The 121,896-nt window shown below is 40.0% G+C and overlaps 1 protein-coding gene across 11 annotated transcripts; it reads right to left on the bottom strand.

Annotated features, from left to right (window-relative positions):
• Nucleotides 1–1,060: 1,060 nt before the first annotated feature.
• On the bottom strand, nucleotides 1,061–104,848 carry RBPJ (recombination signal binding protein for immunoglobulin kappa J region). Of its 11 annotated transcripts, none has more exons than XM_036330654.1 (12): nucleotides 104,734–104,758; nucleotides 71,684–71,866; nucleotides 44,777–44,815; nucleotides 35,481–35,576; nucleotides 25,355–25,520; nucleotides 18,970–19,144; nucleotides 14,150–14,287; nucleotides 13,880–13,992; nucleotides 9,128–9,268; nucleotides 5,775–5,930; nucleotides 5,305–5,408; nucleotides 1,061–5,162 (listed from the first exon to the last, which is right to left on the bottom strand). In XM_036330654.1, exons 2-12 carry the CDS (start codon nucleotides 71,698–71,700, stop codon nucleotides 4,847–4,849), a joined length of 1,461 nt encoding a protein of 486 aa, XP_036186547.1. In that variant the 5' UTR covers nucleotides 71,701–71,866; nucleotides 104,734–104,758; the 3' UTR covers nucleotides 1,061–4,846. The 11 variants fall into 11 exon arrangements, with proteins under 11 accessions (XP_036186547.1, XP_036186526.1, XP_036186556.1 ...); XM_036330633.1 differs by lacking the exon at nucleotides 104,734–104,758 and adding an exon at nucleotides 104,501–104,637; XM_036330663.1 differs by lacking the exon at nucleotides 104,734–104,758 and adding an exon at nucleotides 90,373–90,499.
• Between the last annotated feature and the right edge of the window lie 17,048 nt (nucleotides 104,849–121,896).

Genomic DNA, 121,896 nt, shown 5'->3' with positions numbered 1-121,896 from the left:
TTTTTCCAGAGACGACTGCCTTCTGTGATCACTCTCCACTAGAACCGTACGCAGCTTGCCCTCTCTATCCCTATCACTGACAACCATCCAGGGAGTCGATGACCACACACACACAGACAGCATCTTTCATAAAACCGCTTAGAAAGTGATTGTGTACTCTTTACAGGAAGGGGTACAAGATTATTCTCTTCTAAATTAATCACTATCAATCTTAGCCTTTAAAGGCCTCACAATACAAATTCCAACTGCACTGTTCCTTATTTATTTAACAATTACTATTTTTAGAGCAAGATGTCTTTAGCAAAATCCTGGTAACTTTATTTAATACTTTTTTCTTTGAGAGGAGGTCAGATAAGAAATAAACTATGGCCCTAACTGGTTTGGCTCAGTGAATAGAGCGTCAGCCTGCAGACTGAAAGGTCCCAGGTTCGATTCCGGCCAAGGGCATGTACCTTGGTTGCGGGTACATCCCCAGTAGGGGGTGTGCAGAAGGCTGCTGATCCATGTTGCTCTCTTATCGATGTTTCTAACTTTCTATCCCTCTCTCTTCCTCTCTGTAAAAAATCAATAAAATATACTTAAAAAAAATAAACTATGACTTAAAAAATACAGAAATTTCCCCCTTTTACCGTTTCCCTATTCAACAAAAATAGGCACTGTCACTCTCTCTAGGAGCCCCAGGCAAAAAGCACAAACCAGTTTATGTTCTTTAGAATCAGGCCAAATGACAACCTTATATTGAAAGGTTATTAAATAATATCCTCCAATTTTGTTGGAATTAGCTGGAAATGTTACTGAATTGGGAGAGAGGCCCCTTGAGGGACAATCCCATTTCCCCATTCAAAAGGGAGGAAAAAGAACTCCTCCCTCTCAGTGCAGCAGCACCCAGTGAACAACAGTGAAGAAGGAATCAGCGCAGCTACCACTCGGGCGATGCAGACAGCAAGGTAGGGGTGTCCGTGTGCAAACGGTCACGTGGAATTTAATGTCATCGTTATGAAGTATTCTGACACCAAGACGATAAAGCATGCACCAGGCCCATTCAACAGAAGACTTTTACAATGGTTTACATTTCCTTTTTATTAATTCCTTGAAACTGCCCATATTGCAGGTTTCTCATGGATGAAATATGGAACTGAGCAGATTCTTTTTTCTACAAAATTATGGTATAAACTTGCTCAATTTTCTATCTTATTGCTAACAAACCTTACAGGCGCACAGTTTGTAAAATAAACCCCTTAAGGACTGAATGTGTAGAGCATGCTGCAAGGTACAAGAAATAAGCTAAAAATGAGCATATAAACCTACATTTGGACCAACACAGTACTGAATGCTGGCAAACATTTATCACAACACAGGGAAAATTAATAAAAGGGGACACAGTTCAGTCCTGAAAGGGTTAAATAGAAACCCTAATATATTATTGTTTCTAACCATCCAACCCACATTACAGTGCTTGAAACAAAGTCAAAGTCTGGCACAGAAAATTACACACATTTGTTCAGTATTCATCAGAAACAGCTGCTTTCGAAATCAAAAGTAAGTAACTTGGTTAATAATTGAATAGCATTTTGTTTCAAAAAGGAACCCCCCTCCCCCCCATGGATTATCTGGTTAAACATGACTAGTTAGTTTTCAAAAACTGCATGGGGAATATTCTGTGAGGGCACAGACGGTACCAGTTTCATTAGAAAAATAAACAAAAACTAACCAGTTATGATCACAAATAAGTCTGTGCAGCAAGAGTGACAAACAGGTCACTAATATATATATATATATATATATATGAAGATGCCTTCAGTTGCCACAGTTTAAGAAAAGTCAGCAGCAGGTTAAATATTACTCTAGTGTTCAACTCTGAAGTCATTCAAAATACGAAGGGCATTCTGCTTTTAAAGCCTTTCGCTTGCCTTCCCCATCGGTGTGATCCATTCAATGGAACTAATAAAAACATATTGGATCACAGACTCGGCTTCTATGCACATTTTTTAGAAACTGCATAGAATCATGAGAGCAAAAGATAACACTTCTAAAGCAGAATTTAAAAAAACTCAAATGTACTGTCCTTTCACTGAAGCAGTTACCATTCTAAGAGGGTCTTCATGACAGAAAATGACCGTATCTCTAATAATGCCACCAATGGGGGGAGGGGGGGTACCTTTTACTATAAAGAGGACAAGGCTCCTATAAATTATACACTCAAATGATTTACAAATCCACAAAACAGATTTTTTTTAAGCAGCTGACAAAAGAACTCCTCTAACAGTAACTACAACAGACAAACCATTTCACTCTTCAGTTTGTGGTTCACAGAATGACCAGAAAATAGCAGGAGAAATGCCTATATAATAAGTACATTCTTGGACTTATCAAAAAAACAAAACAGGAAAAGAGTTTACAGCCTAATGTTTCAATTGTCTTATTAAAAGAAACAAAGAGCCAAAATAAGATATATTTAAATAATCGACAAGCAAAAGTTCACTTTTAATAAAGTCATACACTTGAAGGATTATTTTTGAGCTGCAAAGCTGGGTAAGGACGCTTCAAAAGTGTCTCATCTGTTATCAATTAATTTAATGTAATTTTACAACTAAACACCACACCTGGGAAGTGGAGAAAAGTGAGCCATTAATAATAAAGCAGAACTGAAAACATTTGCACTCTGAACAAAAGCACTGTGCAAAGGCTGCTGGCATGACAACAGAGAGAAGAATAAATACTACTCGGAAAAAGGCAAGAAAAAGCCAGTAAACAGTCAAAACAAAGGAAGATAAGGCCACACTGAATTCTGCCCTTCATCACTGACAGATTTAAGGAGTGAGGCAGGATCGGCTCACAGAGAGAAGCTAGTGACTGGGGCAGTGTGGAGAGAAGGCTACGTGTAGTCTAATGGGTAATTGATTGCAAAGGCTTGCAGAAAGAGAAAATCAGGAACTCTGATTCTACCACGAATGTGTTTTACAAATAAATGACTTCTCCCTTCAAACTGAGGAAAAAGTGATTTAAAGATGTTAGGAATCCTATTTACAATGACACAATCTGAGCAAAATGAGTGAAAACAGCAAAGTTGAAAAAGAAAAATGCTACTAACAATGATGTCGAAAATAGCCCAGGACACCAGAAAGGCTATGTTCTGTATGGAAATAACGAATGTATAGTTTTCGTTCACAAGGTGCTTTGGCTCCTGTTTTATGGGACAGTAAAAAGCTTACCACCATCTAGAGGTAGTTTTTACTCTAACAAGGGTGGCTGTATTACTAGACTGTGTCCTAGGACATTACACACGTGGTTCCTGTACTAAATGTAGCCCAACGAGTCTGCTGCTATTTCTAAGGACCGAACAAAGGCACAACCAAAGTGCAGAAACAGAAGCAATGTAAAGGAACGGGGGAACTTGGCATGTAAGGCCAACATCACCGTGGACGCACTCAAATCTTAACTGAAGGGCAAAGAAATGTTTTCTGAGTAGGAGACATCTGTGGAGATGCTCAGTACTGGGAAAGAAAAGTTTTTAAAAAAAGCAGAGAGAGAATTGGAAAGATAAGTTACATTTGCATTTTTATAATCTCACAACTATCTGTTTCTAAAGTACTTGTCTTCCAGCTACTTTAGTTCACCATCTAATAAGAGCATCTTGTTTTAAGGTTACAATGACATCTTGGACTAGGCTACCAAAAAATAAAAGGTCAATAAAAACATGCTTCTGCTGAGATTTTTCTCATTATGCAGTAAGGGCACCATCTACCGCCTGGTAGCAAATATTTCTATGATTTTTTGATGTTGTCATAAGTCAAAAAGGCAGAAAACACCCTACTGAATGAAATCACTGGGAACATTACAAGTTCAAAATAAAATGTTTAACTTACACATAATACAAGTTATGTACAAGATCAGGTGGGGGAAACCTGAACAAATCCTGAAACATGGAGACACATGTTCGCATGGGGGAAGGGGAGAGAACACTTCAAACACCAACATGTCCTGTGCCATTAACTCATTCATGACTAAATGGCCACACTTAATCCCATGTAAATGTTAGAACCACTTGGAACACCACTATAAATACATTTTTTTAAAAAGAAAACATGGAAATAATTGTCAAATGTCTGAGAATAGAGACTAGTTCATGTACGTTGCATGTATTGCAGGCAAGGCAGAGGCATTTCTTAAAGCTTTTGCACAGACTTCATATAATCTTTAAAAAAAAATGCAGGCCTTTACAAGATTTGACTTGCTGAAATCAAAACAATTTCAACTCATAAAAAGTCGTAAGACTTCAGCTTTAAAAAAACAAAGAAAGAACAGTTCCAGCCGTAGACCAAAAAAACCTGGGAGTATGACAGTGAGACTCGGCAAGCGTGGTCAGGCTTGGAACCTGAGCGTACTGACGGGCAGAAGCTCCGAGGGGCAGGGAGAACACCTGCTGGAACAGGTGTGCTCTATGCGGTGCTATAAAAGGTATGGTGAACATGTACCTTTACTAAAGCTTATACAAGGTCCTTGGTCCATAAAACTATGTTAGATTTGTGTCTTCTAGTTTCATTTTTATTCCAGCCACATCTCTATTTCTTGCCCATTTAAACAAAACCAACCAAAAACCAACCAAAAATAACAGCTGAAAAAAACCGGAGTTCCCAATAGTTTTTACATGTCGATGATGTTTTTTTGTTTTACTGTGGCTTCTGCACTTCCAATCAGCACTTGCGGGTCATGGGGTTTTTGAACAGTATCACCTGGTATGAAAAGTTTTCCCAAGAAACCACAAAAGACTGTTCACTTCTCTCTCTCTCTCTCTCAACATTTTGCCGCACTGGAGTCAATTTAAGTCCTAGCAACAAGACGGTAGTTAGGACACCACTGTTGCTGTAGATGATGTGACGTTGGTTGAATTTGTGCTGACGTTTGTGTAACTGCCCTCGCTGTTTGTGTTTGATTCATTAGGGGGCACTTGGCTTGAATTGGCTCGAAGGATTGCTCCTGCTGCACTGCAGTGTGGCCGAGGCCCTGGTTCTGGTGTGTAGGTAAAGGTAAGGCTGGTGGAATAAATGATTCCATCATTTCGGACCAAAGTTACTGGAACCTGGACTGGCTGCCGGACCCATCTCCAACCTTCTCGGAATGCAGAAATGTCTGGGACAACACAGAGCATACTTTCTCCACACCTGAGGAGGAAACAAACGCAAGGCAAGTTTTAGAACTGAAGCTTAAAATTGGGTTGCTTAATACATAACAATCAGTATCAGGAAAGAGTCTCAGATACCCACCCCCTCCAACTCTGGATGATGTAAAAAGTTTACCAAGTACCTGTACATCGTTTCTGCTTCTACATCCCCAAACCACACTCGTAAATTTGGAGTGAAATTCTGTCCTGTGAGTTCAAGCATTGCGACGTCCCCGCCACCATTCAGCTGCAATTCACAGAAAATCAGAACAGCATTGAGAACACTTTTCACTCGTCATTAAAGTGCACAGATTAGTTTTTCATTCAATTATCATTTGCGAAAAATGGGTGATTAAAGTTCTTCTTTTAAATCACATGCTTATAAAGACAAAGTAAGCTTAAAAATCAAGGTAACATCCAAGTTGGTTTTAAATTTTTTTTGCATAAAATTAGGCTCTTATTTTTGTTTTTCTATTACCAATAACATAGAACAAAATACCCAAATCACAATATTTGGAGAAAACTCAAAATTATTGTGAAATAAAATTATGCTAAGTCATAGCTGAGAGAGGTTACAAGGAGGGAAAGTCAACTTGTGAGTAGGTAGTCTCACCTGAAGACTCTCTACGACAGGCACGGGTGTGACAGGGGCGAGGACAGGGCCCATTCCCTCGTAAAAGGTATACTCTGCCTTATCCGTACTAATGATTGTCCAGGAAGCTCCATCATTTATCATCTCTTTATTTGGTTCTTTTGGGCATGGAGTGGCCTTATGAAGAAAGTATAAAAATTTTTATATGCATTGCAGCATAAGACAACTTTAATAAGTAACATTTTTAGACTAGAGTTAGCATGGAAAGAATTTAGTAAAAATTTATAAACTTCACAAGCATGGTGCTTTGCCAAACCCTAAATAAACACAAACAGAATCCTATATAATAAAAGACTAATATGCAAATCGACCAAACATTGGACTGACCGGTTGCTATGATATGCACTGACCACCAGGGGGCAGACGCTCAACACAGGAGCTGCCACTTGGTGGTCAGTGCAATCCCACAGAGGGAGCGCCACTCAGCCAGAAGCCCTGAGCTGGGCTCATAGCTGACAAGCGCAGCGGCAGTGGTGGGAGCCTCTCCAGCCTCTGTGGCAGCACTAAGGATGTCAGACTGACAGCTTAGGCCCAGGAGCGGGCCTATGCCATTAGTCGGACATCCCCAAGGGCTCCTGGACTGCAAGAGGGTGCAGGCCAGGCTGAGGGACCTCCCCCCACCCCCGAGTGCATTGGGTCTCTAGTATTAACATAAAAACCTGACACATAGTTTTTATTATAATACTAGAGGCCCAGTGCACAAAAATTTGTGCACTGGGGGGGGGGGGGTCCCTCAGCCCGGCCTGTGCCCTCTCGCAGTCTGGGACCCCTCGGGAGATAACGACCTGCTGGCTTAGGCCTGCTCCCAGGTGGCAGAGGGCAGGCCCAATCCCTAGGTGCAGCCTCTGGTCAGGCTCAGAGCAGGGCTGATTGGGGAGTTGGGGCACCGACCCCTGTCATAAACAGAGCAGGGCGGATCGGGAGGTTGTGATGCCACCTTCAGTCACGCTCAGGGTAGGGCTGATTGGGGGGTTGGGGCACCACCCCGTCACACTCTCAAGGCAGGGTCAACAGGGAGGTTGGGGCACCGCCCTCTGTCACTCACAGAGCAGGGCCCATCAGGGGGGTTGGAGCTCCGTACCCTGTCACGCACACAGCAGGGTCGATCAGGGGGTTGGGGAGCTCCCCCCTGTCACGCACAGAGCAGGGCCCATCAGGGGGTTGAGGAGCTCCCCCCTATCACTCACAGCGTAGGGCCGATAGGGGAGTTGGGGCACCGCCCCCTGTCACACACAGAGCAGGGCGGATCAGGGGGTTGGGGCGCCGCACCCTGTCACACTCAGGGCAGGGCCGATCAGGGGGTTGGGGCGCTGCACCCTGTCACACACAGAGCAGGGCCGATCAGGGGGTTGGGGCGCTGCACCCTGTCACACACAGAGCCGCAGGGCGATTGGGGGGTTGAGGAGCTCCCCCCTATCAGGCACAGAGCAGGGCTGATCAGGGGGTTGGGGCGCCTTCCCCTGTCACGAACAGAGCAGGGCCGATAGGGAGGTTGTGGCCCCGCCCCCTGTCACACACAGAGCTGCAGGGTGATCAGGGGGTTTGGGCGCTGCCCCCTGTCACGCTGATCCCGGTACCGGGAGGCCTCGCTGCTCCGCTGATCCCAGTGCTGGGAGGCATATTACCCTTTTACTATATAGGGTAGAGGCCTGGTGCATGGGTGGGGGCTGGCTGGTTTGCCCTGAAGGTGTCCTGGATCAGGGTGGGGGTCCAGCTTGGGTGCCTGACCAGCCTGGATGAGGGGATGATGGCTGTTTGCAGCTGGTCACACACCCTTCAGGGTGGGGGTCCCCACTGGGGTGCCTGGCCAGTCTGGGTGAGGGGCTGAGGGCTGTTTTCAGGCTGGCGGGTGACTGAAGCTCCCAACCGCTCCTTTTTTTCTTTTTCTTTTTTATTCTGGGCCAGCTTTAGCTTTGAGGCTTGGCTCCAGCTGTAAAGCCTTCCTGAAAGCAGGTATCTGGTTTGTTTGGGTTCTATAATCGAAACACTGTTTCAACTCCAGCTCTGAGATCCCGGCTGGCTGAAAGCAGGTTTCTGGAGTTTGTTTAGATTCTATATTTGTAACAATGTTTCAAACTGCAAGCTCAGAGGCCGGCAGCGGCAGGCGGGGAACGTTGGAGTCCTCCGTCACTGAAGCAAGCAAGCCTCATGTTCGCTTCAAGCTGCCTGGCTGCCGGCCGCCATCTTGGCTGGCAGTTAATTTGCATATTGCCCTGATTAGCCAATGGGAAGGGTAGCGGATGTATGGCTAATTACCATGTTTCTCTTCTATTAGATAGGATGAAATATTTCAGTGACATATTAAATAACTGGTAATACCCTTCAGAATAAGCATTTCTGAGTATACCAGTACCTATATAATTTTTTAAATAAAAGGTCAGTATCTATGATGTAAATAGCTGTTTAAAACTCTTTAGGTATCCTGACTTGGTTGGCTGGCTCAGTTGGTTGGAGTGCCATCCCATTCACCAAAAGGGTGTGGGTTCAATCTCTAGTGGGGGCAAGAATGGGAGGCAACCAATCAATGTTCTCTTTCTCTCCATACCTCTCTCTCTGGAAATCAATGAAAATATACCCCCCAGGTGAGGATTAAAAAAACAAAACAAAAAAACCTCTTTAGGGATTCCTAAGAAAGAGAGATTAGAATACTCTCCTGCTTAGAAAACAGCTAGAAACCCATGTACTTTCTTAAGAAGCAACCAAGATGTGAATCAATAACCCCCACCCCTACCTTAAAACACCTGGACCAGTCCATCAGTGCTGGGCTGAGGAAACAGCTGTGTGTGGCCATACCTCTGGAACAGGTCTCCAGATGTTTACAAACTAGTTTCCCATGAAAGCATAACTCTCCTATTAAGTAAGATGCCCATGTCATGAATGTCCTCAGGAAAGCCTTCTGAATAAATGTAGTTAAAAAATAGCTTTTGAAACATGTCATCATTACTATCTTGGAAGACCCCAAAATAAATCTGGTGAGAAACGATGAACCCTCCCCCTCCATATACAATGTGTGCACACAACTTCAGGGTATTCACTGGACACCTGAAATCTACTTTTGGGTTATCCAAGAGGCCTTCTGTCCCCCAGAGCTAGATGTTAACTGTTTCTTGGAGAACATGATGAGTTTTGAGTTCTTCCCTGAGGCAGGGTGACCATGTCGGAAGACTGTGGGTTGAGAACCCTTGGACTTGAGAAAACATCTGAACACAGCTTCATGTATTTGGATACAATGAACATTAAGCAAGAGCTTCCTGTTTCTGTATGCTATTGACCTAACACACATTTTAGGTTTCACCAGTATTTTAGAAACCTACCTGAAACTGGATTATTCTTTCTTGAGAAAGGCACAAGTACATTCTTTCTGTATCCTTAAGGTAAAATGCACATTTGTGGAGCTGAGACACAGGGTCATCTGCGTCCAGTAATGCAGTCTGCTTGTCAACTTTTCTGATTATCTGTGTGTCAACAATTGAAAAAGAAAAGGCTGTCACACATGGAGAGTTTTCAGTAGGTATACTTTCGATACCTATAGAAATAAGCTATATAATAATACATCCCTTACTTGTCACGCACAAACATTTATAAACAACAGACCAGGTATAGAAAATGCCTTTAGATCGAAAGCATGTTAGAAGGTGTGACCTGTCACCTCTTCCAGAACCACATAAAGCCAGGGCAGGCGCCTTGCTTTCTAGATCAGGGCTTTTACACTTCAATGTGCACACAAGTCACCGAGGGTCCTTGTTCTGAGCCCATAAATCTTGTGTGGGGGCCACAGATTTGGCATTTTTAACAAACTCCCAGCTGATGCTAATCCTGTTGTTCTATATCAATGGTTCTCAACCCTGGCTGCACATTAGAATCACCTGGGAATCTTTTTAAAATCCTGATTTCTGGGCCTCATCCTCCAGAAATTCTGTTTCTTTGTTGTGGGGTGGGGCCACAACATTAGTAACAAAGAAACAGAATTTCCGGAGGATGAGGCCCAGAAATCAGGATTTTAAAAAGATTCCCAGGTGATTCTAATGTGCAGCCAAGGTTGAGAATCACTGGTCCATATTTTAAGTAGCAAGTTCAGATGACCTTTCCAATAAAATACAGTGACAAATTTTTAAAAAGTAAAAATAAATGACATAATCCAACATGAAAGGAAAAAACTATCTTTAAAGGCTACATTGGTGTAGTAGTCAGCGTAGTCCATTATCCAATATATATATAAATGATACCTATTTTAAGTGTGTATACACACACACACACACACACACACACACTTAAATACTTGTAATAGGTATCATTTTGCAGATTAGAAATGGACTCAGGTGGTCAGGTAAGTTCCTCAAAATCACCTGCATAGTAGCTGAAGGACCAGAATATGATTCCAGGGCTGGCTGCTTGCCCAGTCTGAACTCTTTCCATTACATGCCACGAGATTATAATCCAAATATTCCACAAAACACATACGGATAGCTGAAAAATAATCCTATCAACCCTTAGAGCCACTGGTCACAGGGAAGGCAATCACTAAGTGTTTGATGATTATGAAAGTCACTCCCAATAGTAGTATACAAACATTTAGAACTATTTCCATGTGAAATCAAACGAAAACTTCCTTGACTGCATGTCCTCGTTCCTCCCCTCTCACCATCCCATTTCACTTCTCTTTACAGAAAAGAAAACTCTTCTTCCTCACCATCCAGCCTCATGAAATCTTTCCAGCCTATTGTCTCCAAGTCTCCACTACAACTGCTCTTGTCGAGGCCACCAAGGACTTCCAGGTGAATCAGTCCTGTGTGCAGCCTCTCTCCTCATCTGATCAGCTTTCTCGGAAGCGTCTGACAGACATTCTCCTTGCAGAGATGCTGCTCTAATTGGCCTCACAGTGCCCCAGTGCAGAGTCCTCAGACCTCTTGTCTCCCCTCGCCATACCTATACTTCCTGGACTACTTAGAGCAGTGGTTCCCAAACTTATTTGGCCTACCGCCCCCTTTCCAGAAAAAATATTACTCAGCGCCCCCTGGAAATTAATTTTTTTAAAATTTTAATAGCAATTAAACAGAAAGATATATGTATTAATGTTTCTACCTTTTTCGTAAAATATAGTAAAGAAAGGTGTAAATTAGAAACATTGAAGTTTGAAATTATGAAACTATTTATTGAACTCAGAATAGAAAGGTAATACAAAAAGAGTTAAAACAAATGCACCTGCGGCCATCACCACCCCCCTGGATCGCTGCAGCGCCCACCAGGGGGCGGTAGCGCCTACTTTGGGAATCACTGACTTAGAGGCTGGCAACTCCTAGGTTTACATCTCCAGCCCTACCCTCACTCCAGCACTCATCTTGTATATTTAATAACTACTCAACAGTTTCACTTAAGATGTCTAATAGGCTATCTCAATCTTAATCTAAAACAGAATTTTTGATTTTCTCCGAAATCTCCCCCAACCCCAGCTCAATAAATGGCAGCACCGTTTACTCAATGCAAAACCTTGAAGTCACCCTTGACTCCTTTTTTTCTCACACCCAATCATCCAATCTGTTAACAAATCCTGTTTGGTGTACTTTCAAATAAATCAATCACCACTCATCATCTTGCACTAGCATTACAATCCTAGTGCAAGATACCACCGTCCACTCTTGTCTGAATTATGACAAAGGCCCAACCACCGGCATCTTTGCTTCCACAGTTACCCCCTATGTTCTCCCCTCCCCAGAGCAGCCAGCATCATCCGCCTGTGCATAGATCAGCCGCCATTCCCTGTTTAAAACCCTCCAGTGGCCTGTTATCATACATGGAGAATACAAAGCCCTTAGGCTAGATAGAGAGGAACTTTACAAGATGTTGCCCGTGGCCAACCTCAGAGCCTCCTTTCTTGTCAAGTGCCCCTCCATCCCTCCTCCAGCTCTAGCTGCAGTGGCTTCCTTGCTGGTCCCCACACATTCCCGCCTTAAGTTCTTTTTGCACAGATTCTGTCTTCCTGAAATGCTCCTTACTTGTTTGTGTTCCCCCAACTTCATTCTGGTCTCTGTTCAAATATCCCCACTTCAAAATAACTTTTTTGATTACTCTAAAACATTTTCCCAATTCCTATCCCTTTATCCTTTTAAAATCTGCCTTTATAACGTTTATATTAACCTTTTAACTTATCATACCACTTATATTAATCTTTTAAGTATCTCTTTAGCTGATTTTCTTCTATCTCCGAATTAAAGCGTAAGCTCCATGAGGACAGAAAGTCTGTCTTGTTCACCTGGCACATGAAGTTTCAGGACTATTTGTATAATCCATGTCTGCATGTAGGACTGTAATGCTTTGCTCCACAATGAACATCCTTACTAGTAATTTCTCACAGAAGTTTTGTAAGGATTGAATAAATCAACATATGTGAAAGTGCTTAGAACAGTGCTATTAATATTATATAGCACTGTTGATTTTTACCACTTGATTGTGTTCACAGATTTTTCTCCTTTAAATCACAATAGCAAAAAAGTCCCAATCTTTAAGTTCTTCATACTTACACATTTTTAGCTCTGCAGTCTATTAGAATATTTGTCATTCTACTTATACCACCACTAATTTTTTAGTTTAAATAGTACATTTTTAGTAATTAAAGCTTCTAAGTCTGTAAGATTAATGAATCGTAAGCAAAATGTTTCAATTCAATGCTAAAATCTTACGGCCATATTTAAATTTAACAAGGATTTTAGAGAAATAACTGATTTTTTTCAATGATGTTAGTCTAAAGTTTCCTGTAAAAGTCTGTAAGCACTCACTCATGCGTCTCCCACCAGGTAAGAGTCATGATTCATCTACAGTACTGTTGTTCGTGTATCCAGTTCCTCTACTAGCTAGTTATAAACTCATTCAGGACATGGGCCATGCGTGGTTCAATTTTATTCTCCACAATATTTCTTTGGACACATAGTTGAATGAGCTAGCTCTCACCAATAAAGAAACCAAGGATGTCCACTACTATTTGTCTAAGGAAATGCATCAGATGGCTTTTAATGCCAAAGCAAATAAACAATATCCTTGAAATAGAGTGATACATAATGAAAAGAACTCAAGAAAAGAACTTGACTTGGTTTGTTTTTTCATTTGCATCTTCCCATTTTTTTACACCCTTCTCTCCCTACCTTTACTCTTTTTTTATTATAATGTCTCAGTTAAGGTTTTATACATTAATATTACTACATTATCTTAGCGTATGAAATTTTAAGGGCAAATAAAAATCACCTTGTAAAACCATGACATAGAAAAATAAACAATAGACAAAGAATTATTGTATTTACTTAATTACAGACTCAGTCACTGCTGAAATAGTACCAGAAAATGTAAGCCAGTAAAATATTTCACCAGACATAAATATATATAGTAAATGTTCTTCCATTCATCCCAATCCCCAACCTGACTTTGAATCCAACTTACTTGAAAGTCTCCATCTTTACTATAGCTATATTGCTTTCTGTTTCAGAAAAAGAGGGTAAGCACGTGGGAGGGTATACTCAGAGCCTTTGCTTTCATTTTGGTAAGAAAAGCAGTTTTTTACTATTTCATGATCTCCCTAGTGAACAAAAATCCCTACACTATATGCCTCTCTCCCAATTTCATTTCCTTTTTAATAAATTTTTCTTCTTGTGGAAGAGTAAATTGGTAAAAATTAACTTATATATATTTCTAAAGAAATAAGAACTTCTATGTTTCTGAAAACTTGGTCCTATTTGGGATGCAGCAGGTACCACAAAAAAATGAATACAGTGTGATCTGCATTAAGAAATCACAATGTAATTTTATAGCGCCCTCTATTGAACATGCTCAGATACACAACCAAAAAGGAAAAAATGCCACCAAAACTTACTAGAAACAGTTCGGCAGGAAGTTATTAAGAATGTATTCATAAAAACTGGCTAATTGCCTTAAAACATTTTAAACATAAAGTGGGGTAAAAATGTCAATTATAAATGCTTATTGATATCTCTTTTTAAATTAAAAAGCATGAGCTTGAATGTTGTGGCGTTTTCTTAATTTTTACTACACATATTACAAAAGCAAAAGTGGAGCCATACCAATCTCGGGAGTGCCATGCCAGTAACGGAACACACAAGTTTGACTGTTTGTCCATAATGGATGTAGCCATCCCGAACTGTGAACTCTTCTCCTTCAGACTCATCATCATCCACTGGTGGAGTGAAACAGAGATCAAACTGTTATCTTTTAGAATTCATTCATCTGCTTAGGAAGATAACAAAACTTAATAAATATACCCCCACATCTTGTTATCAAAAAGAATTTAAAAGCTTCACACCAGAAACATCAAATGCAATTTTAATACTCACAGAGATGAATGTAAAATGCTCCCCACTGCTGAGAACTGGCATGGAAATTACCTCCTTCTACATGCAAGTATCTGGTACTAACGGTCTGGGATCGAAGTCGATTAAACAGAGCCACCTTGGTTCCTGAGGCAATGCATACTGCAGAGAAAAAATAGCTCCGGTTTAGGTGACTGGAGGTGAGACAGAGAAAGAAGGGATCGGTACCTGGCAAGTTATGGTTGTTCTTTATTATAATTTAACTCAGCGGTTCTCAACCTGTGGGTCGTGACCCCTTTGGCGGTTGAACGACCCTTTCACAGGGGTGGCCTAAGACCATCCTGCATATCAGATATTTACATTACGATTCATAACAGTAGCACCATTACAGTTATGAAGTAGCAATGAAAATAATTTTATGGTTGGGTCACAACATGAGGAACTGTATTTAAAGGGCCAGAAGGTTGAGAACCACTGATTTAACTAGAGGGGGCCGCAGGGCGGTTGGCGGGCTGGCCCACCCCCTGGTTGAACTCCCAGTTGAACTCCCGGTCGAAGGGACAATTTGCATATTAGCTTTTTATTACATAGGATATTTACATTATATTAAATTAGTATTATAATTTAACATTCTTTTAACAAATTTTTAACCCTCCAAAGAATACAGGTTAATACTCCCCACCCCCCCAAAAAAGTAAAGGTAATTATCATTAACAATGTCAAGCTGAAGACATAAAATATGCCCATAAAAATCATCTTTAAATGAGAACTATACAATATGTCTAGTGAAGTGCTATGCAATAAAGGAAAATTATTAAAATAATAAATGTCCAACAGTGAAAATTGATGAAATAAATTATAATATCTATTACCATTTAAATAACATGTATCTAAATGCACTGATAAGAAACTATTCATAACAAACCAAATACAATGATGTTCAAAAATAGACCCAGAGTCATTGAAGCATGAACAGACTGTTGAACTTCAGAGGGAAGGCAAGGGAAGGTGGGTGGGAAGAGATTAACCAATGAACTTCTATACATATATGCATAACCTGTGGACACAGACAATGGGGTGGTGAAGACCTGGGGTGGGGGAAGGATGGGAGTAGGCTGGAAGAGATTAACGGGGGTAAAGGAGGACCCTTATAATACTTTCAACAATAAGGATTAAAAGAAAAAAAGAAAAGGGACAAAAAACTCATCTTCCTAGAATATCGCTGAATGGAAAGCAGACTATAAAATACTTGGTATGTGTGGTTACATCAGGTAAATGTATATATTCATGTGACTGCACATGTGTCTCCCTGTGCTCATATCCAATCCTGTGGAAAATACTCATAGGGAGGGTCAAGGAGGGTTACCAAGTAGATGACACTTGCGTCTAGATATTGTGATTAGAGATTCTGATTTCTTCTAAATACCCTCAAGTATACAGCACTGCATGAATTTAAAAAACAAAACAAAACAAAACAAAAAATAGCCACATCTATGCAAGCAAGAAAATATTCTGAAAGTAAAATGTTCTCTGTCACCAAGAAACTTCGTTAATAGAAATTCCAAGTTGAAGAGGTTATATAAAATCCTGTTATTTGAATTAGAAATAGCCTGAATACATATCATTATATGCCTCCTGATGCAAGAACACTTCACCACTAGGAAGTGACCCTTGCCCTCCAGCAACAAAAAAGAATCAAAGAACAACTAACTTAAATCTGACCAAGCTTCTAAACTGACTGACAAAACTCTCTCCTTGACCAAACTTTAGACAGGCTCCCCCGGGTCCCTTCCAGGGGCCCTGCCATTGGCCCAGTTATTGCAAGAATCTTGCTAAGCCATCCTCCCACTCTAGTTATCTGATCAAGTTCCTCCCCAGCCCCCAAGCTTTACATCTGATATCCTGGGCCTGCCCTTAGCAAGCATTCTGTTAGACTGGTTTGTCAAAAATCCCTCTACCCCGGATGTCTGTTCCTAGTAATGTTCCATCCACTGACCCTCCCCGCCCCTCACTCTGCTCCTTGCCTATAAATCCCCATTTGTCCTTGTTGTATTAGGATTTGAGCTCAATTATACATTGAAGTCTCTTTTCCCTATTGCAACAGTACTGAATAAAATCTGTCTTTATCACCTTTAACTAGTGTCAGGCAGTTTCTCTTTACCACCACCAATTTACAGAAAATACATTAAACTACATCAAGGAAATGAAATTAGCAAAATCCACTCTGTGGAAAGCTCTCATGGCCAAATGACTCGGTCTCTTAAATAAATAAATTACAAGGAGAGAGAGAGAGAGAGAGAGAGAGAGAGACAGAGAGAGAGACAGAGAGAGAGAGAGAGAGAGAGAGAGAGAGAGAGAGAGAGAGAGAGACAGAGACAGGAGAAATGAAGAGGGAATCTACAGATTAAAAATACTCAAGGACGTGTCAACACAATATATATTGTAACTTCTGGTGGACCTTATTTAAATTTTGATTCAAACAAAGAGCTAAATAATTACATTTTATACTATTTCAACACTGACTAGATGTTTGATGAAATTATTTCTTTTTATAATTATTTTATTACACTAGAGGCCCGGTGCATGAAATTCGTGCACGAGGGGAGGGGAGGAAGAGAGAGTATGTCCCTCAGCCCAGCCTGCACCCTCTCCAATCTGGGACCCCTCAAGGGATGTCCGACTGCCTGGTGTGGGATCGGGCCTAAATGGGCAGTCAGACATTCCTCTCTCAATTCAGGACTGCTGGCTCCCAACCGCTCGCCTGCCTGCCTGCCTGATTGCCCCTAATCGCTTCTGCCTGCCAGCTTGATCACCCCCTAACCACTCCCCTGCCAGCCTGATTGACACCTAACTGCTCCCCTGCCAGCCCCATTGCCCCCAACTGCCCACCCCTGCTGGCCTGGTCCCCCCCAACTGCCCTCCCCTGCAGGCCATATTTGACCACATGGGGGGCGGCCATCTTGTGTTGGAGTGATGGGCAATTTGCATATTACTCTTTTATTAGATAGGATGTTTATTTTCATGTGATGTCATGGTGATTATATTAAAAAACAAGAAACTTCATCTTTCAGAGACACATAGAAATATTTATAGATGATACAATGTCTTGGATTTGCATCAAACTAAAATGAGGGTAGAGTGGGGTATAGAATGAAGATGAAGTTAAAATCATGGTTAACGTTAGAACACAGGAGGTTTCATTTCATTATGCAGCTCTGTCTAGTATGTTTGAAATATTCCATAAAATAAATAATAATAATTACTGAGTGAACTAAAGAATCAATAGGATATAAAAACCTGTAAGTTCATAATAAAAATAAAACAAAACAAAATAAGAGCAAGCAAACAAAACAAAAATCCTAAAACCTCATTATCACCTTCAAAGAATATTGTTGGTCTGCAAATTAGTAAATAAGCATTTATCCTGCTTTTCTTCTACTGACTACATTTGAAGCAAACAGCTAGCAAATGCAGAAATGATGAGTAAAAGTATTAGAAAAGTCACCATTTTTCAGCCCTTGATGAACTATTTGATTTAAGCAGCATTATCAATGACTACTACTAAAACCATCAGATTAAAGACTTCTCAGAACTTTGTAATGGATAGGCTGGGCTAATAATAGCTCAATTTACTATAATCAATCTTAACATGACAAGAAGTGGGATGTTCAGATATTATATGACTTCTGATTCCACAGGAATGAACATATATAGGACCAGCTAAATCTAAAATAAAAGCCTTGAGGTCTAACCACCAATTTATGGAAAATATGAGACAGAGAAATATGTAATCGGCCAGATCTGGAATGTGGACATTCCACAGGAAAAATGACCCGTCTCTTAACAAATAAATGATAAGGAAGAAATAAACGGTTGGAGAGGGAGAGAAGAAACTTACAGATTAAAATGCATGATCTTTGTTAGGATCCAGTTAAGTCAATTGTTAAAAAACAACAAAAACACTACTGTAAAACCATATTTCTGAAGAATGTGATAAGTCTGCACATGGCTTGGCTTTTACATCAAAGAACGGTCAACTCTGTTAGGTGTAAGAATGTTGAAAAAGAAAGTTATCTGTTAGTCACTACTGAAGAAATGGTAGCTGAAAGGATAGGACATTCAAGATTTACATTTAAATATTCCCGCAACTGGAGAAGGAAGTGCTGGTGGTGATGGAGATAATGAAACAACTGATAAAAACCTGCTGAGGCCAGGTGGATGGTCACCTTATGCTACTTTCTCCCTTTCACTAAGTTTGAAAGTTTTCATAAGAAGAAGTTACAATAAGAAAAACGGGCATAGGGGTTGAAATGTTTAATGCAAACAGACAGCACTCATCTCTTGAGGATCTAAAACTCTGCTGATGAGACAGCAGTCTCTGGCAGAGAACCGTGTTAAAAATGTTGTGTAGGTTCTCAGGACAGCCTTGCAAGGCCCATCTGATATTACAGTGTCCCTCAAAGAGGCGCTTTTGACATTCTTGGTAAATCAACTTTGTGAAATGGGACTCTCTTGGCCCAAGACACCCAAAGCTAAATCACTCCCTGCAGTCACTGTGACAGCAAAAGGGGAAAAAAACTCCTATTTTCTAAATGTCTCTGGAGAGCAGTGATAAACCAAGTCTAGTTGATTCCCAGACCAGGTATTGTGCATTAAAAAAAAAAAAAGACAATAAAGCAGCAATAATTAATGAATGTGACATCTTAAGATAAAGTGAGGGCCACAAAAATATTAGTAAAGAATGAATTGACTATCAAAACGCAATTTTTAATTTAAAAATAGTAAAATTTATCTTAATTCATGGTGGGAGTTGGGGACAAAAGAAAATTGAAGTATATACATACAGTCAGCATTTTTCAATGACTGCTTCTTTTTGGACGGTTTGGAGATGACTTTTATCCGCTTGCTGAGGAACACACCAATGTCATCACTGTTGCCATAGAACATCTTTACAGACAACATGAAATGCTTTCTCTTGTCCGAATCAGATATGTACAATGTTTTGGCTGTGCAATAGTTCTGTGAAAGAAAAGGAAAGTTTTAATAGCACCAAAATCGTGTTGGTTATGGACCTACAACTCTGTATGGTCATGGCTAGGTTTGATCAGGCTTACATGAAGTAATTTCAATAAGGCTGAATAAAACCAACTATAAAATTACTGAAATTAATCTCTGATGACAAAGTACAGTCTTCCTTATCAAGTCTATAAAATACTAACATTGTGAACTATTTTACCCCCTCTAAAACAATTTTAAAGACTAGTCTTTTTTTGTTTTATATAACTCTACATCTATATCATAGAATTATCAGTATTAGTGGTAATTTTTAAGAATAGAATTTTATAGCTAAAAGAAATCTTACTGTCTTTCTGTAAAGAAAATATTAAGAGTTACAGCACGTGTAAAACAGCAAAGACACTTGAAAATGCTACTTTTTCAAACATGTATGAGAATTCTAAAATCTCTCCTATTCCCCCGATCTCTGTAAATTAGGGAAGGGACTAAATTAATGACCTTTTCCAAACTAGGTAAAATGATACTCAAACAAAGCTAAAGTATTTAAAATATCTGAATTATCTACTTTAAAAAAAAAATCAATGCTCTATTTTAAAATTAGGCTAAGCACATTTCTATGACTATCTCTGCTGTGTATTTCTTTTTAAAAGCAGGGCAAATGTCACTCATTTAAAAAATAAATAAATGCGTTCTAGGGTTTTAATCTTTGAATTTTACTCACAGGCAATTTTAGTAGCAGAACAAAATAATGCCATAATTTATTTTACTTCTCAATAGCAAAGTTATATTTAAATCTTTAGATGCCATCTTGAATATTTTACACTCAATTACGTTTTTATAAATCAAAAGTGTGGTAAAAGCTTTGAGACTGTGTTCTGCAGAAGACAAAATGAATACAAAGCTAATCATACTAATCCTATCTAATAAAGAGAGAATATACTAATTGACCCTCACACCGTCACAAAGATGGTGGTGCCACAGCCAATAAGGAGGGAATATGCTAATTTACCCTCACGCCATCACAAAGATTGCGGCGCCCACAGCCAATAAAGAAGGAATATGCTAATTGACTGCCACACCCTCAAAGATAGCGGCACCCACAGCCACAAGATGGTGGCACCCAGTCCCCTCAGCTCCGCTGGAGAGGCAGGTGGGCCTGGCTACTCTGTGCGCCTACCTCTGGAATCCCCCAGCCACCCAGGGCCGGCCGAGGCTTGTGCTGCCGGCAGTGGGAGCAGTGGAGGTGTGATGGGGTGTGGCCTTCCCCTGATCACCAGGTCACCTCCCACCCGTGAGGGCCCTAGAACTGTGAGAGGGGGCGGGCCGGGCTGAGGGACCTCCATCCAGTGCATGAATTTTCATGCACCGGGCCTCTAGTCTATCCTATCTAATAATAGACAAACATGGTAATTGACCGTACCTTTGCTACACCAACAAAGATGGTGGCTAATTTGCATACTGCAGGCAGGGCAGGACAGCGTGAGCCGCCAGCCCACCGCCATCCAGGGCAGCCCCAGAAGACCCAGGAGCCAGCCTGCTTTGCCGCCGGGGACGCGATCAGGTCCCTGGCAGCAAGGCAGGGCGTGACCCAGAAGACCCAGAAGCTGCCTGATATGGCGGTAACTCTTATCAATAAGCACTTTGAAAGTCAGTGGCATAAATGCACCAATTAAAGGACAAATTATGAGGGTGAATCAAAAACAAAACCCACTTTAAATATAAAGACACATATAGATTAAAAGTAAATGAATTAAGCTGCAGCCTGTTTTGCTCAGTGGATAGAGCATTAGCCCATGGACTGAAGGGTCCCAGGTTCGATTCCAGTCAAGGGCATGTACCTCAGTTGCTGGCTTGATCCCCAGTCCCTATCAAAGCATGTGCAGGAGGCAACCAATCAATGTGTCTCTCCCTTTCCGTTCACTCTCCCTAAAATTCGATGGAAAAATATCCTTGGGTGAAGATTAACAAAAACAAAGTAAATGGATTAAGTAACATTAAAGAGATTATAAGAAAAATATATTCCAAATTTTGTTAGTTGTATAATGGTTATGTTTAAATTATTAACACCTAAGAAACTGGGTGAAGGGTACATATAATATGCTGTAGTATTTTATAGTTTTTTTTTACATGTATGAGATTATTTCAAATTAAAATATTAAAAAATTAATAAAATATTAATTGAAATGTATCTGCATTACATGAAAAAATCTAATTGCTTCTAGCATAATTTATTAAATTGTGCTAAAATTTACAAGGATTCAATTTAAAAATATCTTAATTCTAAATGATATAATAAAAAATATATAATAGTGCAGTTATAAGCACTTATCTGAAAATAAAAATTTAAAGAAGTGAATTTAAAAAAGGGATTAGCCAAAGAAAATATATGCACAACCCATGGACAGACAACAGTATGGTGATGGCCAGAGAGAAGTGGGGGACAAGAGCTGGGTAGAGGAGGCAAAAGGGGGAAAATAGGGACATCCTATATAATAGTAATAAAAGGCTATACACATTGACTGAACGCAGAATGACCAGTTGCTATGATGCGCACTGGCCACCAAGGGGCAGACACTGAATGCAGGAGCTGCCCCCTGGTGGTCAGTGCACTTCCATATGGGTTGTGCCACTCAGCCAGAAGCTGGCTCATGGCTGGCCAGCGCAGTGGTGGTGGCAGGAGCCTCTCCCACCTCCGTGGCAGCACTAAGAATGTCCAACTAACGGTTTAGACCTCCCTTGTGGGCCTAAGCCTTTAGTTGGACATCCCCTGAGGGCTCCCTGGCTGCCAGAAGGATGTCTGACTGCAAGTTTAGGCCTGATCTCCCGGGGAGTGGGCCTAAGTCGACAGATGGACATCCCCCAAGGGGTCCTGGACTGTGAATGGGCGCAGGCCAGGCTAAGGGACCCCCCCTTCCCAAGTGCACAAATTTTTGTGCACCGAGCCTCTAGTATATATATAAAAGCCTAAGCTACCGTTACCGGAATAACCGGTCGACCAGTTGCTAAGATGCACACTGACCACCAAGGAGCAGATGCTCAACACAGAAGCTGCCCTCTGGTGGTCAGTGTGCTCCCACAGCCAACCTCCCAAGGCCGGCCAACCTCCCGTGGCCAGCCTCCCACGGCCCTGATTCGGACTGGGCAAGATGCCCCAATCGGTCCCGATTGCCGGCCAGGCTGAGGGACCCCACCTGTGCATGAATTCATGTACCAGGCCTCTAGTACAAAATAAATAAAAAAACCCATAGTATTTGCATTCAAACTGATCCTTTCACCCAAAGATCTCTAAGCATTCAAATATGTTGTGGCAGGAGCCTTGTGTAAATACTTTAAAAAGCATGAATGGTCAAATTAAGCCTAACCTCTGGAATTATTCTGCAAATATAAGACAAAGCCTAGGAATATGGGTATCAATATACTAAAGCAGCAGGCATAGGGAACAAAAATGAAATTTGTATCTAAATGAAGGCAATGACATTGTAATGGCAAAATTTGATTTCTAACATTAAGGGATATGATCTATATGAGAAAACAGTGTTAACATTAAAGGATATTATCAATATCAGAAAAGAGAAAATAATGAAACCTAGCAAAAATGATAAGACAAACTAGCAAACAGGAAAGGCAAAAAAAGAGTAGAGAAGGTTGGACTACACACAAAGGGCTTTATTTTGTTTGGAAAAGGCAAACACACATATATATCCTTGGAAAGAAAGGAAATGCATCCCTAATTACAAAAGTAAGCAGTTTGAATGCACACACACACACACACAATCACACCTGAGATAATTTTATTAGAACTATTATTATAAAAAATATATAAGGCCAATGACCACAAACTAGTCAAATCCCGTAAGAGAAAAGGGGAGAAGTCACTGACTCAAAAAGCATTATGGCTTTAGGAAAGTGAGTAAATAAAAACTAAAGTTACATTTGTTTCATCATACCAAAAAGCTAAATTAGCTACCAAGATTCTAGAAAATGGTACATAATCAAGCTTTCTATAAATAGTACACAGTTTAACTTAAAAACAAGTCAAACATCTACTCTGAAATGAAAAAGAAATACTGATCTAATGCTGCAAAAGCATTGTGGTGATTTAAGTGAGACAGGAGCAAAGTGCCTCTTTCTCAAGTTCAGCATCCCACTGCTCAGGCCATCTTTGCCTACTTGGGCCCAAACATACCACGTTCTCATGCCTTAATGCCCCAAGCACATGATTATGTCCTTCTTTCTGCCTGGAATGCCTTCTACTGACTCTTGACAAGTCTTACTTTATATAGACTTCTCTAATAGCATTTTCCATTCAAACTAAATATTAACATATAATTTCAGCATATAGGCATTGTGCTACCCTATTAGTAAGTTTTTTAAATGCTAATAATGCTTAAGCTCTCAGGCATTCTTTTCCTCTTCTGCGAATTTCTAGGGCGTAGGGAAAGAACATAATGGTAGAAGTTAAGGCAAGATGTACTACGCATGATTCTGGGAAAGGTGAGTGGGAATGCTGTTTGGTTGGCATTACTTCCCTTACAATTGCTGGAAGCTGAAATTAGTTAAAGCAAGCAATAATTAACACGGTTATATACACTGGTCTCTAGAATCCCTGGCATCTCAATATCTACCTGTCTAACCTAATTAATAACAGTACCAAATGTTGAGATACAACTTGCGTCATAGAACTCTGACTTTCTATATGAGGAAAATAGGTAAGACATTTAGGCCTATTAAATAAATTCACCACTTACATATATCCTTAACTTTGGCTCAAGGGTCATAACTTAGAAATACTTTATACTGCTTTATTTTCTTTTAAGATGAAACAACAACCTTTATTGTAATAAGTTTTATCGTAAACCTAACTTGAAATACATAGTTGACAAGTCTTGCTGATAAAAATTACAAAGATATAAATGACATAAAAAGACTCAAATGTGAAAAAAAAAACTGATATTGAGGCTTCTTATTGCTCAACTATATATATAAAAGCCTAAGCGACCATTCCGACAGTTGCTATGACATGCACTGACCACCAGGGGGCAGATGCTCAAAGCAGGAGCTGCCCCCTGGTGGTCAGTGCGCTCCCACAGCCAACCTCCTGTGGCCAGGCAACCTCCTGCAGTCCCTCCCCCAAGCCGATTGGCCCTGATTGCCAGCCAGGCAGTTGGGGGCGGGGGGGGGGGGGAGAACCCATGCACAAATTCGTGCACTGAGCCTCTAGTTCTCTATAAAAGGGCTAAAACTGAATTTGAGAGTACAAATCCCCTAGCTCACCACCCTCAATCTGCCCTCCAACCCCTCCTAGGGCCAATTAAGGCACTCAATAAAAATATATTAAATGACAAACTAGCTTTTTATGCATTATTTTAAAAGACATTTATGTGGTCACTAAGATCAGAACTAACCATTTTTTTAAATTTTAATATCAAGGGAAAACAAATGTTAAATGCTAAGTCAATAAAGAATTATTTTTGAATACCAAAGGTACAGATTGAAATGACAGCTCTTTAAATTTATAACATAAAATTAGTAAAACTAATTCATACGTTTCATTCCCAGAAAATTAATTTTTAAAAATCCCTAAAAGTATGACTAAAGCTAATCGTGGCTGTGCTTGCCTATAGCATAGTTCTGCTCCACAAAGAGGTGAGGGAAAACATTTATGATCTTTATAACCCAAGTCAATGCCTCTAAGAATTTATCTCTATCATTTTGCTTCTAGCATAAGACTAAGATTAAAAGAGCAGAGTAAAATACTATTGAACTATGCATTTATCATTTGAGCATCACACCCCTCTCAGATGAGTGATTAGACTCCTAAACTTATTACTTCCAATGGAAACCTGATTCACAGCCCGCTAAAGCTGCTGGCAAGCTGAGTGCCACCATTAGATATCAACAGCTTGAGTGCCATGAATCATGACTAGACCATAGCCATTTGAAAAGTTTATTTCTGGTTCTGATTTATATTTTAAAGAGATTGCTACCAATAGCTGACTTGTACATACTTTAAAACATTTATATCATGTCTTATCAGGGGGCCTGAAAACTCAAATAGTAGCCAAATAAGTAATATAATGTATATGGTGAACCAGGTATACAATAAAGAACGGGGTGGGGAGGAGGAACGAATCACTACCACAAAAACAAATAAGGACACTACTAGATTCTGGTACATGGTGCCTTTATGGGGAATCAACAGTTTTAATTTACCTTTCCTTCCAAGTTCAGCTGCTGCATTTCTTGGTCACTATTTCCTATTCCAATAAATGCACATGGTTGAGATTCTTGTTCAGAACAACCATCCCGCTCCATTTGTTCTTTTTTTTTCTTCCATCCGCTGCCCATAAGATACACACAAGGAGGTGGGCAAAAAAACCTGAAACAATTTGAACAAAAACAATGCAATTCAATTTTAAAAATGCATTTTCTTGTCTGAACATCCTATATAATAAAAGTGCAATATGCAAATTGACCGAACAGCCAAACAGTGAACAACCACCCGGACAACCATCCGGGACCACACTATGACACCCACTGGTGCCAGGCCAGCCAAGGCGGGTGTGATGTGATTGGTCAGGGGCTGGCCATCACCCCATGACTGCCCCACAGAGAGAGGCCCAGGTCACCAGCCAGCGGGGTGATCAATCAGGGGAGTTCCACAATCATCCCAAAGAGGGAGGCCTAGGCCACTGATCAGGGGGCTGCAGTGCGTGGGAGGGACTTCCCTCTGCAAGGGAAGCCTGGGTGCTGGAGAAAAGCCAGTGCTGGCAGTGGGGGGAGGAAGGCCTACTCTTGCACGAATTTTGTGCATTGGGCCTTTAGTAAGAATATAAAAATCATATTGAACTGCACTAAGTTAGCTCCTAATGAAGCCCTTTATAATGCAAATAGTCACATGAGGATACTAGAAGCAAAACTTCCACTAAGACTACATTTGTTCAGGTAAGACTCACCTGTGTAGAGTGATGCACTCAGTTTAGAGTTCTGAACTATTAAAGTTCAGCAAATCTAATGTACTCTAACATATTACAAAACACAATACACCACACCACAGGATCTGCAATTACTAAATAGGTCTCAAAATGAGGTAGTATTAATTAATGACATTATTGGTATGGATATTACACCTAACTATCCTATCTAATAAAAGAGAAACATGCAAATTGACCATAACCCTGACACACTTCCCATTGACTAATCAGCAGGATATGCAAATTAACTGCCAACCAAGATGGCAGCCGGCAGCCACGCAGTTGAAGCAAACAGGAGGCTTGCTTGCTCCAGCGATGGAGGAAGCCAAGGTTCCCCGCATGCCGCAGCCCGGCTCTGAGCTGCAGTCTAAGCAACTATGTTGCAATTATAGAAGCTAAACAAGCTCCAGAGACCTGCTTTCAGCCAGCTTCGGCCTCAGAGCTTACAGCTGCAGTGATGGCAACGGAGTTTCAATTATAGGAGCCAAACAGACCCAGAACCTGCTTTCAGCCCTCAGAGCTGGAGCTGGCTCTCAGCTCCAGAGACAGCTATAGAAGGTAAATAAATCCCAGAATAAAAAAAAAAAGAAAAAAAAGAAAGGCTGGGAGCTTAAGTTGCCCTCCAGCCTGAAAACAGCTCTCAGGCCCTCACCCAGACTGGCCAAGCACCCCAGTGGGGACCCCCACCCTGAAGGGGTGTGACCAGCTGCAAACAGCCATCAGCCCGTCATCCAGGCTGCCCAGGCACCCAAGCGGGACCCCCACCCTGATCTGGGACACTTTCAGGGCAAACCAGCCGGCCCCGACCCGTGCACCAGGCCTCTATCCTATACTACAGGCAGGGCGGGACAGCGCAAGCTGCCATCTGGGCCCCATGTGCAGCCCTGGGCAGCGGGGCATAAGCCCTGCCCCCAGCCGGGACCCCTGTGTGCCACCTGAGCCTCCAGCTGGGACCCCCGTGCCGCCTAAGCCCCGCACTGCTAAGCCCTGCCCCCAGCCGGGACCCTATGACTATTGGAGAGCAGAAAAGTGCCACTGAGCCCTAGGTTGCTGTGGTGATCCGGCCATCGCTAAGTAGAAAAGTGCGGCCTGTAGGCAGACCCCAGCTGCGCCTGATCCGGGAGCAGGAAAGCAAGCCTGGTCTGAGGGCAGCCCCTAGCTGCGCTTGATCCGGGAGCAGGAAAGCAAGCCCGGCCTGCGGGCAGCCCCAAACTTTCCCTGCTCCCCAGTCGCCATGGTGATCCGGGAGCAGGAAAGCAAGCCTGGCCTGCGGGCAGCCCCAAGCTGGGCCTGAAACGGGAGCAGGAAAGCCTGGCCTGCAGGCAGCCCCCAGCTGGGCCTGCTCCCCGGTCGCCATGGGGATCCGGGAGCAGGAGAGCAAGCCCACTCTGCGGGCAGCTCCAAGCTGGGCCTGCTCCCCGGTTGCCATGGAAACCTGGCAGCGGGAAAGCCCGGCCTGTGGACAGCCCCCAGCTGGGCCTGCTCCCTGGTCGCCATGGCGATCCGGGAGCAGGAAAGCCCGGCTTGCAAGCAGCACCCCTATCCTGGCCATAACTCAAGGGAGAGTACAACATGCAATGGAGGCCAGGAGCCTGAGAGATCAACACAGAGGGGCTCCTGCTCCAAGCCTCCATGGTGTGGCTGGGGGCAGGCCCCCAGCACAGACACACACACACACACACACACACGGCAACTGCTTCGAGCCTACGTGGCGCGGCTGGGGGCAGGCCCTAGCAGACAGACACACACAGACACACACACACACACACACACACACACACACACAGGACGCCTGCTCCGAGCCTCTGCTGCCAGACTGTGGCCATCAGTAGGACATCCACTGAGGGCTCCCAGACTGTGAGAGGGGCAGGCTGGGCTGAGGGAACCCCACCCCCCAGTGCAGGAATTTCATGCACCGGGCCTCTAGTATCATATAATTAACCTATAAAATAGAATTAGAACAATGGCCAAAGTAGAGACTTTCAAAATAGCAATAAAACTAGTAGAAGTAAAAGTAAAGTGGATGATCACTGAATTATTATGCCTTATATATCTTAAACCCACAACACCTGGTGCATGTGGACAAGTGAAAGAATAATACACTGTATCTTTTCAACTCTCAAGACTTCCAATACCTTTGTTTCACTAGTTGCCAAAAACCTGTCCTCACAAATTCTTCCCACCTAGAGTAACATCCTTATAATCTTCTCTTTGGCAATTAAAAAAATATCTATTTCAAAGCCTAGCTCAAGCCCCATCTTTTACATAGTTCAGATCATCAATCTAGTTCTTATCCTATATAATAAAAGCTAATATGCAAATTGTCTCGACTGGGAGTTCGACCAGGGGTTGGGGCCGGCCTGCTAACCGCCCTCGGCCCCTCCCCGCAGCCAGTCGAGCCCTATAGCCCCTGATCAGGGCTGGCTGGCCGGACCCCACCCATGCACAAATTCGTGCACCAGGCCTCTAGTGTAGGTTATAATTTGCTTTTGCTCAATTACATATTTTTACTTGTACATACTTTAAAACATTTATGCCATGATTATCAAGGGGCCCGAAACTCAAATAGTAGCCAAATAAGTAATGTAAATGGTGAACCAGGTGTACAATAAGTAAGTAAAAATATCATTTAATTACCCAAAGAGGGAGGATCCCTCCCTTCTTTCTTGAACTACCTAGCCCTCATGGTAATTCCCACTTTTTGTAGTTATGAGTATAGGAAATTTTTCTTAATTCAAAACCACTGTAAGAAAAACAAGAGCTTAAATACAATTATAATTAACTACTGGTGTGTGGCTCTGATGACAAGACAATAGGGCAGTGATGGCGAACCTATGACACGCATGCCAGAGGTGACACGCGAACTCATTTTTTTGGTTGATTTTTCTTTGTTAAATGGCATTTAAATATATAAAATATCAAAAATATGTCTTTGTTTTACTATGGTTGCAAATATCAAAAAATTTCTACATGTGACACAGCACCAGAGTTAAGTTAGGGTTTTTCAAAATGCTGACATGCCGAGCTCAAAAGGTTCGCCATCACTGCAATAGGGAATGGCAAGCCTGTGAGTATATACCAATCACACTGCTGAACACAGGTATATGGGCCTAGTGTTGGTCACATCCTTCAATTGTTCAATAGATCCCTGAAATCAAATTTTAGAACGTGGCCACTAAATGATGCTTTGTAAGCCAACAATATGCAGACTTAAGAAAACTGTATACCTGCATACGTGTGTACATGCATACACAGACACTGTAGACTGGATTTGGTGCTCAGGCCTTCCTACCAGTAGTAATATTACATTCTTGTTTGCTCCCCTCTCAATACCTATTACAATATTGATTGAATAAAAATATATGATGGCATCCTAGCCAGTTGTCTCAGTGGATAGAGCGTCAGCCTGGAGATTTAAAGGTCCCAGGTTCGATTCTAGTCAAGGGCACATGCCTGGGTTGTGGTCTCGATCCCCAGTGGGGGCCGAGCAGGAGGCAATCAATGATTCTCTCTCATCGTTGATGTTTCTATATCTCTCGCCCTCTCCCTTCCTCTCTGAAATCAATAAAAATAGTATTAAAAAGATATATATCTATATGATGGCACCTTCTTTTTGCTCAACTTTCAAAGACTACTTAGAGGCAATCTACATATTATACAAGAAGTGAGCTGGGCTTATTTAATAATGTTAATTCACCAAATTATTTATTGTACCAGGTGCTGCAAAAATAGTAGTTTCAAAATAAAGGACAAAAATTTCTGTCCTGATGCACCTCTCATTCTAATAGGAGAGACAAACAATTTTTTAAAAAGGTAAATGAGTAAAAGAATGTATATAGTCTGTTAGCTGGTGATAAGTACTGAGAGAGAGAGAGAGAGAGAGAGACTGAGAAAAGCAGGAAAGAGGGTAGTTAAAATGTCGAAGACCAGTGGCTGGGGAAAGCTTCTGTAGGAAGGTGATTTTGAGTCACAACCTACAGTCATGGGTGTCTGACAAACAGACCAAGTGGCTGGAGTAGGGAAGAGGAGGAGAGAACAACAGATGAAGCCAAAGATAAAGGGTAAGTAGATCAAGTAGGCCTTTAGGAGTCAAGCTGAGTAAGGAGGGAAGCCTCTGGAGTTTCCTCATATTTATCTAAACCATCAGAGCAACTTTCATGCCTGCACACTTTCACAGTGGACACAGAGGTCACAGGCGAGGCAGTGGGCTCAGCTCCAGGTCACTCCAAGGTCAGAGGGATTCCTGAATTAGCTGGGCTAGTTCTGGAGTTGGCTCAACTCGAGTCCACATCAGGAATCGCTCTGGTCTCTAATGCTGAGAGCTGCCCAATGATTACCATGGCACAGACTCAAACACCTAACTGGCATACATACTCTCAGGAATATCAATTTTGGAAACTCGTCTCCTATTAGTATTTTACTGAACATTAATGTTAAGACTTCTTAGTAAACTGGTATACCCGCTATAAAATTCAAAGCGTTGTGCTTTAGTATAGCATACCAAATATAGTAGTCAAATCCCATTAAGTTTTCATAAAAAGTACTTATATTCCCCATCTGAAAAATATAAAGAGGGCAAAACCTGTAAAAGACTAGGTAGTACTGATTCTCTCAAAAGTCCTGTGATAAAAGGGCATGAAACTAAAAAATGACAGGAGGCAAGACATTCTTTATCACCCAAAGCACTGACCAAGGTTCTTTACTGAAAGTGCTTTTTCAATCGTAATAAACAAACAGAAAAAGACTCTTAACTGCCTTTGAGCTAGCCTTGTTTTTTTAACCAACTCTACAACTATCCCAAAATATTGTGAAAACAGCAAATCCAATATAATCGAAAGAGATTTCTAAAATGTGATGTCATTTTAAAAATATTTAAAATATCCTAATATTACACCTCCTAAAAACAGCTAATGAATCAAACTTTCATTTCCACAACTTCAGTAGTAACATAATAAAATAGAAGATAAGTTTATGCACCAAAAAGAGGGTAGAATTTAAAGGAATGGTGATGTGGGGGGAGGGACCCTAATTAACGATTAAAACACACCTTTCTAATGAGGTGTGAAATACATTTTTAAAATTTGAATAGATTGTTAATGTATACCAAAAACTCAGCGAGTAAAAAGTTCGACCATCAGGAGGCCAGCTAACAGAGTTTAACAGCTGCTGTGAAAGGATATTCTATGAAACAATGTGCCTTTATTTTCTAATCTTTCCCAGTAGCTCTAAGCACCTATGACAAACATTGCTTTTTTATGCCACTTGGTGGCGATATAAACACATTTATGATTTTACTCATTTTCTAGTTCAATCCATTTTCATCTTCAGAGAATGATTCAACAACTTTTCTCTTATATCCTGAAATAAGATCTGAAAAATACCTTACAGATTCAAAGAAGTCTTTTTATTCAGCCCAGTATTTAAAATAAGTTAGGTTAGATGAAACCCAAGCACATAATTTACATTATCTGATCACCTTTGCAGAATCATTACCCTTTGGTGACTATTCAATTCAAAAGCAACAAACAAAACAAAAAACACCTTGGAACTGTCTGCATGCCATAGTTATCTCAATGAACACATTCTCAGTATGACTTCAGAGTCCTACTCTATCTAAATGGCTTTACTGCCTCAACAGCATCACCATCACCTTCATTACTGCTTAAGTACTTTGCTTGACAAAGTTGAAGGAATGTTAATATCAAATGGCATCCCCATTTCTTTAATGGAAAATATCCTCTACACAAAATAATCTTTAAAAGTTTATTTTTCAACTTGCAAAGTTCTTCTTTCTCCCATGAAAAGGTAAAACTAACTACTAACATAAATGGGATACCAGATGTGCTAAGCAAACAAATTTTGTTATCAGGCACAAAAGTTAGTCTGAACAATTTATAATTAAAGAATTTCCTGACCAAACTTTTCCAGCATCTTTCACTCGAGTTATTTTATATGCTAAGAGACTGTGGTCATGTCCCCAGGATATTTCACGCTTTATGCCTTAGCAGCTTTTCAGAAAAGCCCAAATCTAGATCAACAAGCAAGAAGGCACATCTTCCTCTTCCCACTGTGCACTCTTCTCAATGAGTAAGGGACCAGACCTCTTCCAGGAAGGCTGGACTGCATGAATGTTTTCTTACTATGAATACTTTAAAAAAAAAAAAGTAATTTTAACTGGTTTCCACCTTTATTGTAAAACTAATACATGTCCACTCAAGAAACATTAGTACAAACATGTAAAAATATAGGAAAGTAGTTACTCTAGGTCTTTTCATCATTTTCCCTTCATTCTTTGGAGGCTAGAAGCTTAGGCTCTTCAAGCTTTCCTTTGAGTGGTGTTTTAGATTGGTGAGGCCATATCCAAATAATAGGAAATAAAGGCAACCACAATAAAAATAAATAACCCTTAAATCAAGATTTTAACTTGATAAGCCACTACAACTTGTTACTCATATACTTTTAACAGTGACTAATAAACAGGGACGTTATCTGGACTTAGATGTAATTTTTTGAGTAGCTCTGCCCTTCTGTTATTGCCACTAGGCCTGTTATCCATCATAGCATTAAATGACATCCTAACTTTTAAAATTCTCACTAAAGATCCTTTTGCATAGTACCTGGCACCTAACAGGTCATCAAAAATAAAGAAATGAGTGAATGAATCCAATCGTACTAAAATGCACCTTCAAAAATCCAGAGAAAGGAAAGCAGCACTGCCTGAATTGGTATCCACACAGTAAATATGTCTAATCTTATTTCCATTAGATCTAGCCCAGCCTCACTCAGCTGATGGTAAAAGGAATAATCCTAGGCAAAGTTTATTTACAAAATGGATGTCTTTAGGTATCTTAACCTCATCCTCAAGCCCTGTTGTAAATAACCAACACTCAAACACAAACTGGAAGGCTATGGAAATTAGGGCAATAAAAAGAGTGAGACATTTGGAATTATAGACCCAGGAGTTCTAATCCTGGCTACATGGATTTCCAAAGTGAACCTGGTATTTGATTTCTAGTTTACTCACTCACAGAATGGGGATTATAATATACCTATTTATAAGACTATTCTGAGAATTAAAATTTAAAAACACTTGTAAATGCACTTCCAAAACAATGTCTGGCTCAAGACTGGGAAACTGTTTCTTCCTGAGATTCATTGTGAGGTGCAAGACTGGCCTAATTTGAGATTCATCTCAAATAATGAAGGTATTGCCTTGCTAGGTTTTGCTTAGGAAAAATCAAACCAAAAGCAAAAAGAAAAAAAGAGAAAACACCAAACCCAAAAAGCAGATGATCGGCTATGCTCACACTCAATTTAAATTCTCTATCTCTCTCTCTGAATTTCGAGTACAACTTCATAAAAAAAGGAGCCACTATCTTGCTTTGGTCTTTATGTCCCAAACTGCAGATACCAACTTTTTCCAATATTTACTGTAAATCAGATGATTAGTTCTACTAGTAAAGAAAGATAAAATAATCAGAAATTTAGCAAGCTTGAATGATGATATACAAGAACACTTCGCAGTATGAGTCCTAAATACTATTTTCACTTGTTCATCCTCTTTGAGGACAAAATTATCATTAAATAGCTTCACCTACTTTTCAGCTCAGATTTAGAGAACTTTAAGGAAGAGACTCCTTAATTTTCTTCCAGCATGTAAATTAATTTAATTATATACTTACATTCACTTCTTATACGTATGTTAAGATTTTCTTTATCTATGATTCCACCCTTCCTTTCAACCCAACATCCAAACCTGAGTTTTCATTCCTTTTCCCACTTTAGTTTCATATCTTTCTAGCCAATTCAAAAAATCTTTCATCTTCCCCCATAAGCAAGCCTTTCGTCCATGAAATGCTTAATTTAAAAATGCTGTCTGAAAGACAAGACTAGAGAAACTATTAACAAGAAAATTCTAGGAATAAAGTGAAAAAACAAACAACCAAAGTCCACAATCATACATCATAAATACTGAAATTTATAAAATACTGTGACAAGTACTAAACATAAAGATCACTTTGTTGTAACTTAATTTTGGCCAATCTTACTTATAAGCCATTTTTGTAGTACCAACATTTACGTAGTACTAACTCAACTTTGTTGTTTTTCCTTTTTTTTAAGATTTTTTATTTCTTTGTTTTTTTTATAAAGAGAGGAAATGAGAGGGAGAGGGAGGGAGGGAGGAAGGAAAAGAGAGAGAGAAACATCAATCAGCTGCCTCCTGCATGCCCCCAGCCAGGGATCTGGCTGCAACAGGGATATGTGCTCTGACTGGATCAAACTGGCAACCTTTTGGTAGAAGGGACAATGCCCAACCAACCAACTGAACAACACTGGCCAGAGCTGTTTTTCCTTCATCTGAACAGGCACAGGGGCAAGGTGGAGAGGACTGGGGGCTCTTTTCTTTATAATCACTCCATAGTTCAATTCAGGGGTTTGTTTAGTCTTTTCCTTTTTAAAATGGTACTCAGGCCCTGGCTGGTTTGGTGCAGTGGATAGAGCGTCAGTCTGCAGACTGAAGGGTGCCTGATTCGATTCCAGTAAAGGGCACATGCCGGGTTGCAGGCTCAATCCCAGTGGGGGGCATGCAGGAGGCAGCCGATCAATGATTCACTCTCATCATTGATGTTTCTATCACTCCCTCTCCCTTCGTCTCTGAAATCAATAAAAATATATTTTAAAAAAATGGTACTGAGGGTCACATCCTAAATAATAATCCTATATAATAAAAGCCTAATAAGTGTCCGACCGTTCGTTCGACTGTTCAGTCACTATGACGTGCACTGACCACCAGGGGGCAGATGCTCCGACCAGTAGGTTAGTTTACTGCTGGGGCCCTGGAGCCCTCCTGTGGTCCCTCCCCAGCTGGCCAATCTACCGCAGGCCTGCCTTGGCCAGCCAGCACTGACCGATTGGCCCCAATCAGGACTGGGCGAGATTGGCCGGACACGCCCTGGACGAATCTGTGTACCGGGCCGGTTTCAGCCCGATCCCCGCAGGGCAGGCCGAGGGACCCCACTGGTGCACAAATCCATGCACCAGGCCTCTAGTTTATTTATAAAACTACATTTACCACCAAAAGGAAAGCTACTTTTTTGAACAAGCTAATATATCCCAGAAATAGAACATCGTGAAGCCCCAAAGAAAAATTATAGATTACAGTTTGTAATTATCAGGGATTCAACCAGATGATCTCGACTAAATCTGCCATAACTCACTTTGTTTCTCCTTCAATAGAGACAAATCCCTACTTTTCATTTTGTACTTGCAAATAACCCGAGAAACAATTTTTGCATATTAACACATCATTTGCAAATTCATGTGACAGCTACAATGAACTACCCACCAGAAAATAATAATCTTACCTTTTTTCATTTCCATATGACTTCTGTGCAACTTTTGCGTGAAGAATAAGTACTGTTTGATCCCCTCGCTCTTTTAAATAATTCCGCATTGCTTCCCTAAAATAAAACACAAATATTACTATTACAGGGGTGAGGTTTAAAATATTACTAAGCTCTGTAATGAGAAAAATGCTGGTGAGTATATTTTAAACAAGCAAATCTAAAAGCAAAAACATTAAGACAAAACAAACTCATGAACTAAATTTAAAGCCCATTATACAATGGGGCAATAAATACTGCTCATCTTCAACTTTATACTTTTTTCTTTAAAAGAAGAAACTGTCTTTCATTCTTGGAATTTATGATGTAACTGAGCTAAACCACAATTACAATTCCAGAATCACTATGTACATTGCTAAATTTGGCTTTAAATTGTTCATAAACTTAATGACATGCAATACTTTGTATTTAATTATCTACTTATTAGAATGAGTGTTTCTCAGTGAATACAAAGCCATAACAAATCATTAGGTCATCCAAAGTTGTTATTATGTTCTTAAAATAACAAGCCTTACATAAAGACTAAAAAAGGGATATCTCATGTACATATAAACACACAGTTACTGAATAAATTTTGGGGGGAAAAGTTAATATTTTCAAGTACAAAGCACTCCAACTACCTATTTATTATGTATAAATTATATAAAAATTTCCATGTGTTAAATATATTTATTTATTCAATTATTTTGCTAAGCAGTATAAAGAACATTAGATCAAATTTATAACCATGAATCAGCAGAATCCCAATTCTGGACATCTGCACACAATGCAAAAGTAAAGCAAAGTTGTTTCAAAGATAATAATCAGGAAACAGTTTTAATAAGTTAAATGCTATTTTACTTATCTATACTAATAAAAGGGTATTATGCTAATTAGACTGGGTGGGCCGGACATCTTCTGGACATCCGACTTCCTTCAGGACAAAGCCAGGGTGGCGGGGGCCGAGGCAGAGGCAGTTAGGGGCAATCAGGCCGGCAGGGTGGCAAGCAGTTAGGGGTGATCAGGCCGGCGGGGGAAAAAGCAGTTAGGGGTGAGATCAAGCCAGCACAAGGGAGCAAGTAGGTAGGTGCAAGATCAGGCCAGCACAAGGGAGCAAGCAGTTGGGGGTGAGATCAGGCCGGCGTAGGGGAGCAAGCAGTTAAAGGATGAACAGGCCAGCAGGGGAGGGCAGTTAGGGGGCGATCAGGCCGGCAGGGGAGGGCAGTTAGGGGGCGATCAGGCCGGCAGGGGAGGGCAGTTAGGGGGCGATCAGGCCAGCAGGGGAGGGCAGTTAGGGGGCGATCAGGCTGGCTGGGGAGGGCAGTTAGGGGGCGATCAGGCCGGCAGGGGAGGGCAGTTGGGGCGTTGAGGCTGGCAGGGGAGCGGTTAGGGGGTGATGAGACCGACAGGCAGAGGCAGTTAGGGGTGATGAGGCCGGCAGGCAGAGGCAGTTAGGGGCAATCAGGCAGGCAGGCAGGAGAGGGGTTAGGAGCCAGCAGTCCCGAATTGTGAGAGGGATGTCCGACTGCCGGTTTAGGCCCGATCCTGCAGTTGGACATCCTGAGGGGTCCCAGATTGGAGTGGGTGCAGGCTGGGCTGAGGGACATGCCCCCCATGCACGAATTTCATGCACCATGAAATTCTATCTAATAGCATCTATCTAATAGAAATTCTATCTTCTAGTATCCTATCTAATAAAGTGGTAATATGCAAATTGACCATCACACCGTCACAAAGATGGCAGCACCCACAGCCACAAGATGGTGGCGCCGAGTCCCCTCAGCCCTGCCAGAGTCCCCCAGTCCTTTCAGCCCTGCAGGGTGTGGGGAGGAGTAGGTGTGGCTGGACCCGCCCTCAGCCCCCCAGCCACCCAGGGCCAGCCCGAGGTGCAGGCAAACCTCAGATGTCAGCTGCCCAGCCACCTACGGCCGGCCCAAGGCACAGGCAAGCCTCAGATGTTGGCTGCTCAGCCGCCTAGGGCAGGCCCGAAGCACAGGCAAGCCTTGGATGGCAGCTGCTCAGCCGCCCAGGGCCACCCAAGGCTCAGGTAACCAGGGCCGGCCAAGGCTTGTGCTGCTGGCAGTGGCAGCAGCAGAGGTGTGATGGGGCGTCGACTTCCCCTGATGGCCGGTCGCCTCCCGCCTCTGAGGGCTCCCAGACTATGAGCAGGCCAGGCTGAGGGACCCACCCCCCCATCCAGTGCATGAATTTTCATGCACCAGGCCTCTAGTTATAAATAAAAGACAAATGTATTAGGATAGCTACACAATAGTAGTACAAATGTGGGGAATTCTAGACTTGTAGCACTTAGAGAAACTATGTGGCCTGGGGCAAATCATTTAACCTCATCCAGACTCAGTTTCCTATCTGATAATAACAGATGATATTGCTAATCTAACACAAAGTGGTTGAGGGGTTTAAAGGAGATAATCTAGAAGACAGTATTTATGTTTACTAACTGAAAACCTGTTAGCTGCAAGACCGGGCAGGTAACAATGGTCCAATATATTGAGAATTAATCCCTATCCCTTAAAAGGGGCTTTAAAGTTCAGTGAAGACAACAGCTCAGAAAACAAATTGTAATGAAATACATGATCCAAAGAGGTATGATCAGTAGGGGAATGTCTATGTAAAGGAGGGGAGGGGTGATAAAGGACTACATGCTAGGAAAACTTCTTAGAAGAGGTCATCTCTGAAGTAACAGGAGTAGACAGAACAAGTAAGGCATCCCAGGGTCTGGGAGTAGTATGGAAAAGGTCACGACCAACCCTGCACATTTGAGTACAGTGAGATAATCAAGCTGAGGAACAAAGCAGCCAAGACAACAAAACAGCAGCAACATTCCTTGAGTGTTTACTAAGTGTCAGGTGCTTAGCTTAACACTTAAATGCATCATTTCATGTAATCCTCAAAATCCAAAAGGGTATGTGTGTCTTGCCCAATGTCTTGCAATTAACAAGTGAGAGTCAGAAATTAGAATCTCAAATTCTCTTGTTAAGATACTAACGTAAGCCATGGCCATGAATAAAGCTGACAAGTTGGGAGTCAAATTGTGAAAGGCCTGCCAAATCCCATGAAATCTGACATTTGTAACTTAAATACTCAGTATAAAAGTTTAAGCTAATTCAAATATCACTCTGATAGATGAGAATCAAAATGGTAGCAGTTAATAAATTTTTTAAAACACCTAGAGAAATACTTAAAATATTTAAAAAATACACACAAAAAATCTCGTTGAAAATTGAGAAAAGATCATTTACTTTTTTATCTTTACCCCATTGTAGAAAACACCATGTGTGGAACTTGGATTTTTCAATCTACACAAAAGGCAATTAAATGATCTTGAGGATTTTTAAACAATTAATTTTCCTTCTTAGTTAATTCTAGTGGTGGAATAGAGAAAAGATTAGAGAACAGAGAGACAAGACACACTTGAAAAAAGGCTCATATACTAAGAAAGAAGCAAGAGGAGGTAGTAGAGAAGATAGAAAAGACTTAACAACTCTTTATATCTTTTGTTTGGGGAGAAGTGGATATATATTAAGAAGCTGACATGTCAACACTGAAGCGCCCCAGACCTCCATGCTGGAAGTATTCAATAGGTTGTTGGAAATACCTGTACTTCCAGAGAGGGGTCTGGGCTGCAAAAGTGGGTTTTACTGGTATATCGTTGGCAAATGAAGCCACAGAAGTGAATGAAATCTCCCAGAATGAAAAAAAGAGGAGGGAAGAACTGACTATGGAAGATAAAACGACTGAATGTCAGTATTAAAGGATCAGCTAATGTTGGAATCCATAAATGATGGTGCAAATTCCACAAACCCTCCCAAGGGTGGAAACAGAGAAAGCATATTCTCGAACAGTGACAGATGAGCCAAGAACAACAAAATGAATAAAATAAATGGAGAACAACTGGTAAAGGGCAGAACTGAAACTGTTTACTAGATGCTATGGAAGCATACAATCTCGAAAGAAAGAGAACAATCAAAAGGTGAGATGCTGCAGAGGTCAAAGTCACTTATAGCAAGAAGTCTAACAAATGCCAGCTAACAGAAAGCCTTACATGTTATTTATAAAATCAGAGAGGCCACCGTGATGTCTATTTGTAAATACCCTCTAAGAAAGAAGCTGACTATGGAAGGTAAAACGACTGAATGTCAGTATCAAAGGATCAGCCAATGTTGGAATCCATAAATGATGGTGCAAATTCACACGAACACTCCCAAGGGTGGGAACAGAGAGAGCATATTCTCGAACCTGTTGGGTACCGAACAAGAAGAGGTGCAGCCTGGGAAGGATAACAATGGTAAGAGATTTGAGTGTTGCTAAGTCAGGTGGCTAACTATAGAGTTCAGTGTGGAATAAGAACAAACAATAAAAGCCAGAAGGCACAGATGTCCAGTTCCTAACATGAAACTTGAAAAGTGATATATGTGAAAAGATCTCACTTAGGTCATAATATATTGTCCCTTCTACATATTGTTGGTTTCACTTTAAAAATTCGTTAAGACTTTTTGCTTTTATGTTCATAAGGAATACTGGTCTATAGTTTTATTTTCTTGTAATGTCTTTGCTTTTAGTAACATGGCAATACCGTCCTTGCAGAATGAATTGGAAAGTATGTTCTGCTCTCCAATTTTCTGGAATGGTATGTATAGAACTGGCATAATTAATTTCTTAAATGTCTGGTAGAATTTAATAGTGAGATTACCTGAGCCTGTAGTTTTCTTTGTGGGAAGATATATAACTAGAAATTCAATTTCTTTAACTATAATGCTATTCAGGCTATAAGTTTCTTTTTGAGAAAGCTTTAGTAGTTTGCTGGTTTCAAGGAATTTTTGCTTCTTCAAAAGCTAAATTTACTGGCAGAAAGTTATTCATATTTGCTTGTTATTCTTTAAATATTTGTAGAATTTGCAATGATGTCATCTTTCTCATTTTTGACAGTAGTAATTTGTAAATAATCAGATCTCTATCTGGTATGATTGTTCTGCTTAGAGTTCTTTAACATTTCTTGCAGCTCATGCCTGTTTGTGATGAACTATTTTTCAGTTTTTATGTCTAAAAGTCTTAATTTTGCCTGTGCTGGGTATAGAATCCTAGGTTGCTATGTTTCCCCTCCTTGGGAAAACTGTCTTGCTCCACTGTCTTCTTTCTATCTAGCAAGGTTTCAGATGAAAAATCCCATAATCTTTATCTTTGTTCCTCTGTACGTAATTTATCTTTTATCTCTATTGCTTTTAATATTTTCTCTTTATCACCATCTTTAAGCAATTTAATTATGATGTCCTTCAGCACTTTGTACTTGGGGCTGAGTTTCTTGAAACTATAGTTTATCAAATTTAGAAAAATTTCAGACATTATTTTTTCACATATTCTTTTAGCCATACCCTTCCCCCCTTCAATGACTCTAATTACATGTATTTTATCTACTTGAACATAAACCACAGCTCACTAAGGATCTTTTTTGTTCAGACTTTTTTTCATTTTGGATAGTTTCTATTGCTGTTATCAGGTTCACCAATCTCTTCATCAGCAGTGCAAATCTGCAAATTAATCCCAGAAATTTTATCTTTTCATCTTTAGTACTGCAGTTTTCGTCTCTAAAAATTTGATTTGGATCTTCCATGTCCTCTATTTAACTCATTCAATCTCTCCTCTAGCTCAGGGATGCACAGTTAAAGCCTGTGGGTCAAATTCGACCCACTGCCTGTTTTAGAAATAAAAAATTGTACCCCAATATACAGACATATCCACTAGTATACACATTATCCATGTCTCCTTTTATGCTACAACAGAGTTGAATAGTTACAACAGAGGCTGTATGGGCCACATAAAACTAAACTATCGACCATCTGACCCTTTCAAGAAAAACTGTAAATTCCTGATCTATATTAGAAGACAAATATAACTGTTTTATTGCCTCTAATTCTATTATCTGTGTCATTTCTGGGTTGGTTTTGACTGGTTTTTCTCCTCATTATGGTCATATTTTGCTTGCTCTTTGTATGACTGATACGTTTTGACTCAATCAATTTTACCTTTTTGAGTGCTGGGTATTTGTCTATTCCTGTAAATATTCTTGAGCTTTGTTCTGATGCACAGTTAAGTTACTTGGAAAGAGTGTGATTCTTTCAATCTTGTTTTTAAGTTGTTAGGTAAAACCAGAGCAACATGTAGTCTAGGCCTAATTTTGCAGCACTATGGAAGCAAACCCTCCCGAGTACTCTAGTTGATGCATGTGAATTTTAAGATTTTTCCACACTGGTTTCTGGGAACAGGTCCTATTTGTTGTAGTGACTGAGCTTTAGGAATTCTTCCTTCTAATTCTTTAGGTTGGTTTCCCCCCAACCTTGGGTAGTCTCCTCACACACACGTGCTGATCTATACTCAACTGAAGATAGAGGGAACCCTCTGCAGATCTCTGGAACTCTGCACAGCACTTTCCTCTCCAGTTCTCTGCCCTGGAAACTCTAGCCATCATGGCCTCCTTAGAGTCCCAGCTCCATCTCAACTCAAGGTGCTTACTAGGCTCCACCTGGATGCCCCCTCCCTAATCAGGACGTGGAAACTCTCCCCAGGCACTAAGCTGGAGCAATTGTAGAGCTCACCTCATTTGCCTCCTGTCTCTCAGGGATCACCTGTCCTTTCTTGCCTGCTGTCCAATATCTTGAAAACCGCTGTTTCATAAATTTTGTCCGGGTTTTTAGTTGTTTCAGGCCGGAGAGTAATTCCAGTCCCTGTTACTCCATCTTGGCCAGAATTAGAAGTCCTAAAAGCTACTAAAATTTTCCAAACAGGGAAAATTGCTTAAAGGGTAAATGGAAAATCATGATAAAGTAGATGGGACCTAACTATATTATTTTATGTATTTAAGGAAAGAAATTTTTCCTCATGTTTATCATCATAGTATTGATTACTATTTTTACAGGGTATCCAATTAAGTAACTAATTTATCCATCAAAATATATTTTATTGTTACCCCAACCTACTGCTGCTGGTAATGAAATAAAAATATTTATCAATCAATTTTTAAATTATCTATACATGTGAATTCAACAATTCCACTGAGTATTTCTTCAAAATATGTAACAATAAGTAACTGAAAATATATTTACATGAACCTGTGAGACAAGTTATATTTTCCTATCCCACTTCATGTGGAATATTTATGTAATGCCTTTTTAAAAGTTTTTTAATGTTGATTAATGTAATTTCAGAATTATAGAAAAGTTGTAAAAGTAGTACAAAGAATTCCTAGTCCCTTTTCCCCCAAACATTTTACCATGTTTGTATACGATGTTTTAAAACCATTCAAGAGCACACTGTAGACATGTCATCCCTTTACTCAAAATACTTTAGTGTTTATTTCTTAAAACAAAGGCACTCTCTTATACAATCACAATGCAATACCACGGATACAATATTTGTATCTATAGATTTTATTCACATGCTGCCACTGTCCCACTAATGTCCTTTACTAAGGGGAGAGGGGGGACAGTGTTGAGAAACTACTGCCCTCAGGCCAAATCAGGATGGCCTCCAGTTTCTCAAAATTAAGTTGAGCTGGAACAGACATGCCATTCATTTACATGTTTTCTGTGGCTTATTTGGGGATATAAGAAGAGAGTTGAGAAGTCACAACAGACTCGGTGTGGCTCAAAAAGCCTAAAATGTTTGTTATCTGGCCCGTTAACAGAAAATGTTTGCCAACTCTCTAGCTTTAGATCAAAATAAAAATTTTTTCCTGGCCGAAGATTTAGTTAAATTTAGTTTTCATGTCTTGTTAGTCTTCTTTAATGAGGTATTCCTCAGTCTTTGTTTGTTATGCTCTTGAAAAATTAGAAGAGTAAATGCCATTTATTTTATAGAATGCCCCTTATTTGCATGTCTGATGTTTTCTTATGCTTACATTTAGACATTTACACATTTTTGCAATAACAGCACAAAGGTAAGATTATGTCCTTCTCAGGATGCACATAACATTTATTTGTCCTATTGTTGGTATTTAGATGACTTCATTAAGGTGGTGTCTGCCAGGTTTCTTCGTTGACATTATTATTTTTCGCTTTATAAATAATACATACTTGTGAGGACACACTTAGAGACTATGTGAATACTTTGTTTCTCATGAGATTTTAAACCAATAGTTTAAGCATTCATTGATGATTTATGCCTGAAACAATTACTGTAGTGGTTGCCAAAGTGTGATTTCCTAGTTCAGGCATTCCTTCTACTTTTATTAGGTAAAATTCTTCTGTAAGGAAAAGCTATCTCCTCTGTTTCATTTACTGAATCATTTTTTAACTCAGTGTAGGCTTCTTAACTATCATTTTATTATATGGATTGTAATCCATTCCTATAATTTATCTTGGTGATCAAAGTGCCCATGATTTGGCTAAAAGGAAGCCTCTTCAAGTTGGCTCCCTTGGAAATCTTCTGGCATGTCTCCATCATTCTTTGAGTGCAACAGCTTTTAAGTAATAACAATAATGTGGAAATTATCCAAATGGCCATTAATGTAAAAATAAAACAAAAGCAGTGTGAAGACAATGTAGAGAATGAAGTAGAAGATATATATATATATATATACAGAACAATAGTCAAGTATAATGTCAGACTTTAAAAAGAAGAAGAAGAAATACAGGCATATGTTTATATGTGCTTATAATTAAAGTTGGAACATACTAACAATGCAGGGTTAGCATTAACTCTAGGACTAAAACTGTGGAAGTGAATGTCTTACATTTTATTTACAACCATCGACTGTTGGAAATTTTTAAAATCATTTTCAAGATTAATACTTTTAAATTTAACATTTGCAATTAAAATCTTATAAAATTAATTTATATCATTGGAACACAGTATATTTACAGACTCATTAAAATGGGTAAAATCTTGTGTTTTCTGTAAAATTCTTTTCTAAAAGGATGTATTAAGTATCTTTCAAGTCCCATGTATAATCAACAAATTGTGACTGGTTAAATGCAGCCAGATATAGAAAACTATTTTTTACACTGTAGCCCTTGTGATATTAACTATGACACCCAAGATTATATTCAAAGGCTTACTTTCCCCTTTGAAATGTATCCTCTTATCCTGATATTTCTATGGGGGGAAAGGGGATGTAGGATAGAGAGGATGGGACTAAGATTATAATCTAGATACCAATATATCAATAACTTCTTTTCAAGATCACCTAATATAGTTTTGAAAATGACAGGCTCTAACACTTGTATGAAATGTTTTATTGAAAGGCTGACCAATATAATGCTTACCTAGTGAGTCGTTTAGGTGGAGGCCGCTCACCAAATTTTCTGGGGGAAAAAAAAGAAGAAAAAAATTAAATAGGCTATATGACATAAGCATTTTAGGAAACATGAAATCTCCTTTATAACATATACTTCAACCCTACTGACCACTGAAGAGACAAATCCTCTGGTAAACATCAATACCCAAAAATAGTAAAATACAAAAATGATTCCTAAACAAACACAGCACACTTGAAGTAGGCCTCTGAGCATGTAGCAGACTGATTAGATGAAGATTTCCGGTACCTTTCAGAGATACTTTGCAAACAAAAACCACTAACCAAAGTCCCTGTCTCACACCATCTACAGCACCCAGAAAAATCCTCACAGCCCAAGAGGTAGTGTAGAGGTCACAAGTGTTTATCACGAGCTGGGACTTAGCTATACACTTTTTTAAAAAATTAAATCTTTATTATTCAGATTATAGTTGTTCCTCTTTTTTCCCCCATAGCTCCCCTCCACCTGGTTCCCACCCCACCCTCTGCCCTTACCACCCCCCCCCCACTGTCCTAATCCATAGGTGCACGATTTTTGTCCAGTCTCTTCCCGCATCCCCCACACCCTTTCTCCCCCCAGAAGAATAGTCAGTCCACTCCCTTTCTATGCCCCTGATTCTATTATACTCAACAGTTCATTTTGTTCATCAGATTATTTATTCACTTGATTTTTAGATTCACTTGTTGATAGATGTGTATTTGTTGTTCATAATTTGTATCTTTACCTTTTTCTTCTTTTTCTTCTTCTTAAAGGATACCTTTCACCATTTCATTCAATACTGGTTTGGTGGTGATGAACTCCTTTCGCTTTTCCTTATCTCTGAAGCTCTTTATTTGACTTTCAATTCTAAATGACAGCTTTGCTGGATAAAGTAATCTTAGTTGTAGGTTCTTGGTATTCATCACTTTGAATATTTCTTGCCACTCCCTTCTGGCCTGCAAAGTTTCTGTTGAGAAGTCAGCTGACAGTCGTATGGGTACTCCCTTGTAGGTAACTGACTGTTTTTCTCTTGCTGCTTTTAAGATTCTGTCTTTTGCTCTTGGCATTTTAATTATGATGTGTCTTGGTGTGGTCCTCTTTGGATTCCTTTTGTTTGGGGTTCTCTGCGCTTCATGGACTTGGAAGTCTATTTCTTTCACCAGGTAGGGGAAGTTTTCTGTCATTATTTCTTCAAATAGGTTTTCAATATCTTGCTCTCTCTCTTCTTCTGGCACCCCCATAATTCGGATGTTGGTACGCTTGAAGTTGTCCCAAAGGCTCCTTACACTATCTCCATATTTTTGGATTCTTTTTTTTTTTTTTTTAATATGAGGAAGGGAGAGAGATAGAGAGTTAGAAACATCGATGAGAGAGAAACATCCATCAGCTGCCTCCTGCACATCTCCTACTGGGGATGTGCCTGCAACCCAGGTACATGCCCTTGACCGGAATCGAACCTGGGACCTTTCAGTCCACAGGCCGACGCTCTATCCACTGAGCCAAACCGGTTTCGGCAGATTCTTTTTTCTTTTTTCTTTTCCGGTTGGGTGTTTTTTGCTTCTTCGTATTTCAGATCTTTGACTTGATTCTTGTGATCCTCTAGTCTGCTGTTGGAAGTCTGTATAATATTCTTTATTTCAGTCAGTGTATGCTTAATTTCTAGTTGGTCCTTTTTCACAACCTCAAGGGTCTCACTAGACTTATTGAGGATCTCATTAAATTTATCGGCGGTCTCACTAGATTTCTTGAGTGTCTCACTAAGTTTATCGGCGGTTTCTAGAAAATTCTTGAAAAACCTTATAACCGTGGTTTTGAACTCTATATCCAATAGTTTGCTTTCCTCCATTTCTGTCATTTGTGACCTGTTTCTTTGTCTCTGCATTTTTTATGTTTCCCTGTGTTGATAGAGTGGCTTTCTGTGCTAGGTGTCCTATAGGGCCCAATGGCTCAGCCTCCCCAGTTACCTGAGGTGGACACTCTTGGTGCACTCCCTTGTGGGCTTTGTGCACAGTCTTGTTGTAGTTAAGCCTTGGCTGTTGTAGGTATCACTGGGAGGAATTGACCTCCAGGCCAATTGGCTGTGAGAATCAGCTGTGTTTACGGTGGGAGAACTTCTATGCTGGAGACACCCTTCTAGGGCAAGACTTGCTTCAGTGGGGCTTTGGTGCTCACTGAGTCTGCCCCCTGAGTGTGCCTTATGGATCTGAGGAGTTGTAATCTGGATGGTCCCACTCTGACAACTGAGTACACTGGCTCTGGGATCTCTAAAGAGGTGCTAATTTAGCCTCTGCCTGAGGCTACCCAGCAGGAGCTCAGCTGTGAAGGCATACAAGCTGCTGTGGGGCTTTGGGCCAGCTGCAGTTTGTTAGGTAATTGTCAGATTGCAAAGGGCCAGGCCTTTCATATGCAAAAGCAGTGCACAGCTTGGGCGGGGCGGGGTCTCAGGGGATCAACAGGGTGGAGCAAGCAGCTATGGCTGCTCCTCAGTCCTGCCCTAAGAGGTTCGCTTCTCAGTGTCCCGTGCTGCAAGCACCTCTGAGAGAAAGCCGCCCTCGAGGTCCGACTGATGCCAGACAGTCTAGCCCAGCCGTGGGCAAACTACGGCCCGCGGGCCGGATCCGGCCCATTTGAAATGAATAAAACTAAAAAAAAAAAAAGACCGTACCCTTTTATGTAATGATGTTTACTTTGAATTTATATTAGTTCACACAAACACTCCATCTATGCTTTTGTTCCGGCCCTCCGGTCCAGTTTAAGAACCCATTGTGGCCCTCAAGTCAAAAAGTTTGCCCACCCCTGGTCTAGTCTCTCCCCGTATGAGTCTGGGTCGCCAGAGACTTGCCCAGAACTGGAGTTCAGAGCAGTAGGGAGCTTGAGACTCCCTCCCGATTGAAAAAGACAACCGTGTCCTCAGCTGCCAGCCCTTTCCATGTGCGCCTCTGTACCTCTGCACTTTACTTCCACACCGCACCTCCTTTGAGTCTCGGTATGCTTTTCTCTTTCCTTCTAGTTGTAGAATTTCCACTCAGCCAGCCTTCCTGTGGTTCTGGATGACGTCTGTTTTATCTTTTAGTTGTATTTTTGAAGTGGTTGTGCAAGGCAGCAATTTCCGGTGTTTACCTATGCCGCCATCTTGGTTTCTTGAACTATACATTTTTAATACACTCTCCTCTTTAGTCATTATAAAATAATTCTGTAAGGTGTATATTTGCCCATTTTAAAGATGAAGAATCTTTCCCAACGTTACAGAGTAAATAAATGGCAGCAGAGTTGAGATTTAAACCTACATGCTGACTACATAACTAGCATATGGTATACTCCCCTTCATAAAGAAACTAGAGGCCCGGTGCATGAAATTCATGCACAGGTGGGCCGGGCTAACCTCTCGCAATCTGGGACCCATTGGGGGAATGTCAGGCCTAAACCAGCAGTCGGACATCCCTCTCGCAATCTGGGATGCTGCATGCACCAGTGACCATACTTTTCATACAGGTGAAAGGCATCTTGCTGTTGTATGGGCAGCTACATTTTTTTGCCCTGATTATAAAAAGTAGTACATAATATGATCCTTCTGAGGCAGTAGTACCATTTTCCACATCTTATTGGGGGGGGGGGGGGGGGACACAAAAGCAGAGAGAATTGGCGTTGTCACACAGTTGTAAGTGTCAGAATCAGGGCTGACCACAAAATTGCAAGCCAGAGTCACTGCATGTAATTGCTGCATCATCCTGTTTTTTTCTTCAGTGTTGGAGTAGCTTTGCCAGGTTTTAATTTTTAAATCTAAGAGACTGTTCCCAATATATAGGGTAGGGTCCCTAGGCCTGGCTGGTGATCAGGGCCATCTGTGGGGTGACCAGTGGGCAGGGCGATCGGGGGTCCCCGCTGTCACCCACCTTGGCTGGCGACCTGGTGCCGCCCACTGGCTGGCCCTGCCCCCCGATTGCCGCCGCTGGTCACCTCCCTCTCAGGGGACAGACGCTCAACCCAGGATTGGGGGCAGCTCCTGCATTGAGTGTCTGCCCCCTGGTGGTTAGCGCATGTCATAGTGACCAGTCATTCTGCCATTCAGTCAATTTGCATATTAGGGTTTTATTATATAGGATAGGCCAGTGGTCGGCAAACTCATTAGTCAACAGAGCCAAATATCAACAGTACAACAATTGAAATTTCTTTTGAGAGCCAAATTTTTTAAACTTAGCTATATAGGTAGGTACATTGTTATTAACTTAATTAGGGTACTCCTAAGGCTTAGGAAGAGCCACACTCAAGGGGCCAAAAAGCCGCATGTGGCTCGTGAGCCTCAGTTTGCCAACCATGGGGATAGGCTAAATGGACTAACAGAAGCCTTTCAACTAGTTGGCAGAGGGCATTACTCAAGGGCAACCTGTATTACTATTTTTTAGTTGTAACTGCTTATGCCAAAATAACTAAAGGAATTAACTATCGTATCTAATGAAAGAGAAACATGGTAATTGGCGTATGAGCGCTACCCTTCCCATTGGCTAATCAGGGCAATATGCAAATTAACTGCCATAGTTACAAAAATAGAAGCTAAACAAAACCCCAGAAACCAGCTTTCAGCTAGCCGGGATTTCAGACCTGGAGTTGATACAGAGTTTCGATTGTAGAACCTAAACAAACCAGATACCTGCTTTCAGGAGCGGAGGCCTAAGAGCTGGAGCCTCAGAGCTAAAGCTGGCTCAGAATAAAAAAAGAAAAAAAAAGAAAAAAAGGAGCAGTTGGGAGCTTCAGTCCCAGCCTGAAAACAGCCCTCAGCCCCTCACCCAGACTGGCCAGGCACCCCAGTGGGGACCCCCACCCTGAAGGGTGTGTGACCAGCTGCAAACAGCCATCATCCCCTCATCCAGGCTGGCCAGGCACCCCAGTGGGACCCCCACCCTGATCCGGGACACCCTTCAGGGCAAACCAGCCAGCCCCACCCATGCACCAGGCCTCTATCCTATATAGTAAAAGGGTAATATGCCTCCCAGCACCGGGATCAGCGGAGCCGAGAGGTCTCCCGGCACTGGGAACAGCATGACGGGGGGCAGCGCCCAAACCCCCTGATTGCCCTGTGGCTCTGTGTGTGACAGGGGGCAGGGCCACAACCTCCCTATCGGCCCTGCTCTGTTCCTGACAGGGGAAGGTGCCCCAACCCCCTGATCGGCCCTGCTCTGTGCCTGATAGGGGGGAGCTCCCCAACCTCCTGATCGCCCTGCGGCTGTGTGTGACAGGGTGCGGCGCCCCAACCCCCCTACCCCACGGGTCCTGCTGTGTGTGTGACAGGGTAGAGCCATAACCTCCCCATCGGCCCTGCCCTGAGTGTGAGAGTGGCGGCGCCCCAGCCCCCTGATCGGCCCTGCTCTGTGGGTGATAGAGGGTGGCGCCCCAACCCCACCACCCCACGGGCCCTGCTCTACGTGTGATGGGGTAGAGCCATAACTTCCCCATCGGCCCTGCCCTGAGTGTGACAGTGGCGGCGCCCCAACCCCCTGATCGGCCCTGCTCTGTGGGTGATAGAGGGCGGCGCCCCAACCCCCTGATGGGCCCTGCTCTGTGCGTGACAGGGGGGAGCTCCCCAACCCCCTGATGGGCCCTGCTCTGTGCGTGACAGGGGGCAGCGCCCCAACCCCCCGATTGGCCCTGCTCTGTGTGTGACAGGGGGTGGCGCCGCAACCTCCCCATCGACCCTGCCTTGAGTGTGACAGGGGGCAGTGCCCCAACCCCCCAATCGGCCCTACGCTGAGCGTGACTGAGGGTGGCATCGCAACCTCCCAATCCGCCCTGCTCTGTGCATGACGGGGCGACGCCCCAATTCCCCAATCGGCCCTGCTCTGAGCCCAACCAGGGGCTGCACCTAGGGATTGGGCCTGCCCTCTGCCACCCGGGAGCAGGCCTAAGCCAGCAGGTTGTTATCTCCTGAGGGGTCCCAGACTGCGAGAGGGCACAGGCCCAGCTGAGGGACCCCCCCTCCCCCCCGAGTGCACAAATTTTTGTGCACCGGGCCTCTAGTCTATACATATAAAACCCTAATATGCAAATAGACTGAACAGCGAAACAACCGAACAACCGGTCGCTATGATGTGTGCTGACCACCAGGGGTGCACACGGAACATGGCAGGCGTCGGCGGCAGAGTGCGAAATATGGCAGGCATTGGCTGTGGCAGGATGGTGGAGCAGATTGGGGCGCTAGTCGCTGTCATCGGGGCAAGCCTCTGGTGATTACTGGAAATTCTTTGCTCCTGCGCACTGCAGTCCCGCCGGGAGCTTGCACCTGCTGCTGGCACTGGCCCCTTTACACCCACTGCTGCCGCCAGAGCCGCCGCTTGCACCCACTGCTGGCACCCAGAGTTGGCCCCGATTGCTTGGCACCATCAGCAGGTGTGAGCGGCGGCTGCTGGCCCCGATCGCCCCTCAGGGCTTCTCCACTTCTCCCTGCTCCTGAGGGGCGATCACGGCTGACAGCCACCTCTCGCGCCTGCTGCCAGCCCCGCTTGCATCCACTGCCAGCGCTAGAGCCGTTGCTCGCACCCACTGATAGCGCTGGCCCCTCTTGCACCCACAGCCAGCACCGAGCCGCCACTCGCACCCGATGCTGGCTCCCAGCGCCAGTCCCGATCACTCAGCGCCATCAGCAGCTGCAGGCCCCAATCGCCCTTGAAGGCTTCTCCACCTCCCCCTGCTCCTGAGGGGCGACTGGGGCAGCAGCCACCATTGGTACCTGCTGACAGTGCCAGCCCCGCTCACACCCACTGCTGGCGCCAGCCCCAATCACTCTGTGCTGTCAGCGGATGCGAGAGGGGCCGGCACCATTAGCGTGTGGGAGCAGTGATGGCGGGAGCAGGGCTGCCAGCAGACAGGGGATGGGGCCATGACAGGAGGGGCTGGGTGGGGGCGCAGAGGGTGGGCTGAGACCCGCTCCTCTCCCCACTGCAGCCTCACGGCCCACAGTTCCTTTCAAGGTGCATGAATTCGTGCACTGGGCCCCTAGTGATGTTAATAAAGACAAATAAGTTCAAGAAGAATCTAACTCCTACATGGTAACCTACCATACTATTTCCTCTGAATAGGAAATAAGGTCTTCCTGAACAGACAGATGAAGGCATAGCTCTTGAAGAAAAACAATCAATAAAATTTTATTTTATTTTATTCTTTTAAGCAAGATTGCAGTTATAAACAGCTTAAATAGCTTGTTCACAATCACAGTTACAGGCTGTGGAGCCTAATTTGACTTAAGATTTCTCTATATTTGTGATGTTCCACAGTTATTAATTTTGATGATAAAAGTTTTAGAAACCCATGCAGCTCATTTTGTTGGGTAACTTAATGCTATATGATATTGTTTATGACCTCATAATTTATAAACAATGGGTGTCTGTGACTATGAATAGTTTGGTATTTTCACTAACCCTCAAATATTTAAAAGTGACTTTAATTGAAGTAGCACCAAAAAATGGGCAAATAACCCACATTTCTGTAAGAAGAATTACTTATTATTCTCTTTGATTTTATCTAATCGGATATAAGATTTTTAAAATAAAAACCAAAAACCAAACCAAAAAAATATGTTTTAGTAGTAACATCAGCAAAGCTGTTAAGAACACAGGTTTTAGAAACACTGAACTGTTGATTAACCCATGATTTGCAGTTATGGAATGAAAGGCAAAAATCTACTCCTAATCTTTTTTCATAGAAAAGATTTTTTTGAACCTTCAAAACTGATTAAATGTAGCATTATAGCGTATGATTAAAGTAAAAATGCCTCACTAGGCTTGATATAGAATTCTATATGCTAAAAGCCTAATATGCTAAGGGTCCGGTCATCTGTTCAACCAATCAAAGCGTAATATGATGATGATATGCTAAGGCCACTGAACCACTCACTATGATGTGCACTGACCACCAGGTGGCAGACGCTCCGACCAGTAGGTTAGCTTGCTGCTGGAGTCTGGCCAACAGGGACTGAGCAAGATGGATCGGACACGCCCTGGAGCCCTCCAGCGGTCCCTCCCCAGCCCCGATTGTGTACCGGTGGGTCCCTCAGCCTGGCCTGACCGCTCAGGGGATGTAAGAGAGCCAATTTTGGCCTAATCCCGCAGGCCAGGCAGGCCAAGGGACACCACTGGTGCATGAATTTGTGAACCAGGTCTCTAGTTATTTTATAAAACCCAGGGAGTTTAAGATATCTTTAAAACAATTTTTAGCTTATATATTTTAAGATCAAAGTTAACTTTATAAAGTGGGGTGCAGCCAGAATCTACCTAACAGCTTAAAATGCTAAAAATTTTAGAGACAGTTAACAAATGAGATAAAACTTTTCAGTGATGCCACTACCCTACTAATTATTCCAAATATCAAACATCTTTGGGATGTAACACAGGATCTAACACAGGTTTATTACATGATTAGTTTATTATATTCTGATTTAAGTGTAAATTTTCTTTCCTGCTGCTCTAAAATGATTTAAAAATTAAATTAAAAAATTAATGTTAACAATGGTCTTCTTTGGAATACCCATTACATGAAGTCAACAATTACATAAGCATGCTTGTGCATCACTCATCACTCTTGCCCTCATAGGAAACATGAACAAGGGAACACAAGTGTTCGCCTGCTGAGCTAGAACAGCATTTCAACATGATGCACCGTTCTCCAGGTATCATCCTCAGGCTAGGAATCTTATAAACATTAATAAGATTGCATTGTTTCTTCAGTATATAATAAAGCATCTCCAATAATTGTTGTGTGCATCCCAATCCTCTTTTTGAACCAGAAGTTTGACCAACCAAGATCTTTTCATAACAGGTGTATGGTTTATTTAACATTCCAAAAAACAAATAAATAAAAAAGTAAATATTTAAGTACCCTAGGGACACTATAATCCCATGAAATAATAAATTAATTCCTCACTGTAACAAAGAATCACTGCTATCCAATTTATCTTTTTGATATTAGAGGTTGTCATTATCTCATTGGCATGAGATTTTTCAAATTTTATGCATACTAATGAAATGTAATTTTGATTAAATGTAATAATCATTCTTGTTACATATTTAAAGGGAAAAAATTATTATTCTAGCCTGTTGGGTTTTTTTTTTTAAGTGATAAGTGACAGCTTAGATAATGTTGGTTATGCCCATGTCCATTCCTTCTTGGTCTGTTCTGTACTTTTCCTTCAGGCTGGGACTGGCAAATGAAACACAAAAATCTATGTACCATCATTACCTAATAATGTTCATATAATCCTATGGCTCAAGAAAATTTACATTACCCAAAATATATTGTTATATGTATAACTTTAAGCTGGCAAATTCATTTTACTTTAACTTCACTAGCTTTCCCCTTCTAAAATAACAATGCTCTTGTAGTCAAAGTAAGAACATGTTAATTACATAGTCAAATTACATAGTTAAATCTATTTTCATATACCTGGAAGTGTAAAGTTTTTTTTAAAAGTTTTCCTTAATCATTAAATATTCTGTAAACAGTATTGAGGTTCCCACATATCCTCCAATCCATAAGATTTTTCAAATAAAAAGTCTATATAAACACTACACGTATATTACACACTTCCTTTTTGTTCACCATGGAGATGCAATATTGTTTTCTCCCATAACAGACACATTTGCTTCTATATTTACCAATCTGCTAAGGAAGTATATGACCACAAATGTATTGAAAACAAACATGATAAAAGCTATCAAAACTTCACCATCTTAACACCTTTTCTAGCTAATAGATGTTTCACAGGAGAAAACCAAGTCAAAAGCCAAGGCAGGGGCAGAGGGGAAGACAAGAAAAAACTTTTTAAAATATAGAAAAATTTAGTAATTGTACTGCTACAAAACAAAATAAAAACCCGTAACACAACATTAGATCTTCTATTTTAAAAACATAGAGCTGGCTGGAAAAACAACCTCAAGTCATGTGTGAAATTTATCTGCCCTTGGACAGTGAAACTAAAAGTAATTTCCTCTATTTTTCTGTATTTCACAAATTTTGTTTAATGAAGAAATACAATTAAAATAAATTAAGGCAAGAAACACTGATGCGGTATTTGCAGAAAGGAAATAGAAAACAGCCTACTAAGTCACACAACTTTGAGCAAGACGTCAGCCTTTGTCGTGCTTCAATTATTAGTTTTGAACCTGCTCTTACCCTAAGAACCACATTAAATAGCCAATACTGCTTAAAATTTCCAGGTGTAATCAATGGTCCTTGGCTACTGGAACAAAGATGACCAAAGTATGATGTATTCTCCTGGACTATCACGTGTATGTAACATGTTTCATAAACAGAACAAATATCCTATGGCCCCATCAGGTAGAGTAACATGCTCCCCTTCTTTCTCCTATACTGGGTAGAACATTTGAAAAGCACTGTTTCCTTAATTTTTAAAGTTCATTTATCCTATCTTTTCTTTTCCAATAATAATAATTTTAAAAAAACAAACTTAACTTTATAACAAACTACCAGCAGTTTGTAAAGAAGCAGAAAGAATGGAAAGATATAAATGCAGGATGACGGAGACCACCACCTCCAGCCATTCTCAGTAAACTGGCTTTTGGGGTATCTCCAATATTATTGCCAGATAAAGGGTACCTTCCCAAAAATCCATACCTGAAAAGAGATTGTTCCCACATTAAATCTGCAGTAGCCACCAGCCTCATTATCCAGATGGCACAACTAAGTTGTGAGAACAATGACTTCCATTAACATCACATATAAAGATCTTATATGAAAATCATGCACCTTAAAACCTATGGATGGCTTCAGCAAGAGGTGGCAATGAAACGATGAGCAAACTACTTCAGTTGCATGTATCCAGAGACTGACTGGGACAAACTGACATCAAATGCCTCCTATTGTGATGCATCAAGAGGAGCAAAGTGTCTCTTCTATGATATTACTACCCCAAAAATGCAGAGCCTGAATCTAAGCATGAAGAAACATAAACCTAAATTGTGGAATAGTCAACAAAGTAACTATACTTTAAAAGGATCAAAGTTATGAAAGGGAAACAAAAAATAAATAAAATAAAAACAAAAAACAAGGAACTGGCCCAGAGTAAAAGAGACTGGAGGACCATGATAACTGAATACAATATACTATCCAGAATTTACTTCTGCTATAAAGAACATTACTTACATAAGTGACAAAATCTGAATTAAACCAGATTAGAGAACAGGATTATATCAATTTTGATTTTCTGGTTTTGATAACTGTACAGAGGTTATTAAGAGACTGTCCTGCCAGGCCAGTGTAGCTCAGTGGTTGAGCACTTACTCATGAACCAGGAGGTCATGGTTCAATTCCCAGTCAGGGCACATGCCTGGGGTTGGGGGGTACACCCCCAGTAGGGGCATGCAAGAGGCAGCTGTTGATGATTCTCATCATTGATGTTTCTCTCCCTTCCTCTGTAAAATTAATAAAAATATAATTTTTAAAAATGCAGAGAATGTCCTCGTTTTTAGAAACACTAGCTTTAGTACTTAGGGCTTGGTATCTACTTCTTCTTTTCAAATGTTTCAGGTAAAGAGAGAGAGAGGGAGGGAGAGAATACAGAAGGATAGAGCAAATGTGGTAAAAATGTTAACACTTGTGGTATCTGGATGAACTTCTTTGTAATATTCTTTCAATTTTTCTATAAATTGCAATTATATCACAATAAAAAGGCCACACTCAGAGAAGCACTAATCTCCTGATCAAGTTGCTTGCCTAACCCTGCTTGCCACGAAACCTGGTGGTGACAAACCTATCCAAAAAAAAAAACAAACATCAGTGGAAGGTGACACATAAGATACTCTGTGGCCAGCTTCTTGGCATAGTTTTCATGTTGTTATGAAAGTTTTTTAAGAATTGCTTGCTGTTGCCCTGGCTGGTTTGGCTCAGTAGAGAGAGCATCGGCCTGCGGACTGAAGGGTCCCAGGTTCAATTCGGGTTAGAAGCATGTACCTTGGTTGCGGGCACATCCTCAGTAGGAGGTGTGCAGGAGGCAGCTGATCGATGTTTCTCTCTCATTGATGTTTCTAACTTTCTATCCCTATCCCTTCCCCTCTGTAAAAAATCAATAAAATATATTAAAAAAAGAAAAAGAATTGCTTGCTGTAGATTTAAAGTCTGATAATACCCAGTGTTGGTGTACACATGGTTAAAACAAAACTCTCATATACTGTTGGTAGTTTAAATTTGTGCAATGTTTTTGGAAAACACTATTATAATTCAAGATGTGCATAGCTTTGAATTTCTAACCATTTCAATTCTGGAAATGGATTATTTAGGGAGACAATTGTGACTCTGCAAAAACAAAGTACCATTTGTATTAACAAAACAATTGAAAATCCATGTGTGCAACTAGGAATAAATTGCTGTTTACACAGCCCCTCCCAGTCATCCTATCCTATATAATAAAAGGTTAATATGCAAATCAACCGAACGGCCGGTCACGATGAAGCACACTGACCACCAGGGGGCAGATGCTTAATGCAGAAGCTGCCCCCTGGTGGTCAGTGCACTCCCACAGAGGGAGTGCCACTCAGGCAGAAGCTGTGGCGAACACAGCTGCAGTGGCAGGAGCCTAAGGATGTCCGACTGATGGCTTAGGCCCGCTCCCCGTCAGTCGGACATCCCCCGAGGGCTCCCGGACTGCGAAAGGGTACAGGCCAGGCTGAGGACTCTTCCCCGCTACCTCCCCCCCCTCCATGCATGAATCTTGTGCACTGGGCCTCTATGCCTATATACAACATACAAAAAGCTATCCAGTTAGTAGCATTAATTTTTGAGTGAAGAAGTAAGACCTACATTCCATCCCCTCCCAAGTGCATATATAAAACAACAGGCACATCCTTCACATACTTATTAGTGATAATGGTAAACAGCAGCAAAAATTCCATTTTGCTCTAGAATGCATTATATTCTTCTACAGATGTTTCATTCTTTACTAATTAAGTCTGGCTTAGGTAAATAGCAAAATGCAATTGCATTCTTTGGACTTCGACTGAAAGCCATTAATACACCAACTCTAGAATACAGGTGGCTTAAAATAAAAACAGAGAATGGCATGTAAGACTTTTAGCGCCCCGCCCCCACCAAACTACCTGAGTTGAGCATATTATTGCTGATAAAGCTCAAAAGTAGTAAAAATGCTATGCCACCAAATCTGTACAGATGGGTACTAAAAGACATGTACAAGAATGTTCATAGCATCATCAGACATAACCCCAAACCAGAAACAACACAATGACTATTGTCAAGGGTCAGATAAAACTACAGCAGCGGCCAACAGAGCGCTATTCAGCAATGAAAGTGAACCAACTATCACTACACATGCGATGTTGAGTACTAGCCAAAGAAGCCAGACTCTAGTACAAAAATGCATAATTCTGTTTACATGAAAACAAAAGCAAGAAGCAAAATTAACCTATAGTGTTTGACAGATTATAGGTTACCTATGAGAGGGAGGTATAGAGACTAGGAGGCCACAAAAAGGGCTTCTAGGGAGCTGTTAAGAATTCTTAAGTCTCCATCTGTGTGGTGATCACACATGCACATTCACTCTGTGAAAATTCACTCTACTGTACATTTATGATTTGTGTGATCTGCTATTCTGCAGGCATATTACTTAACTTAGAAATCTATTTCTTATACATATTGTTTAAAGTTTTTGGAATGAATGGCTGATTTTGAAAATAAGTTCTCTCCTGGTTGAAAGAAGTTCTTTCCTGGACTCTATTCCTATTGTCTTCAAATTCTATTTTAATATCAAAATTTTACAAGACAGTGACTTCTTATCCTCAATTACACCATTGCAGGATATATGTATTTCATATTAAAAAAAACTTAAATATTGAGCCAATGACGATGAATGTTCTGATGAAATTGGTCCTCTTTCCTTTCCATCCAAATTTCAGGTAAGATGTTCCAACACTCTTCTCTCCTACTTAGTAGGCAAGTGATTAGATACACTGTGGTCCCCCGTTTGGCAAATCATCTATCACAAGAGTATACTTTTTTTAAAAAACAAAACAAAACACTAATTATGCAATGCCATGAATAAATACTGAATATGTACCAGGATTAGAATGTTCCTGTTAATTTGAAAACTGGCTTCCTTTGCCTATCTCACTAAAACTGAGATGAATAGGGAGGAGAGAATGGTGTAATTGTTTTCTGAGATTCTGGTTCCTTTCTTCTTTCATTAACCATTTAGCACACATTTAAATGCCTACTGTGTTAGGCACTGTTCTAGACCCTTGGAACACATAGCAGCAATTACACTTAAACATGGCTCCTATCCGTATCAAATGCACTACAATAGCAGCTACAGGAGGGCCATCCTTGGGCTACATACCATGCATGCGTATCTCACTTCATACACATATCAATCTTACAAGGTAGGTGCCATTATTCTCAGCTTAGCAACTACTGTGCTCAAGTTCACAAAATGGTGAATTTGGTCCAAAATGTAACTAGAGTATAATGTTCACGATTTTCCATATTGTGTACATTGAAATAGAATTTAATTGCATGTGAAGAGAGTGCCCAGAGAATAAATTTTTATGGGAGAATTATAAAATGCACTAATTGATGCTAAAACTTTCTATAATACAGCATAGATTTAGTTTGTTTAAGTGAGGGGTCGACAGAAAACCTGAAAGGAAACTGTCCTTCATTATCCTCCTAATAACTTCAGCTACTGATTAAATTTTGTAAGGGTTAAGAGTAAATTTTTCTTTGATTACTAAAAAGTGAGAAAATGTTTTCTAAAGCTGTAAATAGATAAAATTCATGAAATCTAAAGACATCTGCCATGGGAGCCACACCTTGGCTATTGAATACATGTAAGTATATACCATAGACATGTGTACAACTGCATATGTGTATGTTATAAATTTGACAATTATTCTTGCATTTTCCGTGAACAAGGGGAATAAATTACAAATGCAGTGGGAACTATGAAAGTTTCATGACTTTAGTGTTAAGACTATCAATCACCTTCTACAAAGGACATTTTTTCAGAGTTAAAAAGGACCAAGAATCTACACAGACATCTTCAGTTTAACAAAGAGGTTCGGCAGTCTTCATTTTTCTGTTGGTAGAAATTATACAAACACTGTACCAGCCCAACCTACATCAAACCATGTTTGGCTAATCTGTTAAACAGCCAAACCTTTAATACACAACTTGGTATTCTAAAGTATTTTAATTCAGCAGGGCATCCGCCCTTTATTTTCCTTTTAAATACTGTAGATTAGAACACTTATAGATGGTATAACCCAAATAAGGTCTATTGCATAAAGGAAAAGCTATGATTCGGGTTTGTAAGGAGTTACGCTGTTTCAAAGAAGCACGTCCCTAAAGGCAAAAAATTGAGAATAACAATTATCATCTTAAAACATGTAACATAGGACACTGAGTTAAAAAGGTGAATATGCAATATGCAAAAATAATAAAATAATCAAAATTCGTATGTTCAGAATGGAGAAAAGCTTTCCAAAATGTTTCTAATAACACCATTACATGAATAAGGAAATGGCATTCTGCTTGAGTGTTAATACCCAAAACAATACATTTCTTCTGAATTGTAATTTAGCTTTCTGTTATCACATGTCATATTATAATCATCAAACCTACATTTGTGGTAAAGCCAAAAACCACTCTGAAGAAGTGGTCTTAACCACAATTGAAAGCTTAAAGGATGGCTTCCTGCCAACGTGTATCTGAGCCATTAACCTGTCACACTACCTTCATGCATTGCTAGGACAAAACAAACAAACAAACAAAAAAAAAAACAGCCCCAGCAGCTGGCCTCCCAGGAGATCCTGATGGTACAAAATCTGACAGCAAACTGGTTTGCCTTGGGTGGCACTACAGGCAGCCTAATACTTCAACTACCATTCAAGGAGGTTCTGCTCAGCACAGGCAAAAGGAAAGGTTCTGAATTGAGGTTTACTATGAAGTAATTAAAAGTATTCAAGCCCTGGCCAGTGCTGGCTGGCATGGTTGTCCTGTACACTGAAGGGTCAAAGGTTTGATTCACAGTCAGGGCACACACCTGGGTTGTGTGTAATGGGAGGCAACCAATTGATGTCTCTCTGGCATCAATGTTTCTTTCTCTCTTTTCTCTCTTTTCTCCTCTCTCCTCCTCTCCCCTCCCCTCTTCTCTTTCTCTCTCCCCCCTTCTCTCTCTCATCTATCACCAATGGATTTCACGTAACCCCCTTACACCTCCTCCTTTGATTATAATGTATAAAATAAGATGCAAAACTACCATTATCTGGAGCATTTTCTCAATCCGTTGAGATTTTGCTTCTAGGCAATGTCAGTTTGGCTCAAATAAACTCATAAAAATCCCCTTCAAGTTTAAACCTTAGTTTACATGTTCTCATGCAAAATGCCTTGCAAAGCCACAATGCCATAGGTTACTGTTGTTACTAGCTCAACAGTAGCAATGTTTGTTAATGAGACATGTTGACATGTCAAAAAAGTGATAATCCAGTTTCTAACGAATTCTATGAAGAAGTGGTATCAAGATCTAATTGGGGCTACTAACAATACACCTGAAAAGGAGCCCTTAGAAGTTTATATTCCTCCATGTAGTTTTGTTGAGTCTGAAACTGAAGGGTGATAAGAAAAAAATCTAAGATATTCTAACTTAAATTACAGTGGCTGGCGAGTGAGAGATAGGACTCTAACAAACGACCTCTCACATCCCTTGTTTTTGCTGGTTGGAATTCCAGATTAATTTATAGGTGGCTATTTTGGAAGCTTTACCTCTGCTGGGCATCATCTAACCCAACCTCTCTCTCCCCCTTTGTTTACATGTGGGCTTTCTGCACTGCTACCCCAGCCAATCTACAAAAGCAGCCATTTCTTCTTCCATAGACCCTGCTTCACCTTCCCCCATCCCTTTTTGCCTACAGTTCATGTAAATTCTTTCAGGCAACCTCCTTCTCCTCCCTCCCCACTACTTGAAGTATAAAAAATCTTGCAAAACTCAGGTATGGCAAACATGCAGTTTTTTCTACCTGGCCATGCTGTTGGCTGTTGTTTTTTAAAAATATATTTTTATTGATTTCAGAGAGGAAGGGAGAGGGGGAGAGAGAGAGACAAATATCAATGATGAGAGGGAATCATTGATCGGCAGCCTCCTGCACGCCCCACATTGGGGATTGAGCCAGCAATCCCAGTATATGCCCTGTTTGGGAATCAAACTGTGACCTACAGGTTCATAGGTCCGACGCTCAATCACTGAGCCATACCATGTTTAAACTCCATGCCCCCAAACTGGTCTTTTAGCTAGCATTTTTTTGCTGAATAAAACTTTACTTACAAAAAAGACTTTCAGCCATGGAAATTAAAGATTTTTAGTTTAACATTTTGGCACCCAAATAAAGGGCCACGCTTTGAAACAGCAGAAAGGAATGCTGCTGTCCGGACTCACCGTGTGACATTAACAGAACCCCCAGATGTGCTCCTTCTTTTTTCTACCCCTCTGATACCCTGGATTGAGCAAACCTACACCTTGTGATAGAAGCACACGGTTTTATTGGAAAGTGTATTCCCTCAGTAAAGTGTCTGGAAGTAGCACCCAAAATGTGATGAGACTGCTCCCTCAGTGTCCCTGTGGGGTGGGTTCCACGTTCACATCAGAATGTGATGGAAAGAGCCATCCTCCTTCCTCAGACTGGTGGGTTTAAGGGGAAGCCCTTAACTACCTTTGTAGTTTATCTTTGTCTGAGATCATTGACCTCAGAATGGCATCTTATGGACATGGCATGTAATTACTGTTTCTCCCAACCCCCACTCCACCAATGCTATTTAAGTTTAGGTATGGAAACTGTGAGAATGGACTTTTCCATGCTTAAAAGAGTACTCACCCATTTACTGGGAAGGAGAACTCACAAAACAGCAGCCTACAGACCTGAAAACAACTTCCCCATCCATTATTGGTTGAAAGCATTTTAAATTGCAGGAGTCAAAACTCCAGCCTAGCTGGTATGGCTCAGTTATGAACCAGGAGGTGACCGTTTGATTGAGGGCTCCATCCCCAGTGTGGGGTGTGCAGGAGGCAGCCTATCAATGATTCTCTCTCATCAGTAATGTTTCTCTCTTTCTCAATCCCTTCCTCTCTGAAATCAATTAAAAAAAAACATAACAAACACCCTCCAAAACTTCCAGTCACTCCCCTAAAACACTAAAGGGCTTTTAAAATAAACAAGGTTGATTTGTGTGCATTTCTTTTTGTCTAAATAGGCTAAAAATGACAAGTTAGAATTGCTCAGAATGTTTTTCTCCCTTCTAAATTTAGACTGACAAGAGAAAATATTTGTGAAGCTAGCTTCTTGGGCCTAAGGTATGGATATATTTTGAGACTTATTTGTACTAAGATGGTTATTTCTGAATGAGTAGGAAGAGCACTGTAAATTGGACCAAGAAAGTTCTAGAAGGTTCATAAAGAGAAATCTTAAAAAAGGGAAATTTTATATCAGGTAAAGTTGAATAAGATTTCATTTAAATAAGCAAATTTAAATATCAAAAGTAAACTGATACAAGAGATTTGTTCTTTTTCACTGGGTTAAAAAAACAGTTTTTTCCTGTATTTATCATTCTGCTCCAGGTAAGATATTATGAAAAAGTTTTCTACTTAGAAAGCAAAGATTCTATGTTTTATTAAAATAGCTGTGTTTTACCCTGGCTGGTGTGGCTCAGTTGGTTGGAGTGTCATCCCGTGCACAGAAGAGTCGAGGGTTTGATTCCCGGTCAGGGCACATAACCAAGTTGCAGGTTCGATCCCCGGTTGGGGAGCATATGAGAGATAGCATATTGATGTTTCTCTCTCTCTCCCCCTCTCCCTTCCACTCTCTCTAAAATCAATAAAAAATAAAACAAAATAGTTTTATATTGTCTTAATAGGTACTTGATTTACTCAAGAAAACAAATGTCTCTAGAATAAGAACTAAGGTTTTACTAACAATAGGTAATCTCTATTTTTGTTTCATTATCTCTTATAGTTATTTTCAGTAAATGGATAATTTAATATTGCTTTAAATTTCTCAGGGTTCTTAAAAAGAGACTTTCTTAACCTGGAATTGGTTTTGAGTTATTTGAATGGCTCCTGGAATATCTCTAATATTTGCTCTCCTTATAAAACAGAAAATTTAAGCTAAGCAGGCCAACTTGATATACTAAAATTATATGGAAAGCTTTGTCAAATAAAGAGTAATTATGTGTATTTTATATACTTTTTCATTTTTAATTCTAATTATCTCAAAATGTTATATTAGAGAAAAGCAAATTTCTTTGTCACTGCATTATATAATCAGATCTGTAACATGTCATTTTAAGTATTTTTGTCATTTACAGTCATTGTTCTACTCTTATGCTTTTGCAAATGTGTTTCACCTTCAGGAAGATCCATGGAAAAGATTCTGACATCCTAAAACAAAGGTTTCTGAGAATAAAATTTCAGATATACCTTTAAACTGGATGAAGGAATCATTCAATACTGGCAAATGATCAAGATACAGAGGAATTAGTTATGGGACTGAATGACTGAGGATAATTAATTTTATGCTCTTTTGTTTAAAACATTGCTAATCTTGTTACTTAATGACCTAGAGCAACTTGTTAAGTTATACCTTTGTCGTTTATATTTTTCTGCCCACTTGATCCCTCCAGAGGAAACACTTAATAACTATTATTTTCATGACAATATGATTATTTATAAAAATTCAGTAAGAATCTGTTCTCTTTATAAGAGGACACAATTGAAAACTGACTTTATTACCAAGGCAAATAGAATGGTAATGTTTGAGAAGATTTAAAAGAGCCTATATGATCAATTGTTATTCTTGTTACATTTATACAAATAATCAGGCCAGATTTATTGAAACTACTAGTAGACTCATGCAATAGATAAGTTATAATTTGGCAATATTTGATAAAAATTATGATTTAGAGCAGTGGTTCTCAACCTTCCTAATGCCGCGACCCTTTAATACAGGTCCTCATGTTGTGGTGACCCTCAATTTCATTGTTACAAATTGAACATAATTAAAACATAGTGATTAATCACAAAAACAATATGTAATTATATATGTGTTTTCCGATAGTCTGAGGCGACCTCTGTGAAAGGGTAGTTCGACCCCCAAAGGGGTCTCAACCCACAGGTTGAGAACTGCTGTTTCAGAGGAAATTGCATTTCAATAGAAACTATAATATAATATATATATTAGATTCTGTTAACTGTCTTTAAAGTTTTCTTTTTCACCTGTAAACTGGACTACATTCTGAATTCTTTTAATTTTAAGTATTTGGCTACACCCCTCCAAACTAACATTCCATTTTTCTAAAATCCTCTGATTTGGAATTAAAGCGCAGCTAGATGACTTGATATAAACATCAGAGAAATCACCATAACAGCTCATGCTTAAACAACCTCAGTAGCTGGTGCTAGGTAAGCTGGCACATCTGATGACCTCACCAGAGACATTCCAAGTGCAAAGCAGGAGAATCGGATGGCCACTGCTGGCCATCACTCCCTCATTAGAAGCTTTAGGCCTTCCACCCAGAAATCTCGACTGACAACCTTACAGATGCAGAAACTGCATTGATAATGTAGGTGAACCATTAACTTTTTTCTTTTGTTTCAGTAAGAAAACACTTCTTCTTTAGATGCCTAACTGCTTCCAGTAACCTTTTAGTAACCTTTACTATACCTGTTGCTTCTTTCCATTATGTAGATCCATAAATCAAGTCCCAGCTAATATTAATGCTTGCTCAACAGACTGAAATAATCACTTACACCTTTCCAGAAAAAGTTACTCTTCAAAGAAATGGAAATCCTCATCAGTGGCTGATAATACTAAAATATCTCTCATCACCTAGCTGTAATCCTTGGACTTCCCTCCTCCATGGGACATGATGGCCTAGGAATAAACCTTCAAAGCAACATGGGACAACACCCTGAACATGAAAGGGCCATTTAACCATAATTAAAATCATGCAAACATTCTACAGGAATGTTTTCTTCGAAAGATCTAAATGAAAAGGGGGCAATGGTAAGAAAAAAATCTTGATGCTCTAAATTACAATGGCCTGCAAATGAGAAACCCACAGAACTCTAACAAAAGACTTCTTGGGGTCCCAGGAGTACGCCTGCACCTTTCCCTTCCCCCTCTTCTTCCCTCTTAAACTTTTAAGGGACCCCAGGGGACTTGCAGCCAAGGGAGCAATGGGTAGGGGCCCCCTTTTCTCGACTCTCCAGTGAGCTGAAAATAGCCCTGCCTTAGCTCATTTCTCTCCCATAACATTTCTAGAGACAAAGCAGTCCCACGTACTCTCTTTCCTGTTGCTTCTATTATCCTAAGCCTTTTCTTGGTTCACTGTCCCAGCTTTAATAAATGTACTCTCAAAATCAAAAACAACAATAAGATTTCTCACATGCCTGTTTTGCCTGTTGGGAGTTTCAGATTAATTTCCAGGTGGCTATTTCCTCAGATTATTTTAACCAGGCACCATCTAACTACGGAAGCCCCCTCTTGCTTACACGTGGGCTGTCCAGACTGCTACCACCAGCCATTCCACAGGAGCAGCCATTTCTTTATTCCGACTCTGCTGGCCCTGCTTCACCACTTCCACCCTTTTGCCTACAGCCCAAGTAAATCCTTTCAGACCACCTCTTTCTTCCTCCCCCCTGGTAGTTCAGACTCTAAGGCCCAAGACCAGTCTTTTGGCTAGTGTTTTTCCTCAATAAAACCCAAGATTTTTACATTTAACATAGGAAAACCTGCATATACCAGATGCAGGTCTCCAACAAGTTCACCCAGGCAATTTTTTATTGTAATAACAATATTCAAATGCTAATATAAGACCCATTATGTCTAAGCCACTAACAATGATGTGGCTAACAATTCTGGGCTTTTAAAATGGTGATAGCACCTAAATTTAAGAAATTCTCAATGCTAAGTATAAATCTGAAATTGTCATTTTAATTGTTGATTTTTCCCCCTGGTTATCCACCAATACTTTGGTTTGGTTCTATTCCTCAAGAATAAATACTAGTGGTCTGGCCATTATACCAATGAACTGCTTACTGTGAAAGAGGAACACAACCTATCCTCGGTAAGTTCTTTTCACTTTTGGACTACTTCCTAGGACCTACCTTTTATGTTACCACACTCCTCAACTAGTTTTCAGACTCAAAAGCACTGTTCCCATATTATTCTAAACAGGAAGAATTTAGAACAAATATTCTTGTTTGTTCAGACTGCATAGAAATGTGGACAGGGCACTGAGGGGTGGTAAGTGGAAAAGAGAGAGAACACTGAAGTATGAGAGAGCAGTAAAAGAGACAGACAGATTGCTGAGCAAGTGTCAGCCACAAGCAGAAGAGAAATAAAAGAGTAATGGCGCGTCTAGAGTCCATTAAAGGGCAACTGTCTACCTTCTAACAAACCAAATCTGGAAATCCCAAACATGGAAATGTTTTTATTCAAACAACAGCTTTTCTTCTGTAGGATATGAGCACAGATCACAATCATTCTTGCCCTATTGAAAAAAAAAAAACAAAACACCAAAAACTCACGACTGAGTATCTACCATGAGAAAAAACTGTTGAATAATTTCATAAACTATTTCCAAGTTTTGTCCCCCCAAAGTCCAGGTCTTTTCTAACAAAACACTCTAAGACTCACAGTTAGTCTAGAGCAGTTAGTCTAGTTCTCAACTTGTGGGTCGCGACCCCTTTGGGGGTCGAACGACCCTTTCACAGGGGTCGCCTAAGACCATCGGAAAACACATATATAATTACATATTGTTTTTGTGATTAATCACTATGCTTTAATTATGTTCAATTTGTAACAATGAAATTGAGGGTTACCACAACATGAGGAACTGTATTAAAGGGTCGCGGCATTAGGAAGGTTGAGAACCACTGGTCTAGAGCTTCAGTCCCTCCCCATCTGTAAAACAGGAATGTTAGGTCTAACCAACTGGAGAGCTGTGTGAAGACTAAGGATGATATTCATTCAGTGCTACCTATCATGCACTCAAATTTTCTCTTTAGATTTACAAACCCCAACTCACAAAATAGCAGTGATGACAAAATCGTAAAAATTAATATCATTTCAAAAAATAAGATTGCTTTCTTAAATGTCTGCTCAGTCTCTCCATATGTAAATTAAGAAGTAGGAAGGTAATGACAGGACAGACAGATATTTTAAAAACTTTGTATTAGCAAAAGTTCATTCATTTGACAAATATTTACTGAGTTCCTCCTATGACTAGTCCCAGTCCCAGGGGTAGGTACACAGGAGTCAATAAAACAAAATTTATATAATTGAGGGGAAGGGAGTTAAGGGGATTTGAAAATTGGCTCCAGTTTAGTCTACCTGCTCCAAGTAACCCTTGTTTAATCTATACTTACATGGCTTAGTTTTTCCACAGGAATTTCAACAAAGAAAAAGATTGCACATTGTTCTTTTGCTTGGTGGTAACCAAAGAATATGGACACAGTTTTGAAGAAACAACTGCCACAAAGTGACAGCAGGAAACCCTGCACTCTCAGCAGGATAAACAGCATGAGGTAGAAAATGATGAAGTCCGGAAACCGGGCTGAAATAATGATGAAAAACCAAGCAATGCTACTGATATGAGTAGGAAGAATTGGATACTCTGAAGTAGACAAGGTTGGGGGGGGGGGGGGGGAGATGAGGGGATTTGGGGAAACAAAGTAATAGAAAAAAGGACTTCAACTCCCCCCTTCTCTGAATCCATACACTCTTGTTCTCTGCTTCCACCAAAAGTAGCAACATATGCCTGTACACACTGGTGCAAAGACAAACACCCATCAGCATGGTAGTGAACTCACTGGTTGGGAGTTACTACTTTATCTCTTGTAATTTCAAAACAGGATTTCTAAGTTTGGTATGTCGGACCCAGTTCAGAGCAGGAACTATGTATATTTGACTCAATTTCAAGAACTTGCAGAGAAAAATGAATTGTGCTTATTATCTTTTAGCCTTTTATTCTGGCAAAGATTTCTTCCATTTTCAACTCCCAAGTATAGAAAGCTAATGTAGAATTTCCATTGTTATGAAACAATTTACCAAAAATCTTTAGTCTGTTTTCTATTGAGGAAAAAACTGTATTTTAGACACAATCTTAAAACATACATATCACTCTATTTTATAAAACAGCTTTGATTAATGCCACTCCAAAACCATGCCTGTTATGTCCTATTCTCCACTCCTTAGACAACGTCCTGTAACAACCTTCACTTCAAACGATGAGGATGTTAGGGGGAATCCTTGAAGGTGATGAAGAGACTAGTGCATACCATTAGAAACTACAGACTGGCCTATCCCACTCATGTCTCAGCAAGGCAAAACAATACAAAACTAATACTGCTCCTGAGAGACATCTGTGATTCCGGGAGGCACACACTTAGTGGAACTAAAACTATCCAATCAATATACATATAAAGTGTATACATTCTGTTTATTTCAGCATTTTAAAATTGAAACAAGTTTAAAATACTGTTTTCTATATTCAGTGCACTCTGATATTTTAGTTTTTATTCTAAAATGTCTTATTGCTGGTTGTAACCCACTAAATCGATTTCTTGACTCACTAATGAATGGGCTACAACCTGCGTTTTGAAAACTACAGCTTTAGAAGATGCACAAAACAACCATCTTCTTTCACTGATGAGTAAACACCCAAAGAACTGAAAACATCAGGTGAATAGTGATTGTTTATTGAATTCTAGGAAGATCAGAGGATAAAGTGTAAGACTCAAGTTACAGAAAAATGTAATAGCACTCCAGCCCCCAAAAGAGTTTCCTGTTCTGGCATTTAATCATCACCACTTTTAATAACTGGCTTCCTACATACACAACCCTGCACTAAGTGTATGTAATTTACACACATAAAATGCAATATATAAACTATATAATTATGTACTTGTTATATTTTAAATATATAAATTTATTTATTTATTTTGCCCAGATCATTCTTACAGCCTGTCAAAATAACAAAGTAAACTCCGACTGGGTGGTTCAGTTGATCAGAGCATCGTCCAGTACACTAAAAAGGTTGCAGGTTTGATTCCTGGTCAGGGCACATACTTAAATTTCAGGTTAGTTGCCTGGTTGGGGCCCATAGGAAGGCAACTGACTGATGTTTCTCACATCCATGTTTCTCTCTTCCCTCCTCTCTCTCTAAAAAAAAAAAAAAAAAAAAAAAAAAATCAATAAACATATCCTCAGATGAGGCTTAAAAATAGTAATAGCAGCCCCTGACTGGGTGGCTCAGTTGATTGCAGCATTGTTCCATTACACCAAAAGGTTGCAGGTTAAATTTTCAGTCAGGGCAGGTTCCATCCCCGGTTGGCAATCAATCAATGTTTTTCTCTCTCTCTTCCTCTCAAAAATAATAATAATAATAATAATAATAATAATAATAATAACAACAACGGAAACATGTCCACAAGTGAGGGTTTAAAAAATAATAATAATAATGATCATAATAAAAAAATAACAAAGTAAGTGTTTGATCTGAAACACAGGTCAGTTGGCCCCAGAGCAAACCTAAGCTCTTGACAACTATTATAAACTCTTCCAAAAAGATAGGAGCTCCCAACTCTAGCTGTGCATCAAGAATCCTCTGTGGAGTTAAAACAAAACTAGCAAATAATTAAGAACTAACCCAGAAAGAGATGTTTAAAGTTGAATTAGAAAATATTAGAGACATATAGTTTATAAACCATGTATCAAATATCATAGTTATGTCAGAAGAAATCTTTTTGGACAGTAGATACTATTGTGTGCCATCAGACATAAAATACCTGATTCAAATGATTGCCATCACCCATTATGGACTAGAATGTAATATAAAGCAGTTTTATCTTAGGTTTGATAACTAAATTCCTTTAAGAATTTAACTGCTGAGATGTCAAAAGGATCTTAATATAAGATAGTCTAGCTAATAAATATTACAGACTGCACCAGTGTATTCTATTCAATTTATCTATTCATGATTTAAAACTCTATCTTCCCAACATATTTTCCTTCATTACCTAAAAGATAAATAATTCTGAACCCAATGTAACAATGAATTCAGCATTCTGCCTGGATTGATTCACTTCTACCACCCTTAAGAAATCATTTAGTAGCAAGCACACAGTACAAAACTAGGAGGTTTCCAAGGTTTTAAATAATAAAGAAATGGTTTTACCTACATCACTCAAATTAAATGTTATAAACATAAAAACCTAAAAGATTTTTGATGGTTAAGTGGGTAATACAAAACCTGGAATCACCACTACTAGCAACCACAAATAACAGTAGGACTACATACCACAAACACATGAATAATTAACTGTATACATACAATACCACTATTAATAATTATTCATTTTCCTCCCAGTAAAAAATTCTGTGTAAGACAAAGCAAGCACAAACTATGAATGGTCCAAGTAAGAATTATTTTGTTTGGTAAAATTAATACCCCAACTACTTCCCGTTCAGGCTACCTACCATGAAATTACAGCACTGCAGAGAAACTAGTCTGACACAAACCAGAAAGATAATTACAGACTAACACATGAATAATCCTAAACTATCTGGTTAAAGAAATTACAAATCATTACTATTAAAATCTAGGGGAAATATCTACACTACTGTCTTCTCTAACCATTTCAAAAAGAAAGAAAATTCACTCATCAAGTTTGTGATATATAACTTTTTCCTTACAAAAATACTACTGCCATAAATCCATAACCACATCTGCAATCTAATATTAGAATATCTGAAAATACAAGATAATTAAACACAGAATCATGAACGTTCATTCTATCCATGACCTTGGGGTCACTGGGAGATTTCTAAAGCATACCTTTTAATCCACGCCATGGTACTTCAAGAACATGTTAAGGTAAGTCACAGCTTGGGACACTTCGATGCACCTCAAAACACCTCAGCCAGTGTATCTGTATCATTCTCTTTTCCTTTTGAGATCATAATGGTTCCGAAGAACTATAATGCTTCCATTTGAATGATAGTCTCATAATTTCAATGACTTAAAAACAAAAACAAAAAAAAGGACTTAAATGTTGGTATGTTAAGCCACTAGTACACTGTGTTAACTGCTGCCATGACTAAGAAAAACAAAGCTGCCACTACGATTATGTAACACTGTCATTTTTCATGTGAACCCTATATGAATGAGGAGTATATGCCAGCAGTCAGAATGACAGCTCTTGCTTCATTGAGATCTACTAAAAACCCCCCAAAATCTGACCCAATTATTCTTCAATTTTCTTCTCAAGGAATGAAAAATAGCCGTAACCGGTTTGGCTCAGTGGATAGAGCGTCGGCCTGCGGACTGAAAGGTCCCAGGTTCGATTCCGGTCAGGGGCATGTACCTTGGTTGCGGGCACATCCCCAGTAGGAGGTGTGCAGGAGGCAGCTGATCAATGTTTCTCTCTCATCAATGTTTCTAACTCTCTATCTCTCTCCCTTCCTCTCTGTAAAAAGTTAATAAAATATATTTAAAAAAAAAAAAAAAAAGAAAAATAACCTAAGACAGATATTTGCCAGGTCCACCTCTAATTAACCAACTATTCTCTTTTGTGTAGAATGAGAGCTGGAAATCACCCATACACCTGTATAAAAGGAATTCACTAACTGACACAGCAGGGGTTCCTACAAACAATGCCCCTCCTAGTCTTAATATTACTGAATCATTTTAATTACATGGAAGTCATTAACTTAAAGAGCTCCTTCCGTTTCCAAAGTTTATTTCTTTGAAGAGCATACATATAAATGAATAGATAGGTGGCTAACTATCAAGTTTTACTGCTACTCTGTGATTATCTTGGCAGGTTCCTCCTCACCCCACCCAACTTTCTTATATAAAAACATTAAAAACATTTCATTATTAAAATAATACAGTAAGAAGTGTTTGTATCACACTTTAAACCTACATTTGCTTCAAGTTTGATAATTCATAGTTACAAGAAAGAAAGAATACTCAAGCTATATAAAACTAACAAATTATGAGTAATCCACACATATTCATGTTATAAAACAATTAAAATTACTTCAGGATGACTGATCAGGAAATTTTTAATAAAAGCAATCTATAAAAGGGCTTCCAAGGAACAAGAAAGCATGGAGAAGTTCTGTCACACCCTGGCTTTGTGGAACAGCTCATGTAAAGGTTAATAAGCAGGGAATAGAAGATTACAAAGGCACAGCTAGAGTTAAAAATTATGTGCTAAAGAGAAAGTGAAACTAATTTCGTGTTTGTAAGGGTAGATTCAAGTGATGAAAATCTTTCAAGTCCACTGTCAGAAAAATTACATGTTTCTGAGATTTAGGTCTATTGTAAATTGTGGGGAACACAGGTTACAAAATGTAGGTCACTCTTCAGAAAACTGATGGTGGCAGAACTGCACATGGGTAAGGCCTCTACAAGAGTAGGTAGGAAGAAACTAATGAACAGAAACAAAGGCCCCAGCCCAATGAAATCACTGCAGCCACAGCCATCTTTTTAACTTATCATTTTACCACATTAGTGCAACGTCCTGAGTTCCCACTACAGCTTTAAACCACTTAATGGCTCTGTATTATGTATACAACTTCCTGGAAGGACATCCACATTGTTTCCTATATTCTGTGCCTCCAAATCAATGCATCCTACACACATTCATCAGGTTAATGTTCTGAAGTGCAGCTTCAAATAAGAATAATGTTAACCAGTGGGAAATACAGCAGCATATAAATATGTTAGATAATAAAGAATGAAAGCCTAGATCTGATGCACTTACTACCATGTTGAATTTTCAGAACCCTAGTCTACAAAGGAGAAAATAGAGGTCCTCTGGTCAAGTGACTGGACCCAAGAATATGTGCAATAAGAGACTAGAACTCAGACCCAAAATCTAGATCTTCTAGCTGGAATTACAGCACTTTTCTGCTATAATATTGCTGTAGAGCACTGTTGGGGGAAGAGGGTGGTACTGGGGCTAAACTAACATTTGTTGACAACATTCCAAGTAAGTACCATGCTAAGCACTTGATGTTACTTTTTTTCATCCTGATCTACTCAAAAGACTGACTAGTTGCCTCCTTTTACTGAGGCTCATGCAGGGAGATTAAAGTGATCTGCTTAACATAAAATATCAAAGACTAAAAGTGCTGGGACAGATAGTTGATCTCACATGTCCAACTCTAAAACCCACTCTCATGTTGCTATGCCAACCTACCTTCCAGAAGCAATAAAAAAAAAAAAAAGTCCAGCACATAAGTTTATTTTTCAACCTGAATGATATAGCAATAATTTACTTTTATAAATGCTTCCTACTCAAAACCCAGTCAATGCATATAAGCAGGTTTTTAGCTATGGTTTAGCAAGATACTATATATATATTTACTAAAGCCAGTAAGAAGGGTCAGAATTATATTTAATCCCTTAAATCAGAAACTTCATTTGATTCCTACAAATGAAATCTTTTCATTAAGTTATGGACTTGAAGATCTTTTAAAGCTGACTTGCAATTCATAGTACTGCCAAATTTCTAACTTGGCCCTGTCCCATGGACTGCTACCAGCAGCAACCTAATGGGAAGATAAGTCATTGGAGGTGATGGAGGTGAGGCCAGTCAGTTATCAGTAATAAAAAGGACAAACAAAATAAAATAAAATGATCGCTCTCTACTACGTTTTTAAGAGATGATTAAACTAAAAGAATAACCAAAAGCACTCAAAAAAACAAAAACAAAAAATCCCCCAAATTAAGAACAGGAAACTCCTAAGCAACTTCAAGATTTGAATGGAAACCATGTACTCATACTGCATTCCAAAACTAACTGATGTAGCATACTAATGTATTTTAACATCTTAGATAAATCAAAGAAACATTTTTTTTAAATTTCTGAAACAAAATATTGCAGAATTATATTCAAGGTTTCAAAGCTGTTACAGTAAGAAAATTAACAGGCCATTTTAAAATATCTTAATAACAGCATTAACTCTTCTATATAACTCATTTACAAACATTAATGTCCAAACAAGTTAAAAAGCGATACTAAAATTTTACAGCTTTTAAAATACATCTAGGTAGACTTACTCCCTAAGTAATTGTTTTGATAAGGAACGGACACAAAATTAAGAAGGAAGTATGAAAGAAAGAATGTAGGTTGCTGGGTTTGGTTTAACTGGACAACTGCATTCTCATAGGGTCTTTTCTGACCCAGCTCTGGTCTCCTCCTACCAATAAAGATGCAACAGATAGGTTCTCTCCATACTGGACTTTGTACATTTCTCAAAACATACCATGGTGCTTCAGATCTCTGCACATGCTATTTCAGGAGCAGTGGTTCAAATAAAATTTAACATCACATGATAATACTGAAAAGAACAATATAAATAATAAAAATATAATATAAAAATAAAGGAAAAACAATAAATAGATGAGACTAGGGGTAAAAACAAACTTTTTTTAAATATTTTCAGTGCCTACAATGTATTGCATACTATATGTTTAGCCAAGTTGATGTTTTTACATAAATCTCATAGACTTATTAAATGTAAAAAAGTTTTGAGAAGAAAAATACTGAAATTGAGTTGATGAGGCAGTCCAAGTTAAAAGCTATCATTTAAGCAATGTATTTTACTATAGACACTTGAATTTTAAACAAGTTTTGTCAACCAAGTACCTGGAAACAGTCTTATTATATAATGACAGAAAATTAACCATTGCTACTATCAAAAGTATGAAAATGACATATGCTAAGAATTTCAACTCTAAACTAGTTTTTGCCATAAGAATTTCAAATATAAAGCTAAACCTCATTGAGTAATTTTCAAAGAATCTTTCCAAGAATCATAAACGATTCTAATTCTCATCTCGATAGTAAAACTGTAATTCCTTTCCAATTAAACTCTGGGGACAAGGGTATGTCAAGCACCTATAGTTAAAAGACTGAACTCAGGATCAACTAAAAGACACTTGTAATCTAGCAATTCTAGATGATGAAATATTCAGCTAATTTTACTTTAAGGGACTCCGAACTGGGGAAGCTCTTTTCTTAAAATGTATATCCTAATTTTCAGTAACACTGAAAAAAACTTCAATCAAACTGCCTGCTCTTGAAGTGGCCAATACCCAGGGTGCAACTGGGATATTCCCGCAGTTTTGGTTAGAATTCTAGATGGCACAGCATGGACAGGCATAATTTAAATGTAAATACACACATGCATGCATGAGCATGCACACACACACACACACACACATACATACACACCCCTGTCCTTTTTCAAATGGATTAGTGTACCTGGTTGGAGACCAAAGCTAGGAGGGTAGGGACAGGGGAGAGAAGATGGAAGAACAGTGGTCCCAAAGTACTGAGTAAAGGATGTTAAGGAAGGAAAAGTAATAATCAAGTAAATCAGCCCATAAAAAAACACTATTTATTCCAAACAAGCAAATCAACAGAAGCTTCTTTCTAGAATTTGAGAGGAAACTAAGTAAACAAATGCTAAAGAGCATAAATCTACTTCATTTATACTTTTTATGTATCTATTTATTTGTCTATTTATAAAAATCTTTATGGGTGAAATGAGTTTCTCCCTATTACTTAGTTTCTCCTTTCATTTAGTTGCTTAGGTCTCTTTTTGTTTACAATAAAATGTAAATTTGGGTAGCTTAAAAGATTATGTAGTCATGAGTGACAAAGACTGTGCTAATCAAGTTCTGAACTTGGAGTCAGGAGTCATAGGTTAGAAACTTACTTGGATATGTAACTTCTGACCAGTCACAACTTATCTGTAGATAATACCATTACAAAATTGCAGTCGTAGTGCTTAAATAATGCTGAACTGTGAAAACACCCAAAACACTGCCTGGCAGGGTAGGCACAAACATTTATTGACTTTGAAGGCACAGTTCGGTAATTAGTTACTGCTAATGCCACAACTCTAAAATCAAAATAAAACATTTTCCTAGGAAGATTTTAATTTAATGCTCAAGAAATACTTAAAGTTAAAAAAAATTTCACACTTAACATTTATTCTAATTGTGTGGGTAATGACCAAATCTGTGGCTCTAATTCATGCCTTCAAGCATCCTCTCCTTTCTTGTGACAAATTCTCTTGTTCAACAAATACCTGAACATCTATAACATGACCAAAATCCTTATCAGCATGATTTACATTGTAATTAAAATGCCAACTGGTGGTAAATGCTGTGGAGAGAAACAGAAGGAAAAGATAAGGATGAGGTGCAATTTTAAATAAGCCCGTGCTAAGGTACTATTTGAGCAAAGATCTGAAGGAGAAAGGAGGATTCCGGGCAAAGGGAATAAACAAGTCCAAGAACCCTTGAAGCAGGTGTGTTTTAGCAAGAAGGTCAGTGGCTAGAACACCGGAAAATCGCAGAAAAGGGTTTTAGGAAATGAGAGGTTGAGGTTAAATTTGTGAGGAATGGTGGGAGCATGCACACACATGTTCTTGGGGACACCATAAAGTCATGAAGGTCCTGAGCTTTTTACTCCAAATTTTGAGTCAAGGAAGATCAAGAGCTAAGGCGAGGAAGATCAGCATGAGTCTGGCTGCTGAGTGAAGAAAGACGGTACGGCATAAGGGAAGAGCAGTCTATTTGGACTATGCAGGTTAATGACGACAGTGTCTTACACCATGGTGGAAGCAGTGCAAGGGTCACAAGTGATGAAACTATGAGCATATTTAAAAGACAAAACCAACACCATCTGCTAACATACTGGATCGTGGAGTTGAAGAAAAAAAGGAAGAGAGCAATGGTGACTCCAAGGTTTCTAGTCTAAGCAACCCAAACCATGGAGTCTGAGATGGGGAAAGATTTCAGATTTAAAGAAGTAATTGGGTTTGGACATAATAACAGAATATGCTTAGATAATCTAATAGTTTGTCAGAATTTTCTGCAAAGGATAGGGAGATGTGACAAGTAAGACTGGCCAGTTCTTGTTTGCAGCTGGATTTTTTTTTAAAGAACTGATGATGTAAATGTATTATGTATTAAACAAGTAATTTAATAATCTTAGTATTTTAATTATGCATCCTCTGCCATATGTCCTTGAGAGTATTAAAAGATAATATGGTAAGAATATTAAGACAATTTCTAATTACAGAGACTAATTTAAGGGAGACGGTCCAATAAAGGCAATTTCAGCTAAGAAGAGTAACCTATTATCTGATGCTCTCCAGTCAAAATGCTTGTCTCAAACCTATAACTTAGAAATAATGAGTTTAACAGACAACATTCATGAAGTGCTTTCCACATGCTAAGCAATCATTTAAATACCAACTACCTTTTCGTAGCTTATCTTTTACGATGAGGGTGAAAGAAATTAATTAAGCTAAGAACTATCCTTTAGCCATCCTAAAAAAACTATTTTAAGAGTCTCTAGGAAATTCTTTTGATCTGTTTCTTTTTATTACCATTCTTCATTTATATTTTATATTCTCTTCATGCTTTTCAATTTTCCAATGCCAACTGTTATGAAAGCTTGATAAGTAGTAATTTGTGTGGGTGTATGTTTTAATAGGAAAGGAACATGAAGGAAAATTTTATGTTAATGAGTTCAAAAACAGAACACATTTTCCTGAGGTGGAACTGTGTTAAAATGTTATTAATAGAAGTCACAATTTCAGGCTGTGGGCCTACAAGTACAGCTCTGCTAAATAGAAATGGACTGCAGAGAACTTGGAAAGTAAATTTATATTTTCTAGAGAGTAATGAATAAAAAGAGAAAGGAACTGCCCTAATATACTTAATTTCACCTAGCTTTTCTCATTTTACCTTAAATTATAAAATTACTCCCACAAAATAATCAAGATGTTGGAGACAGTTTTACAATTAACAGGTAACACCTACATGATGGCAACTCAATCATCCCTATTTAATGATACCCATAGCGCTTAAGTTATTTCATCAGATACAGGGGCTGTTTTATTTCATCTACCTAATAATTCAAATTCTTTCCAAACAATTCTCCAGTCAACCAGACTAGAACACCTTCTTTGTTTTGGGCATTTCAAAGTATACATAATTTTATACAAATTACTTAACACTCACAATAATCCAATGATTATATTAAGAACTCCAGGTCTTCTAAATCCAGTTAATTTTATACTACACCTTTAACCATCATGGTAATACTATGATAATACTTTGCTTATCCTACAACGAATAGGATAAGCATTTTAAGTTATTCATGATATTTTTTTTGTTATACAAGTAAGATCATGAAGGTCTTGAGCTTTTTACTCCAAATTCTGAGTCAAGGAAGATCAAGAGCTAAGGCGAGGAAGATCAGCATGAGTCTGGCTGCTGAGTGAAGAAAGACGGTACGACATAAGGGAAGAGCAGTCTATTGTGACTATGCAGGTTAATGACGACAGTGTCTTACACCATGGTGGAAGCAGTGCAAGGGTCACAAGTGATGAAACTATGAGCATATTTAAAAGACAAAACCAACACCATCTGCTAACATAATCACCCTTGTGGCAACAAATAGAAGAGCTACACAAGAGTGCAGTGTTCTGAACAATTTTACAAACTCAATTGAATTGTATTCACCCTCCAATAACTAAAAACAAACAAACAAACAAGAACCCACCCACCCCCCAAAAAAGCATCCTGTGTTCATCAGCAGATAGATGGATTTTAAAAATGTGGTATATACATACAATGAAATGCTATTCTGCCTTCAAAAGGAAGAAAATTCTGACACCTTATGTATACACCATCAATGAACCTTAAAGACATCATGCTAAGCGAAATAAGCCAGTCACAAAAGAATACTGTATGACTCCAGTTATATGAGGTACCTAAAGCAGTCAAATTCAGAGACAAAAAGTAGAGTGATAGTTACCAAGGGCTCAGAGTAAGGGGAAATGGAGATATTGTTCAAGGGTTCAGAGTTTCAGATTAGGAAGATAGAAGAAGAAATTCTGGAGATGGATAGTGGTGATGGTTATACAACACTATGAATGTACTTAATACTACTGAAGTGTACAGTTAAAATGGTTCAAATAAATGTGGCAATTATAAAATAGCCATGGGATGCAAAGTACAACATAGGGATATAGTAAATAATATTGTAATAACTATGTATGGTGCCAGGTGGGGGTGGGGGGCTCACTTTGTAAGTTACATAAGTATCTAACTAGTATGCTGTACACCTGAAACTAATGTAATATTTAATGTCAACTGTAATTGAAAAATAAAATATCAAAATGGTTAAAATGGTAAATTTTATGTCACAATAAAAAAATTCTGAACATATTTCATGGAAATACATCAACAATGGATAGTAACTTATCTTCTTCCTTATATTTTAATAAAATTTCTCCTATTTTACCTCAAATCTAGTTCTCATTCTATTTTTATCTTCATAAAAGGCACCACCTATCCACTAGATAGCCACAACATTGAATCATTTCCCTTCTCATCCTAAGCCACCAAAGCTCACAGATTTTATCTCTGTATCACTGCTTGAATCTGATTTCTTCCTGTCATTTCTAATGCCATGGCCTTCAAAATAGCACATGATCACTGTAACAGCCGCACAATCTCCCATCCTCAAAACCTAGCCTTCACAGTTCATCTTGCAATAAAGCTCGTGTATAAAGTGTTTCAAAAGGCCTCCATTGTCTATTCAAGTTTAAAGTTCTGAACAACACATTAAAAATTACTTCCTTACATTACAGTTAATTATAAGCATTGCTGCATTCCCCACTAAGGCACAAACTACCAAGGACCAAACTGTCTTAACTCATCCTTTATAAAAGCTTAAGGTGTTCAAAAGTCTTGGCTGTAACAGGTTTTCAAGAAATACTCCTGAATAGAATTTGTTGAAAACAGTTCAGTGCATGATACCAGACAGTTCGTAGATGGGATGTGTTTAACTTCCCATTAAAAATGTTAACAGGCAGTATCAAATCAAATAAAGATCAATAAGAAGGTTTACTAATAAATGGAGTTCCATTTCAACTTAACTTGGTTAAATGAAAGCTTTGAGTTGGAAAAGAGAGTAAGTCTCAAAAACCATGAGATGACACAGGCAAAAGTAGAAAAGTATATAACTTTTAATGGCATTTTAATAGAAAACAGTTAATCTCTACTGTAACCTAAGGGGAAAAAACTCTTTATATCCCCTTTACATCATGAGTCTCAATACCAGTGGTTCTCAACCTGTGGGTCGCGACCCCTTTGGGGGGTTGTACGACCCTTTCACAGGGGTCGCCTAAGACCATAGGAAAACACATATATAATTACATATTGTTTTTGTGTTTAATCACTATGCTTTAATTATGTTCAATTTGTAACAATTAAAATACATCCTGCATATCAGATATTTACATTACGATTCATAACAGTAGCAAAATTACAATTATGAAGTAGCAACGAAAATAATTTTATGGTTGGGGGTCACCACAACATGAGGAACTGTATTAAAGGGTCGCGGCATTAGGAAGGTTGAGAACCACTGCTCAATATAATTATTGCTTCTGTATATTCTAATTATTTGATCAGTTTGCTGTGTAAATCTTTGCCAAAATACCAGTATCTTTTACCATATTTTGTGTATATGATCCTTGTGACCTATATTTATGTCAAGACAAAATCCTGTCTTCCTATAAATATTTTATATTAAATAAAAGTTGATAAGAATGTAAAAATTATTTTAAAATGTTAAACTTGCTGGACAGTGTTCCTTGGTAGTTGTATATGTTATGTCATTCTCTGAAGAAAACTGAATTATGACAACTGCAAATAAGAACTAACATTTATTAGTAAACTTACTGTGTAAAGAAGATTATCTAGTATTACCTCATTTATTCAGTAGCAACTCTACGGTTAGGTACAGCAATTAATATTCTATTTTATAGATACATAAACTGCAGCTTAAAGAAGTTGAATAACTTCATTTAAGTGAAAGGGCCAGAATTCGAAGGCTAGTCTTTCTGATTCCAAAATTAATACCTGCCACACATTCTATGCATTTAACAAATCAAATTAAAACAAAAATAAAATCTGTTCTGCTACAAGATATGTTTCTTTTTCATTAATTACTTCTTGGAAAACTAAAAACAGAATAATGCTGGTGTAAAAGCCAGTCATGTTGCTTCATGCAATTGGGAACAAGCTTTTGTACAATTAAAGATGAACCTTTAGCAAAAGATGAATATTTTAAGGGGGGAAAAACTGTAAAAATCTACAAAAAAATATTTTCCTTCTGGTAGGTATCAATTGATTTGGTGGCTTCAGAAATTGTTATTCTTTCAGTTAGGTTAACATTTGACAAAGTTGCCTGTGCAGATGATGAAGATGGAAGAAAAGAAGGAAGGAAGGAAGGAAGGAAGGAAGGAAGGAAGGGAGGGAGGGAGGGAGGGAGGGAGGGAGGGAGGGAGGGAGGGAGGGAGGGAGGGAGGGAGGGGGAGGGAGGGAGGGATGAATTCCCCCTGGATTAATGAAGTCTGGATTAGATTTTTCAATATAAATAAAGTCTCTTAGAAGTAATGCCCTTCCGGGACCTAAAACCAGAAGGAGGAGGCTGAACCTCAGGTTAAAGTTGAAAAAGACAAAGATTGATGGCAATACAAAGTACAAGTGCTAGTCCTTTGTTTTTTATTAGAATTCCTATTGTTTTTATTTAGTATTCAAGATCAAAGTTCCATGGATTTTTAGTAATCTATCCCCAACCCTTTTCCCCCCATAAGCTTAATGGTTTTACAGAACTCAAAGTTTGTCAAGATATACTAGTATATGGCATTATGGCAACAAATCCTGTATGCATTAGAAAAAAACAATCCCTATGAACCTTCAGTACTGGACTTACTAAAACACCATGATAGTTTTTTGTTTGGTTTTGCTTTTGGTTTTTTAAAGGATGTGAGGTGAACGCCAATCCTACAAAGAAAATAATGAATTTGTGTCACAATTGCTACCATTAGGACAAAAAAATGCAGAAGTGGAGATTAATGCTACTTTGAATTTAAAATTGTTTAGATGTTTTTTTATTAATCTGCAAACAAAGATCAATGGCAACTCAATGTGATCCCAGACAAAGTAGACATGAGATACACACACCCCAAAGTAACTCTTTGGGTACATCCTTTGTAAACATTATTACTAGAGAAGCTGATACTATGGAGAATGACCCTACTGAGTAATCCATTGTATAAACTAAGATAATGGTTCCTATCCACCATGCATATATTTCCAAATATATAAACATATCTATCAAGACAGAAAACTCATATAGAAAGACTAGAGGTCCTATACACAAAATTCCTGCACTGGGGGGCAGAGGGGTCTCCTCAGTCCGACCTGTGCCCTCTTGCAGTCCAGGACCCCTTGGGGGATGTCCGCCTGCCAACTTAGGCCCAATCCCCCCGGGGACTGGGCCTAAGCCGGCAGTCAGACATACCTCTTGCAGTCCAGGGCTCTCAACATTCAGGACCCCTCACTCCTTACCTCCCGCCACCACCACTGTGCTGGCCAGCCATGAGCCCAGCTTCTGACTGAGCAGCACTTCCCCTGTGTGAGCGCACTGACCACCAGGGGGCAGCTCCTGCATTGAGTGTCATAGCGACTGGTTGTTCCGCCATTCAGTCGATTTGCATATTAGGGTTTTATTATATAGGATAACTATAGTTTGTTTAGAAAACAGGCCATATAAGCAGATATTTTGACAGATACAGTTGTCGTGAATTAATTGTTCATAACATAAGCATTCTTAGAAGAATTCTTTCAAGTGATGCCTAGAGACCTAAGTATGTGGTTAAATGGGTTCTGGTACCAATTCCAATGTGGGAAGGGGGTTTCCCATACCAACAAGCAATTCTCTGGACACTGGTAAAATACCTAAAATTCAATCCAATTCTGCCACAATCCATCTAGATAGAAAAATAGATCCTACAGATTAAGGGTTCTGTCCTACAAGCCTGCTCTCCCCCTTCCTTCTGATGCCTGTCAAAAGCCCAGGTGCATTTGACAAACCAGCTACAGACTGAAGGTTCCCATGACTGCCCTCCACTACCCCATTGGGTTCACTTAATTTGCTAGAGCATCTCACAGAACTCAGGGAAACATTTTACTTATTAAATTACTGGCTTATTATAAAAAAATATAACTCAGGAACAGCCAAATAGAAGAGAGCTTCCATGCCCTCTCCAGGCGTACCACTCTCCCATCTCTTCCACGTGAGCACCAACCTAGAAGCTCTCTGAACTCTGTCATTTGGGTTTTTATGGAGCCTTCATAATAGCCGATTAAATCATTGATTCAACATAAAACCCCTTTTTCTGCTCCCTGGAGTTTGGGAGGTTAGGACTGAAAGTTCCAACTCTCTAATCAGAGGGCTGTTGGCCCCACTGGCAACAAGCCCCCATCCTTAGGCCCTTTCCAAAAGCTGCCTCATTAACATAACAAAAGACACCTTTATTGGTATCTATGCTTAAATTCCAAGGGTTAGAGGAGCAGTGAGCCAGGAAAACCAAATATATATGAGAGAGGTATTTTCAAGTATATACTTTTTATAAATCACAGTATCATAATGGTAAAAAAAATATATATATAAGAGCATTATCAGTACTTACATTCCTCATATGTCAGAGATTACATACTAATCTGTACAGTTTTATCACATTTATTGTTTAACAGGGCTGGGAGAAAAGTCATGCAATTTTAATAGAATAAAGCAAGTAATTATTTAGGTAACCAAAAATTAATATAAAAATACTTTTGTTTACTACAGAAAAGTTCCCTTTCTTTATAATTATATTTTGCTTGGGCAAAGAAATTAGTTCCAGTCCCCTAATTATCATCAAGTTAAGAGTAAAACAGATATTCAAAATCATGTTTCTTACCAAGAGTTGACTCACCTGACATTTTATGACACCATGCAAAATACAGAAGCAATCCAAGCAAATTATTCTCTTGCATACCCTCATCTCCCAATCTCACACCCCAAACCAGTTTGCCCTATCAAAATGAGGGCAACCTGAAATTAACGTTGTTCAGACCAAAACCCATGAAATCACTTCATACACCATATTTGCCTCAGGGACTTCACATTTGCTGTTCCTTCTTGCTAGAATATTCTTCTCCCACATACATGCATGCCTCACATTCTCATCTTATACTTAAGGTCCTTTGCCCAAATGTCACAATGTCAGTGAGCCCTTCCATGAGTAGTTTATCTTGTTGCAACTTCTTCCCGAAACTCCCTATCTATCCTATTTCCAACTTTCTTTTTCTTCTAAAGCCCTTAAGTCAATATCTTACTTATTTTTTTAATCTCTCACTAAAATGTAACCTCTCTACACTTGCAGAGATTTGTGTGTGTCTGTTTTGACCATTTGTATATATTCTAGTGAGTATCACAAATCAGAATACATCACTATGTTTCAGTCTGTCAGACGATCCCAACTTGAGGGAAGAGTAGGTGTTCCACATTGTGAGAGGGTTGCCAATGGTGCTCTCATTGGCTGATTGGTTTCAACATTACCATAAATTACCCAGTTAATGACCTGAGCCCTCAGAAAACAGGTGAAGGCCTTAAGATGATTTTCACAACAAAACCGGTTTTGGAGAAAATACTAATAACTCAAGCACACTAAGTAAGTAAATGGTAGTGGGGTACCTCCTAGTATTCCTTCTTTACCAAGTAAAAATAATGATTAACTAATCAAAAATGGCTACATCAAGATAGCAATAAAGATAGAAATAACCAAGGTAACTTTTTAAAATATAGATTTACATCTACTATCAGCAACAACCTCATCCTCCTTGTACATTTTGCCTCAAAATATTAGCAAATGACAATGGAAAGCAATCACAACTAGTAAGATATTTTAAAAAATGTACTACCTAAAACACCTGTCACATTTCAGTATGTATTGAGTTTCTTATCTCTGGCAAGGTTTAAAGTCATGATTTCAACTCAGTGAAAATTTTCACTGAATTTAACTACGTATGTTTAGATGCCTCTTTAGCAGTTTCTTATAAAATAGTGTAAGATTAAGAAGCCACATAGCATGAGGATAGACTGGTTCTTCCTGTCATGGTAGAAAGAGCTGAATAATGGCTTGGGGAATAGCATGGACATAAACCAAAATATATTTTTCTGTCAGTAAATAAGTACTGTATAAATATGTACAGAAAACATGTTGAAGATATTGGGGTGGGAAGGAAGAACTATTAGGAAGAGTACAGATTTTGGGAAATTTACCATAAAGTTGGTAAACAGTATAGATGGTTTTCTAATATGCCATAGTTTACAGTATTTGCTGGCTTGTTAATGAAATGCAAAAACTTCTAAGAAAATATCTACAGGAAAACACTGTCAAATATAAATTAATTCTACAGCTTAGTATTTACTGAGTGCCTTCTACAAGATAGGCATTCTGCTATGGGCAATGGCTGGAGCACTGGACAAAAGACATGGCTGTTTTCAGGAGAAAGCTTCTTTCACTTCTTTACCAAAAGTAAAATCCATGAGAGCATTATCTGCTTTAACCAAACTAACACAAGATTTCTGTAAAAAGCTTACTGAGATCCGTCACACAAGAAACTCATTCATTTCATCTTTCATTAGCAAGCAAAGAAAATGACCACAGAATGGCACAAAGTACCACCAGGTGTTATGGATAGTTTTATAAAACAATATATCTTCATACGATAAGGAGTGACCACAAAAATCTCTTGTAATGAACAAATGTTTGCTCTTTATCTCGTGGTAAAGCACTTAAAAAGGTTGTGAAACTTGACAAGTTACTCGTTTTTCTTATAATGTCCAAAAATTGATTGCTTTTCCTGTGAAGACAGGCAACTTCCTGGAGTATGCTACCTCGCAGTTATTTTTGTAAAATTAAAAACACTTAAGATAAGCCTGGCATTTAAACAATGGCTTTTCAGCTATGAAAACCACTTGATTTGTATAGAAATTAAATGAATTTGGAACTAGCTCTTCAAATGACTCCATTACAAAGTCTTAACTAAGATTTTAAAAAATAATGAAGTGTATTCTGTATACTTTATCACAATTTTTAAAGTAACAGTGATATTTAAAATACACTGCTCTCTGCCCAGCTGGCTTAGTGGCTGAGCATCAACCTATGAACCAGGAGGTCATAGTTTGATTCCGGGTAAGGGCACATGCTAGGGTTGTGGGCTCAATCCCCAGGGGGGGCATGCAGGAGGCAGTGGGTCAATGATTCTCTCTCATCATTGATGTTTCTATCTCTCTCTCCCTCTCCCTTCCTCTCTGAAATCAATAAAAGTATATCAAATACTAGTGATAAAAATAAAACACTGTTCTCAATTAAAAAAAACCAAACGTGAATATAAAAAGGATTTCTACCATTCTATTAAAAGTATCTTTAAAACTTTACCTCATTTTTATCACAATATTTTTTACCATTTCAAATTTCTGTACATATTCTAATGTGTGTATTAGTAAAGTACAACACTTCATTATAGTTTATTACCACATAATCACATAACTGGGGTACATGTTAACTCTCTATTGATATGTTTGAACAATTACAAGTCGAGCCTATGATATAGTACAAACACAGAACAAACTGCTGCATGTGTTCCATAGCTCTGGCAGTATATGGATAAAGACCCCAAACACAGGCAACCTTCTTTGGCTTCACGGGAATCAATTAAATCCACCACCTCAGTTAATCACTAGACCCCAAGCAAATTTTTCAAAAGAATCAGAGTATAAGTATCACCTCTCCAAATAAGACAATCATTGTGAAAAGATTGAAAAGTTACATCAAATTCATGAATGTCCCCAGTCACAGCATTACTGAATGTGTATCCCCCACCCCAACAAAGCCCTTTTCATGCAGACTTTCCATTAATACAAGAGAAGCTACACAATGTTATAGATAAGGAAACAATAGGAGTTTTTCCAAAACGCAACCTGTTTGTACCTATCTCCAAAATGTCACTGAGTTTCTTTGTAATCTCCTTAAGAAATGGCTTCAAACATTTCTTGCTATAGGATAAATACAGCCTACAAAGTTTTTAGAATCTTAATAGTTGACTATTAAGTGTTTTTTAAGTTTCAGGAGCATAAGTATACATGTGTATTACCAATATGTGTGTGTGCATGTTTTTATATCTTCAACAGGAAAAGAAAAAAAAACATTTGAAAAGTGAAAGATAATCCCACTTATAACATGTAAAATCTCCACATTAAAGCTGAAACAATAATGTTGATTTTGTAACTGTAGCCCTTCCACACTGAATTCTCTACAAATATTCCTCATACACAACAGAAACCTACCTTTTATCCTAACAAACACCTGCCAATCCCTCAAAGCACTGGATAGACTGGTCATCTGACTAAGCAGAAATGAAAACAGCACACTGAGTTCAGGGCTAATGAAAGTCAAAAAGCAGAAGAGGAATCCTTGAAAGGACAGTTAAGGCACTGGTATCCACTACTAGGCGATAACTCTCACAAAAACAGACTACCTTCCCCAAGAGCACAGGAACTGTACATTACACTTCCAACTTTTAGAAATTGTGAAGTTCACTATGCCATTTTAATATCTACATCATATTCCATTACCAGGTGTGATTTTTCAAACGTATACCAAGTCGGTGTGATCAGGAAATCATCCAACATATATACGAACCTCAGTAGGCACTGTTAGGAACTAGTGCTAGAAAAGCCATCTGTTTGATGGAAATAATATTTCTACTTCCCTAGTGATTACAGCTATCAGTGACAACTGTGAAATCCCAAGAGAAGAAATTTAACTGCCTCAAAACTTTAATTATTCATATAAACTGGCCAAGAAATTAAAGTTAAGTGTTACACAAAGGGCTCTCCAACTCCTTAATATTTTTCAGCTAATTATTCCATTGGTAGTCTACATCTGCTCTGCTAAAATTTGGTTATGAATCAGAAGTAATTCACTGGGAATGCTTTTATATCTAAAAGTGACTGTGGATAATAATTAAATTCACGAAAATTGTTATTTTTAATATGCATAAAATCTTCCTGAAAATATGTCCCATAAAATAAAAGAACAGATGCGACTGTAAAAGTTCATTTGTTTCAACTACAATAAAAGTTTAAACTCTTTCAACCACTAGGAAGAATGAAGAATGAGACAAACTGAAGGACAAGAAAGTTAATTTTAAAAGCATATTTAATCCATAGTTTTTTAATATCTTCAATGTTCAACAATTTATGATGAGAAAGTATGTTAAGCACTGCCTTTACAGATAAAGTAAATCTATTATGATAAGTTAAATACATAAATAGTTCAGAGATCTGCAAATATATACTCTAAAACCTTCAGAAACACTGATCATAATGCCACATATACAATGATGGGGTTTTTTGGTTAGGGATTTTCATTTGTTTCAACTATTGTTCTTACCTGCCGCCACCCCTTTTTTAAAAAAAAATAAACATTTTCTAGAATTCTTTGAAGAAATTTATCTTCTGGATTTTTTGATAGGACATACCACAGCTCCCTCATTTCTTATAGCTCAGTTTCAGGATGGTCTTGAATATCTCAGAGTAAAACTACTAATAATTTACAGTTAACTATGTGGACCTACTCGATAACATTGATACTTCTGAAATAAAAATGGGTCTATGTGGCACACTCAGTCCAACGTGGGGCGCCATATGTGCCGAGCCAGCTCAGCCAGGCTCGGTGAGCCCGAGTGGGGGCGGTGAAGGATTGAGAAAAGACAGACAGGAGAATGAAAGCTGGGAATTGGGGGGTCGCTGCTTCTCTGATGGAGAGACAGCGCCATGGACTATAAGCCGTGTCTTTATTTTATAGCCAGATTCCATGAGGCAATGTAAGGGTGTGGCCAAGATGTTTACAACATTCTCGTGGGTTTTGATCCTACTCAATCACATGCACCTGAACTCTATCAAGCCCTCATTACTCAGACACGTGGGGCCATGTGTTCGGACCATAGGTTCAAGCTTACAACTATAGCCGTTGGCTGTAATTGTGCTGGAAGGGCTTTGCCCTCCAAGGTGGGACTTGCACATGGCCATGACAGGACTGTGCCTTCTCAGTAGTCCGAGGCTTAAACCTGTCCAAACACTGTAGCCGCTCTCCACAGGTATATGCACTATGCCTAAAACTATATGTATGAGCTAATCACACTAAACAGAAAATATTTAGTTCCAAGCAACCCAATATTTATAGCTTTTAAACAGTAGCTATAAGACATCATCAGCAAGTGCAAGCACAAACAGTAGATGCTGAGAGCAAAAATATCTGATGACAGAAACCATGTCCATAACATCTTAAAATTTCAATTTACCTTTACACATATATGAATAATACGTATAGTGAAAGAATCACTAAAACAATAAAGCAAGGTATTCCAAATTCCTTCAAAGTAGCAGAATGATTGTTCCAAAGATTACCAGAATAGAAAACTCAGTTTATACTATCCTAACTCACCCCCCATCAGAACACATTTACCCTTAGGGATTCACAAATAACAAACATAGAATTCACTGCAACTGTGGTTACCATTTGTAAGCAGCCTTTCATTGCTCCAAAAGGCTCAGCATTGTAGATGCTCATCAGTTTTTAAGCCACATCCACAGCTGCTGCCTTAGAAAAAACAAAATTTCACAGCAAAAACTCTAAAATGACATTTAAACAACACTTTAACATAAAACAAAATTAAAAATACTCCAGTACAGTAGAAAGAATGTATCTGTAACACCAGAAATATGAGACTCAAGTCATTCTGAATAGTAATACCTTTCATTTACGTGGCGCAATAATTATTTTCTAAGCTCTTTGACACATATAATATCATACTTAAGGCACATATCAAAGAGGTAGCATTTACACTGAAAAGGTGAACCAGAGATTGGTTATTAAAAACTGTAGGAATACCATCTCACATCTGTCAGAATGGCTATCATCAACAAATCAACAAACGACAAGTACTGGCGAGGATGTGGAGAAAAAGGAACCCTTGTGCACTGCTGGTGGGAATGCAGACTGGTGCAGCCACTGTGGACAACAGTATGGAGTTTCCTCAAAAAACTAAAAAGGGAACTCCCATTTGACCCAGTGATCCCACTTCTAGGAATATATCCCAAGAAACTAGAAACACCAATCAGAAAGGATATATGCACCCCTATGTTCACAGCAGCACAATTCACCATAGCTAAGATTCAGAAACAGCCTAAGCGCCCATCAGTAGATAAGTGAATTAAAAAACTGTGGTACATCTACACAATGGAATACTACACTGCGGTAAAATAGAAGGAGTTCTTACCATTTGCAACAGCACGGATGGAACTGGAGAGCATTATGCTAAGTGAAATAAGCCAGTCAGAGAAAGATAAATATCATGATCTCACTCATTTGTGGAATATAATGAACAACATAAAGTGATAAACAAAAACAGATCCAGAGACAGAGAAGCATCGATCAGACCGTCAAACCTCAGAGGGAAGGTAGGGGAGGGGGAGAGATCAACCAAAGGACTTATATGCAGGCATATAGACCTAACCAATAGACACAGACCACAAGGGGGTGAGGGCATGAGAGGGGGTGGGGGATGGGGGGTAATGTGGGGATAAGGACACATATGTAATAACTTAATCAATAAAGAAATTTAAAAAAAAACTGTAGGAATGAAAACTTTTTTAAAGGGGGGAAAAAAGAACAATGGGAAGTCATACCTATTGACACCAAGAACTACACAAGAAATACTGTTCCCAAGTAGCTGAATGTGGCGAGCCGGCACGGCCATGGCATACTCAGACCCAGGGCGCCTTATGTGCCATGCCAGCTCAGCCTGGTTCAGTGACCCTGAGAGGGGACGGTGAAGGATGGAGAGAAGACAGACAAGAGAAGCTGGGTCTGGGTGGGACGCTGCTCCCGGATGGAGAGACAGTGCCATGGACTACAAGCCATGTCTTTATTTTATAGCCAGATTCCATGAGGCAACGTAAGGGTGTGGTCAAGATGTTTACAACATTCTCATGGGTTTCAATCCTACTCAATCACATGCACCTGAACTCTACCAAGCCCACATTACTCAGACACATGGGGCCAGGTGTTCGGACCACAGGTTCAAGCTTACAACTATAGTTGTTGGCTATAACGTGCTGGGAGGGCTCTGCCCTCCAAGGTGGGACTTGCACGTGGCAATGAGAGAACTATGCCCTCTCATTAGTCGGAGGCTTGAACCTGTCCACACACTATTGCCGCTCTCCACAGGTGAAGAGCAATATGATCCTATTTATGTGAAGGAAGGACAAACAGAGAATAATTTTTTTTAATCACATATGCATGGAAATGCTTTCTGTGGAAGTATGGAAGAATGCTGCACATCAAACTCTAAAAAAGACCAGAAGCAGGAGGCACCATTTCTTGCGCTCTTAAGCTCTACATTCACTCTTTGAGCTTGTTAAACAACATACTTAGAAATCACTTTGGGGGAATAATAAATATTTTTTAAAAAGAAAAACTTGAAAGGATAAATATACATTAAAATATTGTTAGGATTTCCATTAGGAAGAAAAAAAAAAACACACTGAAGAACATACTCCCAATTGCTAAGGTTAATTTTCTAGTGGAAGACTACAGTGACTCACTTTACAGGATACATTTAAATAACTTTTGGCTGAACCGGTTTGGCTCAGTGGATAGAGCGTCAGCCTGCGGACTCAAGGGTCCCAGGTTCGATTCCAGCCAAGGGCATGTACCTTGGTTGCAGGCACACCCCCACTGGGGGGCGTGCAGGAGGCAGCTGATCGATGTTTCTCTCTCATCGATGTTTCTAACTCTCTATCCCTCTCCCTTCTTCTCTGTAAAAAATCAATAAAATATATTTTAAAATAAATAAATAAATAAATAAATAACTTTTGAGGCCCTGTAATACATATTTTTCCAATCAGAAAAGTAAGTGTTTAAGATGAGTGTTTAAGAAAAACTTCCACAAGACAGTCACTTTCCTGAAATAATTATATAAATAAGCTATGAAAAATCAACTGCACAGCTAAGCTACCATGCAAATTTAAATTCTAATGTAATTTAAAAGATATTTAATTTACCAATTGACAACTTCCAGGAGTTACAGCTAAGAAATTAGGCTAAGTGAATGACATGCTACTAAACCCTGTATGTAAAATGTATACATCATACTATATATCATGGAGGAAGGTCAGGATGAAGAATAGCTTGTTTACCAATAATTATGAAATAACCTTTGCAAGCTATAGCTATGCAGGCTATTTTTAACATGACAATAAGTGAAGCAGCAACTCTCACTAATACAGTACTATCCATTTAATCAAATAATGGCATTCAAATACTAATGGTTAAAGCTGTAAGTAAATTACCAGAACTATCACTATCTCTCAAATGCTAAAATTCATTTAATTCACTTCCTTGACATTTGGATAAGCACAGATTTTTTAATGCATCCCATTGTCAAGAGAGTAATATTGTCTTGACATATACACTAAAAAAAAAAAAAAAAAAAAAAAAAAAAAAAAAATCACTGTATGAAAATCAGGTTCAAAACCAGCCCATCTTTCAGTATAAAATTTCAAGTTGTGGCCTCCTTCCCAATATGACAGTCTTCTTTTCTCTCAGCCTCTTCTGTGGTTCCATTTTCTCTTCCAGATGCTTTAGACACTCAGACAGCTGAAATTTAGTGCAGGTGGCAAAACTAAGAAACTAGGGGGGCAAAAGAGAGACTGGAGTGGGCCAGATATAACTGAACCCAGGCAGTTCTTGCAGATAGGGGTAACTAAAGCACAGTGGTGAAGACGCTTGCAATGAAAACAAGTGTATTCTCAAAGAAGCCACCCTGGTCAGTAGGAAATACAAGATAAAGAACACAAGCAGCATCAAGAACAGGAAAACAGCAAAGAAGGGAAAAACAGGCAGGCTCAGAGCTGACCGATTAGTAAGCAACACTGGCAGCAGCACTCTACCAACCAGGGCTCCGAGGCTAAGAGATTTGTATTCCTGGTTTAAGTCCCCACAAAATAGTGGGGGGGGGGGGGGGGGAGAGGGAGGGAGGGAGACTTAAAAAACAAAGAGCATGTAACATTAAATTAAAAGGCAGCTGAGTGGTATAAACAAAAAAGAGTAAAAGGCCAGCATAAGTCTCTCTCCAAAATCAAACCAGCAACTAGTTACTAGTACCAGCTCAGTCACTGAGTGTGTCTCGGCCATTAGCTAAGTGTAAATTATTTGTGTCTGTGCCTACGTTCAAATGAGTGGTTAGTGGTTCTCAACCTTCCTAATGCCGCGATCCTTTAATACAGTTCCTCATGTTGTGGTAACTCCCAACCATAAAATTATTTTCGTTGCTACTTCATAACTGTAATTTTGCTACTGTTATGAATCGTAATGTAAATATCTGATATGCTATATGTGTTTTCTGATGATCGTGACCCACAGGTTGAGAACCGCTGCTAGAACATAAGATTTAAAAAGTCTTCTCCAGCTCTGATGTTTACTAAATCCAAGGAATTGAAATAATCGATACTTGTCAAGCAGGATGTAGTGACATTTTATGCTATGGCACTTCACAGAGAGAGCACAATATACCAGAAGTAAGTAAGAGAACATAGAGACATAGCCCAGTAGCCAAACAGAGGTCACTTCATCATCTTTCATTAAATCCGGTAGGAAACAAATTCCATCTCCTCCATCCACAGTCTTAAGAAAAACCATGGCCCTAAAATGTAACCATTGGGCTTCACTTTAAATACATTAAGAAATAGGAAATGTGGTCACTTGTGAATTTCAATGAGCCTCCCCTTCAGCTTCTTTCTACAGGACATATTCTAAAGCCATTGTGCTTTTCGTTTTTTTAACACACTAAGTAAGCTTTCTATTTGCTGTATATTTCATATTTAACTTTAAAAAGTATAGTCCAGAAATGGTAGAAAACTGAATATAATCTAGGGGTCAGTTTCCCTGGAGGTCCTCCATAGAAAAAGCAATCTTTGCTGAACATAATAAGCCTTATCATTAACTAAATGCCACCTAGTGGCAAGTGTATATATTAATATTATTAAATCCATGCAAGTCATATTCATCCAACAGGTAACATTCTGGCCCATTAGCAATTGCTCCATAATTATACAAGATAAGCAAAATAATGATCCTGTCTTATGGAGCTCAATGACAGATTAAATAGATAATCAATACAGATACATTTATAAATTGCAGAAATATGTTAAATGTTAAGTATTCAGCATTTATTAAAAAGCTAAAAGAAACAAATGTCAGGCAGGTTCTCCTATGTTATACCTGTTCACCTCACTCAGACTTTCCCATTTCTAATTACTTCATCACTAAGGTTTCAATTGTTCAGTTGTTCTTCCTTAGCCTATCTCATTCTTTAGGTTCCACTCCAGAAAAGGAAAGAAGGACCTACTACTTTCAGAACTGAACTAGGCATTTTATTTCCCCTATCTCATTTAATCCTCACATGAATACCTTGAAATTTTTTTTACTGTTTATTTTATTTTATTGTAATCCTTACCCAAAGATATTTTTTCCATTGACCTTTAGAGGGAGAAGAGGGAGAGAGAAGGAGGAGGGGGAGAGGGGTGGGTGGAGAGGAGAGAGGGAAAGGGAGAGGGAAGAGGGGAGAGGAACATCAGTGTGAGAGACACATGCTGACACTCTAACCACTGAGTAACCAGCCAGGGCTCCAAATTTTTAGACAATGGCAAGACTTAGATTAAGCGATACGCTCATAGCCACAGATCAATTTTAGAGATAGTGCACTGATTCCAAAGCTTCCTATATACCATTCTGCCTCAAAACGAGCTGCTTTGTTTTTCTATTCCTGGGCCTACCAAGATCATATATTGATCATATTTATCGTATGGTCTCCATCAACTCCAATGTATTTTACTACACTGTTTATATTCAGCCTCACCTCTTCAAAAACATTCAGTAACTCCTCCCCACCCCATATGAATGATATTCAAATCCTTAGCTTAGCACTCAAGGTCTTCTAAGAGGCCCCAACCACTTTCCTAGTTTTATTTCCTACCCCTCCCTATCAACTCCCATATTTTCTATGAACTTTCCTCCAGTTAAAAGATAATCATTGGCACCTCTGTTCTCACCAACATTATACATCTGATATAGCACTTATAATCTCTATTGTAATTGTGTACTTTCCACCAAATCATGGGCTTCATCAAACCATCTTAGCCATGTTTATATTAAGACCAGTACATACCAGTGTCTTATACCTATTAAGTGCTCAACCAACAGCTATTTCTTTAATATAGTTATTAAAACAATTATAAAGGAGAACCACTAAAACATGGTTATACTCATTTCCTGTAACCCTTTCTTCATGTCTCAGGACCTCAATGTTTCTGCTTCCTCCATTTGCTACATAGATCAGGAGCTTTTTATAGAACTATATAATTTTTTGCATGAAAAATTTTCTCACACTCAAACCAAAAGTTAAATAATTTGAAAAAATGTGCTGGGAACTATGGAGACAATAAAAAGTTCAGTGGTTGTCAGGGGGTAGGGAGGAGGGAAGAATGAATAGGCAGAGCACAGTGGACTTTTAGGGCAGGAAACGACTCTGTATGGCAGATATATTTGTAGATACATTACATATTTGACCAAACCTAATGAATACACACCAAAAGTGATCCCTAATGTAAACTATGGACTTGGATGATAATAAGCCTAAATAATAAAAGCCTAATATGCTAAGTGTCCGGTCGTCCATTCAACCAATCAAAGCATAATATGCTAATGATATGCTAAGGCAGCTCAACCACTCGCTATGACGTGCACTGACCACCAGGGGGCAGACAGCTGACTGGTGAACCAGTCACTATGATGTGCACTGACCACGTGGGGGCAGACACTCCAACTGGTAGGTGAGCTTGCTGCTGGGATCCGGCCGATCAGGACTGAGTGAGACGGGCCGGACACACGCAGGAGCCCTCCCTCGGTCCCTCCCCAACTGTCCAACCTCCCGCATCCCTCCCCAGCTTTGATCATGCACCAATGGAGTCCTTCAGTGCACCAGGGGATGTCACAGAGCCGGTTTCAGCCTGATCCCACAGGCGAGGACAAGGGACTATACCGGTGCATGAATTCGTGCATGAGGCCTCTAGTGTGTCAATATAAGTTCATCAATTATAACAAATATACCGCTCTGTTGGGGGATGTTGTTAATGGAGGAGGCTATGTGTGGGGGCAGGGTAATAGGAAATCTCTGTACCTTCCCCTCAATTTTGCTGTGAACCTAAAACTGCTCCAAAAAATAATATGTTGGTCAATTCCCAGTCAGAGCACATACCCAGGTTGCAGATTTGATCCCCAATCGGGATGCTTTTGGGAGGCAACCAATTGAGGTTCTCTCCCACATTGGTGTTTCTTTCTCTCTCTCTCTCCCTTCCTTGCTCATTAAAAGAAAAAGAAAAATCAATAAAAACTTTTTAAAAATATAAGCTGGCAAAATAAGGCAAGACCTTAGTGGCTCTGCAGTTTTCCAAAAAGGTAACAAATACTCGTTTCAATTATGCAAATGAGCTTAAAATTAGTATGCTCTATCTGGAGCAAGACTAGTTCCAAAATAAGTTGTTTAACTAGAGGCCCAGTGCATGAAATTCGTGCGGGGGGTGGGGGGGAAGTCCTTTAACCCCATGGACTGCACCCTCTCAAAACCTGGGACCCCTCTTGCAATCCAGGACCGCTGGCCCCTAACAGCTCGCCTGCCTGCCCGATAGTCCCAACCACTCGCCTGCCTGATCACCCCTAACCACTCTGCCTGCCTCCCTGATCGCCCCTAGCTGCTCGCCTGCCTGTCTGATTGCCCCTAACCGCTCGCTGGGGGGTGGCCAGCCGGGGTGAGGGGCCGTGGTTGTTCTGGACTCTAGTCATTCTGGTCATTCCGCTGTTTCAGTCACTGGGCTATTATTATATAGGGTTTTTTAAATCCACATCATTGGATTTTATAAAGCAACTAATATTGTCGTTATATAACACAATCTTTACCACACTAATAAGATTCCAGGTTTTAGAAAGCTATAACCATTTTTCCTGGTTATATAAACTTTTTATGAGAAACTATTCTTATATACTAGAGGTCCGATGCACAAAAATTCATGCAAGACTAGGCCTTCTTTCCCCCAGCTGCTGGCACCAGCTTCCTTCCGGCACCCAGGACCCAAGCTTTCGTCCTCCGGCCGCCGGCAGGCACCCGGGAACTGGGCTGCTTCCCTCCTCCGGCTGCCCACAGGTACCCGGGACCCGAGCTGGCTTCCCTCTGGCCCTGGCTTCGTCAGGATGTCCGAAATGACGTCCAGTCTAATTAGCATATTACCCTTTTATTATTATAGATTATATAACCTAATTAATGCAAAATGCACACACAAAAAATTAGTTCTAAGGCCAAATTAAAACTTTTGAATATATAATAGGAAGCATGGGAGGGGAATTAAAAGGGTCAACTTGGTTTTCTAGTATATTTCATCTCATGTCTTCTTAGGATACCTATGAAGCAGTGTTTTCTACATCTTCTCATTTTTATGAAACTTAAAACCGTGTAAATATTCCCAAAACTGCCGTGAATATGACCAATGTGACTGAAAAGCTGTCATGCTTATCATCATGCATTGTCTCAACATAACAAACCTACACAAATATTTATGCAGATAGGTAATTAGTACCAATTATACAAAGCAAGCCATAGAGACTTCATTGCTTATTTTTCCCCATAGCATGTTCAGGAAATACATTACTCTTTTTACAACATTAGGATATCATTTCATTTCTTGGAGCAGAAGAAGGCCTAATGAGGCATACACGATACCATGATATTGTGCCAGGACTATAGGGGCATCCAGAACTGTGGGCAGGTGTCTGAGAGATGAGCACTCAACATTCCTACATTATTACAGCTGTCCAAACAGAGAAAAAAGTAGTAAGAACCAGACCCCAAAAAGTTGGGGGTGACTCAATGACAACATCCGTGGTCAAGCAGTAATTTACCAAGTATGTCTGCTCAAAATGCAAAGGCACATATTTCAAGGGCTGCGGTCCTCTGCACTAAATACACTGCTGCCTTCCTAAAACATGACCCACAAACCACAGGTTGCATATTAAAAGTCCATCCTGAGCCCAGACTGTGAAAGGTTACCAGGAGAAACCAATCGTTATAATCACAATATTATGTAGAGTGCTTTACTACATACAAATAACTTATACATCGTTTTAACAATTATAATTTCACATAGCTTACCATACTTGATAGTCACAATGTGCCTGCCAGATAAATAGAACAAAATTATCATTCTCTATTTTATAGAGGTAGAACCTGAAGCTTGGAGAAAGTATCTGTAAGTAATCTGTCCACAAACCTGAGTCTCTCTTAAGATGATCAACTTATTTGGTTCAATGGCATGGATCACCCTAAAATGTAATCTATAGTGTCTTAAGCCTATGCACCTAAGTACTAAAAAAACACTTAAAAATAGTGAAACCTTTTGAGAAATACTTGACAGTCAACCCCCTAAAAAATTTGAAATTTAAGCTTGTCAGTTTTGTACAACAATACAGCATTTTCTAACAATCCAAAAGGAACTTTTGCCTAACAGTTTTACTATACTGTTCTCAGGGGCTATGAAACTGCCTATAGCTGAAAATATCCATTCCTTTGGGTACTTCAGCAATTAAATTCCCTATAGTATCAGTAACTTTCCTGCATATATATCAAATTCCGCCTCATAAACTATCCACTCAGCTGCCTCTCTTAATGAAGGCTGCTAGGGGGAGCCATTGAAAGGTTTTGTAACTTAGGAGTGAAGTGATCAGATTTGCTCTTCAGAAAGACTGTGGGGGAAAAAAGAAAATAAAAAAGAAAGACTGTGTGGAAGGTTGGATAAAGGGGGGTGAGTCTAGAAGCAAAAAGAAGAAACTGCCAATATCTATAGTAATCCAGGTGAGAAACGATGAGAGCATGAACTGTGAGAGTGAGGATAAAGGAGACAGATAAAAGCAATTTTTCAGAAGAGAAAATTATCTGTCCTCAGTGATTACAGGTAAAGGGTTAGTGTAAGAGGAATCCAAAAACCTGGTTCGGGCAACTAGTTAGGATGTGATATCATCTACCTGGAACAAAAAATGCAACAGGTTTTGATATATTATATAAATAAACAAATATATATGGAGGGAAGGAGGGAAAGAGAGAATGAATCCCAAGTGCAAGGGTCAAGTCTAAAATTATGGTCCTGGTTGTTAGAAAATATTCTTGAGAACAATTGACAAAGCACTCAAAATATAAGGTATATTGGCCTAGACCAGGAGTGGGCAAACTTTTTGACTCGAGGGCCACAATGGGCTCTTAAACTGGACCGGAGGGCCGGAACAAAAGCATGGATGGAGTGTTTGTGTGAACTAATATAAATTCAAAGTAAACATCATTACATAAAAGGGTACGGTCTCTGCTTTTTTAGTTTTATTCATTTCAAACGGGCCGGATCCGGCCTGCGGGCCGTAGTTTGCCCACGGCTGGCCTAGAGTCTAGTGAAAACATTTTGTGGTATTATTTTTTTAATATTACCACATGCACAAAACAAGTCACTGGAAGAAAAGCATCCTATCCTTTTAATTGTTTATTACATTTGAGTTCGACCGACCTTCAGTCTCTTACACAACACACACTACATACACACCACCCTGTAATTTATTTTACTTCTCCCTCTCCCTCTAAGCTTATAGGAGGAAAAAGTATCTGTTTTATTAGTGAAACAATCCTACATAATAAAAGCCTAATATGCAAATTGTCCCCTCAGTCAGTCGTTTGACAGGGAGTTCGACCGCTCGCTATAATGTGTGCTGACCACCAGGGGGTGACGCGAAACATGGAAGGCATCGACAACGTGCTGCGACCCCTCGCCAGCTACCTGGGGCCAGGGTAATGGCTGAGAATGTGGGGTGTCTGCGGAGCTCGCTCTCACTCCCCCTGCTACCATCCCCTGGGACGCCAGGGCTCATGCACCAGGAAAGCCCCCACGCTCAGGTGCCAGGTGCCCATGAGGAGCCCACCCCACACCTGCACGGCCTCTTTCGGGTGAGCCAGGCCACAGCCACCAGGGCCACAGGGGCCGGTAGGGCTCCCCTTGGGTTCGCACATTGCACAGGAGCCGGTCTGTGAGGCTGGCCAGGAGAGAGCACGCTACCCACCCAGCTTTCATGTGGCGCCACTGGGCAGACCAGAGGCCCATGCTGTGCCCTGGCCCACAGAGTCTGGCCATGCTCACCCAAGCTCTGCATGGGGACTCGGGTGCTGTGACTCAGGCAGAGGGGGTCACGCAGAGGCCCGGGGGCCCAGGTGCTACCCAGGGCCCAGCGGTCAGCTGGGACCTGCCCTTCCACACCAGACATTTGCACTTCGATTGCTGGCCAGGCCTAGGGACCACACTGGTGCATGAATTTTGTGCACCGGGCTACTAGTAATACATATTTGGGGGGTGGTTGTTTTTCATCCCACTATCACCAATGTGACTTACCAAGAACTTAGTTCATAACCTCCTACTTGACTTACCATAAAATATGACCTATTTCACATCAGCTTAGTACAGCAACAATCCCTAGACTCTAACCACACCTTTCATCTAAGGATGCTTTCTCCAAATCCGAAAGCACATCAGCCCTGTGCAGATGTGGCAAGTTGTTACAATTCCCATTTTACTACACAGTTAGGAAACTGGCCCAGGGGAAGTAGAGTAACTTGGAAATAGTCAAGAAGCCTGATGCCAAAAATAACAACTTTTAGTCAATCTATGAGAAAATACTCCCCCTAGTTGAAATAACATGAAATTCAGTACTAGGAGAAAGTGAAATGCAAAATGTTTTAAAGCCTCATTCTAGGTTTTTACATTTTATTTTTTAAAATGACCAAATACTAGAATTAAGACAATTTGCAAGAACTTTCAAGCACACTCTTCTTCTCCCTAATACCTTATCTAGAGTGCCAAAAATGACTTAATAAATTACAGCTGGCAAGAGAGTGCCTTTTCTCCCAAACCATTTTTTTTTCTTAGCCACTTAAAAGACATTGATAGAAATGTTAGTATAGGACAAGAGGTAACTTTTTAACAAATTTAACTGCTTAAAATTTACTACCTAGAAGAATATATTAGAATAGATCTCAAAATATTGCAAGTAAGCCTATTTTTCCTGAAAATATACTGTCTATAGACACATCTACAATATGCTTAAACAATAAATTTAAAGCTTAAATCACCAATAATCAGAAGGGCCTCCCAACAACAGTTCATGTGATATATTTTTACATTTGCTATTGTTTGATATAATTTAGTAAAAGCACTGTTTTATTTGGTCACCATATGCAGGTCTTACACACCCTGGAGACAAAAAAAAACACAACTTGATTTGTAAAAGTTGCTTTCATGATATAGGTGTGATCATTCTTATACGCACAAGTCCTTCCATTATTACAATACTTAACATTTACTTAGTGTGCAAAACAACAGTGTGCTCAAGATTTTACCTTCAAAAGAATGAATATACACTAAGAACTAGTAAGGGAGACAAATGATTATTAGTAAAAATCTATTCATGGAACCAAGACAGCAAATTTTCACTAACACCTCACCTATCACTCATGAAACATGATTTCCTGTTCATTAAAATTCAAACTACTAGTTCTAATCACAGCCTTCAAATAAAATGCTTTCCACTACACCACATTCCCCGCACTAAATCTTTCATATCCTCTACTAGTAGTACTTTTTGTGGAACTTTAGTTTACAAATGAAATGACGCTCCAAATGATTTTTATAGCTAACATATCTCCTGTGATCAACTAGTAGGGTGGAAATCCTGGAAAATCTAACTAATACGGTCTTATTCCCAGCACCAGGCTATTCAAGCCAAATAAATACACCACACCACCCTCCCCGCTGCACCCCACACAGAACGCCAAGCTTTTCACGCTACCATCACAATAAGCACTCTGAAAATGCAAAGCCCCCTCAACATTAGAAGAGCCAGGACATTAAGACTATTTATATGTACTTTCACTGCATTTCATTAACGCGTTCCACAAACAGAAACTGCAGTCTTAAGGGCTTTACTCATCTCAACTCCAAAGATGGAGCGGAGAGGTTGTCATAAATCTACAGAGCAGCGGCACATAACTGTAAACTCTCTAATGAGTAAGAAAAAGTGGAATAATCACATCAATTCCTAAGGACGGTGCCTTCCTTTTTCCTGACAAAGCGGGAGTTGCTGGTAAGATAACTAAACTCCACACCTAGAGTCTCTAGAAAATGCTAAAATTCTCCACGCCACGAGTTTTTAACATCAAAATTCACTTAACTGCTACCCACATACCAAATGAATAACCAGTGTGGATATCTGAAATTATCCTCACACACCAACTGGAAGAAAAAAAAAATATATATGTCTATACCTTGCGCCTCTTCTAAGCGTCCTACAATAACAATAATACCCTCCGCTAAGCTAAAGCTACACCAGCTGCCCTTGGCCTAGGTCGGACGTCAGAAACCCAGGACCTGGTGGGGTGGGGGGCCCAAGAACCAAAGACCCGATCTTTTTCCAGGGTTACTGTTTCCAACAAAACAACCACAGGCCCAAAGAGAGATGGCCAAGAGACCTGCAGACCTTGCAATCCTGAGAGACACTGGGGGAGTGGGGACGCACTCCCGAGAGAAAGGGGTGCGGAGGGGAGCAGCGCCGAGGAGGAAAGTAAGTGTCCCCACGCGCCTTGCAGACCCACAGAAACCACTCACCCTGGTCTGCCCGCGCGGACGGGCACCAGATGGAGCGAGTCCCCGCCTCGGGCTCAGACAGCTCGGCTCGGCCGGCACGCACAGTGGGGAGTGGATCAATCACCCGATGACGGGAGGGGAGTGGGGGTGCCCAACGAGAAAGCCACGGGTGGGGAAGACAAAGCCTCTGGGGGTGATCAGGGACCCAGCAGAGAGGAGAACACATGAGAAAAATTAAAAAGAAAAGAAAAAAGAGAGCAATCTGGTGCCTGGTCTGTGGCAGGTCACGGAGGGACCGAATAGAGAGGGAAACAACAAAGGGGCACCGGAGGGAGGACAGCTGCGGGGAGGTGATAGAGCTGGGATGCGGGGCGCGATGGGTCGGACAAAGCGCCCACGGCGGCGAAACAAAGGGCCGGGGGTAGAGACTAGCGGGGGGCAACCGGGGAAGACAAAGCGCCCGGGGCCGGGGGCACGGGCCAGGCGAGGAGGGGCACGGGTCGACCCGAGGAACAAAGCTGCGCGGGGCTGGGAGGCCGGGCCCACGAGCGGCGGCGCGGGAGGCGCGCGGAGGGCACTGCGCCCGCGGGTCCCGCGCGCCCGGCCGCACTCACGCCCGCACCCGCCGGCCTCGCCGCCGCCGCCTCCTGCCCTCGCGCGCCGGAGCCCGAGCCACCGCGGCGCGGAGCGGGCAGCGCAGAGCGGGCAGCGCACGGCCACACGCCGCCGCGCTCCGCGCACGCGTCACCGCCCCCGCGGCCCCCAGGCGCCCGGCGCGCCGCGGTCTCGGAACCCGCCGAGAGCCGCGGGCTAGGAGACGCCCGCAACTTTCCCGGTTCCCAGCGATCCGGTTCCCCCAGACTTACCCTGTCACAACAGGCGCCATCTTCCACAAACTCTCGCCAAAACTCCAACCCTCGCGAGATCCCCCCAGACGCCTTCCCCGGTCCCTCTCCCCCGCCCCTTCCCTCCTGCCTCACGCCTCGATTCCACCCGGCCCCCGCGCTCCTGCTCCCCTCGCAGCCGACGCGGAGAGCCAGACGCCTCGCGCCGCCCGCGGAGCCGGGGATCCTGTTCGCTGCCTCCCCTGGAAACCTACCCCAGCGATGGAGCATGCGCAGGCGGCCCCTCCGCGGGCGAGCCCTCCGTGTGGTCCATGGGGAGCGCTCCGGTTATCCGGGTTTTGAGACGCGCCCGGAGGGACGTACGTGGAGTCTGAGGAAAACCGGAGGGGATTACAACGGGGACGGGGAATGGAGGGGTCAGGAGGCGGGGCCGAGGGGAAGGTCCTGGGAAAATCGGCCGCGTTTCACAGGCCTAGAGGAAACACCTCCTCAAATGGGTGTTTTCCAAGTGGCTTCCCGCTCACTCTAGTTCCCAGCCCTTTTCATTCATTCAGACGTTCATTGGACGCCTCCGTTATGCTAATATCAGCGTTGGGAACTGGAGCTACCGAAGCCCAGAGTTGGGCGAGTGACAAACCAGGAACTGTCTTCGTTCATGCAACCCCCCCCCCCCCCCGCCCCGGCCCACCGGAGATTCGGACAAAAGTGCAATGTGGTTCGACCCTCCAGAACTCTGTCAAGTGAAAACTTTTGCAGTTGAGCTCTGTCGCCTTAGCTTTCCTTCCTGGGTATGAAACGAGGTCAGGCCAACACCTCTGGCAAAGACATCCCTAATGTCCACCTCGCATACACACCCCGGGGAGCCGGGTAGTTTTCTCTGGCGGTGGAGATCCACCACTCCCCCGCCCCGCACTCCAACCAGCGATCCCACTGGGGCACAGAGCTGCCTGCGGTGCGGTGTGAGCCTCCCTAGGACCTCTCACAGCCCCCGGCCCGGCGTGAACCCGGGTGCATACAGGGGCAGACTCTGCCCGGGTCCTCCCGTCGGCCTGGCATCGTTGACGACGCCGCTTGCTGCCTGAAAATGTACTTCGGGCGACCTAAGCCTGGAAGCCCCCCGAGCAAACTTGGCTTGAGTGGGCACTGAACGAACAAAAAGGAGCAGAGCAGGGCCCCAACCCGCTCCCGCTACCTGTAGCACCCCCTTTCCTATTCCGCTCCCCACCTCCCCGAGCCCTTTCAATTCCTAGAGATTCCCAGAACTAGCTCTGCCTCCCGCAGGGAGCCCCAAAACCCGGAGAACTGGAATTCGCTGCCCGAAACCTGCTGAACGCGCTGCAGGATCGGCGCGGCACGCGCGGGCGGCACTGCGCATGTGCCCAATGCGGGCAGCCCAGTCTCACGCTACACCTCCTTCCCACCGCCTTCCACTACGCGACTCAGACACAACACGGGCCGTGGGAAATTTCGTAAACCTCGCGAGAATGCGCCCACTGTTGCCTATGCTTTTCTCTCCAAATCTCGCGAAGTCCAAGCGGGACAGGTGTTTGTCTAGTGCAGCTCCGGGCACTGTTCGTGCCGCGTGCCCGGCCGGCGGGCAGGCGGGCGGGCGGGCGGCCGGCCGGCCGGCGTGGGCGGGGTGGGAAGTGAGCAGCTTGCCACCGAGGCCGAGCGGGTGGGCGCGTGGCGGGGAGCACAGCGGGGCGGGAGGCCAGGAAGGGGCTTGATGTCTCGCCTACACACGCCGCCTGACACTTTGTGGAAAAAAAAGAGGTTGGGGTGCAGAGGGGGGGTGTTCTAAAGAAAGAAGGGGAAGCCAGGAGATTGGAAACCCCTCCTGGTGTGGATGGTAAGAAGTCAAACTCTAGGGCTGGAGGAGCCCCGAGCTGATTCCCCGGGGAGGTTTCCTGTCGCCCTTCATGAGCCTGGTACTTTCCTAAAATGTGTTAGACGCCTCGCCCCCAGCCTCCGGAAACTGATGGCCCCCAGCGTCGGGTTTGAGTCATGCCTCCGAGTCGCCTCGTCTGGCCACCACTTTTCTTGCTTTTAAGCAAGTTCGGATTCTCTTAGCTACACTCTTCTAGCAATTGGTTTTCTTTCTGATCTACCCGCTGGCCTAGGGATTTGGGTAAGGAAAACAAACAAACAAAAAAAAAAATAGAGCTGCTCCCAGCGCTCTCCCATTGTTGCCTGTATAGATTCCGCTTTCCATTCATGGACACAATTTTTAAATCCCTGCCCCCCAACACCGCCCCCCCAACCAATCTCTTCCTAGCCTTTTTAAATGATCCCTATATAACAGTTTCTGTTCTTTTTCTTTTCTCTCACTAATATGACTTAAAACACTGGTTTTGCTTTCCCTCACCTTTGTGTTTGATGAAATATTCATTCCATTTTAAGTATTGTGTCATCAGATGCTTTAGTGACAGTTGTTTTAAATCAGAAATTTTTAGCCTTTTTCATCTCATGGCACACACAAACTAATTACTAAAGTTCTGCAGCACACTAAAGCATTTTTTGCCCATCTGAGGGACAAAAAACAACAACAAAAAACAACAGTATAGTTTGGATTCATTCACACTGGACAACTATTATTGTGTTGGCTGTTGTCATGTTTTATTTGGAAATCTAAGGAAAAAGAGATCAGTGCGCCTAACCAATATTCATGTATTGCACGTTTGAAAAATTCTTGCGGCACACCAGTTAAAAAATTGCTGTTTTAAATGCTCCCCTTCTTTTTAGATTGATTATTTGTCTAATGAATTCCTTCTTAAATTCTCCAGCCAGGCACATTTCAGATTGCCCTGGTGTAGTTTCTGTTACCAGCCTAGCTTTGAATTGTCTAGGAACTGGTATACTGGTATCTTGGTGACATCATAGACCTACAAAGGTAGAATTGAATTCAGTTTTGATTTTTCAAGGACAGTAAGTACTAATCTGCTGGTTGTGCAGTAGGCAAGAAATCGACTTTTTGAGTGGTATTCAAAGTTGTTAGTTTGTGTGCATTTACCTATCCCTTGGATTACATATATCACACAGCAAAAGAATATATAAGGACATTTAACACAATATCTCAGTGCAAGTCTGATTCGGAACAGGATAGCTCAGGAGGAAGACAATGCTCTTGGGGCCTTCATCCCAAGAAGTCATTTCAATCATGGTTTAGTCCAGGCCATTAATCTCATTTGGAACCATGGCCATCTGAGTACCCCAACCATGGAAAGCCATGGGAACCACACATCAAAACACAACTCATCTTTACCCTAAACTTTAGGGCCTAAAACATGCTCTTCTCGCATGCTTTCCCCATCCCAGTAAATGACAACTCCATCCCCCCCCTTATTTAAACCAAGAAGAACCTTAGAGTCATTCTTGCCTTCTTTTCCCCTCACATCCACCATGCACTCTAACAAAATCCTGCTGGCTCCACTTTCAAAACATAGCCACAGTCCAGCCAGTTCCACACCTTCATGGCTACCAGTCCAGTCTAACCCATCTCATTTCTCATGTAGTTGACAGGAAGTCTCCTAACTGGTTCTTCCTTCTTCAGCCTTGCCTTCCCGCAGCCTGTTCTCAATAGAGCATTCAGAGTAACCCTCTAGAACTCTCCATTAGTTCCCATTCACTATGAGGACCTACACAATCTGGTCTCTCGCCCTCCACCTCCCCCCACCCCACTGCCACCCACCCCCTCACTGACCTCACTTCTTCTTCCTCTTCCCCTTGCTCACGGAGCTCTAAGCAGCAGCCTTCCTTGCTGTTCCCAGAACATAACTCCTGCCTTTGCTCTTTCCCTCAGATGCCTGATGGCTCATTCCTTCACTGTTTTCAGGTCTTCGCTTAAGTGTCACCTCAGTGAGGCCTTCCCTGACCACCCTTCACAAAACTGATTCCTCATGTTCCCTGTTTCCTTTTTTATTTTTCCTACAGCATTTATCAGAAACTAACATACCATATCTCATACCTGTGTATTGTGTTTACTCTCTGCCTCCTCCCATTATAATGTAGTCTAAATGAGGGCAGGGCTTTTTGTCTATTTTTTTCATTGTTCAAACATTAGCCACTAGGACAAATGCTGTAAGCATTTGTAGAATGAATGGGATGTCTTCCACTTTAAATATTTTTTAATTGATTTGAGAGAGAGAGAGAAAGAAACGTCGATTTGTTGTTTCGCTATTCATTCATTATCAGCGGTTCTCAACCTGTGGGTCGCGACCCCTTAGGCGGTCGAACGACCCTTTCACAGGGGTCGCCTAAGACCATCCTGCATATCAGATATTTACATTATGATTCATAACAGTAGCAACATTACAGTTATGAAGCAGCAACAAAAATAATTTTATGGTTCGGTCACAACATGAGGAACTGTATTTAAAGGGCCAGAAGGTTGAGAACCGCTGCATTAGTTGCTTCTTGTATGTGCCCTAATCGGGGATCCAACCTGGAACCTTGGTATACCCGGATGATGCTCTAACCAACTGAGCTACCTGGCCAGGGCTTGTCTGTCTGCCACTTTAGAATGGCATGGAAATGATTCTGAAGGCTCCCTACTCCTTCCAAGATTCCAAACAATATTGGAGTCAGACCAGCAATGAATACCCCCAGTGCTAGCCTGCCCGCAGAGGAGAAAGGAGCCGATAGAGCAGCCACCTGTGCTGACTTTCTGACAAAAAAGTTCCTACTCCTGGGTTAGATCAGAAGATGGGCCTTCACTTTCTCAAAAGGTTTCCATTAATCTCCATTTTAGAACATCAGAAAAGAAAATGCTATTGGCAGGCTATTAAAAAACAAGACAGGTAATCTCATGTGTTGCTATTGGGAGTGAAAATGGGTGTGATCTTTATGAAAACCATTTTGATAAAACTTGCCACTAATTAATCCTACAATTTCATGTCTACAAATCTATCTCCCAAAGATACTTACACGTGTGAAATTACTTACATAGCAGCATTCACTGATGAAAGAAAATACTGGTAACAACCTAAATGTCAATCAAGAGATGTCGTACTTTTTTTTTTAATGATATATTTGTAGACTTGAATAGTATGCATCTGTTAATAAGCAGAGGCTGCTTTTTATGTGCTCATGTGAAGGGATCACAAACTAAAAAACAAGGTGCACAATAGGATAAATATATCCTTATTTGCTTATGCGTATCTAAAATGGCTCTGGAAGGACACACTAGAAACTGTAACAGCGACTGCTTAGCTCTAAGGGACTCAAAAGTTGGAGGACGTAGGTGAGGCGGTGACTTGCCTCGCAGCCTGCTATCTTGGATCCTTTTAATTTTGTACCAAGTACATGTATTGCCTATTGAAAATATAAAACAAAAAACGGGGAAAGGAAAGGAATAAGTGTGCAAGAAGAAAAAATTGACCAAATAAAATTGTTTCCTTTCTCCCACTGCTAGAAAACCATTTTCTAATAGAACAGCAGTTCTCAACTTGTGGGTCGCAACCCCTTTGGGAGTCGAACGACCCTTTCACAGGGGTTGCCTAAGAGCATCGGAAAACACATAGATAATTACATATTGTTTTTGTGATTAATCACTATGCTTTATGTTCAATTTGTAACAATGAAAATACATCCTGCATATCAGATATTTACATTACGATTCATAACAGTAGCAAAATTACAGTTATGAAGTAGCAACGAAAATAATTTTATGGTTGGGGTCACCACAACATGAGGAACTGTATTAAAGGGTCGCGGCATTAGGAAGGTTGAGAACCACTGTAATAGAAGTTATGAACATGATATACCATCTCAGTAGAGTCAAAGAACTATAGAACTGTCAGCACTCCACCCCAGTCATGTGTAAACACTGAATTCACCATCTATTCAAACAGCAAGCTTGGAGTCTTGATTTTTGGTGCTTTATATCAGGCATGAGTTTTGGTGGTCTACAAAGATGGATAATGCAGAGAACTCAGGGGACTTCCTGCCTAACAGAATACATAGACCAGTGACAGTATATAATTCCAGGATAGATAAATGAGTTTAATGGCATTGGGATACAATGGAAGAAGCACAGAACCCTTGCCTGATGGGCCAGGGAAACCTTGCAGAAGTGACTTTTGAACTGCCTCTTAATGGAGTGGGAGTTCGGAAGACAATAACAAAAGAAAGAAGCTTGCGAAGCACAGGAAACAGCTTGTTCAGGCTCTGAGGTGTGAAAGAGCATCTTGTATTCAGGGGAACTCCAGGTGGGGGGTTGGTGCATATAGAAGCTGGGGGAGGGGGGAATGAGGTGGGCTGGCATCCTAAGCAGGTTCTCGAGAAGGACCTGGTAGAAGGTGGTGCTCAAAAGTTAGTGGGGTGGGCATCAGAATCATTAGGGTCCCATTCCCTAAAACTAAATGCGGAAACCTGGACAGGACCCAAGAACAGGTATTTATTTCTAGCAGACTGGTCCGGGATTAGGATGCAAACTGTCCACCAACCAAGCTTTGAGAATCTTTGTTGTAGAAGTTAGATGTAATCTTTCTTCAGGGGTTTCGCATGAAAGGGAGTTTTGACATATGGTTTATTTTTAAAGCACAATAAATGAGATATGTAAATATTAGGGATGAGTTTGTGAGCCCCTGAGTGTATATCCAATGGGTATGTGACGCAGTTAGTGGCAGTAAGATAAACATCCCTGGAGGGGGTCACATTTTGCTGTGGTTGTTAAAACACAGCGACACACTTCAACATTGCTTTCATTCTAAGATTAAGTTATACCATCTCATCTTAATGGGACACACTAAAACATTCCAAATTTTACTATGCAGCCTCATGATGGAGAACATGGATGGGCACTAGTGCCACATTGCATGATTCAGGTTGTAAGACCTTCGACAAGTTATTTATCCTGTCAGTGCCTCAGTTTTCTCACCTGTAAAATGGAGATAATGGCACCTCATTCATAGGATTGCCATGAGTATTCAAAGTGTTTATTATGTCTAAAGCACATGCCTGGAAGATAATTGTTAAAGTAGTGTTAGTTTTTATCACTATTTTATTTAATAAATTCATAATTGCATTCATCTGATGAGAATTCTTGCAAAACATGCCAAAATGTCTTTAAAACTTCAAAAATCTATGTTAAATTGGTCAACTATAGTGATGATTTTATCCAGATCAGTGTTCATTCCTTTTTTAAAGAATATTTTTTTATTGATTTCAGAGAGGAAGGGAAAGGGAGAGAGAGACTGAAACATCACTGATGAAAGAGAATCATTGATTGGCTGCTTCCTGCACACCCCCTGCTGAGGATCGAGCCCACAACCCAAGAATGTGCCCTTGACCAGAATCAAACTTGGGACCCTTCAGTCCGCAGGCCGACACTCTATCCACTGAGCCCAAACTGGCTAGGGCTCATTCATTTCTTTATCATATCCTACAAACATGTCAATATTATTATTATTGTTTAATTTCCAAGAGATTCTCAAAAGGTTGGGAAACATGTTGAAGACGGCCAATGAGAGCCTGGGAGGATGTAAGGATGTGATCAGGTTGTGAGGTGGCTATGTGCCTAAGAGTGCCTACTGATAACTAACGTTAGAAATTAGGAGCCTTTCAGTCCACAGAAGTTTTTTTTTAATCTATGTCTCACCTTTTTAAATAACAGTATCCCTATTGTTTTCTACTATGTGTTAATTAAGGTTAATAAAATGTACAGAAGATGGAAAGAGTGGCAAGAAGGATTTCATCAGACTATGTAATTCTGTAAGGAAAATGAGCTCTAACTCTAGATTCCAAAAAATGACGAGAACACTGAAAATGAGTCATGGAATGGGCTTCAGGAGAACTTGAAAAATAAAAATAAATATTCATCCTTTTCCCAATTGTGCTTGATTTTCACAGAATTATTTGGCCCTGGGATTATTTTTTGGGGGGTGGGGGGAAGCCCCCCCTCCCCCCCCAGTTAAGCTTTGCTTCACTTGCTAACATATGCAGCAGTTCAAAGAAGTGAAGCAATAAAAAGCACGGGCCATTTACTCTAGTGATGTGAAACAAGAATAGAATCAAATGCACATTTCATGAGAAGAATGTGTACAAACCTAATAATTTGTTAGAAGTTTTCATAGCCAATGTAACTAGAAGAAAATGTTACCATGTGTGATTGATATATCTTGTTCTTTATATGTCATGAGCAAGATAAAGGCAGTTAGCACTAACTATACAAAAAATGACAACATCATATGAATCTTAACATCATATGAATCATAAAATTCCAGTGATCTGTTTATAAAGGACTATGTCTAAACTTTGATTTCCTAAACTTTCCCCTTAGCCATGTATCATAGATTGTAGTGGTTTGGGTTTCTGTGTCAAGGCAATGTTGCACACTCATAGCTAAAAACAAACAAACAGCTGGGGTATGAAGGAAAGAGCATTAGACTAGCTCTACCATTGAGTCCTACCTTCACCACTAGCCAGCTGGCTAACCTTGAGCGAGCTAATTTTTCCTCATCTGCAAATGGGAAATGTAAGACCTATTGCTAAGGGTCATTTTGAGAATTTATTGAGATATTCCATGAAATAACTGGGTACATAGTAGGTATTCAGTAAATGTTACTTCTTTAGGAAATTTTTCTACCCACACCGATGGACTAATTCTATTCTTTTCTATTTGATGAACTAATACTCCTTGCCTTAGAGATCAAATTAGATAGTTTACAAATAATTAAATGGAATTATCTTCAAATAAGTTTATTATATTTATTTTTGGTTGGCACATTTATTTGTAAAAATTTAACTATGGTAGCCTTAACCGGTTTGCTCAGTGGATAGAGCGTCGGCCTGCGGACTGAAGGGTCCCAGGTTCGATTCTGGTCAGGGGCATGTACCTTGGTTGCGGGCACATCCCCAGTGGGGGGTGTGCGGGAGGCAGCTGATCGATGTTTCTCTCTCATTGATGTTTCTAGCTCTCTATCCCTCTCCCTTCCTCTCTGTAAAAAATAAATAAAAAATATATTTTAAAAAAATCAATAAAATATATTTTTTAAAAAATTTAACTATGGTTATATAGCAAATCAATGGAACAATTTTCTCCTCTGGCCCGTGTTACTATTGACCTTGGGCACTGATGGCCTTTATCAATTTTTTAAACGAAACCTATCAGAAAGGTTTCTCTCTGCATCTGTACTATTTTGTGTCATAGATAGTGTAATGATAAGCATCAACTTGTATGATCTTTGTGGCTAGCACCCTTGTCCAAAATAGACTAAGGACTAAGAAGATCAACTTTGGAACCATTCTATTCAAGCACTGACAAACACTGAGAGAGAATAAACAATTCCCATCTTGTGCAATACTTAACTCTGTCCAAGACAGCTGACTAACGAGAATCCCCTTGAATGTCATAATTGACTTGCACACTGTAACTTTTAATATTACTATTATGTAAATACGTCAATATTTCTCATTTTTATTAATTTTTAAAGTTTCATTTGTCATGTCATCGTAGGGGAATTTAAAATATCTTGTGAAATTACTGCAGAAAAAAATTCTTTCTAATGAAGCTATTACTAAATATTGAGGACAGACTTGGTTTTATGCAGTACATATGTCTGAAAAATTTCATCTCAATCTCATAATGATGTATTTAACTTGTAAAATGCATTTGAGAAACTCTAAAGGGATGTTTAAAGACTCCAAGTCAGTTATTACAACTTGTATAGTCCCTATGTGTACTTTTTGCTACTTAAGTGATTATTTAACTAAATTCTCTCGTGACTAGCATCCTGTGAAAGGTGAAATAAATTGTATTAAGGTGTTATAAATATCCCACTAGTGGAAAAATATTTCTCAAGATCTCAACTATAAATCACCTCCCATTAAGTGCTTTGGAAAAATTTGGAAATTTATGCATGCTTTTTTTTTTTCCTCTGAGCTTTCCAAACACTTGGCTTAAATGTTATCCTCAGAATTACTTTTGACTTCAGTGAGAGTTATAAACGATCATCTGAGAGAAGAATTTGGCTTCTAGTTTTCAAGTCTAAACTTCTCCAGAAATGTTCTTATGAAATGTGAATCTGATTTTCATCACATAGTTTTACCTACATAGCATCATATTTTCCTTCACCAGCAAACACTAAGTATTTTATTTTTAAATAGCACAGCTATATCTGTATTTGCATGGTACTTTCCAAGTTTCCGAAATAGGCACCAAATCACATAATCTAGGCAAAAACAAAGAACTTAAGAACTGAAAGATGACTTCTGAAAAACAGATTATAACAGAAGTATTTCGTTTTATGCATAGAGGGTTTTCAAAACGTTGTATTCCAATCTAACATACAGCAGGTCCGCTTTCTATTTAAAGGGATATTGTGATACATAATTGGTAAGTGACAATAAATATGAGTGATTCTACACTATCCTAAGCCTTCCTACAAACATTCAGTCAGTCCTCCAAGACAAAGCTACAGGTAAGTAACTTTATTCCTGCTTTTACAGATGAGGCTCAGAGAAAATGACTTGCATAAGTTATACTTCTAGAAGTGGAAGTTATGATATTCAATAAGTCCTTTATTTTTTGCTATAGAAATTTAAATTATTTTATTATTATGACCTGATAGATAATATCTTGTGTCAAATATATAGAGTACCCAATTATAGCTTTAATACATTATTTACAAAAATATAAATGCTAAGGAATGCAAAAATCTATTTTTAAACAGCTGGTAATTAGATATATATTATAATTATATATTACATATATATGAATTAGTAACAGTGGGTGGCTAAGGCAGGAGAAGACCTAATACTCTTGTGGATTTTTTGCCATGTTTATTATTTTAAAAAATAATTCACCAAAGACATCTCAAGAAAAGAAAATTGCAGACCAATAAATATAGACACAAAAAGTCTTTCAACAAAAGACTAGCAACCATCAAACAAACTGGGAACAGAAAGCAATTTTCTCAACCTGTTCAAAGGTAGCAATGAGAAATTCAGAATTAGCATCATATTTAAAGGTAAAAGATTGTTGCTTTCCAACTAACATCAGGAAAAAGACAAGGATTTTAATTAGCATCACTTCTATTCAACACTGTATTGAATTTTAATCTGTTAATTTAGCAACAAAATGAAACAAAAGGCATCCAGACTGGAAAAGAAGATGTAAAACTATCTCTATTTGCAGGTGACATGATCTTACAAATAGAAAATTGTAAGGACTCTACTAAAAATTATTAGACCTAAGATTTAAATTCAGCAAAGTTACAAGATACAATGTCAATATATAAAAATCAGTTGTATTTATATATGTTTGCAATGGGCAATTCAGAAATAAAATTAAGAAAACAATTTCGTTACAATAAAAAACCAATAAAATACTTGGAAATAAATTTAATCAAAGAAGTGTAATTCTTATACTCTAGAAACTATACAACATTCTTGAAAGGAATTCTGAAAGATCTAAATAAATGGGAAGTCTTTCCATGTTCATGGGTTGAAAAATACTATTATTAAGATGGCAACAGTCCTCAAATTGATCTATAGATTCAACATAATCACCATCAAGATCCCAACTGTCCACTTTTCAGAAATTAACAAACTGTTTCTAAAATTCATATGGACATTCAAGGAACCAGAACAGCCAAAACAATTGTGAAAAAAACACAAAGTTGGAGGATTTAAATTTACTACAAAGCTGCAGTAATCAAGACTGTGGTTTTGGCATAAGGTAGACATATAGGAAAATGGAATAAAATTGAGAGTCCAGACATAAACCCTCACATTTATGGCCAATTGATTTTCAACAAGAGTCCTAAAACAGCTGAATGGGGGTGGTGTGGGTATGGGTGTGGGTGGGGGTGGGAGTGGGGAAATAGTCTTCAAGAAATAGTGCTGGGACAACTAGATAACCACATGCAAAAGAATAAAGTTGGGCCTGAACTTCACAACATATATAAGTTGACCTTAAACTGCATCATAGACCTAAATGTAAAAACTAAAACTGTAAAATTCTTAGAAGAAAGCATAGGTGTAGGAAATGGGCCTCTGTGATCCATGTCCAGCATGGTCGGCTTGTGATCGAAACAGTTGCTGAATTTCTCCAGGGCAAGCAGAACGTAGGGAGGAGGGAAGAGGATGTAAGAGCAAGGAACTGTGGGCGTGGGCCAGAATCCTGGTGGAAACCTCTGAGGTGCCTGTCTCAGCTAGATGGGGAGGTGGAAGCAACTAGAAAAGCCCAATTTTTTTAAATGCCCAATGGGAAACAGCAACACCTAGGCGACATATTAAGAAACAGGTGACCCCATAGTACTCAGCCAATGAGGAACCGGAGGAGGGACTGAATAAATGGACTGTGTTCACTGCCCTAGGTGTGCCTGTATGTGTGCCTGTACAATCGGATGCACACCTGCTCTCAAGAACGTATTAAAAGTCTCATTTTTGCCCTACTTCTGTCTCCGACTCCATTATTTGATTTTGGACAGGTGAGCATTTCTCACATAGGGGTAAATCTTCATGACCTTGGACTAGCAATGGTTTCTTAGATATGACACCAAAAGTATAAGCAACAAAAGAAAAAAAATAGATAAGCTTAACTTCATCAAAACCAAACTTTTGTGCTTCAAAGGACACTGTTAAGAAAGTGAAAAAGACACCTTACAGAATGAGAAGATATTTGCAAATCATACATCTGATAAAGATCTAGTGTCCAGAATATATAAATGTGTAAGAATTCTTAAGACTGAATAATAGAAAGACAAATAACTCAATTGAAAAGTGGACAAAGATCTAAAGAGATATTTCTCCCAAGAAGATATGCAAATGGCCAATAAGCACAGGGAAAAATATTGAACATCATTAGCCATGTGGGAAGTGCAAAGCAGAACCCCAATGCAGTAGTAGGATAGCAATAATAAAAAAGACAGAAAATAACAAGTGTTAGCAAGGATGTAGAAAATCAAAATACTCATATGTTGATTGTGGGAATGTAATCTGAAAGGTTAAAGATAAGAGCTAGCATATGACCCAGGAATCCCACTCCTAAATATATACCCACGAGAACTGAAAACATATGTCCATGCAAAAACTTGTACATGAATATTCATGGCAGCATTTATCCTAATAGCAAAAAAGTAGAAATAATCCAAATATCCATCAACTGAAGAATGGATAAAAAAAATGTGGTACATCTATAGAATGGGATGTTAGGCCATAAAAAGAAATGAAGTACTGATACATGCTTCAGTATAGATAAACCTTGAAAAAATGCTAAAGGAAAGAAGTGAGTCACAAAAGGTCCCAAATTGTATGATTCTATTTATATGAAATGCCCAGAATAGACAAATCTATAGAAAGTAGATTAATGGTTGCTTAGAGCTAGGGAGTTTGGGACTGGAGGGTGTTGTGAGTGACTGCTAAAGGGTAGAGGACTTCTTTTTGAATGATGAAAATGTTTTGAAATTGATTGTGATAGTGATTGTACAACTCTGTGAATATACTAAAAACCATTGAATGTACACTTTAAATGGGTGAATTATATGGTATGTAAAGTATATCCCAATAAAGCTGGTCACAAGAAAAGCAGAAAAAATTAAATTTAACTTTATTCAATTAGATGCTTTAAAAATCACTGTGATAATAGCCCTTATTTTAGTTACAGGCTGATATAAATGTTCAAGTGCAAGCAAATAAGTAATAAACTCCATAGAAAATCAGGGAATAGTTTATTTACCCTCTAGCTTCATAGTAAGTTCGAGATTATATATATATTAGAGCAGTGGTTCTCAACCTTCCTAATGCTGTGACCCTTTAATACAGTTCCTCATGTTGTAGTGACCCCCAATTTCATTGTTACAAATTGAACATAATTAAAGCATAGTGATTAATCACAAAAACAATATGTAATTATATATGTGTTTTCCGATGGTCTTAGGCAACCCCTGTGAAAGGGTCGTTTGAACCCCAAAGGGGTCACGACCCACAGGTTGAGAACCACTGTACTAGAGCTTGGTCCACAAAATTTGTGCACTTGGGGGGTGGAGAATCCCTCAACCTGGCCTGCAACCTCTTGCAGTCTGGAAACCCTTGGGAGATGTCTGACTGATGGCTTAGGCCCACTCCCTAAGCCATCAGTCAGACTTCCTTAGCACTGCCGCAGAGGTGGGAGAGGCTCCTGCCACCATCGCTGCACTCGCCAGCCTTGAGCCCAGCTTCTGGCTGAGCGGTGCTCTCCCTGTGGGAGCGTACTGACCACCAGGGGGAAGCTCCTGCGTTAAGCATCTGCCCCCTGGTGGTAAGTGCAGGTCATAGCAATCGGTCGTTCTGCCATTCGGTAGATTTGCATATTAGCCTTTTATTATATAGGATATATATATATAAAACGTAAATGAAGAAGTCACAAAACAAAATAGAGTGGAACAAATGTCAATGATAAATTTAAAAAATAGTTTTTGTCAAATACTATTTTGGATTTCCTAAGATTAGAAACAAGAAAACTGTCAAATGAAAAGGTATAAGCATTCTTTTTTAAAAGGTCTGGATTTGAAAAGAAAACTTTTCTCTGAAATGCAAACCACCTTATTACATGAAAGTGATAATTTAAGAACCCGAAAAAAAAAAACCTTTTTAATTCATAAGTAAACTGTATCTCCCAGATATACTTAGATATATTTTTTATTTATTGGGTTGACATTAGCTAATAAAATTATATAGGTTCCAGGTGACATTAATATAATTATATAGTTTTATAATACATCATCCATATATTGTATTATGTGTTCCTGACCCCAAGTAAGTGCACTGATCATATTTTAAGATAAAGGAATAGCTGGAATTATTGAGTACCAACTTAATCCAAGGGACTTCATGTACAGGGTTTTATCTGACCCTCCCATAATCCTGAATAGGACTCCTCCTCCCCTTTTAGTAGATAAGGAAGCTATGGCCCAGAAAAATTAAGCAACTTTCCTTAGCTCACACAGCTACAGAAGTAGCTAGAAAGTGAATGCTACCCTTTCCTCTAACCTGCCCTGTGCTCGCCTGCTGAGTCACTTTATCCCTTCATTACCATTGGTGAATTAAGAACCCAAAGACCTGGGGACTTGTAAGGGAAATCACCTAATGGATATGCAAATGTTACTTTGAGGACCCAACAATCAGGACTCCAACTCTATGCACTCTGGAGAGCTGATGGTGGGGGTGGAGTTGGAAGTGGAATTTCCTTATTTTCCAATGTGGAAGAAAGGAGAACACGCCAAGAAAAGGAGAAAACCCCAAAGGAACCTTCCAGCTCTAAAGGTTAGTCAGTTTAATGCTCCACCTTAAAGGAGCTGAAGGTACCCTGGAATTCACATAGCTATTTCTTCCTCTCCTGACTCAGTTTTGTCCCAGGATCCATAGCTGAAGTATCGCCTTCGTGGCTCAAGGACTACAATTCCATAAGGAAGTGAAGGCCCCTGCTGGGAAGCACAGGCCAGTCAAACCAAATCTGTCTCAGTATAACCATCGAAATTTGCCCTTGGGTAACTCAGTTATCTTCTGATAGCCTCTACTCCACCATATACCTATCCCACTCAGGGACCTGATGCCTCAGTTTACCCTCTCCTATTTTCACTGTTTTGAATCTGTTCCTCTCTCATCCCCTGATTCCCAAAAGGAATATTTATTGAACGCCCTCCAGGAGCCAGGCACTGTGCTAGGCCCTGGGGAGACAGGTTTGAGCAAGTAAGACAGGATCACTGCCTTCAGGGAACTTGTATTCAAGGATGGAGACACAGATAAGAAAAAAAGGATAAACAAATAAATAAGATCATATTTAGTAGTGATAAAAGCTATGCAAAAACTTAAACAGGAGTGAAAAATGTGAGCTGACTTTATTTAGATCCACGGCCCTTTCAATAGTAAATCCCTTTCATTGCACTTAAGCTGCTCCAAGTACCGGTACTTTGTGTAATTCTCTTAAAAAGGTTTTGTGACCTTACAAGTAGAGAGCAATGACCTTTACAATATTAAATTCATTCTTTAGACCAGCAGTCTGTAGACACCAAGTTCTTTCAAAAGTATAGACTTGGATATTTCTACTTTTCTTTGGTAAACTCTACAGGAGAAAGGAAAGCTAGGAGCATTCAAATTCTGAGTACCAATTATAAAAGGGCAAAGCCTCACACCAATTATTTACATTCCTAATCCCCACCCCACCCCCCCCAGACATGCAGGCACACCCATGGGTGTTGGGTGCTTATCCCTATTTTATAGGTGTTGGAGGTGAGACTCCCAACGTTTAAGCAATTTGCTCAGGGACACTGAGGTCAGACGTGAACAAACCAGATCTGAAGCCAACCATCTTTTTACCTCCAAGTCAAGCACCTTTTTACTTACAGTCCCAGTTAACCTATAATTTCATGCATGCCTACTCCTTCAGAAGCCTTGCTTCTTCATTAAGAGGGTTTATTAAAAAACAAAACAAAACAAACATAAAAAACTGTGAAGGGAGTCAGGGTATATTGAAAAGTTTCTGCATAAATGTTTCAGCATTGCTACAAAATTTATAACTTCCCACTTCATTTTGCCTGTAAGGTTACATATTACCCAAACGAATTATATATTTGTAATGGGAATACTAAATTATTTAAAAGCAGTCTTAACTATCTTTTCTGAGAAGCTGCTTGGTTGCCAGAATAGTGCAATTCCTGTTTGTGTATTTACTAAATTTACTACAATTTAGATGAAGAAAGTCTCTTTCCTTTGTTCCACCCAGTGAAATGATGCATTTTCAGGATGATTAAGAGCAAAACAGCCTAAATTGCTACATTCGTTCAAAAAAATTTCTCAGAATGGTATATTAAAACTGAAACTGAAACATTACGGAAGTGGTAAAATCCACTCAGATTCAATTATTTATGGGCAGAAAAATATTAGATACCATCAGTGTCTGCAGATCTACACAATGTGTCAATAATTTTTAAAAATAAATTTAAAAAATAAGTGTGAAATGGAGGGTGAATCCTCTTGATGAGGACGCTATTTTAAATAGGTTTAGGAGAGTTACTGAACTTAGCAGACTCTTAAAATTTAGTGAGGTATAAAAAGTGACACACAGAAGATATAAAAATATTAAACTTTGCCAAGAAGGATCATTTGGAAATGTCACTGGTATGCAGCTTCTTAGTTGACTCGCCCTCCCTTGTCCTGTCCCTAAATCTTTTTTGAGGTATAAAGTATTTATTTCATTGCCTCATTTCTTGTTCGGTGTCCTTTCACACTTTTGGAGCCGGCGAGAGGGGGGGGGGGGGGGGCGGGGGGAGATGTGATGTTGCTATAGGACAGGGTGCATGTTTTGAGGTACTAATTCCGCTTTCTCTGTCCTATGACAGAGAAATCTAGATTTCAGATGCCTCTAAAGTGGCTAGTCTTACTTTTACCTAAATTCATTTTACAGATCTAGTTCTCCTTGAAAGCGCTTTTTCAGAATA

This window comes from Myotis myotis, unplaced genomic scaffold, assembly GCF_014108235.1.
Source record: "Myotis myotis isolate mMyoMyo1 unplaced genomic scaffold, mMyoMyo1.p scaffold_m19_p_1, whole genome shotgun sequence".
Lineage (NCBI taxonomy): Eukaryota > Metazoa > Chordata > Mammalia > Chiroptera > Vespertilionidae > Myotis > Myotis myotis.
The sequence above is the reverse complement of the archived record's forward strand: the minus strand, read 5'-3'. Positions and strand labels throughout refer to the sequence as shown.

What these genes read in the sequence shown, in the direction of transcription:
- RBPJ (XM_036330605.1), bottom strand. Translation starts at nt 104,792, where the DNA reads ATGGACCACACGGAGGGCTCGCCCGCGGAGGGGCCGCCTGCGCATGCT. An exon ending in GCGCATGCTCCATCGCTGGG is followed by an intron (nt 44,816 to 104,733) that starts GTAGGTTTCCAG and finishes TTTTTCCCCCAG; the next exon opens with AAAATTTGGTGAGCGGCCTC. An exon ending in GAAGCAGAAACGATGTACAG is followed by an intron (nt 5,163 to 5,304) that starts GTACTTGGTAAA and finishes TTTCCTCCTCAG; the next exon opens with GTGTGGAGAAAGTATGCTCT.